Consider the following 121,896-nt stretch of genomic DNA (forward strand, 5'->3'; position numbering starts at 1 on the left):
TTGTAGGTTATAAAGACATCACTGTTTATTAAATTCTAACCAGTTAAAAACTACTCACAGGAGCTTTAAAGCCGAGCATTTATTTACTTATGGAGGTTTTACATTCTATGTCAAGCAAAGACAGGACTTTAATATAGCTGACAGAACACTGTGCTCCTTATGATTCAATATTTAAATATTTCTGATGTCCTAAGTCGGTGTTGCTCTTGCTCATTTGGAATCTAATTTAAAAAACAAGCTTTTAAAAGTAGTTTCCCTCTCCTCTTCCTGAAACACCCCCAAAAAACATGACGTCTTACTTTTTACAAATCTGCATCATGATTAAGTTATTTCTCGATCCTTTCAACTCTGTTACTGAAATAAAATCACAGCACAATCTGATTATTAGGAGTTCAAACAACATATTGTAGCACTCTCTCTGTGCAGTGTAACTTTCAGGATGCATTAGCAGGAAGTAGCTGTAAAGTCTGTCCCCGGTGAAGGAGGTGAAGGTGACAGAGCTGTGTGTGCCTTCAGGTGATTCAGTGAATGTGAGCAGGTGTATTCAGGTCACTTAAATTACTTAACCAAGTTTAAAAGACACCACGGTGTGGGATAAAGTAAGACTGGAGATTTTCTATCTTTCGTTTGAACAATGTATCATGTCTTATGTAAGGACGGGTATTAGGATCAGGGAGGAGAAGAGGAGGAAGATATTTCTCATCATGCACTTTGAGAAAAAAGTCAGACTTTTGAGAAAAAGGTAGAAATTCAGATTTTGGAAAGACAGTTTCAAGAAGGTGAAGGTGCTTAGAGGTGATGCCACACTGTTTCTTGGACTTCAACTTTGTTCTCCAAATTTTGGCTTGATCTTTGACAGATTGACTCTTTCCTCAAACTACATTATAAAGAACTAATCTTCATCCTGTAATTGTTTTTGTAATTCGTTTTCCTTACTCATAACTGCAATCGTAAACACATTTTAAAGACACCCCCTAAAGGTTACAGTGAGCCAATAAGGAGCTTTCAGAGTCATACATGCAATCTTGAGCATTTTAGAGCAGCTGATATCTTTGGCTTAATGTCCACCAATCATGTCTTTCACTATTCTGTCCATGTTTCATTTTCTCCCTTTTGTAGTCACTGTTTTTCTGCATTTCCTGCAAACTGGAATGTCCTAGAACCCCCGTATCTTTTACGAAATCCAGAAAAAGCCTCCAAACTGGCAGGAAAATGTTGTTAGGGTTTGGGTAAATACCTTGGTTTCTTCTGTTATCTCTGACATGGTTTCACGCTGCAGTAAAAGCTAGCTGACAACTGAATCTTCTTCTTTTGCTGCTCCTGCTGCTTCTTCTTGTGTGTCCTCCGTTTTACGGCAGAAGGAGACCAACGTAATGTACCACTACCACCCTCTACAATCTTAGAGTATTGAGTATTATTGCAACAGCTAATGCAGACGATCCTGAAACATCCTGGGATTGTTCTGAAGCTTAGTGCATGTGTGATTTAAAGTACCCAAATCAGGAACACACTGAAAGAGTTTTCTCTCTTTCAGTGTGAGATGTTTTTAACAGAGGTCACTCATTGTATCATCGTGTGTTTGAATCTTTGGCCGAACTTGTGCTCGTCCCTGAGGGCGGTATCACACGAGTGTTAACCTTGGCGCTACAAGCCAAGTGTAAGCTACACACTGCTTAATTTATTTGCTGCCCGCTTTCGTTTAAGAACTAGCAGTGAAGCGACAGCTGAGCTCGATGCATTATTGATACACGCGGTGTCAATGATGCATGCGCCAAGACGCCGGGGCTAATTTCCCCCCCCATGCAGAGGCCAGAAGCATCAAACTGCAGTCATTTATTTGCATCCTCATTGCTGCTTTTTTTTTTACCTCCGGTTATAAAGACACAGGAGTGAACGTTGCAGCCTCTTTTGACTCATGATGGCGGCTGTGATTGGGTTAAGTGTGGCGGCGTTTTTGTGTGCCACTGTGTCACTGAGGACCCCCCGCCGTAGCATTAGCAGCAGCAGCATCAGCAGCCCTGTCTGGCCTCTTCTGTGTGATGTTTGGCAGTCAGGGGGGCTGGATTCATCACCATCACGCTGATCCAAGGCCTGATCTGATGGCACCAGTTTTTACGATGCCCCGGTTGTTCTGTTCAGTCACATTAGGAAAGAATGACACGTTTTTTTCTTCTGTCACTGCCATGTTGCTTCTGCTGTTGGAGATTTGATGAGCGTCGACATTTTTCTGTGTCATCACTGTGAAAACCCCTGCCCTGAAGCCTACTATCAAACTTCCCCACACACATGAACAGCCGCACACACACACACACACCGACACACACACGCTGACACTGACTAACGAGTGATTTAGTGATCGAGGAGGAGCTTTCTGGAACAATTTGAGTGCACTGGAGGCTAACACAAACCCTTTAACAGCTCCTTCTGCGTTGGTTTTATATCCTGTGAAGGTGTCCTTAATTTTCAAACAGCACATGTCTTATTTCCTTGTTGCCTTGGTAACCATGTCGGCGGTCATAAGATGTCCGTTTTGGTTTGGCCTTGGGAGTGTTGAGCTGCGTGGAGCTGGATGGTGGGGCTTGTCAGCGAGTGTGGGCCGTGACGTGAGAGTGATGAGTGGCGTCTCGGTCCAGATGACTATCTCGTGTGTGTCACTCAGCTGTGGGTCAGCAGGCCTGTGAACAGCAGCTGAGAAAAACCCACTCAGTCAGTGGGAATAGTAAAATGGGACACGCTCGCAGCCCGTTTAATTGTAAAGTAGCGATTAATGGGAATAGTAAAGTCGGAGCGCTGCTTAACAGCGAGCTTCTCATGAATGCTTTATAAAGGGGGATATCAGTGTCGTCATGTGAAAACCTTGTAGCTGCATTTTTGAGCATCAGTGAAGTGATTTAATTTTCCATTTCAAATGTGAAAACTCTCCTCAGCTCTGGTGGAACCCTCTCAAAGCTCTGTGGGGTAACGTTCAAAAGAGATTCTTGGAAAAACAGCTCATATTGACATCATGCGAGCAGCCAGATCTCGCTTTTCAGAACAATCAGTTGGGATTCAGACGCACACTTCTGGAGCCTCCTCATGCCCTGGAGCGCTGTGGAAACCCCCCCTCCCCTGCAGTCCTGTGATGTGTGCCGACTCTGGGACTTGTACTGGAATGTCCTGAACCGTCCCCAACTATTAAAGGAAGTGCTGATCCAGCAGCGGCGCTCTCCTCAGAGGGACATGCTCACTGTTAAGTTTCCAAACACAAGCCGCTGTGTTCCCAGATTTACTGTTTATGGACACCTTGGCTCGGCATCATGATCGCGCTGTGCTGTGTGTGATGTTTGTTTGAAGCTGGGCAGGAGGCCACAGAGTGCAGTTCCCTGCTTTGAAGTGTAAATTCAGGTCTGGTTGGAGCACCGTATGGAGGGCAGCGAGGAAATAGACGTGGCCATATGGATATAAGCTGCTGGTTTGATAATAGAGCTGTCTAACCTGATTTTTTTGTGCTGACGTGGCAGGAGCATCGTAAAACGTGAGGTAAAAACTGGAGCAAGGCAGGGCTGGCAAACACAGTGAACTTTTGATCTCAGTATTTTATTCTTTATTTTTTAATATCAATACAACTCTTCTTATAAGGGCAACTAAAACAAACCAGTAACAGATATACACAGTATTAATGGACGGCACAGCAGCTCCTCAAAATGAAGCCAAAACATGCAGGTGACTGGCTGCAGTAGAGGTCTTAAGCCCCGCCTCCTCATGATAACAGATGGGACATTCTAAAACATGAAAATACTTTCTCAAACCACTCGGGTTCAGATCAGACAGACCGTTCCTCACAATGACCCCTCTCCAGGTGTCTCTGTCATTGCCCACGTGGGCGTTGAAGTCCCGAAGAACAATGGAGTCTCCTGCCAGGATCCCACTCTTACCTCTTTTCAACAAATGCAAACCTGGTTGTATTTCTGAGCTGAGTGAACTCGCGAACCAACAAGGCACCTGTTTGTTTTTCCGCCCACTGGAGCCCGTGGAAGAGGCACATCATGACGTCAGATTTATGTGACCGCTTTTCCCGGCAGAGCCAGCGCAAACTTTCCCTCACAACAACAACAATGATGGCGGACAACAGCAGCTTGTCTCCTCGACCGATCACTGCTTTGCCTTGGAATCCATTAGTCTCTTATTTTTTAGCTGCAGGACAGTGGTGGACACACTTGGTTTGTGTTTTTGATCATGGCAACCCCGCCCCCTGCCCCTCGCCCCTAACATAAGCAGTTTGTGGTTCTAGACCAGCATATAGTTGGAGCCGCTCTGGAACCGGTTTTCCCCGGCCGTGAGCCGGTTCACTCGGAGTTGAAACATGAAAAACCAGGTCTCAACTGAGGTACCCGGCCGGGGTACCAGAGACTCCAAGAAGGCCGTGTACTCCAACCTGCCATTTGGTGCATGTGCACAAATAAAAGTCAGAGCCTTCCTCCTTGTGACCTCAAGTCAACACCGAGGTGCTCAGCAAGGGGGGTTGTTAGTATCCCCACACCCGCCTGCCGCTTCTCCCCCTGAGCAACTCCAGAATAAGAGAGAGTCCAGCCCCTCTCCAGGAGTTTGGTTCTATAGCCGGACTAGTGCTTGGAGGCAAGCCAAACTATATCTAGCTGGTATTGTTCCACCTTCCGCACTAACTCTGGCTCCACGTCCCAAAAGCCAGTCTATGCTGCCTGGGATCAGCATGCCCAGGCCTTGTACCCAGACCGCCACATGACCTCCTACGCACCCAACCCCCATGCCTACCCCTGCCAGTGTTGGGCCCACAGGGTGGAGGAAAGTTAGTCCTTATGATGCTGAATTATGTCCTGGTTTTCATTTCTCAGTAAAGTTCAGGATTAATTAAATATGTGTTGATAAGAAGAGGAGATGTGACATCATGATTGACAGCTCTGTTGATGAATTAGACTCCTGCAGCACTCCTGTACAGGTTAGCAAAGTTACAAACACAAGCTATTACATTTTTCATAAGCATGTGTTTGCTTCAGATCCCCACAGGGATCTGTTTAATGGTGGACTGGCCTGAGAGGTCTTTGCGTTTTATTGAGAACTTAACTCTGAGCTTCAGTCAGCAAAGGAGGCGGACTAAGTGAGGATAACTGCTGCTCCTTTTACCCTCACACTAACTTTAGTTACTATTCTTTATTCCTCCAAGTAAAGTCAGAATGTCCAGAGTTTGTCAGCACAGATGTTGCTGCAGTCCTGTGTAGTGATTGTTAATTGGCCGGCTCTCACCTGAGGGTCAGAAGTTGTGATCGGAGAGCGAAAGCCGGAGCAGAGATCCGGCCTGACCCAGATAAGCCGCCTGAGCCGAGCGCTGAATCTGACCTGCAGCATCCTCCAAGTGAAACAAGTTTAAGAAAAAACACAGGAGAGGGTTGTGAACACTCATCAATATGGAATCAACTTTTCACTGCAGTTATTGATTTTTCTTTACCCTTCCTTTGTCTCCACCTCCTCATGTCAGCAGTGAGGCATGCTATCTTTTTTTAAAATCTCATTGGAGCTGATTTATTCATCCAGTCTGGCCCTTAATACCCTCATTTCATGTCTGCTCCCATTCCTTCTCCCATTCTGGATGAAACTTCACATTCTTGATATTCCTCCCCCTGATGCCCGTGAAGCTGGCGTTCAGCGGGCACTGCAGCGGCCTCTGTTGCGTTTCGCTCGTGGTCGTGGCGCGTTCACCAGGTTCAACCCGGCAGTGGAGCCTCTGTGTCGCCTAAGGGCCTCCCCCACCCCTCTGTGCCCGAAGGAAAGAGAGTGACAAGGGAGGAGGAGAGGAGACGGAAATAGAGAGAGAGACAGGGGAGATAGATTGAAAAGAGATGTGACGATGGCAGGGGGAATGAAAGATGACAATGAGAGGCATCCTGTCACTCCGTATCTTTGTAGGTTTTATCCACATGTGTGAGAGCGTGTCTGCTTGTGTGTGCAAAGTATCATACACACACTGGGGCCCCAGCTCAGTGCACTCATGTGTGTGTGTGTGTGTGTGTGTGTGTCTATATTTGCATGAGCGGCATAAGTATGCATATTTATGCATACGTCCGAGTAGCTTGCGTGCATACTTGTGTGCACTCGAGTGCGCACGGTATCCGTGTTTATGTGTCTGTGTGCGGCAGAGATAAAGACATGGAGGAGGAAGGAGGCCGCCGTGGTGCTTATATGTCAGCCAGCGCCGGAGGGGGAATGACTCCTCTCTGTCCCCAACCTAGGAGAGGAAGAGGAGGAGCACGGCTGACTTCTCCTGCTCCTCTGCCTTTTTTTCTCACCCTCTCCTTCAGAAATGTAGCCAAAGCCTCCGTCACAGCCATTCCCCTCCTCTCTCTCTCTTTCTCTCTGACTCACACACATAACTCGTATACGCTCGCTGGCTAACTCACGGGACTACGTCTCGCATTAAACCCCCCACCACCACCACCACCTCCCTTTTCCCCCTCCTCTCATGCTCCTCATCCCCTTAACCCCCCCTTCCTCCTCCCCTCCTCCTCTATCTACCTCACGCTTCCAGTTTCACCCCTCCCACCTTCTCCCGCTGCCATTTTTCACCACCCTGCAGCTAGATGTCAACTTGTGATTCTGTATTAACCCCATGATCCTCACACACACACACACACACACACACACACACACACACACACACACACACACACACACACACACACAGTCTCCCACGCTCCTGTTAGCCCCCCTGCATCAAGCCAATCCCCTCTCAGGAAAATGGAAAAACAAACCCAACAACAAAACAACAAAAAAAAAAAAACAAGGCTTCTGATATTTCCTTCCCTCTGTTCAATTAAACATGGCCTCCATCTGCTTCTTTGTTTCGCTTCGGCTTCTCTTCTGCAATATTGACTATGGTTGTTCTTGTGATTGTTTCTAAAGACTGTGTTTTAACCTGTTATAACCACAGATGTACGTATTAACACAGGAGGAACATGTCACTAGGAGTGTGTGTTTGTGTGTGTTAGAAAGAGAGAGAGAGTGTGTGAGTGTGTGTGTGTATGCATGGATGAAGGAGGGTGGATTTGTTCTGCTTCAAGGTTCTGTGCCAAATCTTTTTCAGAACATTCAATCTCTGTTCATGTGCCATACTGAGAAATTTATGAAATAAAAATGTTTTTTTCACAAAATTCAGAGTAAGACCGGGGTGCTTCTTTTAACGTGGGCCTATATTCAATTAGAGTGGAAATCCAGTGTTTGTTTTTCTGCCTCCGTGTGTGTGTGTGTGTGTGGGTGAATAATTTTCGTGAATTCTTCATGTGCATGTTCTTCCTCGTTGCTGTTATTTTCCCAGAGAGCCTCCTCCTCTTCTTTCTGTCAGAGTTGTTGTTTTTTTTCCTCTCCTGTGTGCCGCAGCAGTGTTGCAGTGTGTGTGTGTGTGTGTGTGAAGGTTTTGGAAGGCATTGTGTCAGTGTGTTAAAGCCGATTTGACACTGAAGCTGCAGACCGGCTGGCTGCAGGGTGTGTATAGTGACCCCAGTGGCTGACCTCCGCCTGCGCCCCACGTCTGCCGTGTGTGTGTGTGTGTGTGTATATTTGTGTGTCTTTGTGTGTGTGTGTTGTATGTGGGATGCTGTTTAGCCTGTAGTGAGCACTTAGCTCGTGCTGGTTGGGGCTTTGCCAAGAGGTCAGCTTCCAAACGCTTCTGATGCTGGGTTACAATAATTATCCCACTATATGTGTGTGTGCGTGTTAACATCAATGTGTGTGTTTGTGTGTGTAGGGATGGGATTGCCGGGTTAGGTTAACATCGACTCTCCTGTAACGTTTGTTTAATTCATCTATTTAAATACTCCGGCAGTTAACTGTCTGTCGATCGGCTCGAAGGCATCGCGCTCTGAAACTGTGAGATGTTATTTCAGTGAAGTGCCGTCTGAACCGATCAGCCGACAGACCTGCTGACAGCAGAGCATGAGCAGCGATACACACTGATATCAACTCTGTGTGAGAGTGGTGTGTGTGTGTGTGTGAGGGTATAGGCTCCATCAAAATCAATCAATCAATCAATCTTTATTTATAAAGCGTCAAATCACAACAAATGTTCTCCTCAGACTCTTTCCAAACAGAGCCGGTCTAGACCGTACTCTATGTTCTATTATTAACAAAGACCCAACATCAAGACCGGATAAGATCCAGTCCCATCTTACAGACAGGACTCAGTCTGATCTCATCTTAATCCACCATGAGCAGAGCACTTTGCAGCATTTAGCAAGTTACAGTGGCAAGGACAAACTTCCTTTAACAGGCAGAAACCTCCAGCAGGACCAGACTCGTGTTAGACACACATCTGCTGAGACCGTGTTGGAGAGAGGGATAGAGGGAGATGAAGAGAGAGAGAGATGATAGTGATGAGATGGATAGTGGAGTGGTAGCAGCTGGAGCCAGGCATGTCCACAGCAGAAGAAATCCAGAGGAACCTACGAGACAAGGGAGCCCAGGGACTCCAGAAGGGTCTATGGTTAGGAACTTTAATGGGACAGGAAGAGTTAAAGTAAGAGACAGACAGAGAGAGGAGAGAGAGGGAAAGACAGGATCCTAGTTGATTTGTTCTGATCTCATCTGAATCCACCATGAGCAGAGCACTTTGCAGCATTTAGCAAGTTACAGTGGCAAGGACAAACTTCCTTTAACAGGCAGAAACCTCCAGCAGGACCAGACTCATGTTAGACACACATCTGCTGAGACCGTGTTGGAGAGAGGGATAGAGGGAGATGAAGAGAGAGAGAGAGATGATAGTGGGGAGATGGATAGTAGTAGTTGTAGCAGCTGGAGGAACCTACAAGAGGCAAGGGAGCTCAGGGACTCCAGAAAGGTCTATGGTTAGTAACTGAGGAGTGACTGGAGTCTCTTGGTTTTGGGGTAAGGAAGTGTTGATAACATCTTTATTAAACACAGGGGTTCTAGGATCATCTGTGGCTCTAAGAGGTGATCAAAAAATGGAAGTGGTGGACAAACTTCCTTTAACAGGCAGAAACCTCCAGCAGGACCAGACTCACTTTAGACACACATCTGCTGAGACCTACCGTGTTGGAAAGAGGGATAGAGGGAGATGAAGAGAGAGAGAGATGATAGTGATGAGATGGATAGTGGAGTGGTAGCAGCTGGAGACAGGCACGTCCACAGCAGAAGAGATCCAGAGGAACCTACGAGACAAGGGAGCCCAGGGACTCCAGAAGGGTCTATGGTTAGGAACTTTAATGGGACAGGAAGAGTTAAAGTAAGAGACAGACAGAGAGAGGAGAGAGAGGGAAAGACAGGATCCCAGTTGATTTGTTCTGATCTCATCTTAATCCACCATGAGTAGAGCACTTGGCAGCATTTAGCAAGTTACAGTGGCAAGGACAAACTTCCTTTAACAGGCAGAAACCTCCAGCAGGACCAGACTCATGTTAGACACACATCTGCTGAGACCGTAAATGTTAAATCTGTTGATGATTTGATCTGGATTCAAACATCATCAATGACCTGTTGACCCAGAGTGCTGTGATGCTTGAGGGACAAAAGCTTGATTGGACTCGAGAGCATCAAAAAGAAAATGTTTTGCTTGAAAAACCAGCTGTTAAACATCCAACAGCCTTTTCATTAATGCACAAAACTCCTGAAAATGTACCCATAATGTTCACCAGGACTACTTTTTATTTATTCATTGAACAATATAACCAACTTCTAACTTTAGTTGCAATAAATGTGCAGGAGGAGCCTAAAACATCCTAACAGGCTTGTTGAGAAGCACTCCTAATAAAAACATTCAACAGAAAGTTACTCATGTGAACCATAGACTGTATAAACAATGGACGTAGTATCAGTGATGTCACCCATCAGTTTTGAAGCCGATCACTGGCAGCAGCCATATTGGAAATGTTGAACTCAACTAGTGTGAGGTAAAGAGGCGGGCTTTGAGCCTCCTTGCCAACAGCAGACGTTTTCCTGCCTGTCAATCAAGTCAGCTGTGCCTCTCATTGGAAGACTCGTAATCTCAATATCTTCAAAATTGCTGCGTTATGAAAAAATTCACCCCCCTCACAGTGTGTGCCAATCAAGAAATGAGCTATCCAGACTACACTTGTCTTCTGTACCAGGATGTAAACATGTTTATTTCTGCTGTAAAGATCAGCTTCTTTGAATTGGTGTGTATGTGGTTTATGGACCTTCCGGAGCCAGCCTCAAGTGGACACTTGATGAAATGCAGTTTTTAGCACTTAAGCATTGGACTCATATTTATAGACCGGAGGTTGCCGCTTGACATGAACACACATAAGAGCAGTTCAGTCAGACAACTCACGTTTAAATTGTTTATTGTAGCAGCAAATACATATTCATGTTTGGCGCCCAGGCTCCGGCGTCATCACTCCCTGCAGATAAGTTTACATGCAGACTTTGAGGAGTGATGAGCAAAACATACTAAACACCCCCGGAGCCTGCAGATGGAAGCTGGGGAGGCGGCGGGGAAGAAGAAAATATCAGCAATGGCATGCAGCAGCAGAGGCGTTGACAGGCAGAGGGAGAGATGGGAGATTTTTTCCCAGTTTAAATAGACCGCCAATTTGAGAGGCAGAGGGCAGGATTGGATGATGGATTAGAGAGAGGGACATGTGACCTGTATGGCATTGCAGCTCGAGTTGTCTGCCTGAACTAGCTCGCAGGCGTCGCTCCATTAATGTCACCAAAGTGAAGCTAAAGCTAATGTTCGGCAAACAGCCTACGATATTTAGCATGTTGGCGATCTCAGAGGTAGAGCAGCATGCTGACATCCAGCTCTCTGAACAATGAACCTGCAGAAGAAAGTTCTTGTCAGAGCAGTGTTGGGCTCTGGATAGCTCACAAAAGAGGACATGCAAGACCTTTTTTGTTTATGTCCTAAGATAACTTTTGTTGTGATTTGATGCTGCATAATAAAAACTGATTGATAGAAACACATAATACAGCTTTTATTGAGTTTGTCTGAACTTCAGTCGTCAACCATCGTGACATGTTGTCCAGATGATCTCAATAAATTCAAGTTAAGCAACAAAGGATTGAGAAAAAGAGTGGCACCACAATATTTCAATTCGCCCTTCGCAGATTCCAAACGTCTCAGCGAAAATTCATGGCAATCCATTAAACCCAAGCTGTTGAGTCTTTGGGTTTGAACTGTAGTGGACTGACTAATAGACTGACATTGCTGATCCTGGAGATGTACGGCATCTAAAAATAAAATGTTGTGAATTTTTAATGGCTCTTTTTCAGACACTTGCAAATGATTCTCAAAGAGGAGAGTGATGACTTGACTCGGGTTTTACCCTGTGAGGACTTGACACATAGTCTGAGATTTATATTTGCCCCAGAGGACCTTGAAGAAGCTCTGCGTTAACCCCTTCAGTACTTTGCTTTTATGAAGAATAATCACGTTGCACTAAAACACAAGGATAGATAGTTTGGACAAAAATTCAAGACTTCAAAATCTGATCTGTTCCTGCAGTGTAGTAATCTGTATTCAACCATTGTTTAAGTCTCCTGCATACATTGTCCTGTTTCCCTCCTCACAGCTTTCACATGTAAACCAGGAAGCATTTATTCTTTTTTTTCCAAAGCTGGTAATCTAGCAATTTAGCTTTCCTTTTTTTTTTTGCTCCAAAAATTCAGTAAATTCAGTAATCAGATTATTGTAATCCAGTTATACGTTATGTATTACTCCTCCAGCCTTTGTGTGGGTGTGCGCATGAGAAGCAGCAAAAAAAAAAAAAAAAAAAAGACAAAATGCAAACAAGCACTGTCCTGCTTTGCATGATGTCTTTGCACAACCCGGGCTATAGCAAACAGGTTTGAATTACATGAGCAGTGTGTGATTTGTATTAACATAGCTGAAAAAACTTGTGACATATCCTCCCCTGCATACATGCTTGAGTTTCACGCACGCACGCAGGAAGGTTATCAGTAAGTGGAAAATGCACGGGCACTTTCTGCATGACTCGTGTTGGAACTTTAAAATGCTGATGCGACACCACCTCCGTTTCTCATACATGCTACCAAGGGGGCAGCCATCGGTCGCGCTGAATAGATTATGCAAAACCACCTAACAATTCTCATTTTCACCTCACCGACTTCAGTTTCTACATGACTCAAGGGTAGAGCAGCAAGTACGTACTTAAGATTGGAACAGACTGCAGGGATGCTAAAGCATGCAACTCAATCACACGGCTCTATTTCTCGCTCAGCTCTAGTTAGGTTAAAATAGTTGGGATTGAAGGTTTGGGGTGGGGGGCCTGTCAAGGGAAAATAGAAGCTGCAGAAGGACAGGGATGGAGGTTTAAGGAAGAGGAGGAGGAGGGGGAGTCCTAAAGTAGCAAACAAGTTTCCATTTTCTGCCTCTCCTTCTCTTGAAAAGGCCAATTCTTTCAGTTGGCTGGAATCTAAGTGATTCCTCCCCCCCTGCTTCTCCCCTTCTGGGCCCTGTCGCATGTCACTCTCCTCCTCGTTGTTGCCGTTTGTCTGTGCTTTTCTGCTCCGGTGCTCCTGCTGCCTTGGCATGGTCATCGTTGTTGTTGGCTTCTGCTGCTGCTGCTGCTGCTGCTGCTGCTTCTGCTGCTGCAGCAGCGCGGTTATTCCCCGCTCTGTCTGGAGGTCAAGGCCGGCGCTGGTCCTGCATGTGAAGGTCAGAGCGGAGGGAAAAAAAAAAAAAAGGTGCCTCTGTCTTCTTTAATTCAGCTCTGTGTGATGAACGGTGCATGTCACCCTTCAACATCCCCCCTCCTCCTCCTCTGCCCCCTCTAGCTCTGCAGCGATACAGTTGTAAAGTGTAACCTTGGAGACGGGGGCTAATCATCCATCTCATAGCTACCCTTTCAATCACTCTCTCTCTACCTTGCTGTTTCTTTACACCTCCTCTCCTTTTTCCTCCACTGCAACAGGCTATTTAGCTATTTCATTGGGTTTACAGTACTCCCCCAATTAGCTCCCTACCTCTGCACCTCCCTCTTCCTCCTCATCATCCTCCCCTATCTTTGTTTGTCCTGTGGAAGGACGTTTGTTTCCTGTGGGGGTAGAGGGGAATCGACATGGAGAGATGAGTTATTGATTAGAAAGCAGGTTGCAGGGGAGAGGTAATGCGACTCAGAGAGAGAGACAGAGAAGACAGGGTGACACGTCCAACCTATGACACATCCTGCATACTGTATGAAGCAGCGTACCCACGCATGGTGAGGTAACATATGTGCAGTGCACCGTGTGTCGCACGCCGTTACATGCACATGTGATCCGAGGTGGCACAAATTGCCTTCGTGGTGTGAAAATCTTTGCTGTTCAGATGTTTCACAGATTAAGGGACGCATGGTTGGCAGCGGGTGGAGAAAATCAACAACCTGCCAGGCTCTTAAAAAAACCCATTTGGCTTCATTTATAATAATCATGAATCCTTAAATTGATTATCTTAATTCAAGGGTGTCATCAGTGGGAGGAGACTGACACTTCTTTTCTCTCGCACAACAATTTGAATCATCTGTGAAGACGACCCGGACTGAATACTTATTTTGTCAGGCTAATATCTGCTATTTTGTTTTTATTAAGCTGTGTCAATGTACACAGAGCGACGCAGGAGCTTACGACACGGCAGGCTGTAATTTTGTGAAACAGAGTCTCCAAATGATCTTACAGAGTTCTGTGTGGAAGCCAAATTAGCCACTGAGGTCTCCTCTTCCCAAAAATCAAAGATACCTGTTGATTACAAGCAGATAAACACAGAAGAAAGCAATTCACGCTTCAATCCGACGTCTTTACAGCTCTTCTGTGAGGCTTTGGGAGCTGCTGGCGGCTTTAAAACACTCTTTATTTCTGGATATTGAAGTATTCCTGTAAAAACTGCACAGAAGAAAGAGCTGACACTTTGGATTGGTGTTTTTGTTGGCAGAAAGTGTTGCATGTGAGGAAGTTTGGACACAAACACAGTGTTGATATGCAACTGCTGCTATGTGCTGCTAGCTAGCACACTGCGTCAGCACATCAAAGGGAGGGGCTTTAAAATTGAATCTGAAATTAGTAGATGTCCCTAAATGCAACATAAGTCAGCTTCTTCCTTTTTTAATACAAAAAAAGTGACAGCACTAACCTTCATTTGCGCCCTTATTCAGAGAGGACAGGACAGTGGATAGAGCAGGAAACCAGGAGAGAGAGTGAGGAGTGACATGCATGAAAAGGGCCACATGATTGGTCAAACCCGGGCTGCCCACTTGAGGACTATAGCCTCTGTAAACTTAACCACTAGTCCAAACTGGTGCCCCACCACACCAACTGTCTAAAGGCTGGTTAATACTTCTGTGTCACCCCTACACAGCAGGGGCTGAAGCGGATATGAGCACCACATACTTGTGGTAACAATTTTATGGACAATGCGACTCTTAGAACATTACATTGCAGGTAGCAGCAGTGTTACTTCAGAAGTAGGCATGTTATGTTTTCCTAGAGGGTCCAAAAAGTTCAGCAACAAGATAGTGTATGACTGGGTTTCAAATACGAAACACAATCAAGGTTTAAAGCTCTAAAAGCAGAGAAAAAATGTAAATACTTACGGTGTAAATCCTGAAATATAAACCAGGCCTTTATTTGAGGCAGGCTTGTATCATAGACAGGACCTTATATCAGGTTCTCTCACTTTCTTGTTGTTCAGCAACCAGAAAGAGCATGACTGGGTTTCAAATATGAAACACAATCAAGGTTTGAAGCTTTAAAAGCAGATCAAAAGTATACTTGTGCGTCGATGTGTTCGTGTCGCGCAGCTATTCTCCTCCAAAACTCTAGAGGGCAGTGTGGTCTGTCTGATAGCCGGTCGCCTGCTTCCGGCCCTGCTACGATCTCTGTTTACTTTCCCACAGAGATTCAGAGCGTGTTATGTTAATCTACAGCTGATACATGTTGCTGTTTATCATACAGACATGATTACATGAAGAATAGAGAGGAGGAGATGAAATACACGGCCGATGTGCGGCCGATGAGCGGGGATTCAATTCAAAAACCTTTATTTACTGTCGTTGAGATCACAGGCACGTTAGAAACAGCAAACAAACACACACAATCATTCACAAAATAATATATTAATTAAAACAGAGACAATTTGAGACACCGTGGTCTGAGATCAAAGTCTTAAATTCTGCAAAAGAGGGAATGGATGTCCGCTTTAAAGTCTGTTGGAGGGTATTCCATGATTTAGGGGCATCAATTGGATCCCGGAAGTGCTGTAGATGCAGGAAATACAATGCCCCCGAGCGGACCAATCACAGGGCTTGCGGTCTGCGTCGATTTGATGCGTAGTTACATTTTGAAGGAGGTGCATGTCAGCTACATGTTAAGGCCTCTATAGGTACAGGAGCTACTCAGACCTCCGGCGTAGGCTACACCGTCTACACCGATTCAACGCAGAAGAATAAATCAGCCTTAACAGTGACAACTTTAACGTGCTAATGTTAAGCAGAGAGCCTATAATGGTTACTGTGTTAGACATCTTTGTTTCATGCCTCAGCATTCTGACTTTCCCAAATCATTAAAAAAAAAGTGATCCTCTTGAATCCTGTTTTCTGGGTCCATCAACTTATGAAAAGATGTTTTAGAAAGAGAGTTCTTTAGCTGCTGCCAACTGCTGCTATACAGCACATTGTGCCAGTGTGTCAGGTGGGAGGGGCTTAAACAATCAAGTGTTTCATATCATACAGAGTTAGTGCAGCATGAGTCAGCATTTTTCAAATCAATCTATCAACATTCAATCATTTCTGTCATATTGTGACACTTTGCATTTTTCTCTGACAGCTGATAAACACGAGTATAAAACTAGCTTAAAACACAAGACAACAAACATCCTGCTGAGTTTAGTTTGATGGTGAGCTGAGTGATAAGAAGCAGCTCATTATCAAACACACAGACTTGATTTCACTCTCAGAGTTGGGTGAAGTCCTTGGGATGAGATGCTGCAAGTGCCGATGTTTTTGTCATCGTAAGAAACACTGTAGTCGATTTGTCTGACTCTCAGCTGCCAGGAATTCGTCAGACAAAGGAGTTCATAAGACTCAGGGCATCTTTGCATGTTGGTCAACGTCAACACAAGGTTGTTTATTTCACTTCCTGTTAGACAAGACAACAGGGGGATAACATTTTCCACCTGACTCTGACACATTTTAACTGCCCTGTTAAGCACACCATCACATAATGAAAAACCTACACACTCAGGGCCACGTGAGGCTCGCACACAAGGGCAGGTACGACACCGGCAGTTTTGCAGTTAGACAGAGCAGAGAATATGTCATCCCGGGAGAAGGTCGAAAAAATCCAGCAAACAACACAAGATGTAATTTATAACAAGGATTTACCCAGGGACACTATTTCACGCACAGCTATCCATGAAGAGATGTCTTTTTTTTTTTCCCTGAGAGAAAGCATATGTTCTCGCAGACAGCGGCTGAGGCACCGACGTTGCACCAGTCCACCAGCCAAGGTGTGTGTGTGGTGGAAAAACAGCTCTTTAAGGAGGTGCCAGTAATTGCAGCGTGTTAACGTGTGATACGACGCCATCACACGCTCCAGTCTGCACCTCGGCAAATGGGCTCACGTTCAACTGTTTCCATCGAGCTTAAATCCTGACGTGTGACGGAGAGCGTTTGAGGCGCTCAGATTGCGGCCCTGCTATGTGGGATATTCATCTCTGATATTGTGCATTCCAACCAGGAGACGATCCGTGCAAACAAACACGATGCTATAATGAATGCATTATCATACAGCAAACAGGCAATCAATGTGCAATGACTTGTTGGGCAATCCTTTCAAATTAAGAGTCCTCTCAGGTTTCTTACACATTGGAGATGATTGACATGCAAGCACACGCTGCCTCACCGCTCCCACCCTCACCCCTAAACTTGCTCTTCCTCTCCTCTCTGTCTCCTGGTTACATAAAGTTGCAGAGCGCGTTTTCCCCAAGGTGAATCGACTGGGTTGCGTTGGTGAACTCTCACATTTTTTAAAATCAACCCTCGTGCATGCACGTGGTCACTGCTGCCACCACTCCCCTCCATCTTCATGCTGCAGCGCTAAACGATTGGAGTAGTCGCAGTAATGACTTAAGGCACGGAGACAACGGTGGAGGTGAATCTCTCTCTCTCCTTCTTTCTCTCTCGGTCTCATCAGCATCTTCAATTCATCGATTAGCTCTAGAGTAGGACTGACAGGCTGTAGCAGCAGCCACTGCGGTCCTGCAGGATTGGCAGAGTGAGTGTGTGTGCGTGTGTTTGCCTGTGAGGGTGGGTGTGTGTGTGTGTGTGTGTTGGCCTGTGAGTGTGAACACCAGATAGGGCTACAGACAGTAGACAGGGGGGCAGAGCCTGCAGTGGTGAACACGTATGCGAGGGAGTGTGGGAGCCTTATTTACTCCACTACCTGCTTTTTATTGAGTCAGCCCCCTCAGTCAGGCTCTGATGCAGCTGCCTCCGCCACAGCTCGTGCAAACTCACCAGGCTCTAGTAGTAGAATCTGCAACCCCTCTGCAGCTCGATGCATCCAGAAAACGCCCCACTCGGTTGACCACGCGCCCCCGTGCACGCCTGCACCGCGCACACAGGAGCTGTTTACGCAGGAAGCAGCGGGGCCTAATGAGCCGGCATTATTTGTAGTCCGGTGTGACAGCGACGGCCTCACCATTAGACTGATAATGAGTCACTGGGATATTGAAGGATGCTTGTCGATATTGGTATTCACCAAGGAGCCGGTGCCACTTCTCTGGGTTGCCTTGGATACCAACGTTGCTTGCTAAATGACCCAATAATAATAATAATAATGATAACAATGACGCCGCTGAGTTTTAAAACCACAGGGAGAGGAGGGCGACGGCCGGAGCACAGGAGTGATAAGGATGGAGAGAGAGGGGTAGAAATGACAGGAGGAGGTGAAGGTGAAGGTGAAGGTGAAGGTGGAGGTAAAGGTGGAGTTGGGGGGTTGTTATAGTTTTGGGTTCAGTGATGGAGGGAAGCAGAGAGAGAGAAAAACACACAATCAATGATCAGGGAAGAAGCATTGTTCACATCCCTCCTCTCATCCTCTCATCCTCCACCCAGCCATCCCCTCCACCAACCCCCTTACTCTTTCTTTCTTTCTTTCTTTCTTTCTTTCTTTCTTTCTTTCTTTCTTTCTTTCTTTCTTTCTTTCTGTCTTTTTTGCTGCAGCGTTGCCATAGCAACCAAGAAATGTGGGAATACCTCTGTCCTTCAGAGAGAGAGAGAGAGAGTACAAGAAAGGAAGGAAGTGAGTAAGAAAGTGAGGGAAAAGAGGTAGGATGAAAAGGGAGGAATGAGGAAGCCACTTTAGGAAGGGAGGATGGAAGAAGGTAGGAAAGAAAGAAGGGAAGATAGAAGATAGGAAGGAAACAGGAAACCACAGAAGGTAGGAAGGAAAGAAGGGAAGATAGAACATAGGAAGAACAAGGGGGATGAGACAGAAGATGGGAAGGGAAAGGGGAAATGATAGCAATAAGGAAGCAACCAAGAAAGGAAGGAAGGATTAAAGAAACTAAGAAAGGACAGAAGGAAGGATTGGAGGAAGGAAGGAACAAGAAAGGAAGTAAGGAAGAAAGGAATAAATAAGGAATGAAGTAAGAAACAAAGGAAGGAAGTAAGGAAGGAGGGAAGAAAGGAAGGAAGGAAGGAAGAAAGAAAATATTGAAGGATTAAAGGAAGTTAGGAAGGAACAAAGAAAGGAAGGAAGAATTAAATGAAAGAAGTAAGGAAGAAAGACTGGAAGGAAGGAAGGCAGGAAGGAAGGAAGGAACAAAGAAAAGAAGGAAGGAAGGAAGGAAGACAGGAAGGAAGGATTAAAGGAAGGAAGGTTACATGAAAGAGGGTCAGTGGAAATATTTCCTGCACACTCTCACAGGTTATCTGACACACCTTCCTCTCTCATCCTCTCTCTCCTCTCTCGTCCTCCCTCTCTGTCTCGTCCTCCCTCTCTCTCTCGTTCCCCTCTCTCTCTGGTCCTCTCTCTCCTTCTCTCTCTCTCTGCACACACAGACTGTACTCATGTTAATCAGAGCTAAACCAAGCTGCCGTGTATTTACCTGCCGTCTGTGTTGTTTTGGTTCCTATGCCAACTCGTCCTCCCTCACCTTGTTTACCCAAAACTCTTCCACTGACTCCGCCCCCTTCCCCACTGACCCCGCCCCCTCCTCATCATTTACCCATGCATGCACCTTTAGTGCTGCATTAGGAGATCAACCAAAGTGGCCTCCCCTCCTCCCCCTCCCGTCTCCGCCTGTGTTGTCCCCTTCTCCTGCCACACGCTCACCTTCCTGCCAACCTGCTGCAGAGATCCTCCTCCATTCATTTTACTGGCAGCTAGCATTTCCATGGAAACATCTCAAAACCATGGCAACTATTTGAACGGAGCCAAACGCTTTCAGCACTCGTGCCCCTGCTCTGCCTCTTTCTCCCTCTCTCTCATGCTATCTTTCCTTTCCCCCTGTTTCTCCGCTTCAGTGTTGGAGATATCGTCCTTTGCAGTCACAATTATTTATGTTTTGTCCACTTGTCATGCTTCCTGTCACGGATGCTTTAAAGCAACATATCTGCAGCAGTCTCATCGTCCACACTCCTGGATTTGAGCTTTATTTTTTGGCACTGTGTCTGTGAGAGCCGATTGTCTCCGTCACTCATACATTGTGATTGTGTGTGTGCATCCTCTCTGCACTCTCTGCAGAAACCAAACATGATTATAGGCGAGTGCATAATGCCTAAGCCTCCTCCTCTCCTCCATTACTTACCTTGAGCTTGTCCTCTCGGGTGTTTCAGCTGCATGCCTGTCTGTCAAACTTGTGACTCCTCCCCTGGGATGCAGCCTGATGATGTGAACTGGAGTAAGACTGAGCTGAATGGCAGCATGGGAGTCCAGTCACAGCAGCCTCCCGCCTCCTGATGGGGCCTGGCACTGCTGCAGCTGATGTGGTATACTACAGAAAAGCTTTCATTTTAAAGCTGAAGTGGGGAACGTTAAAACTGTTGGAGCTTGTTTTCAAGGCACACCGAGCTAAAACAGAGCAGGCAATACAACCAAAACACGATTCTGTTTAGAACAACACAACAGAATATATCTTTTAAAATGATAACACAACACAAAGACAACATTTAAATATGTTTAACAAAAACAAAAACCTCTTCTTACATTTGAATGGACAAGGCGACTCTTAAAATATTACATTGCTGGTAGCAGCAGAGTAACTTGAGAAGTTATGTTTTGCTAGAGGGTCTAAAAGGTTCAGCAACAACATAGCGTATGACTGGGTTTCAAATATGAAAAACAATCAAGGTTTAAAGCTCTGAAATCACAGAAAAAAATAAATACTTACAGTTTAAATCCTCAGATAAAAAACAGACCTTTATTTGAGGCAGGCTTGTATTAGAGGCAGGGCTCTATACCAGGTTGTCTCACTTTGTTGTTGTTCAGCAACCAGATAGTGTATGACTGGGTTTCCAATATGAAACATAATCAAGGTTTAAAGCTTTAACAACAGAGGAAAAAAGTAAATACATACAGTGTAAATCCTGAAATATAAAACAGGCCTTTATTTGAGGCAGGCTTGTATTAGAGGCAGGACCAGGTTATCTCACTTTCTTGTTGTTCAGCAACCTGATATTGTATGACTGGGTTTCAAATGTGAAACACAATCAAGATGTAAATCTCTAAAAGCAGAGAAAAAAGTTAATACTTACAGTGTTAATCTTCAGATATAAACCAGGCCTTTATTTGAGGCAGGCTTCTATTAGAGGCAGGACCTTATACCAGGTTTTCTCTGTTTGTTGTTGTTCAGCAATCAGATAGTGTTTGACTGGGTTTCAAATATGTAACACAATCAAGATGTAAATCTCTAAAAGCAGAGAAAAAAAGTGAATACTTAGTGTTCATCCTCAGATATAAACCAGGCCTTTATTTGAGGCATGCCTGTATTAGAGGCAGAACCTTGTTCAGCAACCAGATAGTGTATGACTGGGTTTCAAATATGAAACACAATAAAGGTTTAAAGCTTTAACAATAGAGAAAAAATATTTATAGTGTACATACTCAAATATGGGCCAGGCTTTTATTTGAGGCAGGCTTGTATTAGAGGCAGGACCAGGTTCTCTCACTTTCTTGTTGTTCAGCAACCTGATATTGTATGACTGGGTTTCAAATATGAAACACAATCAAGATGTAAATCTCTAAAAGCAGAGAAAAAAGTTAATACTTACAGTGTTAATCCTCAGATATAAACAAGGCCTTTATTTGAGGCAGGCTTCTATTAGAGGCAGGACCTCATACCAGGTTTTCTCTGTTCGTTGTTGTTCAGCAATCAGATAGTGTTTGACTGGGTTTCAAATATGTAACACAATCAAGATGTAAATCTCTACAAGCAGAGAAAAAAAGTGAATACTTAGTGTTCATCCTCAGATATAAACCAGGCCTTTATTTGAGGCAGGCTTGTATCAGAGGCAGGACCTTGTTCAGCAAACAGATAGTGTATGACTGGCTTTCAAATATGAAACACAATAAAGGTTTAAAGCTTTAACAATAGAGAAAAAATATTTATAGTGTACATACTCAAATATGGGCCAGGTTTTTATTTGAGGCAGGCTTGTATTAGAGGCAGGACCTTGTTCAGCAAACAGATAGTGTATGACTGGGTTTCAAATATGAAACATAATCAAGATGTAAATCTCTACAAGCAGAGAAAAAAAGTGAATACTTAGTGTTCATCCTCAGATATAAACCTGGCCTTTATTTGAGGCAGGCTTGTATTAGAGGCAGGACCTTGTTCAGCAACCAGATAGTGTATGACTGGGTTTCAAATATGAAACACAATAAAGGTTTAAAGCTTTAACAATAGAGAAAAAATACTTATAGTGTACATACTCAAATATGGGCCAGGCTTTTATTTGAGGCAGGCTTGTATTAGAAGCAAGACCCTCCAAATCAGGAAGATTTGGGTTTCCTTCTATTATATCATCAATATATATTCTTCAACTATACGTCAGCACGTTTGGGCTTTTTAATGACATGGTAACATTGTAAAGAAGATGGGAAGGCACTCTGTATTAAATAGATCATAAATTTACATTTTACAGAGTTGAAAAGAGAGAACGGGACAGATAAAGGGAACGGACATAAGTGAGGACATGAAAGAAAAACAGGACATTCAATTATAAAGTCTTGTTTTCTCGGTATAACTGAGATCTGTCCTTCTTCTTCTGCAGTTCTGTCTGAGTCTTTCTGCTGCACTGGACTGATTTACAGCGCTGCCTCCACAGTGGTGTAATGCTGGAGTTGCAGTTGAGAATGGGGCGTTAGAGGTGGCCCCAAGACAGAAAAAACCCTACTATAATATACATGTTTTCCTCTTCCTGTTGTGTTTCCATTCTGATATCAACTCTGCCTCCACCGGGAGTGAATGCCCTATGATGTAGCTCACTCTGACGTCGTTATAATGATAGAGAACGGCCTGGTGCGTGATGATTGTGAATGTAGGTTGCTCCTTATCACAGAAACATGAACGTTTCAGGCCATTAATTGGAAGCCATCATTAAATCACACTTAAAGGTCATAACTGTGGTTATAAAAAGAGAATACTGGTATTTATTTGAGGATTAACGTTACGTAATAAAACAAATACACACAGTTTTATTAAAAAGAGAAGGAGGGAAAAGGGCCCGTTGTTAAGAGAGCTGCTTTGCCTGTAGGTGGTCCCAAAAGAGGCTTTGATGTTGAGTAAATACAGATTTTTACCCCCAGAAATGAGACAGATTAGACAAACATGTTGCTGCTATGTGCACCTTAAGACATCATGTTGCTGGTTTATTGAAACGTTATCTCCTTATTATTCCGGTGTGGGAATATGCAGAGCTGCTGAATGGATCTTACGGGCTACAGGAGCACCATTTAGTGTACAAGATAAAAAAGTGGTGATGCTCACTTTTATGACAGAGGGAGACATAAAGTGTAGACATTAGTTGAAATGGCTTTCACCTCTGACTGTCAGACATATTTACTGACTCATTTTCCTGCACTGATAGATCCGTCCTGAGATGAGACAGCAGTGAGTGTGACTTCATGAAGCATATACTGTCGTTGGGTTTGTCAAAGCTCCTTTTTAAAGTCACACTTCACCAAAAAGGACGTCAGGGCTCAACAGGGCTCACATGACTACAGTGAGCTGATCTGACTTATCGTCTCAACGCCATCAAAAGTTGTTTATTTTTATTTTTTTTAGAGTGTTTCTTAAACATTGGAGCTTTGAATGTGACAGCGCTGACTTAGACAAAAGACGTTAAGAACACAATTAGACTGAATCGAACTGACAACGCTTTGATTGACTTCTATTCAGTTTCCAAAAACAGGACCCAAATGAAGGGGTGTAGCTGTGAAATTCAATCTGTCCTATTTTAGATCTGTCTGTAATAATTGATATCGCACAACAGCTCTGATGTGACGGCGAGCTTTGATATTATCTAAGAGATCTAATTGTGAGTCTGCGGTCATACGAGCACAGAGGAAACTAATAGAGTCACTCCTGACACAAAACTCTGCAGATGAAATACTTTACATCCTGGATGAGGAGAGGAGGAAGCGCATCCTTTTAACGTCAAACTGCCCTTATTGTCTTCATCAAAGAGCACAAACAGAAAGCTTTAATCAATAGTGTGCATGAACCACTGCAATCTCATTCTTGTCTTCTTTGCTCACCTCCTTCTTCAGTACATATTTTTTCTGTGCTTTCTTTTCACCGACCTTAGATTCCTTAAAATAATCTCCATTTTGTCCTTAGTAAGTAAAGTGAAATTGCTGTAATTGTTTTAATGAAAAGACCTAAAGGCATTTTTCTTTCGCCACCATGTGAAAGCAGATGAGTCTCTCTCCCCTGAATTGTAAAAGGGAGGGAGAGAGCATGGAAAAGAAACCACCTCCAGCTCAACGCAAGAAAGACCAAAGAACTGGTGGTGGATTTCAGAAGATGCAAGCCCCCTCCTCTCACACCAGTGAACATCCAGGGAACGGACATTGAGATAGTGAAATCTTACAAGTACCTGGGTGTTCACCTGAACAATAAACTGGACTGGTCAGACAACTCTACCGCGCTGTACAAGAAGGGACAAAGCAGACTCTCTCTGCTCAGGAGACTCAGGTCTTTTGGTGTGGAGGGGGCTCTTCTGAAGTCCTTCGTTGGCTGTTTCCGAAACGGCCTGCTACATACTACTTACTAATGTAGTAGACAGTAGGTATTGCCTACTACATACTGCGTTTGAATTTAGTATGTAGTCTGACTGTTCTGTCCGATCTGTCATGCAGCATGCTGAGCCAGACTTCGCTGGATTTCCGGTTTCGGAAAGCGGAAGTAAACAACGGCGAAGCTGATAAATAAAATGCTTATTTAGCATCCATTTATGATTTAAAAAGTTAGGAAGTGGTTTATATGTAATTTGATAACTTTCACAGCACCCAAAAACAGATTTCCTCCCGTCAAAAAATGAGGAAAAAGAAAAAGCAGAACGAGCGCTGTGCATTATGGGAAACAGTACGCGAGGAAGACTGGTCCGATGCACACTGAGATATTTTCCCGAATCAGTAGACATCCGGGGAGTTTTGGCATACTGCAGATTTTGCTCTTGTTCACATACTACTTACTACATACTGAATTTTGGACATATCAGTACGTACTGCTAGTATAGTAGGCGATTTCGGAAACAGTCTTTGACTCTGTGGTGGCATCAGTGGTCTGCTGGGGAAGCAGCATCTCTGCTGCTGACAGGAAGAAGCTGAGCAGACTGGTGAAGAAGGCCAGCTCGGTCCTGGGCTGCCCACTGGACCCTGTGGAGGTGGTGGCTGACAGGAGGATGATAGCAAAGGTATCTTCTCTGATGGACAACACGTCACCCCCCCCTCCAGGAGACCATAACAACACTAAGGAGCTCGTTCAGTGACAGACTTCTTCACCTGCTGTGTCTCACGGAGAGATACCACAGGTCTTTTCTCCCTGCAGTGGTCAGACTCTATAACCAATAATATATATGTGTGTGTGTGTGTGTGTGTGTGTGTGTGTGTGTGTGTGTGTGTGTGTGTAAGATATGCTTATTTTTTACCTCTTTAATTTTAATTTTAATTGCTAATAACTTTTTAATAATTGTTACTTTAGGGGCTCTTGTTTGCTTTATATATATATATATATATATATTTATTTTTTTTGCACTGTCTACTTTGCTACTGTGACACTTGAATTTCCCTGTTGTGGGACGTGTAAAGGACTATCTTATCTTATCTTATCTTATCTTATCTTATCTTATGGAAAACATATACTCCAAAAAACAGGGAAATGTGACGTAAAAAACACCCAAATAACGTCCGGGAGTAATCGTAGTATTGCTTGACGTAATGCAGATGAAAGCTTTACGTACACGTCTTTTCCCAAAAGACCTGCTCTGGATTTTCTCATTGGGGGAAGAAAAATTACAGTAGCATGAAATGAATCAAAGGTATTATCTGACTGCTTTGAAGATAGTTGAGGAAGAGTAAGCAAATCTCATTCAGCGGCGGAGCTCCTCCGTTGTATGGGAGACTATCAGAGAGATTAGCCGGTCGTACTGCCAGTTTGGTCTTCTCCGGGGGAGTCCTGCGTGTACATCTGTGTGTGTGTGTGGACGGTGGGATCACAAAGTAGACTGATCCGGTCTGTGACAGACTGAGGAGGCAGACTCTGGTAGGATCCCCAGCAGTTAATGATGAGGAGCCTGCAGAGGTGAGGACACTATGATCAAACACACGCAGAGAGAACAAAATGAACATTCAGGGGGTTGACAAAATAACAGAAGCACCCCGGCAATATGCGAACATCAAGCAGCTAATAAGAAGGAGGGCAAACCTTCAGAGCTTCTCCAGTCCTCCCAGAGAAGCTTTCATGTGGTGTCTTGAACTGCCTGTGGTGACATCTTGGAGGATCTTTGAGGAGGGGAAAACCTCTCCATCACCCCTCCATAACTCATTATAAGGCAGCAGAGAGGGGACAGTGCTCCGGTTCGAGTTCGATGGTGTTTTGATCTCCCGGTTGAGACAATGCTGCTGTTCACAAATCAAAACATTTTGTTTCCCACAACAGAAAACGTTCAAAGCTCTCTGAGTTATTCAGTTTTCAAGGCAACAACATGTGTTTAGGAGGGTCCTGCAGTGTGTGCTGTCTGGGGCTCGACGGGGAATCAGCACTCCACGTTATACGCACTGAAACAAAGTGCCAGGAACTATTTATCTCCTATTGTTTTTAGTGGAAGCCGTATTACACAAGTATTTTTGGTCTCCGGCGAAGGATGACATCACCATTCATGCTCTGAGTTTGTTCCTTTGTGTTGATTTTAACTGGATAAAACTTCAGTGGTTTCATCAAGTAAAGACAAAGTCAAGTTAGAAGTAAAATCTGTCGACTTTCAACTTTTCAACTATAAATTTGTTACTTGAGTTAAACATTCACAACTTTTTTAAGGAGTAATTCAACTCCTTATACATACCTTTTTTTTTAAATATATAGCAATAAGGCAAGGCAACTTCATTTGTATAGCACATTTCATACACGAGGGCAACTCAATGTGCCTTACATTAAAACATTAAAAGCATTGGAAACATTCCAACAAGCATAAAAGAGCACAATTAAAATATATATAAATATAATAAAACAGAAAAGAAAAATTAGAAATATGTTAAAAATAAAATTAAGTTAAAGTGAGTTAAAATAAGCTCAAATTAGAAGGCAGTGGCAAATAGAAAAGTCTTACTAAGGCAAATGCACAGTGACAGATCAAGATTGAGAACCACAGTCAAAAGAAAATAAATGTATGATAACTGAGAAAATTTAATATGATAATGTGCATCTCAAGTAGGTGAATAAAAAATTTAATAAAACAGGCCATAATACACTTTTTAAAATTATTGAACATACAGCAGAACATGATTTATCTCCTAAAATAAATAAATAAATAGATAGATAGATAGATAGATAGATAGATAGATAGATAGATAGATAGATAGATAGATAGATAGATAGATATATTCTAACTATAATAATAATACTTAAATAAATAAAATAAATATAATAAAAATAATTTATAATTAAAAATAATAAATAAATAAAAAGATGTGACTTTGATCAAAGTATTTCAACTCTTTATCTGTTTTTAGATGAGTGTTTTCCCTCTATTCATTACTGTGAACTAATATCCATAAGAGAATTAAAGCCAACACTTTGTTAAGCCTACAGATAGTTTCAATCCATCTGTGCAGAAATCCACTCCCTTACATCGGACACTTGAGGCATCATGTGTTTAAATATGGATCTATGGACACCAGTCACATACCTGAGTCAAACTGTGTGGGGTCAAGTTCCAACAAAGGCTCTTCTGTCTGCCTGCTTTAGATCTTTTACCCTGAATCTGACCTGACAGCAGCGGTGACAGGTCTGGTTTAATTTATTGCAGAACTCATAGGTATCAATATAAAATTTTATACCCATTATTTTTCTGGATCTATCCACATCTTTCTGCACCGCTCTGACACAAAAAAGACTCAGCTCTGATGAATGAGTGGGTAACGGTTTATCCACAGTCTTAGTCTTGCCATGCATTTGCTTTGTGTATCTGTGTGCATGGATGCAATGGTGTCTAATGGAGTGTGGAGACTGAGCTGTGTTTGCACCTGAGGCTGCGTTTGCCATTTGAAATGGCTTCATAGTCCTTACATCTTGCATGACCACACAGATCAATCATTGGACATCATGCCAGTTTGTTACTGACTGTAGATACAGTCCTTTATAGATCCAACGGCGTGTCTCAGAGTTGATATCTAATACATCCTTGATTTGTATTAAAATGAGGAGAAAGGGAAACAGTAACCCACCTGATTTTGCACATTGCATTACCTAAGCCATCTCTGCACCTCCTCTAAAGCCTTGTACGCTATTTAACTGAGTTTCTCTGCCATAAAGGAATCAATAACACGCTAATATTTTTGCCAAATTCATAGTTTCATACATAGCAGCCAACCTTTCACGTGTCTGTCTTGACCAAACTGTCTTTACTATCACTGTTTGTCACATTTTCCATATGTTTCCTTGATTTCTCTTTCACACTATGCAGATGGATCTACATACACACTATGCAGCTCATTTGTGTGTGCCAACACATTAAACACCTACACACATATGCATGCGTATTTTCACCCACACATGGCACTAACAGGAACCTTCTGTTTGCTTTTTCTTCCCTAAACCCGTTTTTTTCAGTATAGCTTCCTCGGAACTACAAAGGGTTAAACCTTCCCGTAATCCTAAATCCAGTAATTACCATAACAGCCTTCTACACCCTTTTTCTACGATATTAATAAATTCAGGGTAAAAATGTTCTAATCCAGCAGGCATGTTCATTACAGTGAGAGCAATCAATATGTTGGATAAGACGTGGATTCAGCAGCAGCTCTTTGAAGGACAGTGATGAATAAGTAGCTTTCAAATCAGCTGGAAGACCTTGGTAAGAAAAGTCACACGTGTTACCTTTAGCTGTCACACCTGTCATTAATCCATCCTACAGTTCCTGCACAGAATTTCATCTCCCCGTTTTGCAGATGATGCTACTCTGTTCCTTTCATGATGACCTGCAGCATGTGCGCTCTCTCTCTCTTATTCTACAGCTGAAGCTAACATCAGACCTCAGCAGTCTTATTTAGACTACATGGAGAACTTCTGAACTTATTCCCAGGAAGACTCCCACATTTCCAATAATCCAAAGATGTGGCTTTATCAGACTGTGAGGCCTCGTCCAGTCTTTTACTGAATATTGAGTTATTTTCTTTTAAACAGGAATATTTATTGTTATGCATCAAGTACTTGAAAATAGTTCATCTAAACGACCCAGGCACTTTAAATGCCTACTACAAAGGCCATCATCAGAGGTTATAACTTCCATTAAAATGCTTCAGATTGGGCTTACTATTTTTACATTATGTCTGCATCGACACATTGAATACTGCCTGACCACTGTCGACATGATAGCAGTTCACAGCTTGGTTTGTCCTTAACTTTAAACACCAAATGATCATAGTCCGTGTTAAAATATGGCCCCTAAACAAAACTGTATCATAGAAAGAGAAGTCAAGTATCAGAAGATTTCTGTGGAGCTCCTAATAACCTTTTAAATTTACTTTTCCTGCAGGTGAACATAGTTTTGATACGTCCTGGAAAACTGAGTGATAGCTAGATCAAAAAGTGGCCAATGGCGTACAACGACGTAGTTTAGTGGCATGTTGTGTTGCCAATGTCCTGCCACTAGGGGGCCAGCAGCATGTCCTGGTCCCCTCAGTGGTTTTTCATTGGTACACCACTACATACACTTTTTGAGTCTATTGGCAAGGAAAGTAGGACATTATAAGGTGAGTATGCATCTCCTTCAGCTGTCTTCGATGTGTTATTAATAGTAGTATTGTTGTAAAAGTGGCATGTGGCTAGCCTGTTAGACTAACCTGTTATGCTAGTCACCATAGCCAGTTAGAATAACCAACAGCAGATGGAAAAGTATCCTACATTACATCCTTACATGCAGCCCCACATTAATGCCAATCATAGGCATGCCAGCGTCATGTAGCATAGCATGACATCAGCCACTTTTCTATGTGAAAATGTGCGATCCTATTCAATAAGATGAGCTACAACACATCTGGTATTTTTTAATCAATCAATTTGTATTTATATAGTGCCAAAAATCATCAAACCTTATCCTCAGACTCTTTCCAAACAGAGCAGGTCTAGACCGTACTCTATGTTCTATTATTAACAAAGACCCAACATCAAGACAGGATCAGATCCAGTCCCATTTTACAGACAGGACTCAGTCTGATCTCATCTTAATCCACCATGAGCAGAGCACTTTGCAGCATTTAGTAAGTTACAGTGGCAAGGACAAACTTCCTTTAACAGGCAGAAACCTCCAGCAGGACCAGACTCATGTTAGACACACATCTGCTGAGACCTACCGTGTTGGAGAGAGGGATAGAGGGAGGTGAAGAGAGTGAGAGATGATAGTGGTGAGACAGTTGTAGTAGTTGTAGCAGCTGGAGTCTGGCACGTCCACAGCAGCAGAGATCCAGAGGAACCTACGAGACAAGGGAGCTCAGGGACTCCAGAAAGGTCTATGGTTAGGAACTTTAATGGGACAGGGAGAGTTAAATTAAGAGACAGAGGAGAGAGAGGAGAGAGAGGGAAAGACAGGATCGTAATTGATTTGTTCTGATCCCATCTTAATCCAGCATAAGCAGAGCACTTTGCAGCATTTAGCACGTTTCAGTGGCAAGGACAAACTTCCTTTAACAGGCAGAAACCTCCAGCAGGACCAGACTCATGTTAGACACACATCTGCTGAGACCGTGTTGGAGAGAGGGATAGAGGGAGATGAAGAGAGAGAGAGATGATGGTGGTGAGACAGGTAGTAGTAGTTGAGGAACCTATGAGGCAAGGGAGCTCAGGGACTCCAGAAAGGTCTATGATTAGTAAGTGAAGGACCACTGGAGTCTCTTGGTTTTGGTGTAAGGGAGTGTAGATAGGATCTTGATTAAGGACAGGGGTTCTGGGATCATCTGTGGCTCTAAGAGGTGACCAGAAAAAGAAAGTTGTGGACTCCACAGGATGCCTTTACCTTTACAGGATCCCGCTCTGGTTCTTTGTTTCTTATACTTTGGAGGTTTTTCCTACTTGTCCAAACGGGTGGTGCCAAAAAAGAACACAGAGGACACCGGAAAAGGAAAAGGGATTATGTCTCCCATCTGGCCTGGGAACGCCTCGGGGCGCACTGGAAACACGAGGAGTTGGAGGACGTAGTTGGAGAGAGGGGGCTTAATTACTCGGCCTGCCTCCCCTCTGACTTGGACTGTGTTAATCAGCAGAAAATGGATGATATACCAAACCTGGAGTGGAAAAAGTGTCATGGTGGGAGTTAAACTGGTTGTATTTGAGGGATCTGTTGTTCAGAAATTAACCTATTTTTAAAAATTAATTACCACAGCTTGTTTTTGTCCTTAAAAAAATCTATTTCCAGACTCTCTCTCTCTCCTAAGATACCCCAAACAATCACTTCATTACTGAATAAATGATTTAAGAACTACACCCAATTTGACACAACTAGAAGACATCAACTTATTCCACTCTGTCCAACTAAACTCTGATCTTTATGACCCAAAAAGCAACATGGAAAGAATCAGACAAGGCTGAGAAACTGAGGACAGTTTGGAGAATCACAGACTGCTTCCTCCTCTGACAGAGCTGTCTGTTTCTGCCCGCCACATGCAGTCATGAAGTTGTCATTATTGTGAAATGTAAGGGCCAGCTCTCTTTTTTAACACCTCCGAACCTCCCACCCCCCTCAGATACATTGTGCTCATTATATAGGTCGAGAGCCCGGGGAGGGTTTGGGCTCTTTAATCAATGAAAAGGGCACTCGGGGCACGCAGTGGAGCATGCCATGGCAACGAAAAAGAGACAAGGAAGATAAAGACGACAGGAGCGAGACCTACAGTAAGGTGGTCCGAGTAGAGCTTAGAGGAGGTGGATGTTCTTCCTGCATATGTGAGCGTTCTCCATCTCTTTCATTTAAATCTTATCCTGTAATTACATGGATGAGACTCACTGCAAGATTCTTTCCCTCCAGTGCTCCTTCTCTCTCTCCCTCCAAGTCTGTGATTTCATGTATAATTACTCGCATAATTATAGTTCCCTCCATCCTACTGTTTCAGGAGGTCTGTTTCTGTCTCTCTTGTCTTTCTGTTCTCACACACACACACACACACACACACATGCAGACGTATCAGAGCTCAACTGATTCTGCCTCCCTTTTTCGCCCGGTGCTGCTGCGACTCGTCTTGTCACTCTCCTTTGTCTCGTCTCAGTCTGAGGCAGGCCCTGTTCTAATATTGGAAAGACAGCACAGAAGATACAGTATGCTGGAGGAAGAAGAGGAAGAAGAGTGGGAAGCCGGCGGTTTACTCCTGCTCTGCAATGCTCCCTCATTAATTATTCATTCAGGCATCACAAACTTAAAGAGCCTTAAGGTGTGTCACATGGAATGAGGGGGAAACAAAATGCTGTTTTTTTTTCTCCTGCCTTACTACTTAGAGCTTCCTGAAACTGTGCGAGGAAAGGAGAGGCACACACACACACCCTGACAGCAGCATTGTGCACCTTCTCATGTTTTGAAAGTTTCATAAGGCTCGCGGATGATGCCAGTAGATACAATTAGTTTGATTGCTTAGCAACTGAACATCACTGACAGTGGGAAATGGAGGGTAAAGCTCAGGTGCAGCAGTGAGGTTACACGCTGTTTTTCCTGACAGATCTGCAACCCCCCCCTCCTCCTCCTCCCCCTGAAATAACCTCCATGCAAAGGAGCATGTGGTGTATCGTCAGCGCCGCTTTCATGTGTCAATCAGAAGAGAAACACGCCACGCTGTGTCTTGGGTTAACTGACAATAAGATTATATCAACACCTCGCATAATCCACACGCGCACGCACTTGCAGTGTAATTTACAGCTCGACAGGGCACAAGATTTAAGTTTTTATGCTGCACTGCAGGTCTACTGTGCAACCGATTGTGGCCTACTTTCAGGTATCTGGAGGATTTTCCCTGCTTTATCTTGGCTTTTATGCCCTCACCCTATTTCAGCTCATTTTCAGCAACATGCAGCAGCGTAAAGCAGGAAAGCAATCTTTTGTACACTCAGAGGAGCGAGGTGTTTCACAGGAGAGCTAGAGTCAGGATTATCCCTCCGTATTTAACAGAGATGCATCAGAAAAGTAATAACCTGCCACTCATGATGACACCAAAAGGCCTTAATGATGGTCAGCGCTGGTCTTTGTCTCTGTGCTCTGACCCCCTCTGCTGGTCAGAGAGGAGACCTGGTCAGTGCTGGGACCAGCAGCCTCTAAATCAGGAAGAGGGGGGTGTAATCTCTGCAGCAGACAAACTATCTCATGTGCACAATCTGAACACCTGCTTTTGCCTTTAAGTTCAAATCTCTAGTCACATGGTCCGGTAAAGTTAGGTGTCTGTGTCTGTGTGTGTGTGTGTGTGTGTTGGGGGGGTCACCAGGGACTCCAGTCTGGGTTTGCAGCACATCGGTGAAGCTTTAATTTGGTGTGCGAGGCGAGAGGCGGCGGACTCTCCCAGCAGAGACGGTGCTGTGTTTGTTTTGCGGGTGTGTAAATTAGCGGTAATTCGTTTGCTCAGTAATGACGTGGGAGAGCTAATTAGGGCAGTGTTGATGGGTGCATTAATTAGTCTCTAGTGTGTGATGCTAATGAGACCCTGATATAGAGTGTGTGTGTGTTTGTGTTTGCATGTGCATGAGTGTAAGCCATGTATCTGTAAAGGCCTACCACTATAGGTCACGCCATTGGGAGTGTAGTGTGAGAGCACGAGGGGATGAGTACAGACAGTCAGAGCAGAGGAAGGAAATTGATTCAGTATTGCTTCAATTATTCTGTGTGGTAAAATCTAAAGAAACACCAAGTGTTGATCTTTTTTTATGAGATATTTATTAGATATTGCAAAGACAAAGAAAGCTATTTGATAAATAAAACAGTGACTAACTCTCAAATCCCAGAATACTGAAGTGTCTGCAGTACAAATGCAATAATTACCCACAACAACATGAACAGTAACGCAACATTACATGTGCTGCAGGTTCAGCATGAGTGCAGTGTGCTATAATTAATGAAGCTTTCACACACGCCATTACTCTCCACTCTTACTAATGCATCACAAATATACACACCATAGTATATATTAATTACCTTTATAGGTTTTTTAATCTCTACTGTAGCTGAGTTAGGACTTCATTGTGTTTCATACTTTATTGAAATGACTTATAATCAATCAATCTTTATTTGTATAGCGCCAAATCACAATAATCGGTATCTCAAGATGCTTTTACAAACAGAGCAGATCTAGACCACTCTATGTCAAATCATGAACAGAGACCCAACACCAAGACAGGGTACGACTGAGTCTTAGGTCTTACCCCAGCTTAGTAGTAGTTGTAGCAGCTGGAGTCTGGCACGTCCACAGCAGCAGAGATTCAGAGGAACCTACGAGACAAGGGAGCTCAGGGACTCCAGAAAGGTCTATGGTTAGTAACTTTAATGGGACCGGACTTATTCTGATCTCATCTTAATCCACCATGAGCATTGCACCTCGCAGTATTTACCTAGTTACAGCTGCGAGGACAAACTTCCTTTAACACTCCTGTTATGTTGTGGGTCAAATTGACCAATTTTAAAGTTGAAAAAAATTTGAAAGTATTTTTTGGCGATGAAACTTCTTCTGCTTGGCTTAATTATCGTGAACAACACATAAAATGAAAATGGTTCATTTCACACATTTGCAACCCCCCCTCCTCACATGTTTGTATCATATAGATACTGTTTGTGGGTTAATTTGACCCTGCAATCAAAGTAGAGGCTAAAAGGAGTCAGAAGTGTCAAATACTAAATGTTTCTTTGCAACTGTGTTACATATTTCACCCCAATCACTTTCCAATGTACATAAAAAAATAAAATTAAAATGAATTTTCATAAAAAGCGAGGGAATTATCCTCTTTGAACTATGATCTGTGAGAATAAAAGAACACCAATGCACTAAATATTGATTTAAATGGTTAGTAATGGAAAAATGTAAATTGGAGGGTTGACAGGTAGAAACCTCGAGCAGAACCAGACTCATGTTAGACACACATCTGCCTCGACAGAGTTGGGTCTGGAAAGAAGGATAATAATAATACTTCTATCTTTCTTACAGTGAGTGGCTGACACACCATAATTTAGCTGAGGGATCTATAAAGTCCCCTGAGACAGATTCAGTATGCTACTTTAGTTAGACTTGAGTAAGTCCAGTAAGAGGCTCAATATGATAAAAAAATTATTCATAATTGTAAATATTGTAGCTATCATCAAACTGTGACAAAGATAATGAGATATCATTTGGTTACACAGATATCACGATACAGGATTTCTGTCTAACATGAGTCTGGTCCTGCTGGAGGTTTCTGCCTGTTAAAGGAAGTTTGTCCTCGCCACTGTAACTTGCTAAATGCTGCAAAGTGCTCTGCTCATGGTGGATTAAGATGAGACCAGACTGAGTCCTTTCCCATTAAAGTTCCTAACCATAGACCTTTCTGGAGTCCCTGAGCTCCCTTGTCTCGTACAGTAGGTTCCTCTGGATCTCTGCTGCTGTGGACGTGCCAGACTCCAGCTGAACTACTACTATCCGTCTCACCGCTATCATCTCTCTCTCTCTCTTCATCTCCCTCTATCCCTCTCTCCAGATGTGTGTCTAACATGAGTCTGGTCCTGCTGGAGGTTTCTGCCTGTTAAAGGAAGTTTGTCCTTACCACTGTAACTTGCTAAATGCTGCAAAGTGCTCTCCTCATGGTGGATTAAGATGAGATCAGACTGAGTCCTGTTCCATTAAAGTTCCTAACCATAGACCTTTCTGGAGTCCCTGAGCTCCCTTGTCTCGTAGGTTCCTCTGGATCTCTGCTGCTGTGGACGAGCCAGACTCCAGCTGCTACAACTACTACTATCCGTCTCATCACTATCATCTCTCTCTCTCTTCATCTCCCTCTATCCCTCTCTCCAACATGGTCTCAGCAGATGTGTGTCTAACATGAGTCTGGTCCTGCTGGAGGTTTCTGCCTGTTAAAGGAAGTTTGTCCTTGCCACTGTAACTTGCTAAATGCTGCAAAGTGCTCTGCTCATGGTGGATTAAGATGAGATCAGACTGAGTCCTGTCTGTAAGATGGGACTGGATCTTATCCGGTCTTGATGTTGGGTCTTTGTTAATAATAGAACATAGAATACGGTCTAGACCTGCTCTGTTTGGAAAGAGTCTGAGGAGAACTTTGTTGTGATTTGGTGCTACATAAATAAAGATTGATATTTGGTTATGGAGACAAAGGTATCATGTAAGTGTTGTGTTGCACCAAAGTATCATCACAGGTATTGTGGTTATATTAAATCTAGTTCTCACCTCTAGCTAGAGTGTCTAAGTCAACATGAGTGCCCCGTGTGTGGAAACATGCAGCAGGTCTATATCTGTCCATGAGAACCCCTTTAATCCTGGTGGCCCGGCGATGTCAGCCACGCTCGGCTGAATAGTGATCTCCCTCCATTGAATCATCACAGGGCAGACGGGGGTCCCTGCTCAAACATCACAGGAAGCAGAGGTGTGCAGCCGCTCGGTCACACTGCAGAGGTTTCACTGCCTCCAGCTGCATCACTATCATAAATTCATCCCAAACTATAAAAACGTCCCGGACACAAAACAGACAACACAGGGAGCCGTAATGGATGAAAGGCTGTTTTATAAGTGTGTTCAGAGACAGGTCCACTTCACAGATAAGAGGGATCCATCTGTGTGTGGTCACAGCGAGGCAGTGCTACTACACAACTCTGCAGCTTCTCTCACTTAGGATGTGACAAGGTGGCAGCCTGCTGGAAGAATTTACGGCATATTACTGAGGTGGCATTTGTCATAGCGGCGCTGGAAGGCAAAGCGTGTAGAAGGGAAAGGGGAAGAGCAGGGGGATTGGCTTTAGAGCTTCACCAGTGATCTATTCTAATCATATTTATTCATGACTATCCCGTTATACATAATCCATTACTATTCCTGTTCGACTGTATCCTCGGCTGTTTCCAGCTGTCGCTCATTTGTGCGCCTCCTCTGCTTTCTCTTGAAGAACTGGGGAGTGAAAGAGAAAAGGAAATCAGCATGTGAGGCCAGTGGACCATCCCGTTGGAGGAATCTGCAGCGCTCAGAGTCATCTTTAACCGACAGATACAATAAGGTGATTTATTTTTAGCTTGCTAGAATTTCAACAAGAGATCAGTCAAAAGGTTGAGGATAAGGATGGAGATTTGTCATGCTGAGCTTCACTGAAGACTGTCAGAGAAAGTCTTGCCCAGATTCTCTCCTTCTACTCTTAAACTTCTGCTCCAACAGAAGTGAATCTTAAAGCAGCATACAGTACCTCGAACCTCCAGCTTGCAGTCCACCACGTCCTGCCCCAGATCGTTGATGGCCATGCAGGAGTATCTGCCCCCGTCAAACAGGCTTGGCTTGCGAATATTCAGAGTCAACACGCCCTGTTTGTTCATCATTAAATACTTTGGGTCTTCGCCGATGATCATGTTGTTCTTCATCCAAATGATCTTAGGCTGTGTTGGAGGGGAACGCAGATTTTGGAAGCAGAAAAGAAGAAGGTGGGAGGGGGGTGTAAAAACAGAAAGAGAGAGAGAGGGAGGGGAGTTGGGAGGGAAGGAGAGCAGAGGGAAGAGGTGAAATTAGGTCAACATTTCATCTCAACAAATCTTCGCTGATTTGGTGGGGTTGAAAAAGAAACGTGTGCGTTCAAAGATCTTTGTGCTCCACCTCGTTCGAGCTTCAGACATAAAAATACACCGCTGCTGCATCAGGCATCAAAACTCCCTCTGACTGTTCTCCACTCACGCTTTGACTCTCCAAACTTGTAAGCTCGCTCTGAAAACACAAAGTGTGGAATCTGTGCAGCGTGCCCTCGCAGCAACGCCAACAGGGGCCGGCACAGGTGGAGTGGATGCTGGACGGATGATGCTACAGTTCAATCAGACAACTCACGTTTACTTAAAGGTGACATATCATGCAAAATCGACTTTTTAATGGTTCTCTACCTGAAACATGTGTCCCTGTCTACAAACCCCCCGAAAATGAAAAACAATCCATTCTGCCCGTTTTGATTTCTCCACCTTTCTGTAAATGTGTGTGAAACGAGCCGTTTCAGACTTCAGTGTTTTTGTTACGTAACAACAATATCCGGTCTGTAACAGGAAGTCAGAGCTCGGAGCTTGTTCAGCCCATAGACTGCATAAAATACAACTCAATCCCTCCTCCGTTTTTCATTCCCTGCACACATGTGTGCTAACAAGGAGCTTAGGAGGGAGGCATGCTAGTTGTAGGCTGTCTTAATAAACACAAAGGTCGGTTTTACTCCCCACGTCTGCAGATTTGAAGATCTAGTGGATGATTTTTAGTTTTCATGGAAATGTTCTAGCGCTAGTTAGCATAGCCACATAGCTACATGTTCGTAGCTGTGTACCAAGACACACGTCGACATACTGACAAATAAAACAACAAGAAACACTAAATCTGTGACCAATCCTTCAGAAAGGTCCTGCTGCAGGCGCCTCTCCGTCAGGATCAGATTCTGGATCAGATTCAGAGGGTTGAAGTAACGCGGGTCTGTGGGCAGCCAACATGTAAACATTAGATCAACGTGCCGGAGAGCCGAGGCCACACCCACTTCCTGAGGGGGCGTGGTCAGAGAGAAAACAGACTGTCCTGAGGAGGGCTGAAGAAGAGGGCTTTTCAGGCAGACCAAAATCTGATTTCAAAGTGTTTTTTTGAGCATTAACTTTAAAGACATGTTTTGGGGACCTCTTAGACCAATATATATTGATGAAAAAAGCGTGATATGTCACCTTTAAGATAAAGTTTATTGCAGCATACAGTATTGTGTTTGGCGTATGGGCTCCTCATTACTCCTCGTAGATTATTTAAATGCAGACATTTAGGAGTAATTTGAGAGAGGACTAACCCCCCTCGGAGCCCGCAGGTGGATGCCGGGGAGGAGGTGGGTATGAAGTTTGCAGACGGCACTGAGCAGGACAGCAGGAGCAGTGGCAAAGCAGAGGCAGAGGCAGACTTGCAGCTTAAATAGACCGCCAATGAGAGGATGCTGAGATCAGCTGATAGGGAGGATGATGACGTGTCAGTATGGATGAGCGCAGTTTGAGTTGTCTGCCTGAACTAGCTTGCAGGCGGCGCTCCATTTAAGTAGTGTGTAGCTTGCTCTTTGGGAGATACAGTAGGGACATTTCCCCAAGGCTAAATGTCAGAAATTTGCTGTACACTAAATCAAAGTCATCCTCTATTTTCAAATGAATTATGCTCTTAGCTTATCATCACTCTGCTAATGTTCTACTCAGCGGTTACATGATAACATTTGGAGAAATTCTGCTTTAGTTTGAGAGGAAAAAGAGAGAGGAACAGATCATAGAAAATAAAAATAAAAAGGCATGTAGGGATTAAAAGAAACAGGTCAGTATCTCCAAAAAACAAATCTTCAACCATCACACAGATGTCTACTTAAAGGTCAAATACCTTGGGGAAGCCACGCACAGCACAGCTGATGGCGGTGGCGTAACCAGCAACCACACTTCTGTCCAACAGGGGCGCTGTGAACTTCGGCACACAACTATTGTCCTTCTCCCTGAAGGGTTTATCTCTCATGGCCAAACCTGAGCAGGTAGAGAAGCAAAGAGCACACAAGTGACCAACGTGAGAAATCTGTAAAGATCACAGAACGTCATTCATCAAAGGATTTAATATCAAGGTGGCAGCGCTCGGCCTCACTGTTATTTTGCCTCTCGTGGTGTTTTCAGTGTGATATTCCCTCGTGCCCCATAATGCATTTCCCTGTAGGCTGTCATTATATAAGAAACATCTGTAAAAGTGTTTACAAAACACTCTGCAAACAAGGTCAGTGATGACTGTTTTCATTAGGAGTTTTTGTTTGAAGGTTGAATACTTATTGGAGTTCTCATGCAACCATGAAACTTTCACAAAGTGGAGTCTGTGGGCCGAGTGGGACCAGCATGAGAAACATATACACCGTGGCATGGATTCCACAGAAGAAGAAGAAGAAGAAGGAGGAGATGTTTTTTTGATGCATGCATTAGAGGAACAATTCTGACTAGGCTGAATAGGAGCCTTTGTTAAGTCCTGGATCTAGATCTTGACTATACATCCATGAATAGAACAAGCTCTGTTTGTAAATATGCAGAACACAAAGGGATCTTTGATATATATCACTCTGATGATTTATGAGGCTGATTTTAGTGTTATTTATTATTTATAATAATAATAATAATACATTTTATTTATAAAAGCGCTTTAAAAGATTCTCCAAGCGCTTTACAGGAAAATAAGATAAAATTATACAATAGAGAAGCAAAGGAAAACAGTGCAGAGGTTGCGGGAGGGATTATATGGCTGCAGAAGGTCGGTGAGGTAGGAGGGAGCTAGATTGCGGAGGGCTTTGTAGGTGATGAGTAGGATCTTTGTACTGAATTCTTGAGGGGATGGGAAGCCAATGGAGGTTCTGGAGGACTGGAGTGATGTGGTCTCTGGAGCGGGAGTGAGTGAGGAGGCGTGCAGCTGAGTTTTGAATGTATTGTAATTTGTTGAGGAGGGTGTTGGGTGTACCGTAGAGGATGCTATTGCAATAATGGAGTCTTGAGGTGATGAAGGCGTGAATGAGAGTTTCAGCTGCAGTGAAGGAAAGGGAGGGGCGGAGACGGGCGATGAAATATTGTTAATGTGTTGTTGAAAATTGAGTGACTGATCAAAAATGATACCAAGGTTACGGATGTGGGTGGATGCTGAAACAGTGGATTTATCAATAGTGAGTGAGAAGTCTATAGAGTACAGTTTTATCCTGTTATAACAATGGAAAAAATAAGCTTTAACCTTCTTTGACATTTGGACGCAGTAGGTGGCATTATGCCATGGAGAAGAACAAGCTGTAAAGAGGTTGTGAGGGTGTAAAAATGGCGTCACCTGTGTGGATGTTTTTCCCTGTTTCAGAGAATGAAAACATAAATGCAACTTGTGAAAGATATGCCGGTTTAACCTGTCAAATAAGTCCCCTGAAAGTCGTCATCGTAATATGAAAACGTATAGAAGAAAAATAAAGCAGCAGTAGCCGCAGCTAGCATTAGCATTAAAAAAAAAACAGTGGGTTCTGTTGTGCAAAAATTTTACCAAAGGCAACAAAAAGTAAGTAATGATAAAATCACTGAGTTAACAGCACTCCATGATGCAGCTTTTTCTGAGGTAGAAGACAGAATTTCACCACCTAATGGCATACATGATCACCTTCACAGTCTGATCTACAATAACATCAGTGACAGGTTTCAACACAGACTTATGGTCTTCTGATGTTAGTCCAGTGAGTGTGCTGAGTTTGACATCCCAGTGGCTGGATGAAGACTTTAACATGAAAAGATAATATTGCAGTGCAGGAGAGCTCTGGGTCACATTTAAAACATGACAATTGAAAAGGAAGAGCTGGTCTTTGTTTTTTTATGTGTTAAAGGTGACATATCACGCTTTTTTCATCAATATATATTGGTCTAAGAAGTCCCCAAAACATGTCTTTAAAGTTTATGCTCAAAAAAACACTTTGAAATCAGATTTTGGTCTGCCTGAAAAACCCTCTTCTTCAGTCCTCCTCAGAACACTCTGTTTTCTCTCTGACCACGCCCCCTCAGGAAGTGGATGTGCCTCGGCTGTCCAGCACGTTGATCTAATGTTTACATGTTGGCTGAATATACACGGCTGCTCAGAGATCACGTTACTTCAACCCTCTGAATCTGATCCAGAATCTGATCCTGACGGAGAGGCGCCTGTAGCAGGACCTTTCTGAACGATTGGTCACAGATTTAGTGTTTCTTGTTGTTTCATTTGTCAGTATGTCGACGTGTGTCTTGGTGCACAGCTACGAACATGTAGCTATGTGGCTATGCTAACTAGCGCTAGCACTTATCCATGATAAATAAAAATCATCCACTAGATCTTCAAATCTGCAGACGTGGGGAGTCAAACCGACCTTTGTGTTTATTAAGACAGCCTACAACTAGCATGCCTCCCTCCTAAGCTCCTTGTTAGCACACATGTGTGCAGGGAATGAAAAACGGAGGAGGGGTTGAGTTGTATTTTATACAGTCTATGGGCTGAACAAGCTCCGAGCTCTGACTCCGTGACAGACCGGATATGTGGCTATGCTAACTAGCGCTAGCACTTATCCATGATAAATAAAAATCATCCACTAGATCTTCAAATCTGCAGGTCTGGGGAGTAAAACTGACCTCTGCCAGAAAGGCAGCAGGACCTTTCTGAAGGATTGGTCACAGATTTAGTGTTTCTTGTTGTTTTATTTGTCAGTATGTCGACGTGTGTCTTGGTTCACAGCTACAGCTACAGCTATGTGGCTATGCTAATTAGCTAATTAGTGACAGACCGGACATTGTTGTTACGTAACAAAAACACGGAAGTCTGAAACGGCTCGTTTCACACACATTTACAGAAAGGTGGAGAAATCAGAACAGGGGCAGAATGGATTTTTTTCATCCTCGGGGGGTTTGTAGACATGCCAGGGAAACATATTTCAGGTAGAGAACCATTAAAAAGTCGATTTTGCATGATATGTCACCTTTAATAAGAGTGATTTCAGTTAGAATTGGGAAATATTTGAGTGCCTTGTGGTTTTTAGCGCGCCCCATGGCTGAGTTGCAGCAGTAACTGGTTCAACCCTAGACCACACCCATTTTCTGCATGTCATCCCCTGCTCTCTACTCCCCACATGTCCTGTCTCTCTTCAGCTGTCCTATCTAATAATGTCAAAAATGCCTAAAAGTTCAACTTAATACATAACAAAAATAATTGGTAAATATAGATTATTAATACATATGCATTTTTTACCATTAGTTGTGCAGAAATTACACATTTTAAATCACAATATTGTAAAAAAAATATTGCATCTGGACCAGGATCCCGATATTAGCAGTTATCAGTATCCACATCTTGCATCCCTAATCCTAACATGGTATCCTTATTTTTCCTCTATCTCTTATCTTAACACTTACCTGTGACAACATGTGAGAAATCTAAAAACACACACCTCAGATACATTTGTGATGAAGCTCCAAACAGCTAAACATGTTTGATAATCAGTTAAAGAGAAATCTGTGACATGTCTCCGTTTAACTCATCTGAAACACTTCTTCCAGTTTCTGTCACAATTTTAAAATCAAATCTGTTGAAGAAGTCTGTTGAGCATTAGCTGAAGTGATAGTCATGAAATCCACATTTATCTCTTCTTCAGCCTCTCATCCTGTTGAAATAGCAAACTCTTTCAAGTCCCAGATTAAGAATCGAAGACAGACATCTGACTCCTGCTTCAGCGTGATGTGTGGCTGAAACTCCTGACAACAATCGCCATGATTTAATAGGCCGGGCTGCTGCTGCTTGGAACAGAGAGGAGATTGGCTGGTTGGCGGCCAAATCCTCTGGTAGAGTAAGCAAATACAACAACACAACAACAACAGGACAGCATTTGGCTGGTGGCAGGTGTTAATTTCCCAGCCCGGTTGTTTTCATAATCCGCAGCCAGTATTAAATATTATTTAACACTCTGTAGAAGATTATTTCTACCCAGAGTAATCAGGGAAATTGATTCTTCTGTAAATCATGTGTAGGTTATTATCACAGCCAAATCTTATGTTATTAATGTGTTAGTGGCTATTTTAAGTATATTATGTAATCACATCTTTATCTCTACTCCCAGTGCCTCCCTCTCTTCTATACTGAACCCATCATACACCTTAATCTTTCTTTACGTGAGAACTGAGCGCTCTTTGATGGTCTTCAAAAGGAATACGATCATGTTACAGCCGGCTCTGCTCTGCTGGGATTTTTATTACCTGTTTTGGAAATGATGGCGGTGTTCTTGCTGACGCCAGGCTCATCGCTGAGGCCACAGATGTTTTCGCTGTACACTCGAAAGGAATACTCGTTCCCCATGACCAGGTCAGACACAGTGCAGCTGGGCCTGCGATTGTGCTCATAGACCGTGAACCACTCCTGACATGAGAGGAGTAGATATGAAGAGAGAGAGAGAGGGAGAGAGAGAGGGAGGTTCAAAGAGGCTTACAGCTGAAATCTATACAAGCCGAAGAATCTTCTACCCTCAGCATCCGTGTTTCTTCTAGTCCACCTCTCTGTCGATTCATACGACATAACCACCGTGACGCTGTGCTGAGGCTTTGCAGTCCTGTGACAAATCTTCAGCTTTACTTTGAACCCTGTTGAAAGTCGACTTGAAGCTTATGGATGTCGGAAATTAGCAATTGCGGCTTTTTACTTTGTGCGGCAAATACAGAAACCGCTGTGTGTTTGCTGCAACGTAGAAAATCTAGCACGACTAGCTGCAGAAGTAAAGCCAGATACAGCAAATTAAATTAACCTTTGCATGACATTTTAAGGTAAATAAATGCGTCTGGTGCTTTGTAGTGTTTGACCAGCCTAGTGCAAGCCCTGTTGGGTGTCTCTTTTCCTTCCTAGGGTCAGTGGCGGTTCTGGGGAGGGGCCAACAGGGTCCAGTGCCCCTGTAAAACTGAACCTGGACCCCCCTGTGGCCCCCCCTCCAAACAAATATTATACAATAAAAAAAGCTTTGGTACTGCGCCGATGATACAGGCAGAACACATGCATGTGGCACTTGGTTCCAGTCCCTTAGAGCGCTAAGGGACTCATGTTGAGTGTAAACAGCCAATCAGCTGCTGTCAGTCTGCATGTTGATCTAGTACACAGTAGTATATAAGTCTAGTATAAAGGGATGCACTGATGATTTGCCAGTTTGTTCTCAGCCAGTCCTCACCCTTCTCAGTCTCTTTTGTCAGGGTTGAATGTGTCCCTCTGACAACACCCTTGGCCCCAGCCTGGCCCCCCCAGTAAAATTGGTCTAGAACCGCCACTGCCTAGGGTCTCCTAGATTTAGTAAGGTTGGTCTTAACAGTTCAAATAACAAAAAAGAGAGACAGGAAGTGTTGAAGAGTAGTTTGAATTACAGACTGGCCCTCGCACACCCGCGGCCACTGCCTACGCGAGCCGCCGCCACATGTAAACCGTCGCCTGATATTTGCCATCACATGATGCGAAAGCAAGATCTGAGAGTATATACTGCCTCAGGTGGTGCAAATGTTCCAAGTTTTTGGCAGATTCCCAAGAAAACCTCAAAACTTGACAGTGTGCCATGCCCACAATTTTAGTCTGAACAGAATTCCTTTAACAATAATTGAAACGTCAATATGTCTGCTATAGAATGTGCCTTGTTTGGACTGAATCAGAGAAAAACTCTAGGAGGAGCTCTCAAAAGTATGCACCCTTATTTGGGCGTCATTCTTCCCATTCAAAGCTGTATGTGCGTTTGATGCCCCGCCTCAACGCCTGCCACGCCCACATTTTTTGTCTGATCAAAATTTGTTCTGATAATTTTTTCTCGTCAAGGTGTCTACTATAGGTTGTTCTTGGTTTGGACTGAATCGGAGAAAAGCTCTAGAAGTTAATAGCGAAAGTATGCACCCTTATTTTGGCAATAACTTGCAATTTTCACCAGACCCGATGAGTGTGCAAAAATATCCGTGCTTTCATTCACGTTCAGGGGTCCAAAAATGCGTTTTAAGTGGCAGAAGAAAGAACAATCCTTAGGGTTACAATAGGGCCTTCGCCACCAGCGGTGCTCGGGCCCTAATTATGAAAAAAGTTTAGAACTGATGTCCAAAGTACAAAAACTGACCTGGGGAAGCATGAAGTGCACATTCGTACTCATAAAGACCTCCTAAATGCATCATAGTGAGCCATGCTGGGCTACCTTAGTCTTCTTGTCGGCCTTCTGAATGGAGTAGCCGATAATCTCACTGTTGCCGTCGTCTTTCGGTGGCTTCCACTCCAGCGCAGCGTTGAATCCCCAGATGTCTGTGACTTGCACGGCGATGGGCGGCCCGGGTTTGTCTGTTGGGGTTTTTGCAAGAGGAGTGCAAGATGAGGTCAGAGGATTCAACGTTAAACTTTCAAACAAGAGAGGGTGTAAAGCTTGAGTATATACACGGCTTGTCGAGGTGACTGACTTCTCTCTGCTCTGGTAGACGTTAAGGAAGAGCGTTTAGTGATAGAGACAGGAAGACAGAGAGAGAGAGAGAGAAGTCGACTTGTGAACAGATCTGGAGAAGGAAAGTCAAACCACGAGGAAGAAATCAACGCTTGCAGCGGTGGAGATTTGGCAAAGATTGACAGATTAGCAGACTTAAAGACAAAGGTTCAAGGGAAGGCGGAGACAGCTGAATACATCTCTAGGAAAACTGTGTTGGCAAAGAAAGTGACTCACTGAGAAATAGTATTCTTTGTGTGCTGGGATTAGCAAGCAGAAGAATGCAGTGTGTTTATCATCCATCTTTCTGTGTGGTCTGCTCCACACAAAGCACAGGAGAGAAATACTGTACAACATAGTAATGTATTTGTCATTAATCTCCCCCTGCGTGCTCTCCTCTGTGGAGTACAGTACAAACAGCAAGCAGCGCTGCCGTTGTCTCCCGTTAATCCTTCCTGTACTGTCTCCTGCTGAAACGGCGCGGTGACACATCAGCCTCTCATTAGCTCAACCCTCTCAGCAGAGGAAAGTGACAGAGTAGCCCTAAAAATCCCAAACTAATCCCAGGCTACACACAAATAATCCCAGCAGAGCCCCCCTGCTAAATAATCCACAGAGCACCCTGACCCTGGGAGACGAGCTGTTAGCGGGGGAATGAGCTGGCGGCCACAGCAGCAGCGATGCGGTGGAGTAAAGGATTATTGCAAGAGAGGAAGGAATCAGCGCTTTGATGATTTGCTGCTTTGAGTCACAGATCCCGAGGAGTTTGAAATTAGGATTTATCATCACATTTGAAGAAGTCTTGACATGTCACCAATTTGGGCTTAACCCTTCATCCCCTTCCAAGCAGGTTATTAACCAACGCCTGCTCTCTAATCTTAATTAGTGCACGAGCAACAGGAGCAGAGAGGTGTGGCTGACGTCACGATACTGACCGACCACCTGGATGAAGATGTCGGCGCTGTCGGACATGTCTCCAATCTGAACAGAGAGCGTGTATTTCCCGGAGTGGACTCTTTCTGCAGAGCGGATGAAGATGATGGTGTCCACCTCACTGGTGCGTGTTCCCACTGATTTGTCATCAAGGAGGACGCCATCTTTGGACCAGGTCACAACAGGGCGGGGCTTACCCTGGAGACGAAGGAAGGGAAACGAGAAGGAGAGAAATGTTTGCAATAAGAAGTTTTAGAGTCAGTTGATTCATCAAACTGGGTGACCTTGTGGTTGGCATCTAGGCCCTGAAATCACCACTCCTTGCAGTTCATGCAGAAATTAAGGAGTGATGACGTCATATCTTAACCCCTCTGTGGTCAGAGCCTGCAGGTGCATGCTGGGAAGTGGTGGGGCTGAAAGTTTGAGTGCAGCACTGGTGCAGCTTTAACAGACTGCCTGATCAAGAGGATACTTCATTAGGTGATTGCAGGAATAATGCATGCAGCATGACAAATGTGAAAGTTGTGCAGCTTTAGTTGCCTCCCTGAACTACTCCTCTTTGGTGAACCGCTCTCATCAAAATGCAACACTTTCCTGAACTTGTGCTTCTTTTTTTTTTAGTAAATTGTGACAGGATTTTTTCACTATTTTGATTGTGTTGTATTTGAAGCATTGTTATTTTAGCATTAGTCTTGGTTACACCTGGGACTGAGATATCAGCTGGTTTCTGCAGACAGTTCTGCAAAAATTAGAGAGGATATTGTTCTTTTTTTTCAGTCCTGATCAGGGATAATTTTGGCAGCTATTTTAGATTTAGTCTTAGTCTTAAGATGAAAATGTCTGTTAGTTTTAGTCACATTCTAGTCTTTAATTTTAATTTTTGTTTTATAGGACAGCTGAAGAGAGACAGGAAATGTAGGGAGTAGAGAGCGGGGTAAGACATGCAGGAGATGGTCAAACGGCCGGGAATCAAACCGGCGACCTCTGCGACGAGGACTGTCGCCTCTGTACGTGGGGCACTTAGACCGCTAGGCCACCAGCGCCCCAGTCTTTGATTTTTGCCAAAACATTTTCCCTCTTTAAATTAATTCATCTAGTCGATCAGATATCAGTGTCAGGGTTGTACCAAGTGTTCAAATCGACAATAACACTTTTGCTTGTGTAATATCTAAAGTTAAATGATTCAGCCTCTCACTGCTAAAAAGTCAAAAGAAAACATTCTATCTGTGACCACTATGGAGATATTTTGATTCTCTTGATTAAAAAAAAAAGAATGTCATGAACAAAAATTTAAGGGCTGTATTGCACTTTTACCACGGTCCCTGAATGCACCTGCAGTGGCAGGGGCACCTGACAGACAGTTGATTCATGGCACTCTGAAATGCATCTGCATCTTTGATGACAAGGAGTTGATTTAAACTTACTAAATGTGTCTGATGTATCGCCAAACTGTAACAAATCAAGCTGTAGATTGGAGCTTTTTACAGTAGTAGTGGCAAAAGCAGCAAATGTTGAATAGTAAACAGACGTCCCCCGGTTGTGTCTTTGTCACTAACGAACACCGGGGGGTAAAAATCATCAATGAAGATGAGACAGATGCATGGAGGTGAGGAGAGCTGGTTCATAAAGCACACCTGCTGCAGGTAGAGACCAAGCTAACACTGAGCCCCTCAAATCATAACTCAGCCTGTCACAGGAATGCATCGCTTGTATCTCTACAGATTAGACACACAGTGGGAGAAAATATGGATTCTGAATGTCCGGCAATCCAATATTAAAGTTTTTGTCTCGTCATCGTCTCGTTAACAAAAACAAAAACCATGTTTGTCAGACTTTTTATTATCAGTGATTCACTGAAGCTCGTCATAGTCATCGACGAACATCATGATTTTCCGTCCTGATATTGATTTTGAACCTCTTGGGTAGTTTTTGCCAGTTAGAGCCAGTTACACAACCATACGTCTGCATTTATTCATTATCTAATCGCTTGCTCAGAAAGAATACGCCCACTTTAAACTGCAGAGCGTCGTTTCAGCTGTTAGTAAAGAAAGGGAAGTCCTGTCCACTGCTGCTAAAAGAGAGAACTTCCTCCATCCTTTGAAAGACGAGGAAATGATGACATGACGTAACACGGCCCTCTTTGAAGTTTCTTGAAACCCACTGGACTCCCTGTGTCCACTGACGAACACGGGGACACATTAATGCTGCCGCAGTGTTTGTTAAGAGAGGAGGAGACCTCGGTAATGATGCCGACTCTCAGAATCCTAACCTAAAAACTGAGCTGATTCGCTTTGCTTCATTCCTGCAGCACACTCTCCCTCAGTGTGAGAACAGCAGATGGAGCAGACTCTGTCCAGCACTTGGATAAGATGACAGAGATGTGGGTGCTCTGTTCTCACAGGAGAACATCATGTAGCCGCGTCCTCTGTCTCAGAACAGGCTTTTCATCTGCTTCTTCAAAAGCATGCAGAGCCACGGCTCACTTCTTCTTGTCTATTTTTATTCAGAGCAGTGGCTTCCCCTGTGCTACATATGGTTAGCTTCTTTCTACTTCTGCCTCATTTTGAAAGTTGCTGTCAAATGCTGTAATGCTCCCTGTGCCCTTTTAGCTCCTGCCCTCTGTGTAGCCGGTGAATTATAAGGATCTGATTAGCATTACAGAAGGACAAAAAAAGTGCTTTAAGAATGCAGAGAGAGGAAAAAACGGAGGTATTTATCTGGTTACTGTCCTAAATCATCAAACACAAGGAAAGTACACTGACATACATTATTCTGACTTAAGCTAAACTAAACATAGAAAAGCTTCCAGAGGTTTAAAACCAGTATCTTCTCCTTTCTTCTGGATCCAGATGAGTTTTTCCAGGGATCATGAAAACATGGAATTTATCCAAGGTATGAAAATCTTCTGGCTTTTATTTTAATTTTAAATTTTCTGGGGGCATTTTTGCCTTTTATTGAAAGGCCGGGTGTCGATCAGGCGACCTCTGCGATGAGGATTATAGCCTCTGTATATGGGGCACCCTTACACAGGACTTCCACCAGATCCGTGTCCGGTCTATCTCCTATATACTGCGGTCCGTCTCCGTGCTCTCTTGTCCGTCAACAACCACTGGTTGTGTTTTCAGAACAAAGTTTAACTGTTTTCAATTGAGTGTTGCCACAAAAACCAACAGCACCTAAATGCAAACATATGCCTCTCCACCTGTTCTGTTCTCACAGTTCTCATCCCTCCCCCTTTCTTTCTGTACGTAGGGCCCTTCACAGGGGGGTTCATCGTACCCGGGAGCTACTTCCCTAACCCAGCATGAGCAAGAACCTAAACATGAAATTCAGAATAACTTTTCTAATTAAATCCATAAATCCTCGTCAGGTTGCTTCCTGTTGACCGTGTGGTTCTTGCAGGTGAAACTAGACCAGCAAAGAAAGAGATAGGTCACCTTAGACTCACCTGGAAAGGGATCACCAGGTTCACCTTGTCGCCCACAATACAGATGAGTTTAGTTCTAAGCTGACGAGGCAGACGGATCTTTGGGGTCACTGTTGGACATGACAGAGAAGAAGTTAGAAGAAGGGAGTGCTTGACTGAATGTGAGATGTAGGCCTACATAAAGTGCAGCAGCAAACATGACCCTGACCGATGAGCTCTCTGATGGTGACAGCCTGGCCGAGGACAGCGGGAGGGCTGCGTCCGGCAGTGTTGAGAGCAACCACCCTGAACAGCATCTTCTCCCCAACTGGGAGGCCTTTCACCCGGAACTGAGTATCATCCACCAGCTTCGCATTCGCTTGGACCCAATCATCACCTGAGGAGGAGGAAGTTGAAGCAGAGGAGGACAAGAATTAAGAAACTCAAGTAACTTTTCAACTTTTCAAGATTGACTGTCAGCTGAGCCAGAATATGCTTCATCCTACTGGCTTTTATTTAGCTACTGTCTTTGTTAGCATGTGTAAGAGATGCTGAAAGGGAATGATCATCAACTGGGAAGTCAAACATAATAAAACCAACCATCAAATGTGTTGTTTTTCTTGTCCCTCTGGATGGCTAATGGATTCAGAGGTGTTGAAATGATAACAGGTCCAGATTCAACCACATTTGAGCTTCCCACCCTGAGATTGAGCATGTTTTAAAGTTCTGTATTTAGGTATATTTACTTCCTTCTTTGCAGTACTCAATGATGTATCCATTGATGCCGCCCGCTCCGATTCTCTCCGGAGGACGCCACTTGAGTGCGCAGGTAGAGTCAGTCACATCTTCCACCGTGAGACGACAGGGCTCACTGGTGGGGGCTGAGAGAGAGACAGGAGCTAATTAACACCTTAATACCCAGAGTAAATGGGATGGGAGGCAGGTTAAGCTCCCTCAAAATGAGCATTGTGTGAAAAGCCTCTGTTAATTAACCATTCTGCTAATGATAAATGGCAACGCACCGATGGGCATGAAGGGCTGTGAGATCTCGCTGGGCTGAGAGACGCCGATGCCGTTGACTGCAAACACTCTCATCTCGTAAAGCACGCCTTCAATCATCTTCTTGGCTTCGTACGTGGTGGACTCGAACGCATCGAAGTTGAGCTTGGTCCATCTGGGCTGGCCGACCTTTCTCCTCTCCATCAGGTACCCTTTGGGAAGAGATATGATCATACAGTGGAGTCATTAAAAAAGTGTTATTGAGCCAAGAGTTCAGACACAGCTCAGAGTAATAAACACAGTGGATTCTACGCCGCTGTGTCCTCTGGAGACCGAGACATCAGATGTGAACATTAGATCCAGGGTTACCTTTAATAGGAACGCCGCCGTCATACGGGGGAGGGTCCCATGTGATTACGGCACAGTCCTCGCCAACTGATGTGCACTTGATGTTCTCTGGAGGTTTGGGCACATCTGGAAAGACAGGTTAGAGTTAGTTAAGGGAAGAGAGAGAGATTAAAAAGAGGTAAATGACACGAAGCAGGAGTGTGGAGATTCTTTATACAGTTTAATTTTAAACTGAACTCAAGAAGATTTAAATGTTATTTTAGGCTGGATCCGAAATAATTATCTAGATTCACAGTTTTTTTTGGACGTCTTCAAACTTACTATAATAATAGACATAAAATAATATTTTTCTACAACCCTGGCTCCACAGGTTACTTTTTGATTCGTTGTGGTCTTAGCTGAGCTCATATCTACAGATGTGATGATCATCGCTGTTCTTAAAAAGTAGATCCTTTAAACTGAATCTCCTGCTGGTGTTTTATACAAAATGTAGGAGTTTTATTTTGTATTTTGACTTTGCTTTCATCATTCCAACTAATTTATTTTTTGTATTTTTTGTCAGAAACTGGTTCTGGTGTTACACCAGGGTGTCATGGTTGTCTGTCATGTTCCCTATTGTGTCATTCTGGTCTTGTTTCCTGTTTTATGTTAATCTGTCTCTCCCTCTTTTTCAGTTCCCGTCCCGTTTCCCTCCTGTGTGATCACCTGGCCCCTCCCTAATGTGTTTCACCTGTGTCTGGTTACCTGCACTCCCTGCCACTATATATTCTCTTTGTGTCCTCTCACTCAGTGCCAGATCAACTTACGTTCGTAGTGTTCCAGCAATTAGTCTTAGTATCAACTCCTGTGTATTGCCCAGTTCCGATTCTTCGTTTTGACCCCTGCCTGCCGTTTCTGTACCTCTGCCTGATCCTCTGACACCTGGTGACGACCTTTTTCCGAAATAAAGACCACGATTTTTGCATAAACGACTACTGGTGCCGCGCTTGAGTCCTTCCCCTGTCTGTGTCGTGACACAGGGGTGTCAAACATGCGGCCCGTGGGCCAAAACCGGCCCGCCAGAGGGTCCAATCCGGCCCGCGGAATAACTTTGCAAAATGAAAAGGTTACATAGACAAGACATTAAGACTGCAATTTTTCAATAAAAGTAACTGCAATTTCAGATTTGTCCTCTAGGGGTCGCATTAAATCATAGTGTTGACGGAGCGCACTGGAACGGCGCACTTTTTCTTAAAGTGAGGAAATGGATTAGGCTACTTGCTGTTTGCATAATCCGGTTGAGATTCATAAAGACTTTTTACAGCACTATAAGATGATCCACTAAATAGTCCACTTTACCTTCTTCATTATTATAATCTATCTGTTCTTTTGCAGTAAACATTACACTCTGTGTCAGGTGAATGGGTAACCTGTGTGTTTGGTGTGTTCGCAGCAGGTTTCAGTGCTTAAAGAGTCAAATATTCAGCCCCACTATGAGACTCATCATGGTGAAAATACAAGAGCTGTTTTTGTAGAAAGATGGTTCATTAAATGTGAACATTTTCAGAATGGACTTGTACTTTTTTGCACTAATATAATAATAATGTATAATAATAATATTACATTACTATTCTAACTACAACCCATGGTCATATTACATACAAATGTTCTTCTATTTATTGCTTAATTTGTCATTACCAACCACAATCACACCATGTCAACCTGTCACTACCGCCTGTAATTACTGCTATTTAATTTCAATTCTATTGTAACATTGTATATATCTAAATTGTACTCTAGCTTTATTTATCTGTTTCATTTTACTTCTTTTTATTTGATTTTTTATTTGATTTTATTTTATGTTATTTTGTTTTATTTTTATTTTGTACTTATTGAAACTTCTTCTTGATTGAACTTATGTCTGGGTTGCTGTAACAACTGAAACGAGTGTGACATCACAACACTTTTGCTTGGAAATCAATTTGCTTGTTTATTTTAAAAATCAAAATTTTTTACCCATTTCACATTATTTTATTCCAACAAATATAAATAATATTTAATATAAATAATGCATATAAATAATTAATTAATTTATTAATTTATTTATCTATGTATTCATTCATTCATTTATTCATTTATTTATTTATTTGTTATTAAATTATTGTTATTACTTTTTTATTATTATTATTTCTATTAATTTACTTTATTTGTAAGACAAGAGACAAACAAAGACACAAACACAATGGCCCAGATTTCAAACTCTGTGTGTGTGTGTGTGTTTGTGTTTATATATGTATGGTGTGTGTGTGTGTGATTGTGGATGTGAAGCAAAGAAAAAATTCTGGAACTCAACTCACATTAAAATAAATAAAAAAATACACTATATCAATGATTCTAATCCTCACCATAATCCCTTAAAAAAGAGAGGTGAAGAAAAATGTGGAATTATTTGAGCAGAAATTCATAGAAGACAAAAAAAAATGAAGATTACTTTAGAAACTAAAATCAAGAAAAAATGTTACTCTTAGAAAGTTTATAAACTTAAATGTCAGAGAATTAAAGAGACAGTTTATGCAGTTTCATTTTTCCTGCATGAACGTGTTCAGTGGGGAAAATTAAGAGAGAAAAACTGGAGCAGGAGCAGCAGTATGTGTTTAAAACTTTGGATTATTTTCTCTTTTTATTATCATGTTTCCTCCCTCACTCTTCTGAACCAGCTGACACAGATAAAGTGGGAGTTTCAGAGGAGATGAAATAAAGAGATGAAGAAGCGAAATGAAGCACTAACCCACGACCTTGACGAAGATCTCGGCCTTGTCCTCTCCTGCAAGGTTAGTCACGGTGATGGTGTAGGGGCCCTCGTCCTGCTTCACCGCCCCCTCGATTATAAAGCTGCTCTGGCCCTTATTGGTCTCAACACGGACCCGTCCCTCCTCCTCAGCCACCACCTACAGAACCCCGCAGAGCAGAGGAGGGGACGGACACACAAACAGAACAAATGAGATGTTCGATGAGAAAGTTGTCGCACGATGATGGCACAGCTGCCACAATGACATGATTCAACCTTCCCACTCAAGTGCATGTTTTACTCTTCCTTTGTGCCTGAGTGACTAACGGCTGGATCCTCGCATTGACGCACAAAGGTAGAGAAATGTGACGTTATGTTTGAATGTGTGTGAGGTGAGAATCCTTTCTCTTTCTTCTCACATTCTCTCCTCTCATCCAGCACACAGTGGGGACCGGCTCTCCTGTGATCTCAACGTCAAAGCGAAGTTTGTTTCCAGCCACCACCACAATGGTGTTATCGTTACCACTGCCGGTGTCCAGGTGGATTTTGGGAGGATCTGTCAGGGAAAGCGTCCGAGGAGAGGAAGGAAGAAGAGGTCATTAGTGTGTTATTTATGATCATTATTGTGTGTTTATTTTATATTCTTTTATGTCTCTCTATAAACTGTCTTAAAGGTGACATATCACGCTTTTTTCATCAACATATATTGGTCTTAGAGGTCCCCAAAACATGTCTTTAAAGTTTATGCTCAAAAAAACACTTTGAAATCAGATTTTGGTCTGCTTGAAAAACCCTCTTCTTCAGTCCTCCTCAGAACAGTCTGTTTTCTCTGTGACCACGCCCCCTCAGGAAGTGGGTGTGGCCTCGGCTCTCCAGCACGTTGATCTAATGTTTACATGTTGGCTGAATATACACGGCTACTCAGAGATCACGTTACTTCAACCCTCTGAATCTGATCAAGAATCTGATCCTGATGGAGAGAAGCCTGTAGCAGGACCTTTCTGAACCATTGGTCACAGATTTAGTGTTTCTTGTTGTTTTATTTATCAGTATGTCGACGTGTGTCTTGGTACACAGCTACGAACATGTAGCTACGTGGCTATGCCAACTAGCGCTAGCACTTATCCATGATAAATAAAAAATCATCCACTAGATCTTCAAATCTGCAGACGTGGGGAGTAAAACCGACCTCTGCCAGAAAGGCAGCAGGACCTTTCTGAAGGATTGGTCACAGATTTAGTGTTTTTTTGTTGTTTTATTTGTCAGTATGTCGACGTGTGTCTTGGTACACAGCTACAGCTACAGCTATGAAGATGTAGCTATGCTAATTAGCGCTAACACTTATCCATGACAAATAAAAATCATCCACTAGATCTTCAAATCTGCAGACGTGGGGAGTCAAACCGACCTCTGCCAGAAAGGCAGCGGGACCTTTCTGAAGGATTGGTCACAGATTTAGTGTTTCCTGTTGTTTTATTTGTCAGTATGTCGACGTGCGTCTTGGTACACAGCTACAGCTACAGCTATGAACATGTAGCTATGTCGCTATGCTAACTAGCGCTAGCACTTTTCCATGATAAATAAAAATCATCCACTAGATCTTCAAATCTGCAGACGTGGGGAGTAAAACCGACCTCTGTGTTTATTAAGACAGCCTACAACTAGCATGCCTCCCTCCTAAGCTCCTTGTTAGCACACATTTGTGCAGGTAATGAAAAACGGAGGGGGGGATTCAGTATTATTTTATACAGTCTATGGGCTGAACAAGCTCTGAGCTCTGACTCCGTGACAGACCGGATATTGTTGTTACGTAACAAAAACACGGAAGTCTGAAACGGCTCGTTTCACACACATTTACAGAAAGGTGGAGAAATCAGAACAGGGGCAGAATGGATTCTTTTCATTCTTGGGGGGTTTGTAGACAGGGACACATATTTCAGGTAGAGAACCATTAAAAAGTCAATTTTGCATGATATGTCACCTTTAATATTTATTGTGGGTCTCTATAAACCAATTTTTCTCATCATCCAAATGAATACATCGCTCTGTCCGCTGCACCCCAAGAAGCTGCCCCCCCCCCCCCCCCAAAATGTCCTTGCATAGCTTTGCTAGAAAAATTAGGGTTAATATTTTATATCATGCATAACCCAGAGGTGCTTTTTCCCCTTGCATCATGGGGACACTCTTGTCTTCTTAAATAAGGAGGTTGGAGAGTGCTAACTGTTGATAACCCGGCCATGTTTGTTCATTCGACTGGAAATCTACTGCTTGTGAGAATACTCCTAGCTGCAACTGCTAGAGATGAAAGTTAAAAAAACAACAGCTACTAAAGCGTCTACTTCCTGATTCATGCACATGTTAAAATGACCATTTATACAACATGTTAACAGCCTGGTACAAGAAACACTTTTGGTCTATGTAGCTTTATTCTTTGTTATTTGATTGTTATTATAACGTGTGTTTTAAAGACGTAGAGACTAAGAGTTGTGCATGTATTTGCATAGTTAGGGGCGTGGCTAAGCTGCCTGACAGGTTGCATAATGTTGGTGTTTCTGTATTTTTTTTTATTCCTTTCAGATGCTTGATTTGAGTATTTTGTACTCTGTGAAAGAAGCCTGAAGGGATTATAGCTTCACTTTTAATATTGCAAAACTGTGACTGAAAATAACATTTGATGCATTTTAAAACCAGCTTTCTCCTTCACTATTTATTAGTGTGAGGCAAATGTTCACAGTGTCAGGGCTGTGGATGAAAGGTGACCTTCTTATCTTCAAGCATTCTGATGTCGATTTAACGATTGTCATCTTGCAAGGCAGTAAATGAGAACGAAAGACAACATGAAATAAAACATTTAATTTAAAAGCATGCTCACCTTCTTTGGGAACGTACTCAATTATGATTTCTGAAAGGTGAAAATATATGGATTAGGCTCATTCAAAATTTGACAAATAAATAAAGAAAGACAGAATAAAGAAAGTAAATAAATAAATAAAGAATAAATATAGAAAACATAAATAATTGAATTAAGAAAGACAGAAAGAATAAATGAAGAAAAAAATTTAATGTATAAACAAATGAAGTTTAAATAAATAAATAAAATAAATAATGAAAAAAGAAAGAAAGAACGAATAAATATAGTAAAAATACAATTTAAAAATAAATAAATATATAGATAAAAGGAAAATTAAATAAAGAAAACAAATAAAATAATCTAATAAAGAAAGACAGAATAAATTAAGAAATAAATCAAATGTATAATTAATTGAAAATTGATTAAACTAACTAATAATAAATAAATAAATAAAATAAATAATAAAAAAGCTAGAAAGAAAAAAATATATATAAATATAAATAAATAGATAAAAGGAAGAATAAATAAAGAAATAAATTAAATGTATAAATAATTGAAGAATAATTCAATTAACTAATAAAGAATAAATAAATTAAATAATTAAAAAAGATAGAAAGAAAAAAAGAATAAATAAATATAAATAAATAGATAAAAGGAAGAATAAATAAAGAAATAAATTAAATGTATAAATAAGTGAAGAATAATTAAATTAACTAATAAAGAATAAATAAATTAAATAAATAATTAAAAAAGATAGAAAGAAACAAAGAATAAATAAATATAAATAAATATGAAAAAATAGATAAAAGGAGGAATAAATAAAGAAAAGATAAATAATTTAATAAAGAAAGACAAAGAATAAATTGAGAAATAAATTAAATGTACAAATAAAAATAAAGAATGATTAAATTAACTAATACATTAATACAATAGATAATTAAAAGATAGAAAGAAAGAATGAAAATATGAAAAATAATATTATATAAAATATAATAAAAGTCCTATTTTCTCACCCAGGAAGTTGAGTTTTGCAGAGAGAGAGAGTGCGTAACCATCAGGGACGAAGTTATAATCCCCAGCGTCTGAGGCCACCACGTCATCAATCGTCAGCTTATGGGTCCTGGGGACGTGTTACCAGATGTTACCAAAAAGAAGACAACACTCTCCGTGACCCACACTTATGCAAAAGACAGTTGCCCTGGCAACATGCTGCATGAGGCAATATCACAGAGTGAGAAACATACTAAATAGCTTTCACCTTGTGTGACCGCTGTTGCCTCGGCGTATCTCCTGCCATGGGCAGCTCTGATGGAGGGATTACTGAGAGAAACCCCGGACCCTGGGGAGTGTGTGCGATGTGTGCGAGACTGTTTGTCTGAGTGTGTTTAGAGGTTAGAGCTTTACAGATTGCAGCCTATCCCAAAACTGGGTCACACGACTGAGAAACCCTTTGGTAATAGTTTGCCAAGCCGTGTGGCAGACGGTGTTTATTGTTATAGCTCTATGGCTTTCTGAGTCTGTGTGTTTGAATGTGTGCGATCTCACACAACAGCTCTGATTACATTTAACCTGATCTGATATAATACCTTCCAATGTGCGCTATTTTGATGCGATCGCTGGGCACGACCTCCACGCCGTCCTTGAACCACTTCCCGGTCACTTTCTCGTCAGACACTTCACACTTGAACACGGCTTGCTCAGACGCCTTCACCGTCAGGTCGGCTATGCTCTGCAGGATCTCCAGCTCCTTTTCTGAAGCAAAGACACAAACATGCATCAGTAGTAGTAGTTTTTATTTACAGTCTATGATCAGAACACTTAGCAGCACAGATATGTCTTTAGTCAGACGAGTGTAAGGTAGCAGTGTGTTACTTTTGGACTGATGTTAGCTGCATTTAGCAAGAGAGATTACTCTGCACTGGATAAAGAAATAAGCATGGCCTAACATGGATAATCACAACTGGTCCAGAACGCAGCAGCTCGGCTTCTAACTGGTTTTAACAGTTCACTTCTCTCCATTGGCTTCCTCTTGGTTTTCAAATAGATTTGAAGATTTTACTGACTCCACTTTTAAAGCTCGCCTGGGTCTCGCCCCAAACTACATTGCAGAAATGCTAACAAATTACGAGCCATCTCTTGGCCTTAGATACTCAGGTGGGGCATTTTTGGACGCTCCAAAGTGGAGGCTTAAATGCAAAGGGGATCAAGCGTTCTCCATCAGAGCCCCTCAACTTTGGAACGACCTCCCTGAGGAGATGAGGCACGCAGAGTCAGTGACGTCTGTGATGGCATTTAGCAACAAACTGGACACTGGACACAGAAGACTCAGGAGACTCTGACGGCTTACATTGAAATAGTTTATGTAGAACTTGATCAAGGAGAAATAACATAACAGTACACAGGCAGGAGAGTGCAACGCCAAGTCAGTTCTGCCAGACAAATACCCAGGCATGGAATTTAATCCCTCTGAAGACGACACTAAAGTTAGATAACCATGTTTGGACAATAAGAACACAACAAGTGGGAAGAAGACCTGTGCTCTAGTTCTGGAGACAGTGAGTCGGTCACAACACACAGATAAAGACAGGAGCAGGGGGAGAGACCTTGACTACTACACTGACACTATCTCACCCGTCACAGATGACATAGGGATGAAGTTACTCTAAACTTGACACTTAGACTGAAAGAATACAATAGATAAACATTCTTACATTCATATATATAAGATTATGAAAACTCCACAACATCCTTTAAATCTCTTCTTAAAACCCAGTTTTACAGACTTGCTTTTATGTGACTTCATCCTTCTAACTGTTTTTACTTCTATTTTATTATTATTTTTAGTTTTTATTCCAACTAATTAATTATTTTCAATTTTATTGGATTATTTATTGTTTCAATTATTTTTTTCATTTATCATTTTAATGTTCCTAATTCATCCTTTTCACTTTTTCTAATTTTCTAATGTGATGTCGTCTTCTCATTCTGAAAACCTCTTTTATTCTCCTTTTAATGCTTTTATTTACTTATCCATTTTTATCTATTTATTTTATTTATTTATCTTTGAAAAACCTCTTAAACAATAATTTATTGGTCTAATTTCACACCACTTCATTCTATTTAATTTATTCTTTTTAACCTCGCGTTGTATTCTGTTTTGCATTGTTAAAATTCCTCCTCTCTGTCTGTCAAAAATTTTACTTTTTTTACTTTGTAAACATCTGTTTTTAAAGGTGCTGTATAAATAAAGTTATATATAATCCTCACACCTCTAACTGTTGCTAAAAACATGTAATTATCTTCTGATTCTGATAAGACTGAATCAACATTAATCACCCTAATGCTCAAAAAACTTAAGGGTGATTAGCAAGTCATGTAGCTCTAGTGAAAGTTCAAACAGGAAGACTATAAAAACAATCACAGCAGTGGTTTAACTCTCCTCTCCCTCGTTCAATAGCTGCACGCTCCAGAGCTGTCATTGGTTAATCAGCTGCCACTGTCATCCAATAGCTGAGTGGCACGCCCTTATCATCAGCCTATCAACTCTCTGCTGTCTTTTTAAATGTGTCTCTCTCTCTCTAGCTAGTTGCTTCTTGCATCGCTGGTGCGCACCCCTCCACCTCCCCATCTCCACCTGGTCTCTGCAAAGTCTTCAATTCCTAGAATTCATCAACCACCACCCCCAGAGTCTGGACTCTAGGGGGATTTCTTCTGCTGCCAAATTCACACATCCTACGCTCACAACATTATCCCTGTAGAGTTCTTACGCCAAAGATTTCTGTCAAGTTTAATTATTCATTAAGTTTTAATAAATAACATTTAATCTTCAAATTGTGTCTCTCCTGATTGAAATGCATTCATTTTTTCTTGTTTATTTGTCTCTCTAAGCTCCAATGTTAGCAAAAATATCACACTAAACAACAAGAAAGCCCTGCCCCATCATCTCAGGGTGCACCTTATTCTGCAAGTCTGAATCTAGGTCACAAAATATATTCATTTCGATCACCTGCTGCACAGTAACGAGGAGGGACACACATTTCCTCACATGCTAATTGACACCCATCTGTCTTGGAGGCTCGGTCTGCCTTCGCAAGGTAAAATGACCCGAGCAGTAATTTTTGGGAGGTGCAAATCAAGATCAGCATGACGAGCGGCGAGATGAACAACTGATAGGCTAGGAGGGATTAGCAGAGTAATATTAATTATGAAATGAGTGATGAGTAATTTATGTCTTTTTCATGCTTGTCAGAACGGAAAACATCATCATGTGCTCGTGTGTAATTTTCTTTAAGTTCCTAATTGAGCAGCCATGTCTGAAATGCTTGTTAGCAAACTTTGTGTCCGAGCTAATCACCCATAAATTACTGCGTCTGATGCTGTTAGAGTTAACTGCAGATTTCTTAAAAGAGTGGAGGTGATTGCAATTACAAGTTCTGCAGCTGCTGGGAGACGTGGCTTAGTGTGTGCAGTTGATGCTGCAGTGACTTCAGGAATCGTACCTTCAACTTCTAGTTCTGCTTGGGACTCCCCGCCGTTAGTGAAGGCGTAATACGTCCCAATGTCCTCCAGAGTGGCTTCATTTATGATCAGGATGTGCTTCGTCCCGTCCTTCTTAAACCGGTACCCTGCTGTCTCTCTGGTCAGCTCAACTCCATCTTTCATCCTGAGGAGACACACACACACACAAGTACACACATGATTCAGTGACAGAGAGAGGGAAGGAAGAGCTGAATGACATGTCTGTAATGTTCTACATGACTGGAGCCTTCAGGGGTGACACGGCGCTGCAGAAGGAGAGCATATTCTCAGATCTACACTACCAGTCAAAGTTTGGAAACACCTTCTCATTCAAGGGTTTGTATTTATTTTAATGATTGTAAACACTGTAGATTAATACTGAAGACATCAAAACTATGAAAGAACATATATGGAATTATTGAATGAACAAAAAAGTGTTAAATAAAGCAGAATATGTTTTATACTTTAGATTCTGTAAAGTAGCCCCCTTTTTCCTTCATGACAGCTTTGCACACTCTTGGTATTCTCTCAGTCTGCTTCATGAAGTGGTCTCCTGGAATGGTTTCTAATGAACATGAGCCTTGTCAAGAGTTCATTTGCAGAATAACTTGCCTTCTTAAAGCTAGGGTTGGTAGCCAAGGAAGAATAGCATGAATTTGAATGTAGCAATTCCTCAGGACTCCGTCTAACCCCTCCCTCCCCTCCACCTTGGAGCTCCTCCAAAAAGACGCCCCCGCTCACATGCACAAGCGCCGCTGATTCGTGACCATATGATGGTGACTGATTCCAAACCGGTCCTCAGCACATCGTTTGTGTTTTGCACTACGTCAACTCATGTCTCACTCAGCGGTAAGAAAACACCAAAACATTCTCATAGTGAAAGTTAAAAACACAAACAAACATGAAATGTATGCTTTGCAGGAGGCGGGCAGAACTACTCTGGGGGCGGCAGTAGCTCAGTCCTTAGGGACTTGGCTTGGGAACCGAAGGGTCGCCCATTCGAGTCCCAGTATGGACGGAGTTTGGCAAGTGGACTGGTGGCTGGAGAGGTGCTGGTTCACTTGCCTGTGCACTGCCGAGGTGACCTTGAGCAAGGCACCGAACCCCCCTGCTTGGGGTGCGCTGGTTGATGGCAGTATCCTCACTCTGACATCTCTCCCTAAGTGCATGTCCACTGCATGTGTGTGCATGATTGTAATACTGTGTGTGTAGCATGTCCAAAAAATAACACAAGTGAAAAAATGTAATTACCCCATGGAGATTAATAAAGTACGTTTCTTTCTTTCTTTCTTTCTTTCTTTCTTTCTTTCTTTCTTTCTTTCTTGCTTTCTGCTCCTGATGGCAGGGATTGGTTGGTGTCTTCCCAGGTTTACTCCGGCTGTAGTTAGCAGCTTTTTTTTTACATCTTTCTTTAAGAACACATTATGTATTGATCACCATCGGGACAGAAAGATCATTTTAGCCAGTATAACCAAAAGTGGATCTAAATCTGATTACCAACTCCAGCTTTAATGTGTTTGAGACCATCAGTTGTGTTGTTCAGAGGTAGGGTTAGTACACAATGGATAGCCCTATTTGACTGCTGTTGTAATCCAGATTATGGTAAAACCAGATTATTTCATAGTTTTGATGTCTTCAGTATTAATCTATAATGTTGAAAATAATTAAAATAACTAAAAACCCTTGAATGAGAAGGTGTGTCCAAACTTTTGACTGGTACTGTATGTTTGGGTTTCAGGGGCTGCATTACAGTAGAGCGAGTCCTTCAAGAAGAAACATATTCAAATCACATGATATATCTGCATCATAGTGACCCTCTGGCTCACCATTTGACGTTGGCTCCCTCCTCAGACACCTCCACCTCGAACTCCACCTTCTCACCCACCACGGTGTGCACGTCATTCAGCGGCTTGGTGATGGTGACGGGAGGCTCTAAACACAAAATTTAAAAGCTCGGAGTCAAACTTCGAAAAAGAAAGGGAACAGAGTGGTTTCTGAGTCATTGACTAACAGTGCTGTTGTGTGGAGTGAATCATGAAGCTAAATCACCAGAGTAATGCTCACCAGGAACATGAGTGGAGGATAAAAGACAGAGGGAGCATGGTGAGCAAACAGCTGTAAGGTATCAGGACTCGAGGAGAGTAAGAAAGGCTTTTTTTTGTGGAGGGGAAGGTCAGATAAACAAATACGGTCATTGTAGAGGCCTGTTTCTGACACATGCAAAACCTCTGTGTGTAAGATTCTCTTGTTTGGATCTAAAAAATGAGCTGCATCCTATCAGTGTGACCGATTTAATGAAACACAGAGAGGAATTTTATTGTGTTGGGGTATTTTACCCAGAAGATAACACTTCAAGAAGCAAGTGGCTGCTTTGTTGTACACAGAGAAATATAATTTAATACATTAAAACACTCTTTCTACTAGGAGATAATATATCTTAAAGCTGCACTCACTGGCTCCACTGCCATTACTAATATTGCTTGACAGAATCAAATATGAACATGTCTGCAGCCTGACGAGTTAGCCTGCAGTTTGCCTCTGGCGTTGCTCATGCTAGTGAAAGTTAATAACCATTGTCAAGGGGCAGAGAGAATTGAAGCCAATGCAGAAGTTTAAAAAACTGCAGATCCTCAAGTGTCCACTTGAGGCTGGCTCCAGAAGTACCGGAAACCACATACACACCAATTCAAAAAAGCCGATCTTTACAGCAGAAATAAACATGTTTACAGCCTGGTTCAAAAGACAAGTGTAGTCCTGATAGCTTGTTTCTCCATCAGCTCACACTGTACGGGGGTTGAACTTTTTCATAACACTGCAATTTCGAAGATATTGAGATTACAAGTCTTCCAATGAGAGGCAAAGCTGACTTGATTGACAGGTGGGAACACTGTAGCTGTTGGCTAGGAGGCTCAAAGCCCGCCTCTTTACGTCAGAGTCGCTCAACCTCAAAACAGTGCTTCAGAAACAGATGGGTGATGTCACGGATACTACGTCTGTTTATTATACAGTCTATGGTTTTAGCCCCACTATTTCAACGCTAACGGAAGCTAATGGTTTTATCAATCAATCAATCTTTATTTGTATAGCGCCAAATCACAACAAACGTTATCTCAAGGCGCTTTTACAAACATAGGAGGTCTAGACCACACTATGTCAAATTATGAACAGAGACCCAACACCAAGACAGGATAAGACTCAGTCTGACCCCACCTTAATCCACCATGAGCATTGCACATCGCAGTATTTAGCTAGTTACAGTGGTGAGGAAAAACTTCCTTTTAACAGGCAGAAACCTCCAGCAGGACCAGACTCATGTTAGACAGCCATCATGCCTCGACCGAGTTGGGTCTGGAAAGACAGATAGAGGGGAGTAAGAGAGAGAGGTGATAGTGATGAGACGAGTCGTAGAAGCTGTTGCCGCTGGAGTCCAGCACGTCCGTATCAGCTGGAGTCCAGATCGTCCACAGCAGGAGGACGTCTACAGCAGCTCAGAGGAATCTCCTTACAGTTCGGTTGAAGCATGATGTGTGTCTAACATGAGTCTGGCTCTGCTGGAGGTTTCTGCCTGTTAAAAGGAAGTTTGTCCTCGCCGCTGTAACTAGCTAAATACTGCGAGGTGCAATGCTCATGGTGGATTAAGGTGGGGTCAGACTGAGTCTTACCCTGTCTTGGTGTTGGGTCTCTGTTCATAATTTGACATAGAGCGGTCTAGACCTCAAGCGTCTTGAGATGACGTTTGTTGTGATTTGGCGCGATACAAATAAAGATTGATTGATTGACAGTTTATGGTGTCAACAAGCAGAAGCAAAATGTGCCGGAAATCCTTTCAGCAGTTGATTAGACATGACGTGGGATCAGTTTGCCTCTGGCATTGCTCATGCTAGTGAAAGTTAATAACCATTGTCAAGGGGATTTGACCAATCAGAATCGATATATAATTATCTGCTTCTGAAGCACTGTTTTGAAGCTAATCGTCGGCGGCAGCCATATTGGAAATGTTGAACTCAACATGACTGCTGTCGAGCGATTGTGACGTAAAGAGGCGGGCTTAGAGCCTCCTAGCCAACAGCTAAAGTGTTCCCGCCTGTCAATCAAGTCAGCTGTGCCTCTCATTGGAAGACTCGTAATCTCAATAACTTCCAAATTGCCATGCTATGAAAATATTCACCCCCCGTACAGTGTGTGCCGATCGAGAAATGAGCTATCCAGACTACACTCGTCTTTTGAACCAGACTGTAAACATGTTTATTTCTGCTGTAAAGATCGTCTTCTTTGAATTGGTGTGTATGTGGTTTCTGGTACTTCCGGAGCCAGCCTCAAGTGGACACTTGAGGAACTGCAGGTTTTGACACTTCTGCATTGGCTTCAACTCTAGCGGCCAGAGGTTGCTACTTGGTAATAACTTGAGTTTGTGTTCTAGCATCTTTTCTCGCTGCATCCCAGCTTTGGCTAACAGCCAGTGTAGCTAACGTAAGGTGAAAGCATCATATTGTGCTTTATTTGTGGGGGAAGGGTTTATAGTCACGTTTTCTCAAGACAAACACAGGGCAATCTTGAGAATGTCACACCCCACCTTGAAATGAATAATCTGTGCTCATAATAATACCTTCCTCGTACGGGTAAACCTAGCTGTACTTCAGGTATTGTTGTCTCTCCTCTGTAGATGGATGGTGGGCAGCTTTTTTAAGTGTTTTCATTAAGAAGGAAATATCTGCTGTTTATGAGATTTGGATTAAAAGCACAATACGATCCTGTCGTCCTTATCAGTGCCTCCACACACACACCCGACATATAAAGGCAGAAGGTACTTTGCGTCTCCCGAGGTGGTGGGAGTCACATTGTGTAACCACATGGTGTGATGTTTTGATGCTCCGCGAGCCTCGGCTATTTGTCATCGTCAGCATCCAGTCCCCCTCTGGACATCTCAGTTCTCTTTAACCCCTGCTGGAGAGCCCAGAAACTCTCCGAGCCACAGTCACAGCACCTCAGACGTACTCGCACTGTTTGACTTCAGGCTTTTACACAAAGTTTGGGGAAATGAGCTTGATGTCTAAAGTGTAATGTGTGGTTTCCTCTGGAGAATGAGATCTCCCTCAGGAGTAAAGGAGTGAGAGACAACTTGTACAAAGTCGCAGTTTGACTCTGAAAACATAAATATAAGGACAGTTTGTGGTCAACGCAGGACAGGAGGATTTAGGCAACTTGCAAAGTATAACCACACTGAGTGATTAGTGGTACTTAAAACGGTTATTCCATAAATCCAATGACATAATCTGGTTTGCAAAAATCCACTGGACTTTTTGGGCTGAAGCTGAGTTAGCTCGAAAAAATATAGATGTTTATTCTTCTCTACGTTTAAACTTTCCTTTTTAATAAAGCTTATATTTAGAGCTGGCTCAGGCTTGGACCAGCTCTTAGTTATGCTGCTATAGGCTCAGACTGACACACTGGGATCCTGTCTTTCCATCTCTCTTCCTATCACTTACTTTAACTCTTCCTGTCCCTTCAAAGTTACTAACCATAGACCTTTCTGGAGTCCCTGAGCTCCCTTGTCTCGTAGGTTCCTCTGGATCTCTGCTGCTGTGGACGTGCCAGACTCCAGCTGCTACAACTACTTTTATCCGTCTCACCACTATCATCTCTCTCTCTCTCTTCATCTCCCTCTATCCCTCTCTCCAGATGTGTGTCTAACATGAGTCTGGTCCTGCTGGAGGTTTCTGCCTGTTAAAGGAAGTTTGTCCTTGCCACTGTAACTTGCTAAATGCTGCAAAGTGCTCTGCTCATGGTGGATTAAGATGAGATCAGACTGAGTCCTCCTGTCCCATTAAAGTTACTAACCATAGACCTTTCTGGAGTCCCTGAGCTCCCTTGTCTCGTAGGTTCCTCTGGATCTCTGCTGCTGTGGACGTGCCAGACTCCAGCTGAACTACTACTATCCGTCTCACCACAATCATCTCTCTCTCTCTTCATCTCCCTCTATCCCTCTCTCCAGATGTGTGTCTAACATGAGTCTGGTCCTGCTGGAGGTTTCTGCCTGTTAAAGGAAGTTTGTCCTTGCCACTGTAACTTGCTAAATGTTGCAAAGTGCTCTGCTCATGGTGGATTAAGATGAGATCAGACTGAGTCCTGTCTGTAAGATGGGACTGGATCTTATCCTGTCTTGATGTTGGGTCTTTGTTCGGTCTAAACCTGCTCTGTTTGGAGTCTGAGGATAACGTGTGTTGTGATTTGGCGCTGTGTGAGGTCACACCTTTTGAATACGTTTGAAACATTGAATTTATCTTGTGATTATACGTTCTACACTAGCATAAGAAAGCAAAGTAATCACTTCTTCAGAATGAATGAAGTAGTTGGTATAAGGAGACTATTCTTACACAAATATAAATCTTCTTGGTACTCATTTCACCGAGCTTAGCGAGCGCTGGATTTGATTGTGTTGTGGGAAAAACAACATTCCCCGAGTAAACACTTCAAAACACAACAAAGCTAAAGCACAAGCTTTCGCCTAAGTACTTTATGTCTTATTTAAAGTACAGGGACCGCTACTTTTGACTGACTGTCATCTGCTGAACTCCCTCACTGATGTCAAGATGAATCAACAACAAAAGATTCTGGTGAAGATGTTTACAAAGAGCGATGCAGATGATATTTTTTATGGACACAAATACGCACGCAGAGACGCACACACACAGGTTAGCTGCCTGGGAGCTGTGTCTGCGGTGAAGAGCTTACCCTCTTATGCGGCCTCTGAAATTGTAAAAGCAGGGCGGGGCAGCAGTGAGCGCACAAAGCAGAGCATGGGATTAATATAGAAGCAGTAGAGCCAATTACATCCATTAAAACTGCTCATACACACACACACTGAAAACACACAGAGATGAAGAGGCACCAGAGTCAGACTGGTGACCTCACACACGTGATATAATCTTTAAAGGTGACATATTACACTCTTTTTCATCAATATATATTGGTCTAAGAGGTCCCCAAAACATGTCTTTAAAGTTTATGCTCAAAAAAACCTTTGAAATCAGATTTTGGTCTGCCTGTAAACCCCTCTTTTTCAGCCCTGCTCAGAACAGGCTGTTTTCTGTGTCTGTGCCTTTAAATGAGAATGAGCTCTCTGACCACGCCCCCTCAGGAAGTGGGTGTGGCCTCGGCTGTCCAGCACGTTGATCTAATGTTTACATGTTGGCTGTATAGACATGGCTGCGTTACTCCAACCCTCTGAATCTGATCCAGAATCTGATCCTGATGGAGAGGCGCCTGCAGCAGGACCTTTCTGAACCATTGGTCACAGATTTAGTGTTTCTTGTTGTTTTATTTGTCAGCATGTCGACGTGTGTCTTGGTACACAGCTACGAACATGTAGCTATGTGGCTATGCTAACTAGCGCTAGCACTTTTCCATGAGAAATAAAAATCATCCACTAGATCTTCAAATCTGCAGACGTGGGGAGTCAAACCGACCTTTGTGTTTATTAAGACAGCCTACAACTAGCATGCCTCCCTCCTAAGATCCTTGTTAGCACACATGTGTGCAGGGAATGAAAAACAGAGGAGGGGTTGAGTTGTATTTTATACAGTCTATGGGCTGAACAAGCTCTGAGCTCTGACTTCCTGTTACAGACCGGATGGCGTTGTGACGTATGAAAAACACTGAAAACTGAAACGGCTGGTTTCACACACATTTACAGAAAGGTGGAGAAATCAGAACAGGGGCAGAATGGATTCTTTTCATTTTCGGGGGGTTTGTAGACAGGGACACATATTTCAGGTAGAGAACCATTAAAAAGCTGATTTTGCATGATATGTCACCTTTAAGAATAAGTTTTAAATGCAGGAATTAGAAACATATCTTACTTATTGGAATATTTTTTAAATAATTCTGATATTTGATTTTAACAGGATTTAAAGAATCTTCAAAAATCCTCTGCATCAGTCAAACTCTACAAAATGTGACAGGACATGAGTGCACACAGCCCCACAACAGTGATTCATGACAATAAACAAAACATGAAAATTTCACTTGCCACGTACCCATTAAAAATAAGTGAGCCGACAACAGAGCGCGGCATGCCACCGTGCTGCATAACAGCATTAAAATAAACAGATGACAAACACAGGCACAAGATGGTAACAGAGCTGTCAAGCCTCTCAGCGCTCAAATGACAGAATCTGCTAAACTGAGCAGAAAAAAGCCTCTCCCTGCTGAAAGAAGGATTCCTCCAAAGACAGTGACTCATCTACCTTTGACAAAAACCTCCGTGAAGCTCTTCTCGTCCCCGACCACGCACTCGTATGCTGCGTCATCAGACAGGTTGCACTTGTTGATAGTGAGTGTCCGCTTGTTGCCCACACTCTCAAACACATACCTGTACACACACAAGGACGAAGGAGGGGAGGGGAGGGGGGGTGACATGAGGATAAGGAGCAAACGTGGGGAGAGAGACACAGAGACAAAGAGAGAGAGAGGAAAGATGAGATATTGCTTTCAGCCAATTCAGCCACAAACAGACTCAGAGGGCCCCACAGACAACAGAGTGACTCACAGTTACCAAATAAAACACTCTGGAACAGACCTGCAGACCTGTGACTGCACACTCACAGGTATGTTCTCCCACACAGGAACATATGAGCTCTTACTGTGATCAAATCAAAGGACTACAGTAACAGCACAGATTCATCACATGCCACAGCAGGAGAGGATGAGAAACACCTACTTTAATACTCAAATAAATGTGTCCTGATGCACGGGTCAGCTTCAGGTGAGGCAATAGAGCCTCATTCTAAATGGTACAAGGTGCAAGTGCATGAAAAGTCTGCACAAGTCCTCTGTTCTAGAGTTAAAAAGGTGATCTTTGCACAAAGTATGGCACAAGGTTTCATTGCTCATTGCCTACAAAAGCATACATCTGGTGCATTGCTATATTAATGGCATGTCCTCTTCTTCTGATGTCTCTGGGGCGCCGTTTGTAAAGTTGTGCACACTGAAAATAACAGCAACAATTCTCCACATTTAGCTCCAAAACATCATAAAAAAAGAGTATTATCACATTTAGAGGAATATTTGTGATGTTCTTCACATTTAATTTTGTTGTGAAAAATATATCAGGTTAGTGAATTTGGGATCCTAAATATTTAGGATCCCAGTGCAACATTTAACATTTTTATTTTACATTAAGATTTATATTTAACATTTATATTTATATTTAACATTTATATTTATATTTAACATTTATATTTATATTTAACATTTAGATTTGTATTTAACATTTAGATTTATATTTCACATTTATATTTACATTTAACATTTAGATTTATATTTCACATTTATATTTATCATTTAGATTTATATTTCACATTTATATTTATGTTTAACATTTATATTTTACAATAAGATTTATATTTAACATTTATATTTATATTTAACATTTATATTTATATTTAACATTTAGATTTGTATTTAACATTTATATTTATATTTCACATTTATATTTATATTTAACATTTAGATTTATATTTCACATTTAGATTTATATTTCACATTTAGATTTATATTTCACATTTAGATTTATATTTAACATTTAGATTTATATTTCACATTTAGATTTATATTTCACATTTAGATTTATATTTCACATTTAGATTTATATTTCACATTTATATTTATATTTAACATTTAGATTTATATTTCACATTTATATTTAACATTTAGATTTATATTTCACATTTATATTTATATTTAACATTTAACATTTATATTTTACATTTATATTTATATTTAACATTTATATTTATATTTAACATTTAGATTTGTATTTAACATTTAGATTTATATTTCACATTTATATTTACATTTAACATTTAGATTTATATTTCACATTTATATTTACATTTAACATTTAGATTTATATTTCACATTTATATTTATCATTTAGATTTATATTTCACATTTATATTTATGTTTAACATTTATATTTTACAATAAGATTTATATTTAACATTTATATTTATATTTAACATTTATATTTATATTTAACATTTAGATTTGTATTTAACATTTATATTTATATTTCACATTTATATTTATATTTAACATTTAGATTTATATTTCACATTTAGATTTATATTTAACATTTAGATTTATATTTCACATTTATATTTATATTTAACATTTAGATTTATATTTCACATTTAGATTTATATTTCACATTTAGATTTATATTTAACATTTAGATTTATTTTCACATTTAGATTTATATTTCACATTTAGATTTATATTTAACATTTAGATTTATATTTAACATTTAGATTTATATTTAACATTTAGATTTATATTTCACATTTATATTTATATTTAACATTTAGATTTATATTTCACATTTATATTTAACATTTAGATTTATATTTCACATTTAGATTTATATTTAACATTTAGATTTATATTTAACATTTATATTTATATTTAACATTTATATTTCACATTTAGATTTATATTTAACATTTAGATTTATATTTCACATTTATATTTATATTTAACATTTAACATTTATATTTTACATTAAGATTTATATTTAACATTTAGATTTATATTTAACATTTAGATTTATATTTCACATTTAGATTTATATTTAACATTTAGATTTATATTTCACATTTAGATTTATATTTAACATTTAGATTTAGATTTAACATTTAGATTTATATTTAACATTTAGATTTATATTTCACATTTATATTTCACATTTAGATTTATATTTAACATTTAGATTTATATTTCACATTTATATTTATATTTAACATTTAGATTTATATTTCAGATTTAGATTTATATTTAACATTTAGATTTATATTTAACATTTAGATTTATATTTAACATTTAGATTTATATTTCACATTTATATTTATATTTAACATTTAGATTTATATTTCACATTTATATTTAACATTTAGATTTATATTTCACATTTAGATTTATATTTAACATTTAGATTTATATTTAACATTTATATTTATATTTAACATTTATATTTCACATTTAGATTTATATTTAACATTTAGATTTATATTTCACATTTATATTTATATTTAACATTTAACATTTATATTTTACATTAAGATTTATATTTAACATTTAGATTTATATTTCACATTTAGATTTATATTTAACATTTAGATTTATATTTCACATTTAGATTTATATTTAACATTTAGATTTATATTTCACATTTAGATTTATATTTAACATTTAGATTTATATTTCACATTTAGATTTATATTTAACATTTAGATTTATATTTCACATTTAGATTTATATTTAACATTTAGATTTATATTTCACATTTATATTTATATTTAACATTTAACATTTATATTTTACATTAAGATTTATATTTAACATTTAGATTTATATTTAACATTTAGATTTATATTTCACATTTAGATTTATATTTAACATTTAGATTTATATTTCACATTTATATTTATATTTCACATTTAGATTTATATTTCACATTTATATTTATATTTCACATTTAGATTTATATTTCACATTTAGATTTATATTTCACATTTAGATTTATATTTCACATTTAGATTTATATTTCACATTTATATTTATATTTAACATTTAGATTTATATTTCACATTTAGATTTATATTTAACATTTATATTTGTATTTAACATTTAGATTTATATTTCACATTTATATTTATATTTAACATTTAGATTTGTATTTAACATTTAGATTTATATTTCACATTTATATTTATATATAAATTTAGTATTTAGATTTAACAGTATTATTATCTTAAATATGCTTGTGGTGAGAAAAATAAATGTGGAAAAGATTACAAATATTTCTTTAAATGTGATAAAAGCGTTAACTTAAAAACATGTTGTGATATTTTCAAAGACGTTTGGAGCTAAATGTGGAGAAATGTTGCTGTTATTTTCGGTGAGCACAACTTTACAAACGGCGCCCCACATTAAAATGCAAGTGAGTAATCTTGATTTGACCAGCCTGTGTTGGTGCATGTAAATTTCTAACTGATGCACCCTTTCAGTACAAAAATAAAATAGAGGGCCATTGACTTAGGACCAGGTTTTTGTTGGTCATTGGTGCAACTTATGTCTGCAGCATGCCGAAAATACATCTTACCAAAGCACACTCCAAGAACAACCACGCTGCCACACTGGCGCATCTATGGGTGCAAGTTTCAAATGTACTTGCACCAATGTGACCAGAATGTGTTGGCGCATTTAACGTTCTGAATGATACACAGCATCATTGACTTTAGACCAAGGTTTTGTTGGTTAACGGCGCAATTTCTTTCTGCTGACACATCAAAGCAGTGTGCAGAAAATACTCTGACTAAACTACTAGCCAGGTGCATCTTTGGCAACTTTACTTGCACCATTTGAACCAGTGTGTGCATGGGCGCATTTTACACTCTGACTGATGAAACCTTTCAATAAAAAGAAAGCAAATCACCATTGATTCAGACTGGGTTTTTGTTATCCATTGGTGCTTTCTGCCTCTAAACTAGACTTCAATAACATCTCCTTCCAAAGCGCAAAACTCCAGTTAGTCCAAAACGCCGCTGCCAGACTCTTCTCACACACACCAATAAAAGGGAACACATCACACCGATTTAAGCCTCCCTTCACTGGTTGCCTGCGGGTTTTAGAATTGCTTTTAAGATTTTAACTCTCACTTTTAAAGCAATATATGGACTGGCCCCTGAGTACCTAAGAGAGTGTCTTAGGATGTATGTCCCAAACTGCTGCCTGAGATCTTCCGGCAGCTGGTCCCTCTTGGAACTCCCAAGGGCGAAGTTAAAAACCAGAGGTGACCGGGCCTTTGCAGTCAGGGCCCCGTCACTCTGGAATGACCTGCTGGAGGAGATCAGGCAAGCCACATCCTTGTCCTCTTTTAAATCTCTTTTAAAAACACGCTTTTTCAAATGTGCTTTTAGTTCTTAACTCATCACTGACTTTTTAATTTCTGCATGGTTTTTATTATTGTTTTTCCTTCACTCATTTTATCTCCTTACCTTTGTTATGTACTTTATTGTTTTTGGTCACTCGCTATGTTTTGCACTCTGTAAAGCACTTTGTAAACATGTTTTTAAAAGGTGCAATATAAATAAAATGTATTATTATTATTATTATAATTCGGCGCAATTCACCCCCTGCAAGGCTGAAAGTTCTGAGTGCATTAAAATGACTTTGTGGCTTGAATATAGAAGTCACACTCTCTGTGCTGTGCTTCATACGTGTGAAGGATCTGAATAGCATTAAAAAAAGAATATGGTTCCTAATGAGATGTGCTGTTGGACACTATGGGGGGAAACTTCAAAGAGGAGCCTCCTGCCGGCAGTTTTTCTTGGAAGCGGGTCTCGTTTCTTTGTAAAGGCGAACTTGACTTAGTCGCCTGTGTTCTGTTTCCAAGTGAAGTAAACAATTAAAGACAACATGAAGCTTATTATCTATGATGACCATCTATGTGTGGAGGAAGATATGAGATCTAAACTGGGCGTACAGATGAATTATCTACAACATAATCCTTGGTATTTATATTTCATGGTCGGGAGCTCAGATATTTTAGGCTTTATATCCCAAAACTCTACAACCTCTTAAACATTTGATTCGTTGGATCTCGCTGGTCGCAGAGCACACTCTGGAAGCGCCTCGTGGGAGTTGCTGTTCCGGGCGAATCAATGTCCCCTCTCCATTAGTTACTGTCTAATCAAACAGGAAGAGGACTGCCTTACTCTCAATGAGCAGCATGACGCTACTCAAAATGGCAGATGGTGGAACCATTGAAAAAATGCCACTTGCAACAGCTGTACCCTCTTCAATTAAACACCAAAAGAAGTCTTTGAAGGAGGAGGGAAAAAGAGCAAAGAGGAGAGCAACACAGGCGCTGAAGAGAGCTCAGCAGGCTGAAGACTCTCAGAGTTTACAGTTATTCATATAGCTCCTAAAGATATTTTAATTAACTCCATACAGAATACTGCTGAGGATAATCTCAGCGGGTCTCCAGTCTACTTGCAAAGTCATGTTGTTAAACATTTCCTGAACAGAGACTAACATCTATCCGTCGTAGCTCATAATGCTAGTTAGTCTAGTCGTTAACGTGTTCCTGTTAATGCTTGACGGTCTGCAGCTCCTTGAAGAGTCATCTCAGGCTGCGAGGAAGAAATGGTCCCATGCCCAAAACCACGTTCGTCCTATTAGACCCCTGGACTGAGGCTAAGCTGCAAAAATCATCCACTACAAAAAGTTATGGTCTCTGCTGCCAGTCAGTTTATGGCAAACATGTGAGGAAGTTGTTTCAGGGTTTGCCTGTTACTTTGCATGTAGGCCAAAAGGTGTGGTCTCTTATTTGACAGGTGATTGCTTAATAGGGCCTGAGCACTGACACGCAGGGGTGGCGAGGCCCTATTGTATACTTAAGGATCGCTAGGATTCTTTTGCTGCCAAATTTGCATGCCTCAACGTGGACCAAAACTCACTTAAATTTGGCCCAAAGTCAGTCATGGCGTAAAATTTAGGAATTCATTGCTTTTGTGCCAATAGAGCTCCATAGCGCCCCCTAATGACTTAAAAGGCCAGCCCCTCAAAGCTACTTTCACCTACATGCCTGAATTTCTTTTTGCATACCTACCATCCCAAGACCTACAAAAAAAGTCCTGGGGGGGGTCAATGTGAAATCCCAACAGGAAGCACAGAAATCTGAGTTGAATGTCTGATTTGGGCGTTTTGCAGGGTACGTATTAAAGAGATCTAGTCCTAACTGACCTTATATTCTGTGTGTGTATGCAACGAGCTGGACGGTGCTCCAAAAGTCCTTACCTGTGCAGGGCTGTTCGCATTTGCATGTTGGTGAATGAGGAGTTTTTTGGCTCATTTTAATGAATGCTAACAACATCGGTGCACAGTGACGCCATTTACTCTGTGCATAAACATAAAGACGACAGAGCAGGTATTGATTCTGTTTTTGTTAAAGAGGAAAAATAGAAGGCAGGGTTGTAGATGCAGGTGGTCCTTGAGGCAAATAAATACGCCACGACTGAACCGAGGCGAGGTAACGTCATCTATGTATTTGTAGGTTCTAACAAACTTGTAAAACCTCCATCCATCCATCCATCCATCCATCCATCCTCCTCCGCTGGGAAGCCCAGACACTCCTCTCCCTGGCCAAGTCCACCAGTTCTTCTGGGAGGATACCGCGGCGTTCCCAGGCTGGATGTCTGAGCTCCTGATCCTCTCTCTAAAGGCTGATTTATATTTCTGCGTCTCCTCTACGCAGCAGGGGCTGACGCAGACATGAGCACCACATACTTGTGCGTCGGTGTGTCCGTGTCGCACAGCTATTCTCCGCCGAAAACGCCTGAGGGCAGTGTGGTCTCTCTGATAGCCGGCCGCCTGCTTCCGGTCCCGCTACGATCTCTGTTTACTTTTCCACAGAGATTCAGAGCGTGTTCTGTTAATCTACAGCTGAAACATGTTGCTGTTTATCATACAGACATGATTACATGAAGAATAGAGAGGAGGAGATGAAATACACGGCCGATGTGTGGCCGATGTCCGGGATCCCGGAAGTGCTTTAAATGCGGGAAAGACAAAGCCGTCGAGCGGACCAATCACAGGGCTTGAGGTCCGCGTCGGCTCTACGCGTAGTTACATTTTGGAGGAGGTGCACGTCAGCTACGTGCGTAGGCCTCAGCGTAGGTACGGGAGCTACGCGGACCCCTGGCGTAAGGTACGCCATTGATTCAACGCAGAAGTATAAATCAGCCTTAAGGCTGAGCCCAGACACCCTGCAGAGAAAGCTAATTTGCTATCTTGTTCTTTCGGTCACTACCCACAGCTCGTGACCATAGGTGAGGGTTGGAACGTAGATTGACCAGTAAATTGAGAGCTTTGCCTTCTGGCTCAGCTCTCTCTTCACCTCAACAGAGCGGTACAGCGTCCGCACCACTGCAGACGCTGCCCCAATCCATCTGTCAATCTTGTGCTCTCTCTTCTCCTCACTCGTGAACAAGACCCAGAGATACTTAAACTCCACTGCTTGGGGTAAAGACTCTCCTCCTACTTTTCTGACTGAGCACCATGGCCTCAGACTTGGAGGTGCTGATCTTCATCCCTGCTTGTAAAACCTTTTCCTCAAAGAGTTCCACCATTCTTTGCAAAGTTCTTTGTTGGGTTACTTGATGATTGGTCTGTGTACGTATCAAACTTTGAGCAGAAATGAGGTTCGGATGGAGATGTGCCCTTAGACCCATTACAGTTCATGAGGTGTAATTCCTGTATTGACAAAGTTGTTGTCGATGTTTTGTTGTCACACCTTCATACATAAATCAATCAGCAACATTGGGTTAATCATTGCAGTTGTTAAAAAAGTACCTGTACCTTCAAGGGTTAGTTATAATTTCCCAAACACACACACGGTTCAGTTCACCACTTAAACATGGTGAAACATGTCATGTTTGCTCACTTGGCTGATGGTTTGATCTCCTGCCCGTTTTTCAGCCACTTGACCTGGGCATTAGGGTCGGCCAGCTCCACAGTGAGCTGGATCTTCTTGCCCTTCTCCACAGAGTAAGCTGAATCCAACTTCCTCAGGAAAGCTGACAAGAAAAACATCCTGTTAGTATACTTTTGCTTTTTACAGCCAAATAATCCATTAGTGCCCAGCAGCAGCCGGCATATGCTAACACTCATTCCACCTGTTGTCCCCTGCAATATAGCTGCTCCCCTGAGGCCTTTAAACGCCGCTGGTATTTACAGCCTGCTGCATTACAGAGCTCTTGTTCCCCCCGCCGCCACCTCATTCCTCATGCTCAGTCTCCTTTTTTCTGCCTCCTAACCCTTCTCCTGTCTCTTCCCTCGCTCCTCACCGTCAGTCTTTGTGGGCACCACTTTCTTCATCTTCTTCAGCCTGGACAGCATGCCCCTCAGGTCTGTGATTCCGTACTCGAAGGCGATCTTCTCGTAGTCGCAGGGCTTTGCCGCTTTCAATATCTCCCATACGTCCACTTCCTCTGTGGCTTCCTGTTTTTTCCTCTGCCTTTAAATCACAGAGAAGAAGATTAATGCAGAGAGGACTCACCTTTGTTTTTGTATCCATGTTAACATAGTTTTTATCATCTGAGGATTTCATCAAAAGTAAAGGGGTACCTGCAGCAGAGAGATCTTGAGACTGTAATCCATGCTTTTATTAACACTCGGCTGGATTACTGTAACTCACTGTATTTTGGCCTGGACCACTCACTCACTATTGCACCGCCTGCAGCTGGTATAAAATGCAGCTGTCCGTCTCCTCACTGGCAAACGCAAGCGTGACCACACATCCCCTGTCCTAGCTTCGCTGCACTGGCTCCAGGTTGCTTTTAGAATTTATATAAGTTATATTTTTGGCTTTTTTGCCTTTATTTTATAGTACAGCTGAAGAGAGACAGGAAATGTGGGGAGTAGAGAGTGAGGGAAGACATGCAGGAAATGGACGACCGGCCGGGAATCGAACCGGCAACCCCTGCGACGAGGACTGTAGCCTCTGTATGTGGGGCGCTTAGACCGCTAAGCCATTAGCGCCCCAGATTGTAAGATTGTATTGTTTGTTTTTAAAGCTCTTAATGGCCTAGCTCCCCAGTACCTGACTGAGCTTCTCCAGTATCATGTCCCTGCTAGAACATTAAGATTGTCTGGTCAGTTGCTATTGGTCACTTCCAAAACAAGGCTTAAAACCAGAGGTGAGCGAGCCTTTGTGGCGGCTGCCCCTCGGCTCTGGAACAACCTGCCCCAACAGATCCGCTCTGCAGGATCAATCAAGGTTTTTAAATCTTCTCTTAAGACTCACCTTGTTAATCACATTTTAATGTATTTTATTCTATCTTATTCTATTATATATTTGCACTGTGTTTACGTATTTTAGTATTGTATTGTGTTATGTTTGTCATTTGTGTTTCTTTCAATCTGTACAGCACTTTGGTCAACCCAGGTTGTTTTAAACGTGCTCTGTAAGAGCCAAAATATAATAATTTAATTTGTTTGAAAAATATAGTTTTGTGCCTTTTTGGGAAAGAAAGAATATTCAGGGCACAAGGGGTTAATGCGACTTGATCGTGATTGGATAGCTCTCTTGTCAGTTAATGATCGACTCCCATAGTACATGGTGAGTGAGTGAGTGAGTGAGTGAGTCAGAGAGACAGAGAGCTGTGCCAGGTGCAAGAGCATACAGCTCTTTTACCATGTGACATGTGACATAGGAATGTGACTTTTACTTTTTATGCTTTATTAAAAGTTTCAAAACCTGGATCACCTCTCATGTCATTTGCGTATGAAACTAAGTTATCGTGCCCGCAGCTCTTTCGTGGCTTTGGCATCTGGAGGAAACGCCACTACATGCTCAATAAATAAAGTTTGAGTTGAGTTCTGCAGCCGATGAGGGCGAGCTCACCTTTTCTTCAGCAGGGCGCTGAAGTCGAGATCACCTGCATCCTCATCCGCACCTCCACTGGAATTAAAAGATTTGGGAAATTATTGTGATGGGATTATAAACCCATGCTGTTTACAACACAAAAGATCATTAGAGCATACAAATTCAAAAATAAACCCCCATTAACCGGCGCTATAAATACATCCAAACATGAATTACAAGAAGCAATTATGAATCCAACAAAAACATCATGAGCAAATCCAGCAGCACACAGCACATCTAATGAATGAGCTTACCTCTTTTTCGTCCTGTGCTCAGATTGATGCAAAAATAGGATGAGTGAGAACATACAGCAGAGCGTTTGATGAGGACTAAAAGCTAGCATCATGCCCTAAATACAAGTGACAGACAGAAATCACGGTAGACAAGTACATGAAGGCAACACACAGGTCTGAAATAAGCAAAACAGAACAGCAGCAGACATTGAACACATCACAGGAATAACAGTGACTGAATACAGGGGGTTAAAGTGTCGTTAGCATGTGAGGTAGCTGGAGGTGATGCAAACACCAGAAGAAAACAATCTCATGCAGGAGACAGTTGAGTTGTTTTGCGCTACATGAACTCTTTATTGCCCCTCACTCACACGTCTGACTCACACGGTGTGGAGTCATCAGTCACCCTCTTGTGCTCCACAAGGTGACAAGTGCTGTGTGTGTGGCACACGCCAATAACTGTCTACAGACTGGAGTGCATGCTACTCCCCGCCGTGAACAGTTCTGGCAGCTCCTCCGCAGCATGGAGTGCGTTTCCCTGGCGTGGCGTCGGCTCGTTGAACCCCTCAGAGACCAACATAAACGCCAATAAATTCAAAGCGCTTCTGTGCGATTGTGTACGTCTTATGGATGAGCGGTTCATCCAAGGATAACATCCATCCACGTTGTCTTTCCTGTGCTGAGGGGGAGGCGATCCTCCCAGGATGTTAATGCTGTCCTGCATGTGATCAGCACATGGCTGGGTGGGCTTGGAATTGATGTTACTGTGTTTACTGCAGATGGGACAATGGGTGGATTTCAACCGATTTGAGTGCTTTTGAGAGACGGCCAATTAAATGTGTGTTCTGGTTTTAGAAAGGAGAGTAACGAGGATCATGTGGCTGCACCAGCACAATGTGTCAGAGGTGAGGGAGGAGGTATTTTGGCTTTACATCTCATCATGGTGCTCATTTATCAAACGTGGGTACGACCGAAAACTGGGTGTACGATCATTTCCACGCTTAACTGGGCCTCTGGATCTTACTCCCCCGTCTCTCCTACTGTCCTACTCTCTCCATCGCTCTCTCTTTCTGCTCCGGCGATGGAAAAACTGATCGGGGGAAAGAATAGAAAGCCAAGGCGGCGTTCAGAGGAGCCCTCTGACCCCTTTTTGAGGTTGTAGAGGAAAGAATCGAAATGCAATGTTTCCTCTCTCTGAAATACTGAGACAGTTTATTCACTGCTCCACTTTTAACTAATGCAATCTTTTGAACTGACGCCTCATCAGCACCATGAAGTCAAAACATGGGCAGGTCAAGTTGAAGCACTTTGCACTCTGTACTCCCTTCAAATGGGTAAAATGTTTACTTGATCCAAGATAGATAGTTTCATCAGGATTTATTTTTTGGGTGTCATTTTGACACTGACGGACAAATTCCACCTGATCTGTGTCCGGTCTTTCTCTGATCCGTCACAGCACCTGATCTGATGGGTTTCTATTCTAGTCAACGTGTTAACTTCCACTGGATCTGCTCCGTCTCTATTTAAGCTAATGGGGTTTGGATTTGGATCATGGGAGTTAGTGATGGTTACATTAATAAGAGGTGAGACTATAAGAAGTGGCTTCTGGTTTTAAAGTGAAACAATTGCAAAAGTTTCTCAAACCTGCGTTCTCATTAATGGCCAGCAGGGGGCGACTTCAATGGGGCTGAAATCATTGAACTGTGTGAACGAAAGGACTCATCTCAAAATGAGTTCATAGTTTTTATCTTAACATATAGTAATAATATTTAATGGGCAGCAAAATAAAACAAGTGGGTCATAAATTCACACAAGGCAAGATAAAGAAATATAAAACATATTTTAAAAGAGCTCTGACGGCCAAATTTCACCTGATCTGTGTCCGGTCCGTCTCCAATCCGTCACAGCTCCAAATCTGATAGGTTTCTATTCTAGTCAATGTGTTAACTTCCACTGGATCCTCTCTGTCGCGTTCCGGCTGTGTTTCTGATCCAGCAGGTCTGAGCCCTCCGGATCAGATACACAAGACTTCTATTGTTGCCGGATGCCGGAGCACGACGCATCAATCTCAACAGAGCAGATGGAGCGGGACAGGAAGTCAGGTTTCACCAAAACAAAATGAAAACATCCGGTTAATTTTCAGAATAAAACACTCTGTGTTATCACCAGATCGTATTTCACTTAACTACAACAACAAACCAAAGTCATGATGAGCGGAGCCAGGCCTGGAGTCAACAGGTCAGAGGTTTTCAGAGGACCAGAAAGACAACATGGAGAGAACCTCGGTCACATGACCCCAGCTGTCTGGCGGTCCAGGTCCGTTCTGAAAACACAACCTGTGGGTGTTGACGGACGAGAGAGCAAGGAGCCGGACCGCAGCAGATTGGAGATGGACTGGACACAGATCTGGTGGAAGTCCTGTGTAAGGGTCATTTGGCATCACCAGCACCAAAAACTGAACTACAAACAGACCGAGGCAGGTCTCCCTTTCTTGTAATCAGGGGAAGAATATCTTCTCTCATGTGTTGAGGTGTTTAAAGAACTGTTACTGTTTGCCTTCGTGTTTGTTGGATAGTAAAGATGTCTGAACACCGGGATGTTTTCATGCTTGACAAACAAATAAGGAAATAGGATCTACTTGATCTACAACCTGCTCTTCCTACACAATCCCCCCCACGCAAAAAAGACAAACAAGGTCAAGGGATGAGGAGGAAACCTCGGTCACATGACTCCAGCTGCCCGGCGGCCCTGCTAAGTTCTGGAAACACGGACGGGAATGCACGGAGCCAAATCTGCGCTGGTTTCTACACCAGATTGATAAATGAGGGCCCATGAGAGGAGATGGCGGCATGCTTTCCAAATTCATATCAAGCCAACCGGTCAAGAAGAAACAGGTAAGCAGCCATTGGAGCATTCAGGAGCTGCTTATTCTAATGGCAGCATCATTGTTGTTAGCAGCAGTGCCAACGCTTCGTATGCTTCATATGCTTCATACACTTTGTACGCTTCATATGCTTCGTACACTTTGTACGCTTCATATGCTTCGTATGCTTCGTATGCTTTGGCTTCTTTGTGGCTTTGCTGGTTAAAGTCCCGACTGGCTGCAGCTGGAGGATTAAATGAAGTGGCTAGAAGAAGCCATTACATTTTTATCGATTAAACTTAGAAAAGTCTGTTAAACTCAAAAGTGTTAATCGAGTCTCAAATTCATGACTAGAGCTTTTTTTGTGTGTCTTAAGCAATAGAGCCATTCGATCTTGTCCAACTCAGTGAAATTTAGCGGCCGTTAATTTTAATGATCTTCAGTTTATGGTGTGTTTAAACTGCATGTTTCGGCCTGTGTGTAGCATCGTCATGAGAGCGAGAGTACTGTTTTAATCCTGAAGACAAAAAGAAAAACTGCTGCTCCTCCTACAGAGAGAGAGAGAAACGGTCACAGACGTATCAAATGTGTTCTGTTGAATATTTGGTTTCCCTTTGAAGCTTTTTACAGCCGACCAATAAGTCAGCAAAGCCACAACATGAAGAAGAAGAAGAAGAAGAAGAAAAACATATCCAAACACGCCCGGGGGTTTGTTTCAAACTTGAAACACACAATAAAAGTCTGGAGTTTAAAAAAAAAGCTAAAGTCCAGAGAATAATGAGTGAGTTTGTTGTGCTCACGGCACAGACGTTAGAAGGAACACAAGAATCACACTGGATTCTTCATACTCACCTCCCGGCTGTGTAACCTCCACATTACAAGGTGTTTAACTCACACATTCATTATCTCTTCAGGAACATTTGAGTTTTAACCAACTTTTCCCTTCTCTTTTTATCTCTCCCTCTCCCTCTCTCTCTTTCTCATATCAGCGTTCTGCAAATAAGCACTCTGACATCCTGTCTAAACCTCAATGTGAGGCTGTCTCTTTAACTTTGAGTTTCTGCTCACGCTCTAATGAAGGAGGGGGGGGGGGGTCGTATTTTTAAGCACAGATTACAAATGTGAGTCTTGAGATGTCATTGTGAAGGTGTTGGCTGATTTGCAATCACACACACACACACACACCTGGATATAAAAAAGCTACACTGTCAAAAGATACACCTCACACACGAGCAGAGACGGAAATAGACAGCAGGAAACAGATGCATATGAAAAGGAGGGAGATAGACCCAGAGACCGGATGGAATACGTAAGATGCTGAACCATGAGGGACTCCAGGTGAAGCAAGAAGCAAAGGCAGCAGACGCATTGAGACGTGACAGAAAGGGAGAGACACGGCACACAGACTGACTCCACACAGAGCGAGCTACACTGAGGGAGAGACAGACACACAGGCAGAGACGCTGGTTGAGACTGACAGATGCCCAGAGGCAGCAATCTACAGAGGAGCATATGTGAGACAGTGCGATGGGTGACATGTTGAGCAGACCCTCGCCGACACTGACACTCACGATCGCTTAAACGCCTCCAAGATGTTGTCCTGCTGCTCCTCTTGTACGGCTGAAACCAGACAGAAGGAGAGAGCCTGGTGAGCGCTCGGCAAGGTTAATTCATTACACAGCAGGCTCCAGCCGCTGAGGAATAATGGAGTGATGACCTCGCAAGGCCGCTAAATGATGGGACCTAATATGTTCGGCACTCACTGAGTTATTGGCTGACAAAGCCGGTTACATAGGAGCGCAGGAGAAGCTGAATGGAAGATGACAATAATGAGATTGCGTGTCTGCAGACCTACCCTGCACGGTGATTTCGAACGGGCAGCTGTCGACCTTGTCTTTGGAGGTGACCTCGCAGCGGTAACCACCTGCGTCTCCATCCACTACTTTGATGATGTTCATCTCGTAAGTGTAGATCTGACAGAGAGAGGGGGGGAGGGGGGCGATGTGTCAGGAACAAACACTAATAAATTAACACTCAAGCACAAACTCACACGCGTGTACATGCACAGATATGCACTCTAACACACACCTGGAGTGTACATGTATAGATATGCACTCTAACACACACCTGGAGTGTACATGCACAGATATGCACTCTAACACACACCTGGAGTGTACATGCACAGATATGCACTCTAACACACACCTGGAGTGTACATGTACAGATATGCACTCTAACACACACCTGGAGTGTACATGCACAGATATGCACTCTAACACACACCTGGAGTGTGCATGTACAGATATGCACTCTAACACACACCTGGAGTGTACATGTATAGATATGCACTCTAACACACACCTGGAGTGTACATGCACAGATATGCACTCTAACACACACCCGGAGTGTACATGTAGAGATATGCACTCTAACACACACCTGGAGTGTACATGCACAGATATGCACTCTAACACACACCTGGAGTGTACATGCACAGATATGCACTCTAACACACACCCGGAGTGTACATGCACAGATATGCACTCCAACACACACCTGGAGTGTACAGACATGGAGTGTGACAGAGGCTGCTGTAAAGAGAATCAGGCTGATGTTGCTTTCTATACTTCAGCTTAGTTAGCTGGTTGTTTCACCAAACGCCTCAGCTCTCCTCAGCTTTATGTAAAGGTTCAAACATTTGAATACAAGTCTTTAACATGTGAATAGTTAAATAGATTACATTATTATAACAGGGATTGGGATTATTTGGGATTGTTTCTTATTTAGAGATAAAAAGCTGATTGTACTCGTCTCATCGCCATGTTGGTGTGATACTCAGGCCACCAGAGAGCGCCCTCCAAGACACAGTCCGCTGAGTCTTGCTGCAAAATTAACCCTTCAGTCAAACTAAACCATGCTTCCTTCTATACATACAGTAGGTGTGTTTATATTGCATTAAACAACACAGCGCCAGAGTAAAGAGTTAAATAGTGCGCCAAAATTACATAATTTGGCCTTTTGAGGCACCAAAAAACAGTAGGGTATGTTAGCACTAGCATGCTAATGTCATGGGAACAATGTGCTTACATGCAATCTTTATATTTTGGAGAGTCACTATCTCCTTTTTTTTTAAGTTATATTTTTGGACATTTTTGTCTTTATTTTGATAGGACAGCTGAAGAGAGACAGGAAATGTGGGGAGTAGAGAGTGGGAGAAGACATGCAGGAAACGGTCGAACTGGAGACCTCTGCGACGAGGACTATAGCCTCTGTATGTGGGGCGCTTAGACCACTAGGCCACCAGCGCCCCTCACAATCTATTTTTAGCTGATTAGCATGCTTACTTTCGCTAACATCTTCTACATGCAAAGCAGCAGCTGAGGCTGAGGCGGACAATAACAACATTAAAGCTCCTGAGAGGAACTTTCAGTTATCATTGATTTTGTCGCCCCCTGTGGACAAAGTGATAACTCTTGTTTCATTTCTGATCTTTTCCCGTATGTGTGGAAATAATGTTTCCTCATATAAAACTGCAAACAGCTTTCTATTAACAGATAAATGCATCACTTAGTGTGAATATTTTGGGGTGGAAAGCTCACTTTTTCTGACTCCTCCACCGCCGCAATGGTGATAGTGACATAAAATAACTATATGAAGATAATCAGTGATGTTGTTAATGATCTTTTTTTACTTTTGTTGGTCACTAAGAGGCATCAAAGTTAAGATCAGTCTATTTCAGGACCAGTTAAAAACCCCTTACTGGAGCTTTAATTTGAAAGGGATTGTTCACAAGCAAATTTTTACACACTAGAATTTTTTTTTGTTATTTGTGGGCATTTTTGGCTTTATTTTGATAGGACAGCTACAGAGTGACAGGAAATGTGTGGAGCAGAGAGCGGGGGAAAACATGCAGCAAATGTCCAAGAATGGGAGTGGAACCCGCGACTGCTGCAACGAGGCCAGGCCAATGGCAACCAAATTAAATGTTGTTCATAGAGTTAGTCCTCTGGGGACACTTGTGCACAAATGTCTTGATAATCCCTCCATACACTGTTAATAGAGTACTCTGAAGTCTAAAGCTGATGCCAGTAAAGATCAAAAAGTTGAATATAAGGTTGCAGAAAGTCAATCGTCCTCACTCTCTTTGGACTATGAATGTTGTTTCAAGGTGAGACAAACTTGTCACCCTCACAGCCCGGCTTATAATACTTGAATCAAACATATTAAAACTCAAAACTCAAACATGTGAACCTTAGTGTTCCTGTCGTAGGTCTCTTTGAACTGCAGATGCTTCCCCGCCTTACTCCCGAGGTCCAGCCACTTCCCCTTCAGCCACTTCAGGGTGGGCTTCCTCGACAGGCTGGAGGAATCAATTTTAGTCACAAACGTGACATCCTTCCCTGTGAAAATCAAGAACGAGCCACTGTTAGTGATTTATTGGAACAACTGTTTGTATTTCAACTTATTTGATTCCTTCTCCGGACCTTTCGTTGCGGTGACGCTTTCCGGCTTCAGGACGAAGAGGCCGGACGCCTCGGACCCCTCAGCATCCTCCCCGGGGGCAGCCTCTGTGACGAGGGTCCAGAAAATGATTCAGAAATTAAAGCTGGAAATCCTAATCTGGGCTGCACTCACACATAGATTGTAGACGACAACAGAAGACAGGTAGACCAAGCAAACCTCCAAATCAGCAGTTAAACAAAGAGCTGTCTCTTTCTAACATTTGTGATTTAAAAGTCAAAGTCTCAGGACGTTAAATCCCACCCTCAGAGCACGGGGATGCATTTCATTCTGTCATGCTATCCTTTGATGTAAACCCATCCAGAGTGTTGTAATGCCTCCTCCCTTGCTTTTTTACTCCACACAAACCATTAGAGACCCTCTGACAGGCGACCGAGGAGCCCCCTAGAACAGGCTGGCCCCCAGGGAATAAAGAAACTCCTCAGATCTCCTCTGAAGACTTCACATTAAGGTTGACTTTCAACAATCTTCTACCGCCCTGACAGAACATACACTCACACTGTACGCTCTTATCTCAGCGATAAAAAACGAGTTGCTCTTTTATCCGTTCCCTTGTTTCTCTTGCAGGTAAATTGATGTAACCTCTGTAAGGTGTTTGCTTGTCAGATTATATGCAGAAACGCCAACGTATTCATTTGTCTTACCATCAGGAGACAACTCTGCGTCGAAGGGGGGAGAGACAGAAAGAGAGAGCGGGGGAACACGTCAGTGTGTACAGTATCAGCGCTGTGCGGTGCAACACAAGCGTTAATTGGCCCAATGATAATCTTGACTGCAGGTGAGGAACACTCACACGTTAAATCAGCGTGCTCTCACACTCCAGAAACACATCTTTCTTTCTCCGCCTCTAATTAAAAATCCTCGTTTTCTTCAACAAAAAACACACGACTGTTAATGAGTTATGTCTCCAACGAGCAAGTTCATGGATCACTTTCTGTGTTAAGTGTACATAAAAACCTCACCTCCTGTGTCAGAGATAAGAGCTACAGGAAAGGAAAGTTTAAAGACAAGCAGGTAGAGACAGAGGCACGCCAGACCACCAATCAAGTAAAGTGAGTAGGCCCCTGGGTGGACATCCATTGGACGAGAGAGGCCGCTGAGAGAATGGATCCAGGGTCACGTGTCGAACCAGGTCATGCACCTCCATAAATCCAGAGAGCCACAGCGTCGGCGCCTCTTCCTCTCTCTCTGCTTTTATGGGCTGGGTTAATTTGATCTTTTAATCAAAAGTGCCCCCGAGGACAAATCCGGGTTCAGATGTTCGGCATGATTTAAAGGGTTTCAGTTAAAATGCTAAGTGGGTGAAGCTGATCCCGGAATGGCACCCAGGGGACACTTTTGGATGTTTACACTTGTTGTGTTTGGGAAATTAACTCCAGACACTGTCCTTGGCTCTGGGAATTAAAGTTTCAGATGTTGTGCGAGAGCCCTGAGGGACTAATTGACTGAAAGTCTCCTGCAGACGCTGTTCTGGTTTTGGATAATGAAGACAATTTCTTACAGCCCACATAAAAGTTATATCATCCCAATATTAATTAATGTCCTTTATTTCCTTATAATTTCCCAGTAATATTAATATTTTCATGGCAGGATCTATGTTCTGTAGTTCAAGGGAAATTGAACTGAGTTCACGTGTCAGACAGCCAAAGACATTCGGACTCATGAGGACGCTGATGGCTTCCTGTTTCCAACCGAAAGTTCATGACATTTTCTTCTCATCATGACTAAAACATAAGCTGTGTAAGAATTGGACGTAGCCAGCACCACATCACCAACTGGTTCCTAAACTCTCACACTGAAGCCACCTTGGTTTGTTGGAACCTGACAGGAGAGGCTGCAGTGGTTGCAACAGAAAAAAAGTCCCTTTCTTTTTAAAATGTACCATAAATGGGGCTGTAATTACTAAAATGATCATGATATGGACTAATGTAAGAGTCTTGTTACCTGCCTGCACAAACAGATAAATTGATCATCTCCCTTTCTCCTGTTGTAGCGTCTTTACTTCGGCTCCCTGCATGTTTTAGAACTGATTTTAGGATTTTACTAATTACTTTTAAAGCTCTCCATGGACTTTCTCCAAGCTACGTAGCAGACATGTTAATACCATAGAAATAAACACCTACAATGAGATCCTGGGGCAGACGTTTACTGTGCAGTGAGGGGTCAAAAACTCTGGAAAAATCTGCCCAAGGAGATCAGGTCTGCTAGGTTAGTGATCTCTTTTAAATCCCTTCTCAAAACATGCTTTTATCATAGAGACTTTCCTGATATTATCTGACCTTTATTTTAATTTACTTGATTTTAACAGATTTAAAACTAGATTTAAAAATAACTATATTCCTTTACAATGGGCTTCCACCAGATCAATGTGTGGTCAGTCTACGATCCGCTGCGGTCCGGCTCCATGCTCTCTCGTCTGTCAACACCCATCGGTTGCGTTTTTGGAACACAGTATGGAGCAGGACCGCCGGACAGCTGGAGTCATGTGAATCAAGGATTCTCCTCCTCCTCCTCTCCTCATCCATGTTGTCTTTCTGGTCCTCTGAAAACCTCTGACCTGTTGACTCCAGGCCTGGCTCCGCTCATCATGACTTTGGTTTGTTGTTGTAGTTAAGTGAAATACGATCTGGTGATAACACAGAGTGTTTTATTCTGAAAATTAACCGGATGTTTTCATTTTGTTTTGGTGAAACCTGACTTCCTGTCCCGCTCCATCTGCTCTGTTGAGATTGATGCGTCGTGCTCCGGCATCCTGCAGAAATAGAAGTCTTGTGTATCTGATCCGGAGGACTCCGACCTGCCGGATCAGAGACGCAGCCGGAAAGCAACGGAGTGGATCCAGTGGAAGTTAACACATTGAGTAGAATAGAAACCAGATCCGGTGCTGTGACGGATCGGAGATGGACCGGACACGGATCAGGTGGAATTGTGTGATTTTATGACCCACTTGTTTTATTTTGCTGCCCATTATTATTATTATATGTTAAGATAAAACCTATGAACTCATTTTGAGGTGAGTCCTTCCGTTCTAGTTTCATGCAGTTTAACGACTTTTAGCCCCATTGAAGTCGCCCCCTGCTGGCCATTAATGAGAATGCAGCTTTTAGGAAACTTTTGCAATTATTTCACTTTAAAACCAGAAGCCACTTCTTATACAGTCTCAACTCTTATTAATGTAACCATCCCAACTCTCATGACCTAAATCAAAACTTTGGATCTTATTCCATCAGCTTTACTAAGTTGTGTTTATCCAAAGACCTAGCCAAACATTAACCCTTTAGTGTCTGCACATCATAACGTCATCAGCTGCTCAGAGACCCTTCCTTTCTTTAACATGTATATTTTATAGGATCAATGTTCTGTAACTTCACAGTTTTTATTTATTCACTCAACACATCATCAATTTATCATGAGAGCATCCTCAGAAACACACAAACTCCTTCACCCTGTGATGATCCAACAGTTAGAGAAACCCTCCATATTCTGAGTCACATTATTCAACAGTATTATATTATAGATCATCCACATATCACACTCTCAGCAGATATATACCCAGCATGAGAACAGGATATATCACTTTTTATAACCCAGTTCACTTCAGAGTTCACCCTCGGTGCTTCTCGGATGCTTTGGTGGAAGCTATCAAACCGCTGTACTTTAACTCTCTATGAAAGCATGTTTTTGTTCACAGACGTCTCTTTGGTCTATTTGTTCTTTCTTTACTCATTTCACTGTCACCTCCTTTCATCTGACAGTCCATCTGATGAATTATCAGTGGCTCCAGTTTCATCATTTTTATCTTTTTCTCTCCATCATCTGTTTGCTGAGAGAAGCCTTTTGTCTTTTACATGAATAAAGTTATTATACAGCTATACTTCCACTCTAATAATCATCTCTTAATGAATCCAGGGGCTGAGTAAAAACTCTTGATGTTAAGCATAAATGATGGCCGTCACCAGAGCAATCCAAGGCCTCTGGAAGAACAGTTTTAGTCTGTCACATTCAGTAACAGATCCTCGTGTTCAACAACACACAATGTGGTTGAAAAAGGAGAGCAGGCAGCAAAAGAGAAAACACAAGCAGGCCGAGAAACAGCATGTTGTGACTGTTTCTTACCGTCCCTAGGCTCATTGTTCGCTGAGTGAAAAGAAACAGTTGGTACATGGAAATTAATCGTGTGGACAATGAAGACTCAAATCTGGTTTCCTCCAGCTAAGACTGCAGAAACGTGAGAGTGTGTGTTTATATAAAAGGCTCATCGATACGTTAAGACCTGAACACACACACACAGGGACACACACTAACTGCAAAGCAAAGCGCTCACCTACAGCAGGCTGGGTATCTGTTAATGAAGAGTAAGCTCGGGTTAAGCAGACGTTCTGAACCAAGTGAGAGGAATACTCAAACAATACACACATCTGACATTTCACCAAGTAGATTTTATCTCAGAGATAATCCAATGTGTTTAATTCAGCTGATGAGCCCAGACACACACTAACTACAAGATTAAGTGAGGGCGGAGCTTCCTGTTTACAGCAGGCTGTGTATTCGCCACTGAGACAGACATTATAATTCACCAAGAGCAGAAATATGACATCTCTGACATCCTTCAATATGTTTTTTTTTCCTGCCATACACGTGCAGGAAAAGTGTGGTGGAATTTCTGAACTGTTTTTAACTTTTTGAAGATTGGTGATCACCATTTACCGTTAATATTTTCACTTTTTGTTGATAGAATTTTATCAGAATGTTACATAACTACTACATTGTGTAGTTTGGGTAAGTCTAATAAGTTATTATCATCATTTTTGTAATAATCAACTCATATTTAGAATAGATTTCTTCCTTCCTGCTGTTCTTTTTTGCAGTAATTTTATACGCCTTTTCATAATGTATGCTATTACGTTAGCTAGCACAGCCGTAACCCTGTCCAGTCATGTGTTTTCCAATGTACATAGGTATAAATTATGTTAAATTACTAAGGTTGCAAAATTCCAGGAATTTTCAAAGTTGGAAACTGTCCATGGGAATTTATGGGAATTAACGGGAATAAACCAGGATTGTACTAAATTGAAGGTTGGCTCTTAATAGGGAACTTAAATATAGTTGGGAAAAATATATTTTAGCATAATCCTGACTAAAACAACCAGATTTCATGCAAGTACAGTTGAATATCTATGCTATTCCTCAATCACATGCACACTGCACGCTGCTTACTGCAGGGCTATTGAGACCACGCCCCCTACATGCACTGTGCGTTCCTCCATCACATGCACAGATGATTGAGAAGCTTGAGGGAAGATGCTTTTTCATTTGCATGTTGAATGGGTCTTTGTTGGAGGGAGAGCGGCTCTTTTCATTTAACATTTTGAATGGGACTTAGTTGGGATTGAATTTTGTTAATTTTTGAATGGGTCTGGTCGAGGGGATGAGTAATATTTAACTCAACATTCATGTTTATGTTCTTCAGTGAAAGAATAAATAAATTCAATAAAATATTTAACACTTGTTTGAATTGTATTATTTTGGATGGATGCCTGCTTATAACAAAACAAATATTTATGCTTCTATATGATGGCTTTCCATTAAATTACCCTCAATTCCCAGTTAATTCCCATAAATTGCAATAAATTCCCATAATTCTCATGGAGAGTTCCCAATTTGGAAATTTCCAAAATTCCCCAGCTTAGCTTCCCATGGAAATTTACTGGACACTTTCCACCCCTTTGCAACCCTATGAATTACACCTCTGGCTGGCATTATTACATTAAGCTGACCCATTAAAAAATTTGAAAGTATATTTCTTTTTGTAGATTTCAGGAGTTTTGAATTGTTCAACAAATCAAGTCATACGCTTTAAAGGTGACATATCATGCAAAATGGACTTTTTAATAGTTCTCTACCTGAAATATGTGTCTCTGTCTACAAACCCCCCGAGAATGAAAAGAATCCATTCTGCCCCTGTTCTGATTTCTCCACCTTTCTGTAAATGTGTGTGAAACCAGCCGTTTCAGACTTCCGTGTTTTTGTTACGTAACAACAATATCCGGTCTGTCACGGAGTCAGAGCTCGGAGCTTGTTCAGCCCATAGACTGTATAAAATAATACTGAATCCCCCCTCCGTTTTTCATTACCTGCACAAATGTGTGCTAACAAGGAGCTCAGGAGGGAGGCATGCTAGTTGTAGGCTGTCTTAATAAACACAAAGGTCGGTTTGACTCCCCACGTCTGCAGATTTGAAGATCTAGTGGATGATTTTTATTTGTCATGGATAAGTGCTAGCGCTAGTTAGCATAGCCACATAGATACATGTCGTAGCTGTAGCTGTGTACCAAGAGACACGTCGACATACTGACAAATAAAACAACAAGAAACACTAAATCTGTGACCAATCCTTCAGAAAGGTCCTGCTGCCTTTCTGGTAGATGTCGGTTTGACTCCCCAGGCCTGCAGATTTGAAGATCTAGTGGATGATTTTTATTTATCATGGATAAGTGCTAGCGCTAGTTAGCATAGCTACATAGCTACATGTTCGTAGCTGTGTACCAAGACACACGTCAACATACTGATAAATAAAACAACAAGAAACACTAAATCTATGACCAATCCTTCAGAAAGGTCCTGCTACAGGCGCCTCTCCATCAGGATCAGATTCTGGATCAGATTCAGAGGGTTGAAGTAACGTGATCTCTGAGCAGCCGTGTATATTCAGCCAACATGTAAACATTAGATCAACGTGCTGGAGAGCCGAGGCCACGCCCACTTGCTGAGGGGGCGTGGTCAGAGAGAAAACAGAGTGTTCTGAGGAGGACTGAAGAAGAGGGCTTTTCAGGCAGACCAAAATCTGATTTCAAAGTGTTTTTTTGAGCATAAACTTTAAAGACATGTTTTGGGGACCTCTTAGACCAATATATGTTGATGAAAAAAGCGTGATATGTCACCTTTAAGCTAACGGCAGCAAACTTACATTAGCAAACGCCAAAATTCATACATAGCTGTTGGTTGGTAGCTCAGTACCAAGACAACACTATCATTAAAATGAGGGGCCTTAGATAGTCTGGTTCAAGCATCAAACCACAAACACTGAGTAACTTTGATATAGTGTTTGTTCTGTGTTATGCTTTCAGGGCTAACGTGCTAGCAAGATACCAGAACGTGTTTAACGCTAGAGCACGAAATCCAGGCGACACAACAGGATGAGGATTCGGCACAATTAAGCAAAGTCTGTGTTTTGCGTCCCTTCAAAGACGAGTCACTTTGCTAACTTTAATTGCATTCCTATAACTAGAACTGTATACATATGCTTGTATCCTCTTGTAGAGTTGCTGCATATACGGGATGACATTCAAACCCTAAAGGTGAACTGAATATGTTCCCATCCTCATATAGACTCTACACATACATGCACAACAACATGGAACCCTCTACTCAGGGGACTCATTACACATTACAGATGCATGCTACAGGCAGAGAACATCAACATAATCATACATATGGATCGTGTTTGACTAATAAAAATGTGCGAAGCTGCAGTGCAGTACATTATTCCACCTGATCTACACACATACAGCACATACATCTCAACACATACATCTCAGATATCGTGTAGCGATGCGGCTGTGGGCAACAACACCCACACACAATTATTCTGCACATTTAGCTGAATGCATTACCCTCGACTATGGATTTGTCTTGAAAGGTCAGGTTTTCAGGCACACGAAGAAGTGAACTGAGAAGCACAATCTGCCATTCTGCATCCATCACAGGCTCCTCTCTCACACATACAAAACAGTGTCATAGTGTATCATGCAGCAGGTTGGAAACGCGTTGACACCAACACTGACACACGGTGATGATGATGACGTGACCGAGGATCCCAAAGAGCAGCACATTGCTGTCATACAAGAAAGTGTGTTTCAGTTGAGTGTGTGTAGATCTGACTTCAGGTAATCAGAGCTCATATTCTCCAATATATCACTGCATCTGAATATTAAATATGAGCCTGAATTAAACTCAATGTGTCCGGGACTTCTCAACACTTTGTTTTTCTTCAGGAAACTACTTTATTAATTTAAAGTTATTGGTTACAAATATGAAGAAATGGAAAATAAGAGTCATTATTGAGTTTCCATCTTCATTAAATCTGTTGATTTTCACAGAAACAAAGTGTTATAACAGCCATAAGCCTTTTTCATAAAGTTTGTTTTATTTAGTAATTTATTTATTTATTTCTCTCTTTATCTATTTATTTATTAATTAATTAATTTATTTATTTTGTTAAGTGATATTTTTAGTCTTTTTTTTCACCATAATTGACAGGACAGCTGAAGAGAGACAGGAAGTATGGGGAGTAGAGAGTGAAGGAAGACATCCAGTGAATGGTCGACCGGCCAGGAGTCGAGCCGGCGACTTCTGCGACTTCTGCGACTTCTGCGACCTCTGCGACCTCTGCGACCCCTGCGACCTCTGCGACCTCTGAGACCTCTGAGACCTCTGAGACCTTTGCGACCTCTGAGACCTCTGCGACCTCTGCGACCTCTGCGATGAGGACTAGACCGCTAGGCCACTGGCGCCCCAAGTTTGTTTTATTCAAAATAGTTTTTCTGTCCAACGTTTGACCAATATACAGTTTTGGCGGTTTTTGCTCTGTTTTTGGTCACCACCAACCTCTAAAGGGAATATCTGATTCTGTCAAGAAACACTGCAAATAAATTATATTAATTATTTTCTAATAAAAGCTGCTAACTGCAGCTCGAACATTGAAAAGACACTGCATATAAGCTGTTAAATTTACAGTTTTAAGGGAATAAACCTTAACCCTAACCACAGACTCATAGTGATGTTAATGAAGCAGCTAAATAACTTGGGTAGATGATATGTGAGGGGTTTGGGTGCTGTCAGTAAAGTTACAGACCCAGTAACTTCAGCTACTTTATGCCATCAATTGAATGTTTTCTACTTTAATTTAGGTTACTCTATTTATGATATTTTTATGCTAAACTATTGTAAGCTTTAATAGGAAAAGACCGTTTGGAATGTGAGTTAAGGTTAAAATATGTTTATATTATTCATATGGTAACTATTAACATACAAGTTTATGTAAGTTATTATTTGTGTATGTGTGTTGTTATAATTATTTCTACAGCGTCATCTAGTTGGGACCAAAACATGTTGAATGTACTTCTGTGGTTCTAATTACTTTCACCTGGAGCTCGGTCATCCTAGCCTCTCATTGGTTGGTTCTGTGACATGTGATTGAGTGACAAGGAAGTGTGGTTATGCCGATCCAGTGTGGCTAAAGTAAAGCGCTCTTGAGAAAGTTATCCGTCTCCATCCTGCTGTTTCCTATTAATAGAGTGATCCAACTACCACACATCGAACCCTCACGTTACACTATTACATACCATCGTGACACATTACATGATAACACGCTACAGCATGACTTGTTACATGCAGTCTCAGCAGACGAGTCTGGTCCTGCTGGAGGTTTCTGCCTGTTAAAGGAAGTTTGTCCTTGCCACTGTAACTTGCTAAATGCTGCAAAGTGCTCTGCTCATGGTGGATTAAGATCAGACTGAGTCCTGTCTGTGAGATGGGACTGGATCTGATCCTGTCTTGTGATTTGGCGCTGTATAAATAAAGATTGATTGATTGATAATGGCTTCATACACTGTGGCACATAACATCAAGTTACATTAAAGTTAAGTTTTGGTACATTATGTAGAGTCAAGTTATATTGATGTTTGAATTCATGTTGCTTTACATCCACTTATAAATAACTCATTGCCCCTCCAGATGGTCTTAAACTGAAAGCAACCTGAAAAGGTGGGTGGAACATACACTATATTAAAACAGAGATACTTCTCTCCACTGAATTGTCACACGTTTTCACAACATGAAGAAAAAACCCTTTGAACTTCCCCTGAGAAATGTTAGCCCGAGCCGTTAGCTGCGTTTAGCTCCCATAAGGTTTAAATAAGGGATGCTAACACTGCTGAGACACTTTCACAGTGTTTGCTGAAGGACAAATGTGAAAGTTAATTTGCATGTAGTGTATGCATGGTCGGAATTAACTTTACCCAGGCTAAAATAGGAAAGTCACACACACATACACACACAGATACACACACTCATACCATGTGATGCTCACCCATAAATTAAACACCTTCTATTTTGCTCCCAACACCTAATTTAATTAGCATCTCTGGTGCTTAAAATAAACTTATAACATGCCCTCAGTGCTAATAAAAGGATATTATGTATGTATCTAATGTGTGTGTGTGTGAGTGTGTGTGTGTCATGCGTCTACACACTCAGTCCCACCACCACAGAAGTTCACAGCTTCTGTGTTTCTTTCATTTGCAAGTCTTACCCTCCTCCTCTGCTGTCTCCTCTGAATGAGCCGAAAGACACACGTAATTTAACGGATGAGGATTTATAATGAAGAGGATGACGATGACAAAAGAGATGATGAAGAAGGTTAGGATGATGAGGAAGTATAGAGATGATGAACATGTGAGTGTAGAGTGTGTTTCTTACCTTTCTGGTCTGTATAAGAGAGGAGAAACAGAAACACATCAGAGTGAGAGGTTTTATTAAAAGATGTTTAAAAAAATTGCAGGATGTGAATCTGAAGAATGAAATGGATTTGTCAGGAAGGCACTTACCAGCAGGAGGTGCTGCAGCCTCATCGCCCTCGGCTGCTGCAATTAAACAACAATTATGTAAATTAATTTGTACATCCTCGTTGTTTCACATCATAGCCCACTACACCGGCAGCAGCAGCAGCAGCAGCAGCAGCAGCAGCAGTGTGGATAGTCACGGCTTTCAGAGGTGAGGCACAGTAAACTGTTTGAAGAGCTGCATCTTTTGATCTGAATCCTCCAGAGACCAGAACTAATAATAATTTCTTTATAACACAGGGGGCACTTGTTTAGCGCTTGTTTTATCTGAGACACGATGCATTGTGTTTACATAAATGGATATTCTAACATCAACATGAATTTGGCTGCACAAAGTGTGCACAAAGGCTCATCTGAGGAGGCGCCCGGTAGATACTACTAACAGGGATTCCACAAACAGGAGAGGAGACACCTTTATTAACACACAAATCAGCTCCAAACATACACTCTTAAATAAACGCTTTCATTTTAATAACATAAACACACATTCAGAAGCAACCGCAAAGGGAAACTACATTTGGGCAATTTTTGCTTTCTGCACCGCTTCGTGATTTCTGCAGGGTTCGCCTCTGGCAGCAGAGCGAGAATACTGGATCTCACCGGGGGAATAGTGCGTGATTCAAATGAGGAATGGTTTACAGAGACAGAGCGGCGGAGATAAATATATGTACATTTTTTCAGAGATCATGAAGAATAATTGGGCTTAAAAAAATCTGAGAGGGGCAGCCTCAAGACAAAAAAATGCTTTTGATAGGATAAGTACATCAAAGTTCCAGGATCCCACATCTAGGTTACTTCAGAAGCTCAGGGGTGTCTAATGAGATGGCAGATTAGGTGTGAGTTTGTATCTGCCAGACAAACTGAAGCACACAGCTGCACAGCAATAATTCAACTCTGGCAGCATTCACTTTTAAACCCGTGTATTCAATAATTCCGCAGGTTTATGCCCTCATTAGGCGTCCTGTTTAAATGTTAAAATAGGGTTTCTGTCAATGCAGCAAAGCCTATTAAAGGTCCCAGCCCAGGATGTGAATGAGGATATCTTCTTGACAGCTATCGTCTCTCTCCAACCACCGACAACAAGCCACAACTGGTACTGCAGTGCAAAGTGTCCCATGAGACTACTTAACAGTGGGTCTAAGATATCAAGGCCCGGCCTTGGCACTCATGGCTGGCACTCCATGTCTGGCATACTGGTGGGTGGGGTTGGTGGTGGTACGGGGGGACAACACTTCTATTTTGGATATGGTTTGTTTTTCAGGCAGCAATCTGTTAATGCTTCTCTCAGCACTTCAAACCATGTGGGGATCTGTAATGCAGAAGAAAGCAGTAAAAACTTTCTTCAGGTTGCAGCTGAAGCATCTTTCCTGCCTCTCATATGGAAACCAGGAGGCAGTCGGCTGCTAAATTTTAGATTACATGGGATGTGCTCTGTTTTTCATGGCTGGTTTACCTCAATGTCAAAGTTTAGAGAAGCAGGATCTGATCTGGAAAGCTTTTGATGTGGAGACACAGTTGGGGCGTAAAATTAACACCTTTAACCGGTCTTACTTTGCTTGTTTGGATGTAAAAGTCCTAATTATCACTGTATGAATACCCAGGGAAAGCCTCATTATTGTCAGTGGAGCGGCTGCACATCAAATAAGATTGTTGTGATTCAGGGCGTCCAGATTTGAGAGGAAGTGAAGACCAATGAGGAACTAATTAGACAAACTTTGACCTCACGTGGTGTAAAAATATTAAAATAATGCTTTTTAAAGATTTCAATGCAGATGCAAAGAAAATTCTGAACAATACAATAACAAAAATATTTCTGTACACAATCTGTAAAAGCACCTTGAGTAGCTGCAGGAGATTAGACTTGCTAATTTATGAGAGATGGTTAAAAATAACCTAATTCAAATTCAGACTGACATCCTTGTTTTCTTTACATCATAACTTAAAAAAATTTGAAGACAAACCATCATAGGCTGGCTCCAACAAACATTAGATGTACTGTTAGATGTCTGTACCCTGCAGCGAGCGGCTGTCTCGCAGCAAAGAGGAGAGATGTGACGGTTTCAGCTCTCACTGTGGGTTTTCCTGTCTTACTCCAAGCAATGTTGTGTGTGCAGGAAATTCAGTTTCTACAAAAGAGTCTTTGATTACAAAGAGATTTACACACGTTATCAGGATCTTCTTTATTTATTTATATGCTGTCCACTCCTCAGTGGACATGTTGTTTTCACTGAACTATGTTATGTTGGGTGTCTGGAAAGTCTTCAGTATGAAGGTTAAAATATAACCTTCATATTTCATGCAGATGATCAAAGAGACATCAAATACCATGTGGGTTTATTTTTATAGTTTAATGCCATGCAAGGTTCATGATATGATGGCAGCTCCAATAATTCGAATAATAATAATTTGAATATCCAAATATAACAAGATCAAAATGTGCTATAAAATGCAAAACTACACTATAACATGGAAGAGGAACATCAGAGGTCAAAGTCAACAATTGTAAAGGACTTTCTTGGGTTTGATTTGTTGGCTAATCACTGGGCGATATGAGACATGAGGCAGTGATTTGTGGCCTAGATGTGTTGATTCAACTCTGTGCTTAGTCATTGTTGGTGTTACCATTTTGTGCCATTTATGGATAATATAAAACCTTTAATAATGAATAAATATGACATATTAAGGTTGATAAAGCATAACACAACAATGCAAACCAATTAAATAAGCCCAAACATGATTGACACTTAAATACTTTACATCTGTAAGTTAATTAGTTGGATAATTGATGTACATCTGGTGATGCAAGAGTCACCAAAGTGATTTAAAAGGAAACAGAGGTCGTCATTAATTGTTATACCAAATTTTGTGGCAATTACTTCAAAAGTATCAGGGATATTTCAGTCTTTACCAAAGTGATGCACCAACTGTCCAGTTGCCAGGTCAGTTGGGGTCATCCCTAGAGGCACCTGACAACATGAACAGAACCAACAGGCTGCAGTTACTGGAAGCTTGTTAGCTAAAGTGACGCTCTACCACTTGAGGCCACATGGAGTATCGGTCAAATTGCCTTCATTTTGTGATTATTAGTGCAATCAACTGGAAAGATGATGCATAGTTAAGAATCTGGAGGGATAATGGGCCGCATTTTGAACCAAATAACAAGTTAAACACCTCCTAATGTCATGATGTAGGATTAATACACAAAGGTAAGGACCCAAAGCGCAAAAAAGCCAAAATTTCAAACAAAACTTTCTTGAATTATCCATTAAAGAAATCCAAAAAGGTCCAAACGAAAACATCAAGGAGCACAAGAAGGTGCCTGCTACATACTGCATTTAAATTTATGACTGCTCTGTTGGATCCATAGGCTGTATAAATAATTGAATTGGAATTGGTTGGATCTGTGTTGCAGCATGCAGAGCCAGACGTCACTGGATTTCCGGTTTCAGAAAGAGGAATAAACAACGGCCAAGCTGATAGAGAAACTGCTTCTTTGGCATCCACTTACGATTTGAAGAAGTGGAAGAAGTGGAAGAAGTGGTTTATATGGAATTTAATAATTTTCACAGCACCTAAAAACTTAGTTCCCCCGTCAAAACAAAGGAAAAAAGCAAAAGTGGAACGAGCGCTGGGCATTATGGAAACAGTACGCAACGGAGACTGGCCCAATGCATACTGTGAAATTTTCCTGAATCAGTAGACATCCAGGGAGTTTTGGCATACTGTAGATTTTGCTCTTGTTCACTTACTACATACTGAATTTTGGCCAAATCAGTACTTATTACTAGTATAGTAGGCAATTTTGAAAACAGCCAGAGACTAAATACTGACAGGACCAATGAAACACAGGTGAGGCAACGAGACAGAGAGTTGGAACTAATCAGGGTGTGGCACACAATCACTGAGGAGGGGAAACTCAGGATGTAAAACTCGACTTGACCCACCGGAGGAAACACAAGAAAAGAAGAGGAGACAAAGTATGAAGAAGGCCAGTTGAACCTCTTGATTTTCACGAGCTGAATTGTCAAGTTACTTTTAATAAGACTCACAAACTGGATCACAATGGTTCAACGTTTTAACCGCTTGACCTGACAGGAAAATAGCTGCTTCATAAATATGAACCACAGAGCTAAAAGTTTATTTTAAGGTCTTCACTTTTAAACCTGACGCTCATTTTTAATGTTTAATTAGAGAGCAGATCAGCAGCACAGCTGTGACACGGCCTCCTCTGTATCTGCGTTTTGTGATCGATGTTGATGAGATGGAGGAAAGTGCTGCTTAAAAATAAACCTTTTCTGTTTAACTATCCGTGTGACCGGGTTCTCCTTGAGGTCTTTCTCTCTTGTATATTTGGATGTATGAGGAAAGCTGTGAGCAATCCTCAAAGTTCCAACCAGGACAACTGTGACTGTTGAACCTTCAGCTCTAATGCTGAAGGAAATGCACGGCTGATGAACACTCTGTCCGTGTGGATCCATCTCCGCTCTCATTACCGTCCACGCTTCATCGACGCTCCTCTCTGTCCTAGATAATTTCACTCTAAAGCCGTCTGCTTCTCTGTCTTCCAGGTATCTCTTAAATGGATAATGTCTCTGGCGGTCTCCATTCCTTCTTCCTTTTCACTTAATGCAAATCCCTTCTCTCAGCACTTTTTTGTCCCACTGTTTCTTTGTCCTACTTTAATCTAATTCTACTTTCTTCTGCAGGAAGTGAAAAAAGAGTAAAGCAAGACTGAGAGCCATGAGGTGGAAACTAAAAACGGGAAAGAGAGAAGAAGAACGATCCAGGCCAGCGGGGGTCAAGGATGGCGTGAAGCTTCACTTTAAGAGCCTGAGGATTGGGTTCTTCTGAGAGGGAGATGAGACATTTATATTTAACAAATATCATCTGAGATGCTTGTTGAAAGGATTTTTATTTACTCCGTTTTCGCTGACCCCGGCGCTGTCTATACCGCCTTAAAATACACACATTACCTGATGCTCTTGGCGTCGTAATTATAGACGGTTTTAATATCCAAAAGCTTATCACTGATATCATTTCAAGCTTGAGAGCTATAGTGCCATACAATATGACCATGACCATAAAAGGTTTGCTGATTACTCCAAAGCTGAGACATGTGGAGGATATTTTTTGTGTGTGAAATAAGAACATGTTGGTTTTTAAAGCTCAGTTTGTAGAGCACAGTCTGGGTTGGGGATTTGTTTCTAACCACGGATACTAAAAGATGTATGCATTCTTCAATCTTCAAGGTGCTTATGATATAAGCGCCCACTAAATGGCATAGACGGTTCTATATATATTGCCTGGGATTACAGGGTTATACATATTTCATGCACTATTTCTCTGCTTTAAGAGACTGTGTTTCAGTTTGATTGATTTTGAATATAAGCTAACTTTCTCCCGTAAAATAACTGCTTCAAAATCATTCTGACGGTACGCTGACTTTTAACAGGGAGGATATGGCCTCTTTCTTTCCCTCTGTGTGCACCAAACGCACGTACTTACACTTTACAACTCACTCTGACTGGATTTGATCTCCCTCCATAAGTCAAGTTCATTTCCAGTTGAAGCGCCTAGTGTTTGCTGGTTCTAGTCAACAGACAGCCTCCAGTGTTAAATTATGAAGCCAATGCAGGAGTGCTAAAAACTGCATTTCCTGAATGCTGGCTCCAAAAGTCCAGGAAACCCGTCTTTACAGCACAAAGAAACATGTCTGTATTTGTTTTGAAGATAGTTAGGTAGGTGTGCATATAGTAGCTGTTAGCAATGATGCTAAAGTCCTGCTTTGCCCCGCCTCTTTGCCTCTTGCAAGGTTGACTGAAAGTTAGGTTGAGTCAGCATTTCCAAGAATAGCGAAGGCCATCACTGGGTGAGATCACTGACACCATGTCCATATTTTATACAGTCTGTAGTCTGAGTTTGGTTTTCTCAGAAGGGACGTCATGGTGGGAGGCAGAGACACTGAAGGAGGCAAATCAAAAAGGAATGTTGACCAAGCAAGAGGTCAGATAGAAGTAAATCACAGACTGGGTTTTACTTGTTTGCAGGAGAATTAATCTCCCTCCGAGACTGTAGGGGCGCCATAGTCATGGGCATTCATAAACTTCCTTAATGTGTCTTTAAGTTCATTAAACCTTTAAAAGGTAATAAATACAGCAGGAACATACTGGAGTCTGACCAGGCCCAAAAATGTTTCTATGTCAGCGCTCTTGTTGCTAGCAGAGATAACTTGTTCTGCCATTTGGGAAAGAATAATAATTTACAGCTTGCAGACAGAGGAGACAACTATCATAGATATTAACTCAGAGTCACACACCCTATCTTTAAAGTGACACGTGAACTTGTACAGATGACACGGAGCCACACTGTAACTAGGGTACACAAACTCTTTCACCTGTTTTTGGTCTCCACCTTCTTGCCAAATAAACATCTGACTCTTGAGCTACTCAACGTCGGCCATCTAGAACAGCTCACACTGCCAGACAATTTCTCTATGAACCAAAACACTAACTGTAAGTGAGTACGATGCACTTTTAAGACCTTCGTCTTCTCGTCTCAAAGTGAGCTGCCACTCAGACTCATCAGTTCCGGACAACAGGTGGAGACACTTCAGGGCAAATTGGTCACAGGCAGTGCCCCTCAAATACCAAAGTTACTGAAGCTGAGCTCAGCTACTGTATCAGTCATTAGCAGGATTCCACTCCACATGGTCAGAAGGAACAGATGGTACTAGAAACAGCTGCACAGCTGCACAGAAACTGCACTTTGTGGAGTTTTCTGAATGCAACAGAAAAGTCAAGACCTTTTTTCACATGAGAGACCAAAAACAAACTTCCTCTTATACAAGTGTGACTTAAAGTCTGGGTTTTATGATATTAACAGTGTATTGCAGCTAATTCAATTAAACTTATTGTCTCAAAATAACATTTTGCAATTGATTTTGAGTAGATGAGGTTCGTTATTATGTCAAGCACTCTTTGATAACCACTTAAGGCAGTGATTTTCAACCACTGTGCCGTGGCACACTAGCGTGCCGTGACAGATCATGAGGTGTGCCATGGGACATTATCCAATTTCACTTAAATAGTCCAAAAAATATTATTCATATGCTGCAAATAATTTTCCATGCAGTACATCTGTGCCTGCAGTGTATTGATTCAATACTCGTCATACTGACCTGTGCTACCCATCCACTGGGTGGCAATAAAGTACACTAATGACCTGGTTAATTTAAGACAGTAGAATTAATGATGCAAGAGAGGTGTATATGACAAGACCAAGGGAGAGGTTCCGGTGGCTGGTGGTGAAGCTTTCAGCAGTGTGTCTGCCCCCTGGTGGCTGGCTGCAGTATAGGTCAAAAAATCTGTCTCCCCCATTCATTTGAATGGGGGAGCAGTCAAACTTTAAAAAATAAATACACGTCGTAGGATTGTTTCTCACATCCGTATGCTGTGGTGATGTGTAGTTAGTATTTGACTGTTTTGTGTTCATGGACTGTTTTTCCTGAAAAGTTTCTTTTTCGTTAGTTATTAGCAAGCGGCAAACTCCGGTCTCAAACGATGAAGCCAATGCGGAAGTGATATAAACTGCAATACATCGAAAATCCTCTTGAGGCTGGCTGCAGAAACACCGGAAACCACATAGATATGAATGGGAAAAAGACGATCTTTGCAGCATTAATAAACATGTTTACAGCCTGGTTCAGAAAACGGCTTGGCCCTACAACGCTAATCTCTCTAATGGCACACACTGTACGGGGGGTGAATTTTTTTCTAACGTGACGGTTAAGAAGATATTAAGATTATGAGTTTTGCCCAAATAAGGACATGACTGACGTGACTCCCGGTCGGGAACACACAGCCATTGGCTAAGAGACTCACACTACGTCACACTCTGCCTAGTTGAGTTCCGCATTACCAATATGGCTGCCGCCGTCCATTTGCTTCAAAACAGCTCTCAGGAACAGATGGGTGACGTCACGGATACTACGTCCATATTTTATACAGTCTATGGTTATTAGAGTTTAAAAAACAGGGTTTTACTTCCTGTTTCCTTTGATTCACAGCCGCCATAGAGTGAAACTTCAAAGGACACACAGCGTCTTGTGACGTCACGCTGTAGGGCGGAGCTTGTTACAGTGGCTTCACAGGCTCTGGCTGCACAATGGCGGCGCCCAGGAGAGGGATTTTTTGGCTTCAGAACCGTACAACGGGAAGAGGCGGAGCAACGCTGTCCATTTTTATTTACAGTCTATGGACAAGACGAAGACGTAGGTGTACAACAGCGGTGGATAAATATTCAAAAAGGAAAAATGAAACTCCAAACAGGGCCCTGGATAAATTCTAACCTGGATGAAGAGCTAATATGGGCGGTGGAAAAGGCAACTTTTATGAGAAAAACTATAACAGGGTCTGTGAGCTCTCAAAGTGAGCTACTTAGAAGCTGAACTCCAAAATCAAAAAAGCCACACACTGAGGCAGAGACATTAATACTACCTGCAAAAGCTATTGTAAATGTGATGCTTCACCCTGACGCAGTTAAAGAAGTGGCGAAAGTCCCTCTCTCGGATACATAGATTCATAAATTGAAAGGCTAAATGTGTCATTTTGGAACACTTTGTTGGTGTTGTGACTCAGGATTTTTTTAATGTAAGAAATGTGCCTTGGCTCAAAAAAGTTTGAAAACACTGACTTAAGGATCTCTGTTATCACTATTTCTTCACATCACCATTTTAAGACACTAAAACAGCTATAAAGTCATAAATTATCATACCAGGTTTATTGATGTTAACCAACAGCCTGGATAATGTTCTCTAAAGTGTATTTTACCACATACCAGAGAAACACACACTGTTGATACCACAAGAAAACCATAGAATTTACATTTCACTGATGATTTCTGCACAATCTCCTCCTCCAAGCCCCCCTTTCTCTGTTGCTCGCTCTTCCTGCGTTGCTTTGAAGGGTAACCTCTGTGGAATGTGCTCTGTTAATCTCTCCTGACATTTCCCTGTCTTCCTTTGCTGCGTTAGTCTCCTGCTTGTTCAGTCGGTTAAGCCAAAGGAGACTGGCCAAGCCAAACATCTGAATCTCAAAATCTATCTCTCTCCACGCTGAACCGAGCCAAAGAGGGCACGGATCCTCCTCATATACATTTCTTTGACTGTTATGATGTTAGACACAGAGCAGCTGTCTCTTTGCAAGACGTCGAAAGCTGCTGCAGAGAATTGCACCACTTAAGTGCTTTTGTTTCTGCTCCATCTTGATGGTAGAGGACTGCTGAGTACATTAAGTCACTTAAGCGTGTCTACAACCGTAAGCTATGGCAACAGCAGACGTGTTAACTAGAGACTGAGGCCCACGCAGTCTCCTCTCGGGGTGAGCATAACGCCAATGGGTGGTAATATATTCCCCCGGCTCATACTCAGTTACTGCAGCACGGTGCCCTTCACCCCTCTGTGCTGGACGACTGTGTCAGGCGCAGGTGACAGTTTGAGCTCATGTTACTGAGTCTGTGAGAGCTGAAGAGTGTTTCTCTAAAAGTCAAACAAAATCGAGTTAATCCTCAAAGTCCAGCGCCAACCAAAACACTCTTACATAATATTTTAATGAGTCAGTGTTTTATTGATTCTAACTTTAGATGTAAAAGTTTGTCCGTCAGAGATGGCAACACAGAAAACAAAAACAAGAAGGAGCTCAGGTATTTTGCAAAGAATGAAGGTCCGCCTCAACCAAACTTTAAGTCACAGAGATGTGATCCATGCTTAAAGTCTTACAGGTTTAGTTTCTGACTAATTTAGTTTCCTTTAAGACTCAGAATCATTTTGGGGGATCATGGCATTGATTTGAAGTTCCTGCTTTTGATTTTGTGACTGCACATTTTTTCAGGAGTTGCAAATTAACCCAGAAAAATCTCTGCAGCAGGTTGTAACTGGTGTCAATGGTGTAGATACACAGAGCTAGCAGTCTTAGCTGGTCCCATTCGTCCCCCCAAGATGGCATGTTAGCATCAGAGAGTGTACAGACGCCAGGAGTCAACACTCGAGCGTACAATGCCAGGCGTTCTGGCTGCGTCTTTAGGTGAGGTTGTGCAGGAACAGATCAAACCAAGTGTGCAAACACTGCATGAAGATGATTTGCTGCACAATGACTTGAATAAAATTGTGCTTAAATTTGACTTCTTCTTAAAAAGCCAGAAGATTGGGACGCCAGTGTCCTAGAGGTCTTTCAGCCAAATTCCACCAGATCCGTCACAGCACTGGATCTGATAGGTTTCTATTCCAGTCAATGTGTTAACTTCCGCTGGATCTGCTCCGTTGTGTTCCGGCTGGGTCTCTGATCCAGCAGGTCGGAGTCCTCCGGATCAGATACGCAAGACTTCTATTGTTGCCGGATGCCGGAGCACGACGCATCAATCTCAACAGAGCAGATGGAGCGGGACAGGAAGTCAGGTTTCACCAAAACAAAATGAAAACATCCGGTTAATTTTCAGAATCAAACACTCTGTGTTATCACCAGATCGTATTTCACTTAACTACAACAACAAACCAAAGTCATGATGAGCGGAGCCAGGCCTGGAGTCAACAGGTCAGAGGTTTTCAGAGGACCAGAAAGACAACATGGATGAGGAGAGGAGGAGGAGGAGAATCCTTGATTCAGTAATTACTGTGGGAAAACCTCAGTCACATGACTACAGCTGTCCGGCGGTCCAACACAACCATTGGGTGTTGACAGACGAGAGAGCATGGAGCCGGACCGCAGTGGATCTGGTGGAAGTTCTGGTTTAGGATTCACTAACTGCCTGAGGGTATTGTTAACTCCTGTACGTAGTTGTTACGTGCTCCAAAACACTGACATGGGGTTGATCACAATGCCAAACTCAAGTCTAACAGAAGGTAGTTGGTTATTCCACCGTGAGTACAGCTAATGATCAAACCTTATAGAACTATATACTCTGCTACTTTAAGCCGAGCTGCTGTATCACAATAAGCCATGCTTGTATTTGCTTAACAATGTAGTTTAATTTGAAACGTTTTAATAAACTTCAGAGCTGAACATTGTCCTGCTTTGTCTGCGTCTGCTCAGATTTAACTCAACCAGTCAGATTACTCTCATTTAAAGAACCGCTCTGCTTCTGAGTGATGTTTTCTGTAACTAAAACTCCAATCCTCTCCCATTTATACACAAATGTGGCAGCATTATTCAACAGAGAGTCTCTAAATGTTTTAAATGCACCTTAATCCTCCTTCAGAAGCCACTCATTCGATTATAAAGGCCAGTGATCACACGTGACCGAGCTGCTGCTGCTGCTGCTGCTGCTGCTACTATGCTTAAACCACACGGCTGAGGTGTCTTTGTGTATCTGCATAATTCTCAAATATACACCAAAACCAGGGAATATTAGCGATGGAGTATAAAGAGAAGATTAAAATTCAAACAATCTATTTATAATCCTGAATGTGTGGATTAGTATCAATGCTATTATTGGCTCTGGCTGGCATCCACGCTGGGGGCAGAGCGTGACTGATGGAGTTTCACCATTTTTACGATGAGGATGAAGAGCGATGCTGTCGGCAGAATCGGAGTACACTTAAGCCTCTGCCCTCACTATGACTCCATCTTTTGCCAAGTAAATTTGTCTTGATGATGTGACATGGGACTGCAGCATGTGTTGAATAATATGTCACCACTTGTAGGAGGAGGAGGAAAGGGGATAAATGCAGGGGAACGGTTTAATACTTGCTTGACACTGAGATTACATAAAAATACAGAATATACTGACAACAGCTCGGAGAAGAGATCGCATTCCTACGATGTTTTTGTCTCTAGAATAGAATTAAAAATGCTTCTTCTCATCTATGAAGCTCTGAATGGTCAGGCACTGTTATATCTTTAAGAGCTCAAAGTGCCCTACTACCCCTCAAGAACAGTACGCACACACAATACAGGTTTGTTTGGGGTACCTTTAATATTTTCAAAAGTAGTATGGGAGTGGAGCGCCCCACATACACCGGAGGAATGCAATCTCCAAGCTGTTGTCAGTATACGCTGTATTTTTGTGTAGTCATATAAGAAAAAGAGCTGGTTTAGATTCTACATTTTGTTTTATAATTCACTAAGACCCAATTTTAATCAACCTAGAGCAAGCACTTGGGAATGGTTGGGGAAAACTCCTTTTAACAGGCAGAAACCCTGAGCAGGACCAGACTCCTGCTGGGACTGGATTGGCAGACATTAGCTAGGTCAATTCTTAGTGCAGAAATGTAACTTATAGTTGCAACAACAACTATTTATACATATTTATTATAGAACTGATTGTAAAAGTTGTCTGAGTTGGAGTCAAGTAGGTCCACTGCAGCAGGGGGTCCAAAACAGAGATCCACAGCAGGAACCTGAGAGATGGGGGATTATAGGAAAGATGTATAGTTAGTAACATGCATAAAAGAGACATCAGCACTTACAGAGAGGGTGAGACGGAGACTCTAAGCCTATAGCAGCAAACTCAGCGATGGTCAAATGGAAGCCTGAGCCAGCGTTAGCTACAAGCTTTATCAAAAGTAAAGAGAGTTTCTGCCTCATGGACCCAAAACAATGGGTGGTAACAATCTACCAGGGTTGTTATGGGAGCAGGCTAATAATTGAGGCTCTACCTCCCATACTACTGGTGCATTTTTGCCTTTATTTGATAGAATAGCTGAAGAGAGACAGGAAACATGGGGAGTAGAGAGTGGGGGAGGACCGGCAATCCTGGTAGATTGTTTCCACCCGTTATTTTAGGTCCATGAGGCAGAAACTCTCTTTACTTTTGATAAAGCTTGTAGCTAACGCTGCCTCAGGCTTCCATTTGACCATTGCTGAGTTTGCTGCTATAGGCTTAGACTCTCCGTCTCGTCCCCTCTCTGTGAAGTGCTGATGTCTCTTTTATGCATGTTACTAACTATACATCTTTCCTATAATCCCCCGTCTCTCAGGTTCCTGCTGTGGATCTCTGTTTTGGACCCCCTGCTGCTGTGGACCGACTTGACTCCAACTCAGACTACTTTTACAATCAGTTCTATAATAAATATGTATAAATAGTTGTTGTTGCAACTATAAGTTACATTTATACAATAAGTATTGACCTAGCTAATGTCTGCCAATCCAGTCCCAGTAGGAGTCTGGTTCTGCTCAGGGTTTCTGCCTGTTTAAAGGACATTTTTTCCCCAACCATTCCAAAGTGCTTGCTCTAGGTTGATTAAAATTGGGTCTTAGTGAATTATAAAACAAAATGTAGAATCTAAACCTGCTCTTTTTCTTAAATGACTAACTGTTGATGGGACTCGGCTCCATATGAACAGAAAATGATTGATTTATTGGTAGAGAATGGTTGCTTAAAACAACTTCAGAGGACAGGTACTTCATTAAATCAAGCTTTTATAAGAAATATGGTTTAATCAGATATTAATAAAGGCATACAAGTCAAACTTAAGATGGGAGATGATGAAATAACTGATTCTAACATGCTTCCTCAAGGAAAGAGAGAGATGTGATGTCTCTCCTTGAGTGGAATGAATGTTCAGCTGTTGTAAACTTAATTGACCTGATTTCTTCTCTGTTACCGCGGCCTCTGTTGTCATGGCGCTCCTTTAAACACCCCATGTAAGAGCAGAGAGCTCCATGTTCTAAATATGCTGACCAGGAACGGTGCAAGAGAGATGTTTGCATATTTGCATGACCTACTTTTGGTTTTTGGCTGCTGAGCTTCAGCTACTTTGGGGGAAAAAAGGGGGAATATATTTAATGTTTTAAATAATTTAGAGGATTTCTTTTCTTGTGAACCTTAAAAAAATATATAAAAAGAGTAGTTTAACATTCCCAAACAACTTTCTATGCTATCCATTGTGTTTCAGCAGAGAGGAGATCTCGACAGGAATATTCTCAGTCTCTAATTATTCCATCATTACTGACAAACAACTGAGAAACCTGTTAGGATCTGCTATCCTCCGTCGTGTTTTCCAAGAATTTATTGGGTTGAGGAGAAAATCTGTGAACGCTTCTCAGAAAAACAAGCTTATAATATCTGAACTGCAAACATGGCAGCTCTTCAGTCTGGGCATGCGGACTACAGTTCATCTCCAATTATTCTGAAGATTGATCAACGATTTAAATCATATTTTGAGCAACATACAGCATCAGATTGATCTCATACAGCTTTGTAAATGTTGCAAATATGAAACTTTGTCAGTACTTTGACTGAACAAGTAATTTGTAGATCTCAGCTTTGGAGAAATATTAGTTCTGTGGGTTTTTTTCCTGGTTTATAGATCAAACTCCAAACTGTTAAGACCTTTTTAATTGTTCTTTTCATCAGAAACAGTCTCCAGATTGATGTAATATTTTTTTAACAATGAAACTGGGACCCTGTCATAATAATAATAATAATAATAATAAATGTTATTTATGGGCACCTTTCAGGACATACAAGGTCCCCTTACAAAAAAAAGCACTTGATAAAACAAACAATATACAATATGAAAAGAAATGCAATAAAAAAGGTACATGTGAGGTGTATACAGGGAATACACAGTTCTAAAAAGGAGGGCTTTTAAGCAGGATTTGAAATTTGGAAGAGAGTCTGAGTTATGGATGGTTAGTGGTAAGGAGTTCCAGAGACTAGGGGCTGCACGGCTGAAAGCTCGAGATCCCATGGTGGTTAGGCGAGCATGGGGTACATTGAAGAGCATGGAGGAAGAGGATCTGAGAGTGCAGGGGAGGTGTGCATGTTTGAAGGAGATCAGAGAGGTATGGAGGTGAGAGGTTATGGAAAGCTTTGAATGTCAGCAGAAGGATCTTAAAGTCTAGGCGATATTTGACAGGCAGACAGTGGAGTTGTTGTAGGACAGGGGTGATGTGTTTGATGGAAGGGGTTCTGGTTGTGATCCGGGCAGCTGAATTCTGGACCAGTTGAAGTTTATGGAGAAGTTTGTGGGGAAGACCGAAGAGGAGGGAGTTGCAATAGTCAATACGGGAGGTGAAAAGGGAATTGATGAGAATAGCGATATTGTTAGGTGTGAGGAATATTGATATAACAGCAACTTCCTGTCCTTTTGTGGCTTTTAATTTATCAAAAGTGATCAAGCACAACATGTTGAAGTGCTAAAACTGCAGTTCCTCGAGTGTCCACTAGAGGCTGGCTGCAGAAACACCAGAGACATCATACACACCCATTCAAAGAAGACGATCTTAACAGCAGAAATAAACATGTTAACAGCCTGATTCAAAAAAAAATCTTGGTCTGATTGTCTCATTTTGTATCGGCAAACACTGTACAGGAAGGGATTATTTTATAACTCTGTAGTTTTGAAGATATTAAAGTTACAAGTTTGCATGATTTGGACGTTGCTGATTTGACTGACAGGCGGGCACACTGTTGATGGTAGCGAGGAGGCTAAAGGCCCGCCTCAACTCCACCTCTTTGCCAGTAGTTAGGCCGTCCAAGAGTTAGGTTGAGTCAGCATTTTCAATATGATGACTGCCGATGATACGCTTCAAAACTCTGCATCAGAAATAAATACGTGACGTCCATGTTTTCTATAATTTATGACTGTGATAAGTCCTTGAAGATCATCTCTGAAGTCTCCTTGCAAAAATAACCCAAAACCCAGTTTTAGCCTCCTCCTGTCCTGACCTAAGGCTCAAGAAAGGAAGTTCCTGGAATACAGCCGCGGGTATCTTTAGTATATCTGAACACAATCCAAAATTCTTCTGACACTATTCTGATCTGCATTCTCCTTCTGTTTTATCTCCATCCCCCGAGCGTGCGCCCAGCTCCGCCGAGACCTTTCTGCAAAGAAAAAAGGTCACTAATAATGTTCCTCCCCTGCTGGGACAAGTTGATAAACCTTTAAAGGTGCTGACATTCCTGCGTTACTCCACCCGTACGCTCGCTGTTACGGTCATGCATTAAGTGTGTTGTGACGAACGACTGGAGGAGCAGACACGCGAGCCTGTGTGAGGGGGAATGTGAGGGATGGAACCGCTGTACTGTATATAACACCGGGTTATAGAGATGATGATAAGAATTATGGCTTGTTTGGATTCCAGCAGCGATGTTTCCCTCCCCCTCCTCCCCCCTCCTTCCCGCTCCTCTCCGCTGCACATGAGGAAGAAGATTTATGGATGAACAAGAGAGCAGAAAGGGAAGGATTTGGTAATGGGGCTGGAAGTGGAATAAAGGGGTGTGAATCTGGAGATTAGATTTTATGGCAGAGCTGTAAACTTTTCTAATGGTTTGAGTGAGCAGTTATTACGTGAATAAAGCAGCTTCAATGTGAGGAAACAATTGCTTAATGCAGCTCTAATTTAGGGATGAGGGATCTGTGGTGTCGGTAAACAAAGGCAGCTTTAAATACCGTATTAAGCTGTTGTCGAACTTAGCTTTCCATTCATTTCCTTTTGTCTCCTGCTCCAAATAGGCCAAGGCTTTTCTCAGATCACAGAGGGAGCTGTTAGCATTATGGGATGGATTGAGGGTGCAGTGTTTGGTCTGTGTTCAGCGAGTCTTTGTTAATGATACATCACGGATCAGCTCACTTTCACACCGTCTTTGAAGGAGCTCACGGCGCTGTCGTTGACTCTGCATCTGTTTGTAATCCATCAAGCAGCGAGCGCATACCTGTGGGAACTCGATGATGGCCTTGGTATGAGGTAATGCAACACGGGACCAGTTGCGAGTCGTGTGGTTTGAGAGGGGGGTGAGAGGTGGGGAGGCAGTTGACAGGATGCTAGACTCCTTCTAGCCGCCAGCCGACGGGGTGACGGCTGGTTTAACCTTCTGCTAAACAACTGCAGCTCCTCAAAGACACGAAGATGGACTCGTTACCGGGCGAGGGTCGGTTTACCAAACACATGGACTCAAACTTTAAACACCAGATATAGATTTTAATTTGGATGCCAGACACGACTGTGGTTTTCTTCCTTCACTCACTTAAGGACTATCTCACATCAATCTTAGTGTTAATTTAAACTCCTGATATATTTATTCCTCTGATAAATCTTTGCCCATGATCATTGAGATTCCCCTAACCACAACAATCACTGTATTCTACCAGAATATTAAAGGTGACATATCACGCTTTTTCATCAATATATATATATTGGTCTAAGAGGTCCCCAAAACATGTCTTTAAAGTTTATGCTCAAAAAAACACTTTGAAATCAGATTCTGGTCTGCCTGAAAAACCCTCTTCTTCAGTCCTCCTCAGAACACTCTGTTTTCCCTCTGACCACGCCCCCTCAGGAAGTGGATGTCCCCTCGGCTCTCCGGCACGTTGATCTAATGTTTACATGTTGCATGCATAGACACGGCTGCTCACAGACCCGCGTTACTTCAACCCTCTGAATCTGATCCAGAATCTGATCCTGAAGGAGAGGCGCCTGCAGCAGGACCTTTCTGAACCATTGGTCACAGATTTAGTGTTTCTTGTTGTTTTATTTGTCAGTATGTAGACGTGTGTCTTGGTACACAGCAACGAACATGTAGCTATGTGGCTATGCTAACAAGCGCTAGCACTTATCCATGATAAATAAAAATCATCCACTAGATCTTCAAATCTGCAGACGTGGGGAGTCAAACCGACCTTTGTGTTTATTAAGACAGCCTACAACTAGCATGCCTCCCTCCTAAGCTCCTTGTTAGCACACATGTGTGCAGGTAATGAAAAACAGAGGAGGGGTTGAGTTGTATTTTATACAGTCTATGGGCTGAACAAGCTCCGAGCTCTGACTCCGTGACAGACCGGATATTTTTGTGACGTAACAAAAACACTGAAAACTGAAACGGCTCGTTTCACACACATTTACAGAAAGGTGTAGAAATCAGAACAGGGGCAGAATGGATTCTTTTCATTTTCGGGGGGTTTGTAGACAGGGACACATATTTCAGGGAGAGAACCATTAAAAAGTCAATTTTGCATGATATGTCACCTTTAAAGACAGATATGAAGTTTAAAATCCAAAAAATGGCAATGAAACAAAGGGAACATCTGCCTATAGAAAAAATTAAAAACACACATAATGATAATTTGTTGGCTGAATATTTGGCTAAAGAATCAGACTTCCACACCCAAAATAAACCCCTCACATAAAAGGGCCAAGGGTAAAGAAACACTGAAAAAACAAACATTAAAAGTGAACTATTCCTCATTCTCAAGAAGCTACACCTCTCTACTACTAGACCAGTTTTTACTACTAGACCAGCCTGTTGGGATCTGTCCTGATCCATATATAAAACTTCAAATGTTCACGACACCTGACTTCATCAGCACAGCTAACTACGTCTGAACTGCTGGCAGTATAACATCTGACTTCCATCAGATCAGTGTCCAGTCTGCAATCTGCTACGGTCCATCTCTATGCTCTCTCGTCCGTCCAACATCTGGAGTCATGTGACCTAGATTTTCCCGCTGTAATCCCTGAATCAAGGATTCTCCTCCTCCTCCTCTAATCATCCATGTTGTCTTCCTGGTCCTCTGAAAACCTCTGACCTGTTGACTCCAGGCCTGGCTCCGCTCATCATGACTTTGGTTTGTTGTTGTAGTTAAGTGAAATACGATCTGGTGATAACACAGAGTCTTTTATTCTGAAAATTAACCGGATGTTTTCATTTTGTTTTGGTGAAACCGGACTTCCTGTCCTGCTCCATCTGCTCTGTTGAGATTGATGCGTCGTGCTCCGGCATCCGGCAACAATAGAAGTCTTGTGTATCTGATCTGGAGGACTCTGACCTGCTGGATCAGAGACGCAGCCGGAACGTAACGGAGCGGATCCAGTGGAAGTTAACACATTGACTACAATAGAAACCTTTCAGATGCAGTGCTGTGAGGGATCAGAGACGGACCGGACACAGATCTGGTGGTATTTAGCTGTAAGTTTCCTGTGAGGATGTTCCTGAAATATTATTATTAAGTATTTCCTTAAATGGTGAAAAGGGTCAGGTTATCTTGTCTGCTTCTTGTTCATCAGAGGAAACACGAAGCCCGGCTGTTTTCTTCTGAAACGGGTCAACCAGAGGCTACCAGAGCGGACACCCTTTCTTTCTCGGAGGCGACTCTCTCTTCGCAGATTCACAAGGCCACAGCCACCGCCCCACAACTATTCCTGTGGCTGTTTATTGGGATGCGTGCTTCTTACAGATCGTCGCGGCTTCATCAGTCCTGAGGCAGCAAACAACAATACCCCCAGAAGCGGGGGGGGCGTCACATGAGTTCTTAACCAGCTGATCGACAGGGGCAGAGGGCCTCCGAGCAACGAAAGTGTGAAGAAGTTCAAGAGAGGGCCAACAATTCTGGGTGGGTGGAAACACACGAACAAGAGGAGCTGGTGAGAAGGTAGTAAAGTGCTGCTGGGAACCGGATATGTGTGATGTCAGGTCCCTGGATTGGCGACACATTTGTAAGATGTAATGAAATGTAGGGATGGAATTACTGAAGGGGATAAGTGATACGGAGGAGGAGAACCAAGAAAGGCGCCTCTTGTTTTCAGGAAAGTCTTATTTTGGATTTTATCCTTCAAAGCGGGAGAGAGATCTCTGAATTTTCATCAGCGTGTGACAGAAAATGTGACACCTCGACTGAAATCCACGAGGAAAAAAAAGAGGAGTTCTGACTTTTCACACAATAACAGCGATATGGTGAACTTCCAGCGGATCGTCGCGGGGAGATGGATGCCAGCGGGGGAGACAGTGTAACAGATCGAGGGAGGCAATCAGGGTCAGATAGATAAGGCGTCTGAGGTGCAGAGATACGACGCAAGGTAGTTACACCTGACTTGGCAGAGGTTCCTCCAACAAATCATCCCGCTCATCTCTCACTGCTTTTATCTGTAACCTCCTCCTCCTCCTCTTCTTCTTCTTCCTCTTCTTCCTCCTGCCTGCTTTCCCCCTCTCTCCTTCATGCATAAATTTGTTTCCCGGGCTGTGAGCGAGTGAGCGGCTGATTTATGGCGCTTTGAGGTCATTGTTGACAGAGGCGGCGGAGCGTATTTCAGGCCCGACACAAACATTACGACATACTCGTCAGCCTGTACAGTTTAATGGCACATGTTACAGCGCTGGATCATCGGCCGGTTAACGCTTTGCTGCAGAGTTTATTTACTGTTATTACACAGATATGGTCTGGTCATGTTGAACAGCAGGAAGGGGGCGTTAAGTTTTAACGAGATCTTTGAATTAAGACTCAGCAACAAGTTCTGTGTCATGAAAAAATTAGCAGGATGAGAGTTGGACTCACTCTAAAGATTTTTGCCTTAATGTCTAATCCAGGGGTTCCAAAAGTGTGGGTCGGGACCCCCTGGGGGGTCGCAAGACACAAATGGGGGGTCTTGAGATGTCTTCCAGAATGTTTTTTAAAACAAAGTTATCCAAGAATATTTATCATTATTATTATTATTATTATTATTATTATTATTATTATTATTATTATAAACATTATTATTATTATTATTATCATTATTATTATTATTATTATTATTATTATTATTATCATTATTATTATAAACATTACTATTATTATCATTATTATAAACATTATAAACAATATTATTATATAAACATCATTATTATTATTATTATTATTATTATTATCATTATCATTATCATTATTATTATAAACATTATTATTATTATTATTATTATTATTATTATTATTATCATTATTATTATTATTATCATTATAATTATAACTATTATTATAAACATTATTATTATTATAAACATTATTATTATCATTATCATCATTATTATTATCATTATTATTATTATAAACATTATTATTAATATTATAAACATTATTATTATTATTATTATCATTATTATAAACATTATAAACATTATTATTATTATAAACATTATTATTAATATTATAAACATTATAAACATTATTATTATTATAAACATCATTATTATTATTATCATTATTATTATTATCATTATTATTATTATTATTATCATTATTATTATTATTATTATAAACATTATTATTATTATTATTATTATTATTATTATAAACATTATTATCATTATAATTATTACTATTATTATAAACATTATTATTATTATAAACATTATTATTATTATTATTATTATCATTATTATTATCATTATTACTATTATTATAAACATTATTATTATTATAAACATTATTATTATTATAAACATTATTATTATTATTATCATTATCATCATTATTATTATCATTATTATTATTATAAACATTATTATTATTATTATTATCATTATCATCATTATTATTATTATTATTATTATTAAAAACATTATTATTATTATTATCATTATTATTTATTTATTTTTGTTTATTTACCTTGTTTTCTTATCTTTATCTTCCTTTTCGTTTGTACTCTTGATTATCATTATTTGTTTATTATTATTATTATTTATTATTATATCACTTATTTTTTCTTCTCTTTGTTGGTTTTTGTATTACTTGTATATCATTTGACAACTTGTGGTGAGCAAAGAAATACTGAAAAAATGCAAATGACAAAAGTTACCTAAAAATAGTCAATTTTACCCATTATAGTAAAAAATATCTACAAAATAGTAGCTAAACTTGAAATAAAACCTTGAAAACAGAAAGTGTAATGAGTTTTCTGCATTTCTTTTTGCCTGGTGACTCCTAAGTTTAGGGTTAGTGAACAGTTAATTATCAAAGCATCAGTAGCAGCAGGTTCATTCATAACAGCACAGGAAACACAGACACATGCTCATATAGGTTGGCTGATTTTCTGCAGGCCAGCTAAATGAAGACACATTAAATCCCTTTGAGGGACAGTGAGGGTCACGAGTCTTTGGCATCTATATTTTGGGGGTTGCGTGTTGAAAAGTTCGGGAACGCCTTGTCTAATCTAAAAAAAGAACAAGTGATTTAAATAATTTCCTTATTCATTTATGACTTTCATCATATGCTGAGCTTTCTTCCCTCTCACAACACATCTGTCCCTGTAAGAGTGCAAACACTAAAGCCATTAATGGTTCTCGTTGCTGCGTTTTCATCTCACTTGCTTCCTTCGTCCTCAAAATGTTTGACGACACATTTGATTAATGAGACAAATTTTAAGAGAAAACTTAATACAACCACATTTTGTTTCACTCAGGGGAATAAAGAACAACTAGAGGTAATTTGTCCCCTTAAAGAGAGGCATAATCTTCTCATAGCTCACTGTCAAAAGAGAAAAGCAACACAGGCGCAGCAACAGTGCATTTCTAAAAGTTAAATGTCTTTGACTCTCATGCCAGCATCATATCAGGAGATATATGTAAGATTGAAGAAGCTAGTTCCTGAATTATTAATGTGGATTTGTTACCATTGCATTTTTTGAATCAGCTAATGATCCCATAACATTTCTGCAAAAATCATCCTCACTTTAAGATTCTACTTCTGCAACCAGAACTCCAGATTCAGATCAGATCAGAATAGTTTCAAATCACGGGGTTAGAAAGTCTTTGTTGTTTTCCTTTGCCTTCATCTGAACATCTCCCAGCTCTGTCAGCTCCCACATTTTGTTTTTGATTAGTGAGTTGTGGAGTGTGATCCTCCCGGTCGGACCAGCTTACCTGGCTTCTGGGGCTCAGGCATGTCTGTCTGTGTCTGTTTATAGTGATTCCTCTGAACGCGTCTTCCTCCCTCCTTGTCTGTGGATCTGCCTGCACTTTCCTCCTTCATCCCTTTTTATCACCTCATCTCTCCCCCCCACCTAAACACACACACACACACACACACACACACACACACACATGCACACACACACACACACAAACACTCTGCCAGTCACTTCATCCTCCCCCCGTCAAGTGGAACAAGGAAGGAGGAGAGCAACAGAATAGCTGTCACTTGAAACCTTGGCAGGAGCTGCAGAGCTTTGAGGAGGAGAAGGAAGACACCATGAGGGGTAAAACGATTCAGAGCCTAAAGTAAAGTCCGGCCCTCAGGGAGAACCTGCCAGCTGATTAACTCATTAGGCTCCACAGAGCAGACATTATCAGTCTGACTGATGTTAATCAGCTCTGACAGTAAGATTGAAGGGTGGGACGGCCGCTAAGACACTTCGGATATCTCTTGTATTTAACTCGACGTGGTAAATATTTTTTTTAGGAGGATGCACTGAAATTTTTATCAAGGCAAGTTAGCATCAGAAGAATGATTTTTTAAAAGCTTTATATCTTAGTAAGGAGGATTGTTCTTTTGCAGGATATGAAGTAAAAACTACTCAATGGTGGAGGCAGGTAATGTGTTCAAATTGAATGTTGGCACCACTGAGACGGTGCTGAAGGAAAGTCAATTCGTAGTGGAGACCAATAATCCTGTAGAAGGTCTGTTGATGTAGAATAAAGACCTCCATCAAGGAATCCAGGGTTTTAGTTTT

The 121,896-nt window shown here is 41.7% G+C and overlaps 1 protein-coding gene across 2 annotated transcripts; it reads right to left on the minus strand.

Annotated features, from left to right (window-relative positions):
- Positions 1–36,413: 36,413 nt before the first annotated feature.
- On the minus strand, positions 36,414–121,148 carry mybpc2a (myosin binding protein Ca). 2 transcript variants are annotated; one of them, XM_034711772.1, is made up of 30 exons: positions 121,088–121,148; positions 98,465–98,500; positions 98,337–98,345; positions 87,761–87,844; positions 87,528–87,676; positions 85,132–85,249; positions 84,848–84,896; positions 80,435–80,446; positions 80,160–80,216; positions 78,601–78,770; positions 78,198–78,330; positions 69,940–70,064; positions 63,520–63,625; positions 61,675–61,838; positions 58,762–58,927; positions 58,189–58,295; positions 57,197–57,226; positions 54,744–54,880; positions 54,325–54,484; positions 51,579–51,683; positions 51,233–51,421; positions 50,957–51,091; positions 50,440–50,607; positions 50,253–50,341; positions 46,807–47,002; positions 45,596–45,735; positions 43,647–43,806; positions 39,265–39,401; positions 37,097–37,283; positions 36,414–36,807 (listed from the first exon to the last, which is right to left on the minus strand). In XM_034711772.1, the coding sequence occupies exons 1-30, from the start codon at positions 121,107–121,109 to the stop codon at positions 36,773–36,775; spliced, it is 3,375 nt and encodes a 1,124-aa protein (XP_034567663.1). In that variant the 5' UTR covers positions 121,110–121,148; the 3' UTR covers positions 36,414–36,772. The 2 variants fall into 2 exon arrangements, with proteins under 2 accessions (XP_034567663.1, XP_034567664.1); XM_034711773.1 differs by lacking the exon at positions 80,435–80,446.
- Between the last annotated feature and the right edge of the window lie 748 nt (positions 121,149–121,896).

The sequence above is a fragment of the Notolabrus celidotus genome, chromosome 20 (genome assembly GCF_009762535.1).
Source record: "Notolabrus celidotus isolate fNotCel1 chromosome 20, fNotCel1.pri, whole genome shotgun sequence".
Classification (NCBI taxonomy): Eukaryota; Metazoa; Chordata; class Actinopteri; order Labriformes; family Labridae; genus Notolabrus; species Notolabrus celidotus.

What these genes read in the sequence shown, in the direction of transcription:
- mybpc2a (XM_034711772.1), bottom strand. Translation starts at nt 121,109, where the DNA reads ATGCCTGAGCCCCAGAAGCCAG. An exon ending in AGCAGAACTAGAAGTTGAAG is followed by an intron (nt 58,928 to 61,674) that starts GTACGATTCCTG and finishes TCTTTGCTTCAG; the next exon opens with AAAAGGAGCTGGAGATCCTG. An exon ending in CACCATCAGAGAGCTCATCG is followed by an intron (nt 50,342 to 50,439) that starts GTCAGGGTCATG and finishes CATGTCCAACAG; the next exon opens with TGACCCCAAAGATCCGTCTG.